This window comes from Aotus nancymaae, unplaced genomic scaffold (genome assembly GCF_030222135.1).
Source record: "Aotus nancymaae isolate 86718 unplaced genomic scaffold, 86718_ANA_hifiasm-v0.15.2.pri h1tg000040l, whole genome shotgun sequence".
Classification (NCBI taxonomy): domain Eukaryota; kingdom Metazoa; phylum Chordata; class Mammalia; order Primates; family Aotidae; genus Aotus; species Aotus nancymaae.
In genome coordinates this window covers 70,454,774-70,598,952 of record NW_026988454.1, presented here as the reverse complement: position 1 = coordinate 70,598,952, position 144,179 = coordinate 70,454,774, and the positions used below count along the sequence as shown (strand labels likewise).

Genomic DNA, 144,179 nt, shown 5'->3' with positions numbered 1-144,179 from the left:
CAGGCTAGTTGCATGAAGGCAAGGACGCTAACAAAAAATGAGCAGGCTTCCACTACCAGCCCAAATAGAACCCTAGCCAAGCCCAGGGCTTAGCAGTATTTGATGCAGAGAAGGGAATAAAACTAGAGAAGAAAACAGGTGTGAATGTTGATTGGGGTGGGGTGAGTAGAAGAAGAATATCCATGATAGATTGAAATTCTTTGTTCAGAACTCTCAATTTTTCTCCTCCACTTCCACGCACTGAATGTAGGTATCTAGGTACCTCAACTCTAGAGGCCAAAAAACTGGAGGTTTGTTCTCTAGAAATATTGAATAGATGAAGACAAGATCATTAGCATATGAAGCATCATATGATTTGGCTCTGTGTCCCCACCAAAATCTCATCGAATTGTAATTCCTGGTGTTGGAGGAGTGGTTTGGTGGAAGGTGATTGAATCATAGGGGCAGATATCTCCCTTGCTGTTCTTGTGATAGAGTTCTCATGAGATCTGGTTGTTTGAAAGTGTGTAGGAGTGTCCCCTTCTCTCTCTTTCTCTCTCTCCTGCTGACCATGTGAAGACATGCTTGCTTTCCCTTTGCCCTTCTGGCATGATTATAAGTTTCCTGAGGCGTCCTCAGAAGCGGATCGTATGCAGCCCACAGAACCATGAGCCGATTAAACCTCTTTTCTTTATAAATTACCCAGCCTCAGGTATGTCTTTACAGAAGTGTGAGAATGGAGTAATACAAGGCACATAGTAGAGTAAGAATGAAGCATTCAATTGAAAATAAGAGTAATTATTGAGCCACTCTGCAAAACAGACTGATTCCCAAGACCTCTACCCTATCCTGCACAAATTATTGAAAGCCAATTGTAGAAGACTATAGCATTTTTTTTTCTGAAAATATTAAACATTACCTCCCTGTACTGACATTTGGGGCCTGTGTGATCAGCCATTATTCAGACCAATTTTACAAGAGTAAGGAGTGCTATTTGCAAGTACTGGCAATCACAGAACTTCCAATCAAAATTTGAGAGCTTCAGTGTTAAATGAGAAAGGGAGAAGTCAGTAAGCAAACCAAGAAAATAAATCCAGAGGAAAGATAATGTAGGAAATGCAGGAGCATTTCAAATCTAAAACCAAATGCAAATTAACACATCAGGAAGATGGAAGAATTTGCATCTATAAAAATGGATGATACTTATAAGGAATAATTCTTAGTAGTTAACATAGTTGAAACAAAGATTTCTACAGAAGCTTGGAAGTAAAAAAAAATGTCAAGAAGATAAAACACGTAAGATAAAAGCTAAGCTGAAAGCATTAAACCAAGTGCTCAAATAACTAAGTAATCTTAATTCTATAAAGAGAATAGAAGGAAAGTCATGGAGATAATGATGTCTTTTAAAATGAGACCTTTTTAGAACTAGAATACACATTTCCTAATTGAAAGAACTCAAAAAGTACCAGCACATCTAATTTTTTAAATATCCAAAACAAAGCATATTGTCATGACATTTCAGAGCACTTTGTTAAAGAGACAAACCAAAACAAAGACGGAGAGAGGTGTCACATCCAAAGAAGGGAAATCAGAACAACACTAGGCTTTTCATCAGTAGCACTTGCCGATTCAGAGAGAAAATGATTTTTAACCCAGAATTTTCTCATTTACCAATAAGGATGCAATAGAGATACATTTAGACATGCAAAGAGTTACAAAATTATTCTCCCTTTCTTAGCTACTGGGAAAATGTGCAGAATAGAAAAAACATTCCAAACAGGCATTAGTGCCAGAATCTTGCAAATCAACTGTTTCCTTACAACTTAAATAATAGGAGGCTAATTTGAGTAATAATAAAACCCCAGTCTCCTGCACAGCTGACTCTGTGTGAATTACTCTTTCTCTACTGCAATCCCCTGTCTTGATAAATAGGTGCTGTCTAGACAGTGGGCAAGGTGAACCCATTGGGCAGTTACAAATTTAGGGGCTCATCCAGGTTTGCCCTTGTGGCTACCTACCTGTGGTTTGGTAGCTCCTGTCCAGTGATGGATCCAGAGGCCAGCTCAAGTGGCTACCTAGTTCTCTTGGACTAGGGGATAATTCTGGTACTCTCTCTACTGGTGAGGCACTGCTGACCCAATGTGCATGGATTTAATTGTAATAGAAAAGTAGTCCTGGGGCAACATCCCTTAACTGTAGCCCAATCACATGGTGTCTGCCTGTAGTCCCATTGCAGAGTATCTGGGTTAGTGGGCATCCTAGGTGCTGTCAATGCCTCCTCCTTCTCCTAACTTGTTCTGTAGTCCCATGGTGGTATGTCTGTTTGTAGCTCCCCCATGGTGTGTCTGTCTCAGTTTGGCTCCTTTGTGGGCTCTAAGTTGGCTCTCCCTAAGTAGCAGGAAGACTCCTGTTTCAGGAGACTTCTCAGTCAGGAAGATTTTGGGGAGATTTATCAGATGAAGAATAGAAGTATAGTTAGGAAGGGATACTCTTGGAATTCTTGGATAGGGATATTGATTTGGAAGACCTTCTGTCCATCTCATCTTAGTGTGCTTTTGTATATGTGGAGGGGATATCAGCAGGAATTGCTGATAGAAGTCCAGCACCCCTAACTCAGAGAATGCTTCTTACTTGTATGGTCACATTCAGTGAACCCTGAAGAAAGCTCAACATGCCAACAAAGCTCTTCGAGTGACTGTGCTCTTCACCTTGGCCACAGACCATCCATTGTAAATTACTGTTTGAAAGCCATCCCTCCCCACCTGGAGTGGATCAAAGACATCAGGGATCAATGAGAGAAAGTCCAAGCTTTGTGAAGTTTAACACTGGGTACTGAACAAAGTGACTAGTGTCTGTTTTGATGTGTGTATTTTGCTGGGATGGAAAATGTTAATTTGGTTCCCCATGCAGCCTTGGGTGGCATCTTGCAAAATTCAGAATCTTTTCCCTATGGTCCCATGAAACAGAAAAGGATGATTTCTTTTACAAAGTGGCTTGACCCCAACAGCTATGGCACAGCAAGCAGGGTTAACTGTTCTTCTGGGAGCTGCAGAGAGGGGAACCTGGAAACCTGGAATGCCAGCAAAAAGGGTAAGAAATTATTACCACCCAAATTTCTGGTCTCTGTCTCTCTCTGTCTCTGTCTCTCTCCCTGACTCTTCTCTCTCTCTCTCTCTCTCTTTCTCTCTCTCTCTCTGTGTGTGTGTGTGTGTGTGTGTGTGTGTGTATGAAATCCTCTGCAAGGATTTGATTAATAGAAAACAAAATTTGTGAGACTAGTTTTAGGCTGTAGCAAATCTAGTGTACTTTGTGCAAAAATTTGTCTTTCTGTGATGGAGAGAGGGTTATCACAGGATAGAACAAGGGCTTGGAATCCCTATAAGGCTGCTTTTCAAGCAGGCTGGTCAGTTACAAACTTTGCTTTAGGTCCCTGAAACCAATATTGAATGAAATTTCTCTGTCTTGTTTTGTGTCCTTAAGAGCTTAACCTTATAACCATGTGGGGACACTCTCTCTTGATTTCTGCCATCTAGAGGATATGAATTTTGAGATGCATGTAATAGCTAACCCTAAAAATTATCTTGAGCAGTTAAAAGTCTTTGTAAGCTTGAAATTGGCAGCTCTAGATTTCTTCTGGGAAGAGCAATAGAAACTGCTCAATGCTGTGTAGCTCAGTAGCTAAGGCTTTGCCTTTTGACAATGGTAGCCTGGATTCAAGTCCTGGCTTCCAGAATGATTCCTTTCTGGTTTGTTATTTATGTAACTGTGACATTTATTAAATACTCCCCTTCCACACCCCCACCAAGGATAGCTTCTGATTTCCCGTCTTGGGTTTTTCTTCCTATGAACTACATTTGGGGATATTCTTATTATTGTAAAGAAAAAGAAACTACTAACTATCTCTTTGAGACAACTTATGCATCCATGGTTAAGTCATAGCCTTAGTTAAAACGTATTCATTTCACATGGGAGGTTATCTGTATTAAAGTTTGAAAGCCAGAAATATTCACTGTCTGTCCTGGCTAGAGTCTGGTAATAAGAGATATAAAAAAATTTTTTAAAAAGAGTTTGTATTAGTTTATTCTCAAACTGCTAAAACAGATATACCTGAGACTGAGAAATTTATGGGAAACAAAAAGAAGTTTAATTGATTCAGTTCCACATGGCTGGGGAGGCCTCACGATCATGGCAGATGGCAAAAGAGGAGCAAAGTCACATCTTACATGACAGCAGGCAAAGAGAGCATGTGCAGGGAACTCTTCTTTTATAAAATCATCGGATCTTGTGAGGCTTATTCACTATCATGAAAATAGCATGGGAAAGACCCACCTCCACGATTCAATTACCTCCCACCACATCCCTCCCATGACACATGCGAATTACAGGAGCTACAATTCAAGATGAGACTGAGGACCCAGCCAAACCATATCAGAGCTCTATGGTTAAAATCTGCTTAATTAAAAACAGATATTCAAGCTACATGTATTTAAGAGGGCTTTACCTTTTTTCTCTTCTTGAATCGTATTTTCCTGAAAAAAAATTTTCTTCTCAGTTGACTGAATTGTTTTTCTCTATTTTATCATCTTGCCACTCTTCATGTTAACATGAGAGAATCTATGATAAATTCTAACAGCCTAGGACTTCTGGGGAAAAGCAGAGGAGGCTCCACAGATCCCATTCTGGGGGGAAAAAACATACACACAAAACAAAACAGAAAAAAAACCTGTTTACCTCATAGAACCCCAGGAATTAAAAAGAAAATAGGTCTCTCAAAATTTAGGACTCTCTTCTATTGTGCATTGCACTGTCTGATTGTTTTTTCACTTTGGAGGTATCAAGAATTACTTTGCATAATGGGACAGCTTTTAGCCTTGGTGTGCAATAGCTAGGTTAAAAAAAATACTTTAAGAAGTGGCTAGTGCCATTTATGAAGAGGGACTTAGCTCTTTGCATGTTTGAATCAGAGAAGCATGCTCTTGACCACCTGGAAGATACAGAAACATCCCCAAACCCCACTGAGAGATGAGACTCCCATGGCATATGGGCTGATTGTCTTTGGGTTGCCTTGCAATGAAGTGTTTGATAGAAGCATTGTACTATCTTCTCCTATAGTATTTCCCTCCTTTGAGGGATCCGGGATTCATATGAAATGGGACCCTTAATTTAGGGGATCTGTCTTTGCCTTCCAGTTGTGCCTACACACTAGGCCCTAGAAATGGCATGCATCCCTAGTTCTGTTTTTCCAAGGGCTCCACCCTGAAGCCAGTGATCCAATTAAGAAACTGGCAAATAAAAAATCTTACAAGTGCTGAATCTTCTGTCTGTTTACATATTTATATGTGTTGTATGCGTGATGTTTATATTTTAAAAGCTCTGATTGACTTAGAAAAATAAGCATTTAAATAAAATATTTTGTCAGAAAAATAGAAACTTTAATGCCTTTTTGTTCACATGACTTTAATAATCTTTTGGAAATAAAGACAATTCTAAATATTATTGGTAAAATAAAAATGTCTTCAAAATGCAGATATTTGATCTACATTTAAGGTCAGATATCAGATTTTCTAAATGCTTTAAGGTCATAAATTTCTTTTTTGACTTTTGAAAATTGATTAAGTTATCTAATTTGGAGCATTAGATTATAGATAAGGCCTGTGGACATATGGCAAGCCATGTCCCCTAGCTATGCTGAAAAGAATCAGACATTATCTGCACTTCTGTCTGATGTCCTACGCTTCACACCTAGTACATAATTAAAATCACTTACTTATCAGGTTTTTTCATCAAAAATAAAAGATGCTAAGAGTTAACATTCTAACATGAAATTGAGACTACTGGAGAAACACTTTTACATATAAAGTTGCAAGGTATAGAAGGAAAGTAGAATGTAATCTTGGTAGGAGATTATGCAAAGGTATAGGTGTATGGTTTTTGTTAAAGATAATGTAATTTTGTCTAGTTCAGAAGGTTTTTATAGATTGTCTTAACCTAAAAGAATAATGGGACAAAACTGAAGTTTTAAGCAAGTTGAAAAGGGTTTGTAAAGGGTTGATCTTGCTAAAAAAAAATATGTGGGTATAAATAAGTTGGTTAATATTTGAAGGAGATTATTTAGCTTTTCTCCATTTGTTAAAATATTAAAATCATACTGATGTGGGGCCAGAATAGGGTTTCCTTAGAAAACTGATCACTCTTTAATGAAAAATTGTAATCAGTTCTAAAAAGTTTATGAAAATATTATCTTAAGGTCAAACTAATTAAAACTGGGTAGATCTATAAAATTTTATTTAAAACTGGCACTATTACTAAAGATGTACTATTGCAAACACAGAATTTGCTTTTCCCTTTTGAAAAAGATTTTTATGTAATATTGAGAGACAATGAAAGATTTCTGCTTGCCTCTTAAGTAAACTACAAAAAATGGGAGCAGGAGAGAGAGAATAGACAGATTCAGGTGGCCTCATGCTATTGTCATCAGGTCTTATTGTTTAGAAAGTTAAGTCCTCTATCAGAGTAAAGGATTCTTTTAAAAAATTTGAGAACTACCATTTTGGTCAAATTAATGACTTATGGTGACCTGGGATTCTATTTTATAATATCCAGTGTCATAACTTAGACATTTGACAAACTTTCCAAAATCAAATTATAAATTATGCCTCTTTCTAACCAGATCTGTTCAATATTAGGTCTTCTAAAGTCCAAAAATAACATTTGGCTTATTTGGTATAGAAATCATACAGCAAGCATTGTTAAATATGAAAGGTGTTTGGCTCTCTTTGGGCAATATTTGTTTAAATGTGCTATTGGCATATGTTCCAAAATTCTGTGAAACTTACATGATTCTGATATTACTTAGTATATGTTATCAGTAATAATTATAATTGTTGTACCAAATTCTTGTGTTCCACAGAGGTAACAAATTTTCTTACTAATTGTGTCTTTAACTGTGGCTGCCCTAAGCCTTTTTGTCATTGATAGACAAATATTGTCATATTGTGACCCTCTTCAAATGATGTTTTATAATCAGCTATTAAACTTTAACAGGTGTTCTTGAATAGAAGTTTCTGATAACTTTGGAGATTATGGCATTAGGGAAAAGACGTACAGGACTCCCACAGAGAGCTGAAATGTTCATGAATATCAAGCAGAACACGATTTAACTGAATGGACTGAACCAATAGAAAACAGAAGTAATCGTTTTTTACATTTTTGCTTAAAATATTGCTGATCTTTTTTGATTTCCAGTGCCAAGAAAACTTTCCTTTTGAGCTGTTTACAACTTTTAACAATTGAGCAAAATACACTTCTGTGAACAAAATTTGGAGCATATTTGTTTCTCTACCTGATTTCTCCAGAACTTGGAAACTCTTTACTCTGCACTTGATGGATCAGCTGGCATCACCCAGATTGATAAACGCTCATCTGATATTGTGGCCTCCCCACCCAGGAACTGACTCAGTGCAAGAGGACAGCTTCCACTTCCCATGATTTTCATCTCCAGCCTAACTAGTCAGCACTCCCGACTCACTGGTCTTCCCTCACCCACCAAATTAACCTTAAAAACTCTGATCCCCAACTGCCTGGGAAGACTCATTTGAATAATAAAAAAACTCTGGTCACACATACACATGAACACACATACACAATAATTATAATAGTATCTCATCTATGATAGTAAAGGAGAAAAACAATCTATCTTTAAGTGATGGATAAAGACAGTTTTAAGCCTATTATTTAAAATTACATGGTCATCAAAGTATAACATAAAAAGCAAGAGAATTGTATTGAAAAGAATAGAAAAAAAGGATGGTATAAGTGAGATAAATGCTTATCCATTAGGAAAATTTTATAGATATGTTTGAGATTAATATTCAAAAATAGTTTTATAACATATCTTCATATGCCTATAATAAACATGTCTATATATGTTTGTAATAACAAACTTATCTTCATATGCATACAATTGGGGTTTGGATCTATAATGACATGAAGAAATTGTCTGTTCCTCTTCCCCACCTTTCCACAGGAGGGAAGAATCCCTCTTCTAAGAGAAGATGAGCAGATCAAGAGGGATGCTTTAAAACCACAGTGAGTTGTCAGAGGATGTCCATTTTAGCACCAAGATTTGAATACGTGGAGAAAGCTATGGTACCAAGGGCCCCAAAAAGCTGCACTAGCAGTGGGACACTGGGAAACCCAACTGCCAATACTGGTGGAGTTAGCCTCTGAAAGAGCAAGATACAATTAACCTTTTGGCTATAGAGATAGGTGAGCAAAGTAGAACTAGAATAAATATTGAGATAATGCTAAAACTTAGAGCATATGGCACTAAGTATAATTCAGCTCCACCCCATGGGTAGGTGCTGCAGGGTATCAATAGGGACATCTTGGTCATCTCCTCCTCTTCAAGAGGCACATATCAGCAGCTGAGAGAAAGAATAACAGACTCTAATCCTGATTATAGGTATCATTTCCACCCACACTCCAGCTAAATATGTTTTGGAAAATCTAAGAGGCATAGAAAGTAGAGTGTGCTGAGAGCCTACCAGTCAGATGAAGCCACTCATTTAGTGGACTGAAGTACAAACTGCTAAAGCAAGCCTTCCTGGCAAAACTCAAATTCAGAAGACCTAAGGGGAATTTTTATATCTGAGATCTAAGGTTATCACTCACTATATTCCTGAGACAGTTCTCTCAACAGTCGCTGATGGAATTGTGAGAATTATCTAGACCCCCAAGTTGGATGAGAACTGCAGAAAGCTCTTTTCTATTATCAGTCATGCCGTAGATGTCTACAGACACATGCTTTTTTTTCTGAGTGACATACTCTGCAAACACCTAGCTTGGCGAGTGAGAGGCATCTCAGCAGGCACAGCTGTAGTGATTTCAGATAGCACATTGCAGTGTACTTTCTTCAGATTATAGTATGCATATGCACACAGAAACACCCAACTCACATCATTCTGTAACATCTGCATGAATCAGAGGAAAAAGGTAATATTATAATTGAATATGAAATATAAAATATAACAGGACATAGATATAGCATACAGAATTCGTGATTCACAAGTCTGAGCTCTATTTGTCCTGCAACAAAGTGTTAGGCCATTCTTGCACTGCTATTAAAAGATACGTGAGACTGGGTACTTTATTTAAAAAAAAAAAAGTGTAACTGGCTCATGGCTTTGCAGACTGTAGAACCATGAGCCAATTAAACCTTTTTTCTGGCATCTGCTTCTAGGGAGGCCTCAAGGAGCTTTCATTCATGGAGGAAGGTGAAGCGGGAGCAGGCACATCACATGGCAAAAACAAGAGGAAGAGAGAGAGTGTTGGGGGCAGAGGAAGTGCCATACACTTTTAAACAACCATATCTCATGAGAACTCACTCACTATTGCAAAGACAGCACAAAACCATGAGAGATTCACCCTCATGACCCAAACACCTCCCACCAGGCCACACCCAACGTGAAACCTGGGCAGGGACATATATCCCAACTATGTCAAACAGTATAAATATTGCAAGTTTTATAACCAAGGATCTTATGAGGAGATCTACCAGGAGCATAATGGATTATGCTCCTTTAAATGTGATTCCTCTGGACTGTGGTACCCAGTGAGGAGGAGCAGGGGATCTTGCAGTATGCTGCACTCTGCTATCAAGGTCTTACTCTGGTTGTGCTGTGGTACAACCCTTTTGCCCTATTTTCAGATGATGTCCATGTTGTCCTTGTCCTGTTCCTACTTGTCCATGTCATGTTTCCAGCTTAAACCTGACCTTTGAGTGAGATTAGTCTCTATTCTCCCTTCTCTCTCTCTTTCTCTCTCTCACCCTCTTTCCCTTCTTTTCACCCTGATCTGTGTCTTTGGTTATGGATCTCTAACTGTAGGCTGATATGAGCTTCCCTTTCACCCTTCAACCCTGTCCCCGCTTTCTCTCCTCATTGTGTGGGTTTATAGGTGTTTCTATCTTTCGTATTATTTATCTATTTCTGGGTAAAAAATTATCCCAAACTTGGTACAACAATAGCAATTATCTCAACGTTTCTGTGGGTCACGAGTCTAGTCATGGCTCAGCTCCCAGGCTCAGCTGGGAAGGGTCCTTTTGGTTGCTCATCAAGTGACTGCTGGCAAGATTCATTTCTTTGTAGCTACTGGGCTGAAAGCTCAGTTTCTCATGAGCTGTTGCCCGGGGTCTGCCTCAATTTTTAATATGTGGACCCTTCTAAAGAGCATCTTACAACACAACATAGCAGCTTGCTTTAGGAGAGTGAACAAGCTATAACGCAAGAGAGTGCCAGCAAGTGAGAGTGTGCTAGGAAGATGGAATCACTGTCTTTTATAATCACATCAAAGAAGTTATATCCGATTAATTTTGGTGTATTCTATTCACCAGACATAAAGCATTAAATCCAGTTAACACTTAAGAAGAGGGGATTACACAAGGGTGTGAATACCAAGGGTTAGGGCCCACTGGGAGCCATTTCAGAACTGTAACCCTAGCATGCTTAGGGTGAGGGAGAGACAGAGCATTTGTAGAAGCTGGAGGAAAGCAGAAATTTGGAGCCACATCAGAAGCTGTTTACCACCCTGGCTCTATGGTTTTCCCACTCCAGATCCACAGCTATCCTTTTCTGTCTCCTTTGATCCAACATCCCGGAGTCTTATGTTGTCTTTTTTTTTTTTTTCTTTTTTTTTGAAACGGAGTTTCACTCTTGTTACCCAGGCTGGAGTGCAATGGCGCAATCTCGGCTCACCGCAACCTCCGCCTCCCGGGTTCAGGCAGTTCTCCTGCCTCAGCCTCCTGAGTAGCTGGGATTACAGGCACGCGCCACCGTGCCCAGCTAATTTTTTGTATTTTTAGTAGAGACGGGGTTTCACCATGTTGACCAGGATGGTCTCGATCTCTTGACCTCGTGATCCACCTGCCTCGGCCTCCCAAAGTGCTGGGATTACAGGCTTGAGCCACCGCGCCCGGCCTTATGTTGTCTTTATCACAAAGTACTATACTTATTACACTCTTGGTTTCAACCATTTGCCTGATTACCTAATTTTCTGTCCTATCCAATAGCAATAACTAATATTTACATACTGGTGTATGTACAGATCTAAAAGCATTTTTCTTTAAAGAACTGAGTTAAAGGAAGGGATATGAACAAAAGACAGAAAAGCAGTGGTCAGAAAAGTAGAAACATTGAAACAGTGCAATGTGTAGTTTTAAGCATTCAATGGTCAACCATTAAGAACTTTATGTTTTCCTCCTACAAGTAGATTCACTAAATCAGTCACTGTAGACCTAGAATATTATTTGCAAACTGGAGCATTTTATCATTTGATTTTTTTAGCAGGGTTAGTAAATTTAATGTTGCTGATGCCTGATTACTGTAATAAACACAGAATTATGAGAGTTGTACATTTTAAATAGGAAAAATATCACATTTATTTTGAATATGACCATAGAAACTAAGTTAATATTAGGCTTTTTTGCTTATCAAGCACAGGTTCTGACAGTGGTTTCCATGGTTGTGTTTGATGGCTTTCATTGACTGCATAACAATTAGAAGCATTTTCCTGAAAACTGATTTTTCTAGTAACCAGAGACTGAAGTGAATTCAGGTCCAGCCATCTTCTATACTTTGATCTGGCATTTTTTCCACAGACACAGTTATAGCAACATACAAAATCAATCAGCAGAAAATGCTTATTTATGTCAAATATGGATTTTCCAACAAATAGTTTGTGAAAACACCTCTCATGCAGATAATAACTAGAGGTAAAAACCAGACTGTCTGATTCCCAGTAATGACAGCCTGGTGTGGTTTTATTCACTGGTAATCTACTGCTAAGAAACCTAACATGCCTAAAGCAGGTCAGGGTACAAATGATGTCTCGAAAAGGGAGAGAAATGGGAAAAAAGAAGAGATAATTATTTAATCTATCTTGTGTCTTTTCCTCACTACCACACCCACTGTATTGCACTTGGATATCTTTTCACTTAAATAAAGGTATTAAAGTGACAGCTGATGAACAGTGCATTTGTATTCCAGGAGCACTCTCTTACAGATTTGGATTACATACAGATGAAAAATAGCCCAAATGGCTTTTGAACAAAATGAATGGCTGCAAGCCCTAAAAAATTCTAGTGGAAAGGTTGGCATGCTAAAAGGTTAATTAAAATTTGACTCTGCAAGATGGATACTTTTATTTATAGAACCTTTGGTTGATTTTCAGCAGCCATTTTTGTTCTAATTAAAATAATATGAGCAGCTAATAGCAATCAGCTTAAAGAACTGAATATTTTTGAGCAAGATGATTCATAGGCTTTTTAATAATCATTTTACAGTAGGTATCTCCACTAAAGAGCACGTAAAACATTTGTATTCAGCCATTGTCTGGTTCAAATGTCAGGAAATACTAAGTGGAAAAAAATGAGCAGCAAATTACTTAAAGCTGTCTAAAATAAGTCATTGATATTATCATGTAAATGTGATATTTCCCTAAAATTTCTGGAATAATTTTCGGACATGACAACTCATAAACTCTAAGAAAGTAGACCATTAGAAGCATTATTTTTTAAATGAGAATTTTCTTATATTTCATGACCATAACATACACAAATAATGACATTTAAGAGAAACAAATGTTTGCCATGAAAATATTATGTACACATTCATACAGAGAACCAGATGGAGATGGAGACATAGACAACAAGAATTATCATTATATCTTCTGTAGGAGTAAGCATATTTTTCCCCTAATTCATTGAGAATAACTAAAGAACAAGATTAACATCTATAATGGAGAGTTGGAAAGTATGAATAAAAAGCTGTATAAAAAAGAAGAAAGGAAGAAGGAGAAAAAAGAGAAGGAAGAGCAGGAGAAAGAAAAACATGTCAGAAATATACACTTCCCAGATGAGTGTATATTTCCACTTTGCAAGAAACAACCAATCCACTCCTCACCCCCAAGATTTTCTTTTCCTGTTACTTTTCAATAATAAAACTCTTGAATTTAACTGGGCATATTACATCTCAGAATCAATACAACCTTCTGTGAAGCTAAAAATGTACAGTAGCTTGGTTCTGGGCAATGGAATTAAAGTAAAGGTGTTGTGTGCATCTGGAAAGTGTCCATACCCTTCTCTTTCTCCTTCTCAGTTGACTGGAATGTAGATATACGTGCTCCAGCCAGAGCTGCCTTCTGAGATCATGGGTAAATTTGAGAATACAGTGTTTGTAAGACTGAGCATTAAAATGAAAAGAGCCTGTGTCTCTAACATTGTGGAGAGTCAAACCAGTCCTGGACTGCTCTTCCTAGACTTGTATGTTCAGAAAGACCTCTAGGAAGTCCTAGCCAGAGCAATCAGGCAAGACAAATAAATAAAAGCTGTATAAATAGGAAAAGAAGTCAAATTATCTCTCTTCACTGACAATATGATTCTATATCCAGAAAATCCTAAAGGTCCAGCCAAAAGGCCCCTAGATCTCATAAATGACTTTGTTAATGTCTCAGGATACAAGATTAATGTACAAAAATCAGTAGCATTTCTATACACCAGTAATAGTCAAGCTGAGAGTCAAATTGAAAATGCAATCCCATTCACAATAGCCACAGAAAAAATAAAATACACAAGAATACATCTAACCAAGGAGGCGAAATAGCTCTACAAGGAGAACTACAAAACACTACTGATAGAAGTCAGAGATGACACAAACAAATGGAAAAACATTCCATGTTCATGAATTGAAAGAATTGATATCATTAAAATGTCCATACTACCCAAAGCAATCTACAGATTCAGTGTTATTCCTATCAAATTACCAATGTCATTTTTCACAGAATTAGAAAAAAACTATTCTAAAGTTCATATGGAACCAAGAGAAAGAGCCTGAATAGCCAAAGTCATCCTAAACAAAAAGAAAAAACCATGAGGCTTCATATTACCTATCTTCAAACTGTACAATAAGGCTACAATAACCAAAACACTGTGGCTCTGGTGCAAAAACAGACACATAGACCAAAGGAACAGATTAGAGAACTCAGAAATAAAGCTTTCCACCTATAACCGTCTGATCTTCAACAAAGTTCACAAAAGTAAGCAGTGGGAAAAGTACTTCCTATGTAATAAATGGTGCTGGGATAGCTGGCTAGCCATATGCAGAAGAATGAAACTGGACCCCTACCTTTTACCATATACAAAAATTAACTCTAGACAGATTAAAGATTTAAATGTAAACCTCAACCTGTAAAAATCCTAGAAGAAAATCAAGGAAATACCATTCTGGACACTGGCCTTGGCAAAGAATTTATGACCAAGACCTCAAAAGTGATTGCAACAAAAACAAAAATATTACAAGTGGTACCTAATTAATCTAAAGAGTTTTTTTCACAATAAAATAAACTATCAACAGAGTAAACAGACAACCTACAACCCATAGAATGGGAGAAAATATTTGCCAACTATACATCTGACAAATGTTTAATATCCAAAATCTAATAGGAAATTAAACAAATCTGCAAGAAAACACAAATGACCCCATCAAAAAGTGGCCAAAGGACATGAACAGACATTTTTCAAAAGAAGACATAGAAAGAGTGAACAAACATGAAAAAATGTTCAACATCTCTAATATCAAAGAAATCCAAATCAAAACAACAATGACTCCTATAATCCCAGCACTTTTTGAAGCTAAGGCAGGTGAGTCACCTGAGGTCAGGAGTTCAAGACCAGCCTAGCCAACATGGTGAAACCCTACCTCTACTAAAAATAAAATTAAAAATGAAATAAAAATTAGCTAGGCATGTTGGTGCATACCTGTAATCCAGGCTGCTCAGGAGGCTGAGGCAGGAGAATGACTTGAACCTGGGAGGCTGAAGGCAGAGGCAGAGGTGAGCTGAGAGAGCACCATTGCATCTAGCCTGGGCAAAAAGAGCCAAACTCCATCTCAAAACAAACAAACAAAAACACACAAGGAGGTATTATGCCATACCTGTTAGAATGGCTATTATATAAAAATAATAATAATAATAACAGATCCTGGTGAGGCTGTAGAGAAATGAGAGTGTTTATACACTGCTTGTGGGAATGTAAACACTTCAGCACTTCAGCCACTGTGGAAAGAAGTATGAAGATGTCTCAAAGAACCTAAAACAGAGCTACTATTCAACCCAGCAATGCCATTACTGGTATATATCCAATAAATCTCCCCCAAAAGACACATGAATTTATGTATTCATCACATTATTTGCAATAGGAATCAACCTAGGTGCCCATCAATGGTGGATTGGATAAAGAAAATGAGGTATATATACAACATGGAATACTACACAGCCATAAAAAGAGTGATATCATGTCTTTTGCAGCAACATGCATGCAGCTGGAGGCCATCATCCTAAGGAAATCAATGCAGGAGCAAAAAATCAAGTAAGACGTGTTCTCACTCATAAGTGGGAGCTAAACATTGACTACATATGTGCATAAAGATGGAAGCAATGGACAGTGCATGCTACTAAAGGAGAGAGACGGGGACAAGGAGGGGAGAATGAGTTAAAAACTACCTATTGGGTACTATACTCATTACCCGGGTGACGATATCATTTTTACCCCAAACTTAAGCATCATGCAAAATACCCATGTAAGAAACCTGCACATGTACCCGCTGAATCTAAAATAAAAGTTGAAAGTATTTTTAAACGAAATAAATCTATTTCTCCCTTTTAAATCCATGATTATTTTGTTTTTTGGTCACTTCAGGATGAACCAAATCCTAATTAATACATGCTTTAGGATGTAAATTTACACTACAGAAACAAGTGACACAGTATCTCCACAGTTAAAAGATACACTTCTAAACTTTAAAAGCTCAAATACATCACTTCCATGTGGAGACATAACTGCATCAGACCACTTTCATGAGAATCAGAATCACCGGGAGGTCTGGTTAAAACACAGATTGCTGAATTCCACCCACAAATATCTCATTCAGTAGGTCAGGCGGGGCTGAGAATTTGCATTTCTAACAACTTCCCAGGTGATGCTGATATTGCCTGACCATAGAACCTGCACGGTGTCTCACAGCAACATACAACTGCTCCTTACCCTATAATCAGGATATTCTAATTTCTAAATGCCAGGAAAGGTCATTTTCAACATCCTGGAATACCTTACCACTCACCTAAGAAGCTCCATACTGTCATTATTTTAAACTGATTACTGCTTATGAAAATAGTAAAAGGAATATACTATAATAATGACAATTTATTTATTATTTACTGCAAAAGATTTCTCTCAAGTTCTATTTGAGAAGTCAGGTAAATGATAAACAATTAAATTTAGAAAAATTACTACACAGCATGTTAGTGGGTGAGAAGTGTGTGATTATCTGGTTATTCATTTCAGAATCACCTAGAGCACTTTAAAAAAAAAAATAAAGATTCTAGGCCCTATTCCACATCTCCTAAATCAGAGTAGCTGAAGGTGGGACCTAGGAATCTTTTATTGATCCAGCTCCTCAGAGGATTCTTAAAAACCCAAATATTTGCTAATCATTGACCTTGTTGTTGAAGTATCATCAAGACACTAGCTCAGTCTCAAGGATGTTTTCTAGCATGAACGAGCATGAAACAAATATCCTGAAAGCCTTACATCATGCTGCAGTCAAAAAGCGTGATCCATGGCCAGTCGGTTTATTTTAAAAATAGAAAAACAAAAAGTTTGAAACCTACCATAGTAACCAGGAGGAGAGTTGATGGTATGAAGTAGCAAATATTAACAAAAAGAAATTCTCTGAATGATAGAATCTTCTACTGAACACTGTGTTTGAAAGTATTTTTCCCACCCAAGTTCATGCATATATACAACATGTGCCCATGTAGACACAAAAGGCTTTGTTTTATAGGAGGCCTTTTGCAGAAGGCATTAGCGGAGATACACTGAAAAAAAAAAGACATGTTTTTTAAACACTTCAAAGAGTTAAGCAGCAGCAAATAGACAAGGAATAAAAACAGAACCATCTAAAAGGCTGACTCCACCTCCTTAATGTCTCTCCAATCTATTTGCTCATATCAAGTTCCCTTCCCACTATCACAGTTTCATCTCTCCCAGACTACTGCAACTGCCTCTTACCTGGCTTTCCCCTCTCTGGTCTTACTCACTCTTAATATAATATCCTTCATAATGCCACTAGAATGACTTCTTAGACACAAATCTGATCATGACATTCTACCATTTAAAATATGTTGAGCTTCCCATGGTTATAAAGTCCAAGTTCCGTAGTAGAGTAAAACAGGCATTTCAAGATCTCACCCTTTCTTCCCTCTTCAACTTCATCTCTCACCACCACCCTCCCCTTACTTTATATGTGCATCTCATCAAATTACTTGCAGTTTCTCTAATGTGCTCTACTGTCTCATCTCCAGGCCCTTTCTTCTGCCTGGAAAGCCCTCTCCACACATCTCAACCCTCTCAAACCATTTATCCATGGATAACTCCCACTCAGCTGTCAGTAGTCAGCTCCCATGTCACTCCTTTTAGGATGATTTCCATCATTATTATCTGTGGAGTCATTTCTGATTCACATCTGTGGAGTTCTCTCTGTCTCTGTCTCTCTCTCTCTCTCCCCCACTCTCTCTCTCTCTTTCTCCATCTCTCTCTCTCTCTCTCTTTCTCTCTCTCTCTCTCTCTCCTAGGTATTTGACAACAAGAACTATGTTTTAGACATTGCTATAGTGTCTGACACATTGAAGGTATCTAAAGCATGTTTTTTGAGTGAATGAAAAAATGAATGTATGAATACATCTATCAGTCAATTGCAGTTGATAATGTTGAGGCAGAAAGACTTCATAGTTTCAAAACTGAACATTGAGCAATTGCAGACGGCTAGATGCTTATGGCAATTAGTAATAATAGCAGGTAGTACTTTTATTATGTTTACAAATGCCAGGCACAAGCTCTTTATGTATGTACAGCCTCTAAAGTAAGTACTTTTTTTTATCCCTGCTTTATATACAAGGTAAAAGAGGCACAACAAAGTTACATAACTTGCCTGAAGTTAGTAACTGGTAGAGCTGAAATTGTAGTCTAGCTCCAGAGATCATACTCTTAGCCACTCTGTATGATAGACATAAGAGGACGGGCTGCAATGCCAGGAAGCCACCAGACCAGCATGGCATGTGGACATCATTATGAGAAATGGAAGCAGTCGAGGTACACCAAAAGGAAATGCAGACCCAGTACATTTGGAGAAATATATTTCCAAGGAGGTAGCCTGACACCAGTGCTGCTTTTCACATTTCATTCATTCTTTCTCACTGCCCTCTCTCTTTTCTGTTGTCCTTAATACACATCGTAATGAATAAAATTGCTTTCCTAACCCAAGATTCTAAACTGCAAATCCATGCACTAGGAACTGTTTCTGGAAGAATGATACTTACCTCTGGATAGACTTTCTACACTTTTGACCATGTGATTTCATGAACTATTAAACAGTGATGACTTGAAGAAAACAAAATTACAGGGAGTTTGCCTTGATGCTCACTCCACCCACCTTTCAGGATCTGCCTGTTTCAGAGCCCTCACTCAACCAGAACACTATTGTTCCCACAAGACACTTAGCAACAGTACATCATATCCCAGGTGTTTTCTGTTGGGCTTCAGTTAGCTTCCACTCTCTTCAAAATTTGCTTATTAGACAGATAGCTTCAAATTCCGACTTTAAAATGTTTTCAGTTATCTAGATTTGAAGAAGCAACCAGATGAACATGGCATATGGACCTTAAAAGTAAAGGCATTAGCAGAGAGCAAGGCAAACCAGAAGATACATGCAGGAAGAACTGCTCTCAGAAGCACTATTGGACCCAGTCATGTTTACAGTCTCAACAGTATGCTGTCATTCAGGTACTAACTAGTCAGCACTTTCCAATGCCACACATCCAGCCAGTCTATTATTACAGGTAGCCCCAGGCCCGGAAGAGATGCAGTCTACCTAATTAACTTAGATAACCCAGTGTCCCTACTTCCTGCTCTCTCAGCTGCTTTCCGAGTTTCTGTTTTGGCAAAATCTTCAGCATTGCCTTGGCTCAGCTCTTAGCTGAAAATGGCACTTCTGTCAGCCTTGGATCCTTCCCACACATGCATAAACTTGGTCCTAAATACTGTATCCAATTCACTATCTGGCTTCTCTGGCTTCCCTCCATTTCTGTGATTTCAGAACTTTTATAATTTGTGCCGGGACAATAGGTAAGAGTTTTCTTGCTAATGCTTAACTACACTGGTGATTTCAGTTTAAGCTTCCTTGAACTTTTTGTGAGCTGTATACACTTTATGCCACATTGTGGACTCAGTGCCTCTCTAAAAGTTCTGGTTTAAAAAGTTTCATCAGATATTGTCAATAAGAGATACTAGAATTGTCAGAGGAAACCATCAGATTAAGAAACCTCATAATGAGGGGTATTCAGACATGGTTCCTATTGGGATAATATCTCTTACAAGCATCTTATGGATTTTCTGACCTAACTGTCACCTTGCCTACCTGGGCCTCTTATATAGTTCTGTCAATACTGACAGGAAGATTACCTAAGTGGTAAGTTTTGAGTTTCTTCAAATTACCTATATGATGGTGTTGATAATACTCATGGTTTTAAATTACTTTAAATGTGAATATTGATTTTGAGCTTTTTTATTATCGGTATTAATTAATTTGGGATTATAAAATTCAATCGTGCATTTACTACTGAGATTTATTTCATCTATCTTTGTGCAGAAACAATTCGTTTCTCTTTCCTGATCCCACAGGATAAAACAAAAACCTACATAATGAATGGAAATATTTCTCTCATCACACTGGTTACCCTCTTAGAAACTATCATCTCTTTAAAGTCTATACTTTGAAAAATCTCTTTGTTTTGTAGTTCAAAGTGAATTCATCAGAGAGGATGCCAGCTTGGAGCAGAGGGCAATAAACACCTCTTAATCCACAGACCAGAAAAGGCATTAATTATCACAAAATGGTGCAAACCTCTCTAGTCCGTTTCAAAAGCATTTCACATTTCTTTTCCATGGGGATACAATCTAAGGTTCTGCATTCATATTTTGGTCCCTACTGTGGAAAAGAGAATGATAATAGCCATCAATATTTCTCAGGCTAAATCTCTCAAAAGTTTATTCTAGCAAAAGTAACATGATAGATTTAGCCAGAAACACAGACACATTTCACACACACAGACACACCCACTAACTATCAAGTCTTGATATTGATAAAATAGGAATTAATAAATTATCATGCATATAATTCCATTCTTTTTAAATTGATATATAATCATTGTACACATTTGGGGAATACATGTGTTATTGTGATAACTGTTTACAATGCATAATGATTAAATCAGGGTAATTCAGATATCCATCACCTCAAACATTTATCTTGTCTTCATGTTAGAAACATTACAGTTCTTCTCTTCTACCCATTTTGAGATATAAAATAAATTATTTTTAATAATTTCCCTGCTACATTACCAAATAGTAGGACTTATTTCTTCTCTATAACAGTATTGTTGTATCACTTAACCAAGTTTTCTTCATCCTCTTCTCTCCCTTCCCTTCTCAGCCTCTGATAACCACCGTTATACTCTCTATCTTCATCTCCATGAATTCCACTTATGTAGCTCCCACATAAGGGTGAGAACATACGATATTTGTCTTTCTCTGTCAGGCTTATTTCACTTAATATAATGTCCTTCAGTTCCATTCGCGTTGCTGCAAAAGACAGAATTTCATTTTTGTTTAGGACTGAATAATGTGCTTCTGTGTTTATATATGATATTTTCTTTAACCACTCACCCACTGATGAACACTTAGGTTGATTCCATAGTTTTGCTGTTGTGAATACTGCTGCAAGCACAGATACCTCTTCAATATACTGATTTCCTTTTTTGGATATATACTCAGTAGTGGGACTGGTAGATCATATGGTAGTTCCATTTTTAGTTTTTTGAGGAAACTCCATATTATTTTTCAAAATGGCTTTGCTATTTTACATTCCCACAAATGCTTCATGAGTGCTCCCTTTTCTCAGCTTCCTCACTAGCATTTGTTACTTTTTTCTTTTTTTATTTTTAATTTTTGTGGGTACATAGAAGGTATACATATTCAAGGATTATATGAGATATTTCAATACAGGCATACAATGCATAATAATCACATCAAAGTAAATGATATCTATCACATTAAGTATTTTATCCTTTGTGATACAAACAATTTAATTATATATTTTTTAATTGTACAATTACACTAGCATACTAGATATTATTCATTTTTTCTAACTACATTTTTGTATCCATTAACCATCCTCATTTCACATCACCCCCTCACTACCATTCCCAGCCTCTGGTAACCATCCTTATACTCTTTATCTCCATAAGTTCCATAGTTTTAATTTTTAGTTCCAACAAATAACTGAGAATATATAAAGTTTGTCTTTCTGTGCATGGCTTATTTCACTTAACAGGATGACTTCCAATTTCATCTGCGATGTTGTAAATGACAGGATCTCATTCCTTTTAATGGCTGACTAGTACTCCATTGTGTATATGTACCACATTTTCTTTATCCATTTTTATTAGTTCATTTTCATACTGTTACGAAGAAATGCCCAGGACTGGGTAATTTACAGAGAAAAAGAGGTTTAATGGACTCACAATTCCAGATGGCTGAGAAGGCTCTTTTTCTTTATAAATTACCCTGTCTCAGGTATTTCTTCATAACGTAATGAAAATAGACTAATACAGTAAATTGGTACTGGTAGAGTGGAGTACTGCTATTAAGATACCTAAAATGTGGAAGCAACTTTGGAACTGGGTAACAGGCAGAGGTTTGAACAGTTTGGAGGGCTCAGAAGAAGACAGAAAGATGTGGGAAAGTTTGGAGCTTCCTAGAGACTTGTTAAATGGCTTTGACCAAAATGCTGGTAGTGACATGGACAATAAAGTCCAGGCTGAGGTGGTCTCAGATGGAGATGAGGAACTTACTGAGAAATGGAGCCAAGGTGACTCTTGTTATGTTTTAGCAAAGAAATGGGCAGCATTTTGGACCTGCCCTAGAGATCTGTGGAACTTTGAACTTGAGAGAGAGAATTTGGGGTATCCAGGCAGCCTGTGCACAAAGCTCAGACCTGCCCGAGGCCATAAGCTTCTCCACACAGACAGCAAGCAAGGCATCCAGGCTAGACCCTTTCCCATTTGCCCATGAGGCTAGGTGTCCAGCTCCTGTGCTGGTTCATGTCTGCAGCACACTTCCTGCTCAGTCCCAGATTCTGTTCAAGGGAGTTCATCCCCACTCAAAATTATATCACAAAATATATAGTTGGGAGCCTCTTTCATCCTGTGACCCCTCCATAAGTTTGTTTGCTGACTTCCCAGAGGGACCCTGTGAGAAATAGTCAAGAATGGGGATGGAGTGGTTAGGAAATGGTGGATAGGAGGCAGGACTAAATTGCAGCTCCCACTCAGACAGACAGAGAAACATGTGGAGACTCACACTGTGAACTTTTGCTCCAAAAACTACCACAGGAACATACTGGAAAAGCCAAGATAATCCACAGACCCTTTAAGGGAGTAGATTACTACTGAAGGCCACAGGAGACAGCCCAAAAACTATGAGTGCCCAAAGTGTGAAAGGGGAAATCATCCGCTCCTGAACACACATCCTCACTGGGGAACCTAAAGGTGCAGAACACGGAAGAAGGATTTGACCTTACCTGAAGCTAAGACAATTTTAGAGAACCAAATGAAGTCCTGAGGTAGAAGAAGCAGTGGGATGAGCCCTGTGGGCCCACAGCCTCCAGGAAAGCCATGTCTGACTTTGTCTCACAGAGATCCTTGGGGACAGCTGCTAGAGCAACTGGGAAAAGGCCACAGGGAGAAGGAAATTTCCAGCTGAACTTTGTAGCAATTTTGACCAAATTCAAAGTTTCCTGGATGGAACTTCCGGGAGGGAGTGAATCGGGAGTGCAGACATAGCACAGAAGCCTCGGCAGGTGGGGCGGCAGGAAACCTGAAGGCCCCGCTTGCTTTCACAGCTGGGAGGCTGGTCACCTGAGGCAAGATCTCAGGCCAACTCACAGGTTGCCTGGAAACAGGCTTGGTGGTGTTGTGGGGAGCAGGGTGAGCGTGAAACTGGCCTTTCAGGGCTGTGTGAGAGCAGAGTGAAGCCTGTAACTGCTGGCTTTCCCCACATCCCTGGCAACCTGCATGACACAGAAGAGGCAGTCATAATCCCCCTGAGAAATAACTCTACTGGCCAGAGAACCACACCCTCATCCCCCACAGCAACCACAGCAAGCCCCACCCAAGGAGAGTCTGAGTTCAGTCATGTCTAACCCTGCCCCCACCTGATGGTCTTTCTCTACAAACCCTTTTAGTGGAAGAAAAAGGACATATTACGTTGGGAGCTCTAGGGCCCCACCCACCATCTGATCATCCCTATACTAAAACAGCTGATGCTCTCTTGAAAGTGCCACCTCCTGCAGGAAGTCAACCAGCACAAAACTAGTTCAATAAACAAAACTAAAAATAGGGGCCCTCACAGAGTCCATTTTACTCCCCTGCCACCTCCACCACCGCAGGTGCTGCTATTCACAGCTGAGAGTCCTAAAAACAGTTCAAATCACAGGACTCTGTGCAGACAACCACCAGTACCAGCCTGGAACCCAGTACCTCCTCTGGAGTGGCTAGACCCAGAAAGGAAATGACAATCACTACAGTTTCTCTCTCAGGAAGCCAGATTCCTAGGAAAAGGGGGTGAGTACTACATCAAGGGAGCACCCTGTGGGACAGAAGCCCTTGAGCCCTAGATCTTCCCTCTGACATAGTCTACCCAAATGAGAAGGAACCAGAAAAACAATTCTGATAATATGAAGAAAGAAGTTCTTTAACACCCTCAAAAGATCACACTAGCTCACCAGCAATGGATCCAAACCAAGAAGAAATCCATGAATTGCCAGAAAAAGAATTTAGAAGGTCAATTATTCAGCTAATCAAGGAGATACTAAAGAAAGGTGAGATCCAACTTAATAAAATCAAAAAGTGACTAAAGATATGAAGAGAAAAATCTTCAGTGAAATAGACAACATAAATAAAAAACAATTATAACTTCTAAAAAAAAGAACACACTTACAGAAATGAAAAATATACTGGAAAGTCTCAGCAAAAGAATCAAACAAGCAGAAGAAAGAATGTCAGAGCTCAAAGACAAGGTCTGTGAATTAACCCAACTCAACAAAGACAAAGAAAAACAAATTAAAAAAAAAATGCCTCTAAGAAGTTAGGGATTATGTTAAATGACTAAACCTAAGAATAATTGGTGTTCCTGAAGAAGATGAGAAATCTAAAAGTTTGGAAAATGTATTTGAGAAAATAATTTAGGAAAACATCACCAGCCTTGCTAGATGCTACAGATCTAGACATCCAAATACAAAATCTCAAAGAACACCTGGAAAACTCACCACAAAATTATCATCATCTAGGCACATAGTCATCAGGTTATCTAAAGTCAACATGAAGGAAACAATCTTAAGAGCTGTGAAGCAAAAGCACCAGGTAGCCTATAAAGAAAAACCTATCAGATTAACAGCAGTTTTCTCAGAAGAAACCCTACAAACTAGAAGGGATTGGAGCCCTATCTTCAGCCTCCTTAAACAAAACAACTATCGCCAAGAATTTTGTATGCAGAAAAACTAAGCTGCATAAGTGAAAGAAAGTTAAAGTCTTTTTTGAGACTTTAACATTTTTCAAAAGATGTTGAGAGAATTCACTACTACCAAGTCAGCACTACAAGAACTGCTACAAGAAGCTCTAAATCTTGAAAAAACAGAAACTCCTTGAAATACACCGAAATAGAAACTCCTTCAAGCATAAATCTCACAAAACTTATAAAACAAAAACATAATAATTTTTTTAAAAGGTATTCAGGCAACAAATGGCATGATGAATAGAATTGAACCTCACATCTCAATACTAATGTTGAATGTAAATGGCCTAAATGCTCCACTTAAAAGATACAGAATGGCAGAATGGATAAGAATTAACCAACCATCTGCTATCTTCAAGGGACTCACCTAACACATAAGGACTCACATAATCTTAAGATAAAGGGGTGGAAAAAGATACAAATGGACACAAAAATCAAGCAGGAGTAGCTATTCTTATAGCAGGCAAAACAAACATTAAAGCAACAACAGCTAAAAATGACGAAGAGAGACATTATCATTATATTATGATACAAGGATTTGTCCAACATAATCCTAAATATCACAATCCTAAATACATATGCACTTAACACTGGAACTCCTAAATTTATAAAACAATTACTAATAAACCTAAGAAATGAGATAGCAGCACAATAATAGTGCGTAATTTCAGTACTCCACTGACAGCACTAGACAGGTCATCAAGACAGAAAGTCAACAAAGAAAAAAATGCATTTAAACTATATCCTAGAACAAAATAACTTAACAGATATCTACAGAACATTCTACCTGATAACTGCAGAATATACATTCTATTCACCTGCACAGGGAACATTCTCCAAGATAAACCATATGATAGGCCACAAAACAAGTCCCAATAAACTTAGGAAAATTGAAATTACATGAGGTACTCCTGCGATCACCATGGAATAAAATTTGAAATCAACTCATATGAAAGCAGTCTAAATGCTCATCAGCCAATGAATAGATAAATAAATTGCAGTATATATACCATGGAATATCACTCAGTCATAAAAAGGAGCAAAGTAATGGCATTCACAGTGACCTGATGGAATTGAAGACCATTATTCTAAGTGAAGTAACTCAGGAATGAAAAATCACACATTGTACATTCTGTGGGAACTAAGCTACGAGGATGCAAAGGCATAAGAATGATAAAATGGACTTTGGAGACTCAGGGGAAAGGGTAGGAGGAAAATCAGGGATGAAAGACTAAAACTGTGACAAATGTCTGTGGCTTAAGCAATCTAGTTTACAGTATTTTATTACATCAGCCTGAACTGACCAAGACAATCAGGTAATACAGCTTGTCCTACAAATCTTTCTATTTTAAATCCTTTTTGTTGTTGATGGTTTTTGTTTATGTTTTAGAGACAGAGCAGGGTCTCATGTTGTTGCTCAGGCTAGAGTGCAGAGACGCAATCATGGCTCACTGCAGCTTTGATATCCTGGTTTCAAACATTTCTCCCACTTCAGCCTCCTGAGTATCTGGGACTACAGGCAAGCGCCACTGTGCCCAGCTAAGTTTTTTATTTATTGGTAGAGATGTGGTTTTATTATGCTATTCTGGCCGGTCTCAAACTCCTGGCCTCCAGCCGTCCTCCCACCTTGGCCTCCCAAACTGTGGAATACAAGCATGAGTCACAATGCCTGGACTATAAATGATTTTTGATAGAAATACTGAGTACCTATCACCTTGAGGAAGCAAAGGTGGGACAAAGCAAACTTAATAGAAGCATGAATAAATCCAAATTTTCAGCTACTATCTCTTCCAACATTGTTTCTGTCTCCATTATCTTTGTTCTTCTTCAAGGACTCCAAGTACAGACATTTTAACTGTATTAACTGTATGTAATATGCATTATATGCTCTTTCCATCCTTTTGTCTCACTTTGCTTTGGTCTGGATAGTTCTTTTGACTGGTTTTCAGTTCACTAATTTTCTTTATAACTGCATTTAATCTACCATTAAAGCCATACATTAAATATTTAATTTTATTTATTTTAGTTTTAAATTTTCATTCACTTCTTGCTAAAATTTTTAGTCCTCTGGTTAAACATGTCAACTTGTAATTAAATGTCTTAAAGATATCATCATAGTAATTTATAAATTTGTGTCTGTTATCTTTAATATCAACATGTCATTTTAATATATTTTGTTTTTTCCTTGGTTTTTAATCAGTTATTTTTACTTTTGTGTTTTATTGTTTCTTATTGAGTTAACATTATACGTGGAAATATCTAGAAATCATTTAAAGATGCAGTAATTTTCTTCATCTACAATGAACTTACTTTGTCTTTGCCAGGAATAAGTCCAGAAGTATATCCCCTTAATCTAATCACAGATAGAAATGATTTTCAGGTGATGTCAGGCTTTGTGAGATCTAGTCTCTGTCATTTTTATGCTTATTTTCAAGGTATAATGCTCTTCAGAGTTCCAACTGAAAGCCTAATTTATTTACTAGTATACTTACTTGTTGCCCTAATTCCAATGTTTTTCCTGCCAATACTGTGAGATGGCTAGAAGTTCTGTATAGCTTCTAAGCCTCTTAGTGACTCCTTTCAAACTGGGGAGTGCATTTAAGGAGAAAGGAAAGACTAGTGTCTAACACACACCTCCCTAATCTTCCTTTCTTTTCATATCATAGCCTTGCAAGCCCTCACTAGGAAGATAGCTCTGCAGTGCCTTTTGTCAGATTTTTTGTTCATAATTTTACAACACTTTTAGTCATTTTACAACTGCTTAAGTGTTCTTTGGTTGTCCAAATAAGCTAACTTACCATTTCTAGAAGCAGAACTCTTTCAAATAGCTTATTGTTAAAAGATAATAAAGGGAGAATATGTTTGGAACACAGAGTAGCAGAAAGTATTGTATGAGAAGGTCTAAATATGTTAAGTAGGGGACAAAAGATTCAAAAAATCACCTACAGAAGGAAGAGAAGATTAGATGATACAAGTGATAAAAAGACAAAGGTGAAATATTCAACCTATGCAACACAGGAATTCAAAGAAAATATGAGTAGAAGAAAATAACAATTTAACAATTAATCAAGGAAACCTTTTCTTCACTGAAGAAAAACGTGGGTCTGCAAATCAAAAGATTAAAAAGTTTGGAGATTCTAGGCATAATTAATTTTTAAAAATGTATACCTAGATGTATTCTGATGAAGTATCTGAACTTGGAGACTGGAACAAAGAAAACAGAAAAACCTTTGATGAAAGCATTTTTTTTCTTTTTTGGAAATAATACAGAAAGAATGATTTTTTTCATGAAGTTATTACTTATTGTTTTCTTACATAAAAGACATGAGAATTTAGGTTCATTTGCATCTCTTCAATAACAAAAGCTTATACTAAATTGACATCTAAGTACATCAAAAGTTTCTTTAGATTGATAACTACCACTTGGTATCAACTTAGTGGTTGTGTTTGAGAAGAGTTATCATCATCTTTATTGTTAAGTTTATTATGAAAAACTTAGGGATAATGGCTTCATCTACCATAATCTATGATGATTTCATATTGTTCTGAATTTTCTTACAAGGCTTTGTACTTTGACTCTCTTCATGAATGTGCTTTACAGATCCAGCTTCTCATCAGAAATACAGTATTTATATTTATTTTAAAAGGCAAATGAGTAAGATAAAGGAGAACAAGTAAAATAATAAAAATGAACAATTCAGGATATTTCTCTGAAAAAGTAACTGTGGTAGAAAATGGAAGGAAGCAATGTCATATGTTTCTAAATGAGCATTTAATAAAGCACAATTGCAGCACAAATTTGAATGAATTCAACTGATAATGCTGAGTTTTTGTCGGTTGATATTAGCTAAAGTGGGAAAAAGAAGTAATGTTTTATAATGTGATAACTTTTATTTTTTTATTTATTTTTTTTTTTTTTGAGACGGAGTTTCGCTCTTGTTACCCAGGCTGGAGTGCAATGGCGCGATCTCGGCTCACCGCAACCTCCGCCTCCTGGGTTCAGGCAATTCTCCTGCCTCAGCCTCCTGAACTTTTATTTTTTTAAAAAATCAGCCACATGCACCTCCACAGACTTGGTAAACTATTACCCAGCCCTGGTCCTCTGTCTGATAGACTTGCCAAAGCCATGGGTGGATGAATGAGCATAGACTTTTAACATCATGGCATGTCCCACTTAGTTTCACCCAGTATACTAATCTAATACAATTGTTTTCTGGAGTACATAAAACACCAAATTTTTCATATACGCTTTGCGTATTTTTTTTTATTTTTAAGTAATATCTCTTTCTCACACATACAGTTTACACAGATATATACAGATGGACACAAAAAACTAGAACTGGAATTCTGCTGATTTCCATATATGTGTATACACATGTCATATATGTGTATATGTATGTCATATATATGCACATGTATGTCATATATAGGTGTATATATGCATATATATCTACATACTTAATCTCAACAAAGATTCAACAATACTTTTCCAAGTCTCTAGATAAAAGATATTCCAGTAAAACAAACTATTCCTAACTATCTAAAATAAACATAGGCAACTTACAACCCAAGAGTATGTAACCCCTGTTTAAGAAATCTTGTTCTACATAATTCTTGTTTAAAAGGTTAGGAGACAGCTGGGTGTGGTGTTGCCTGTCTGTAGTCCCTGCTACTACAGGACTTAGGCATAAGGAGCTCTTGAGCCCAGGAGTTTGAGACAGCAGTGAGTTATAACTGTGGCTGTTAATAGCCACTGCACTCCCGCCCAGCAACATAGTGAAAACTCATCTCAAAAAGTAAATTTTATAAAGAATGAAAAGGTCAGGAAATAATGCTAAAAATAAAGCCTAAATTAAAAAATGGTCGAAACAGCATTATGTGCATTTAAGAGCTGAATAGTTAAGAGTAGCAATGCTGGAATGAAAGTGCTTAGGCTTGATTTTCAGCTCTGCAATAAACATTCTCTCATATTCAATATTGATTAATAGAAAGGGCTTCAAATATGGTATGAAGTGTCAAAAATAAACACTCATACAATAAAAATAGAATGTAGACCTCCCAATTCACCGAGGAGAAAAACAAACCAACACACAGAGTGTCCAAATGGGCAATGCAGGAAAGAAAAAAGAGAAACTGGCAAGTATGAACAATAGAAAGCAAATAACAAGTGACGCAGAAGGAAGCCTTTTTCTCATCCTCGTGCTACTACCCCTACAATCTATTTCTGATTCTTAGAAAATGTCAAACTCCTTTCTGATTTCTGTTGCATATCTAAGCAAGGAAAATAAAAGTAGACATTTGTTATTGCAGCTAAACCTAGAGAAAGAAACGAAGGTGTTCCTAGTATAATAATGCACAGAACATGTGCCCTGTGCTATATCTATGTGGTATGTCTGATTGTTTTACAGCTTCCTCTCCTACAGAATCCAAAATACAACCACCCCCACGCAATCCCAGCCTTATCTAAAAGCGAAACAGCTGGAACTAAATAATAGTTCCTCTGAGGCTGAGAAGAAAACCATAATCAGTGGTCACCAGAAGGTGAGAAAGAAAAAGCAGGGAAGGTCAAAAGATGGAGAAGCTTTGAATTTCCTAGTGACTAGGAGAGGGGAAGCTTCACAAGGCAGCTCTGGAGCTGAGCCGGAAGAGCTGGAGGAATGAGAGGAGTAGTATAGAGAAGCCACTCCTAAATCCTCTACCCCACTGGACTCTGTATGTGATGGAATGAAGTTCTGCTATATGCAGTCCGCTGAATCTTGTACTTGTTCAGTTAAGCGTAAGGGCATTTAGTATTGAAAAGTTTCACCCCTCCTAGCTACTAGTAATGAGTCTCAAAATTAGACACAGGTAAGATTTCACAGATAAATCAGGCCATATCTTTCTGAAGAAAATCTTTAATTTACTTATGGGCCTTAGAACAGTGTGCCTCCTTAGTGACTACACACCCCTGTATTAAGACATAGTACGTTCCTCGATCACTTATCCAAATGTTCAACAATTGGCCATTCAGCTCCACTGAATAGGAGTCTTCCAGTAGTCAGGGAAACCAGTTTAGAGAGCTCAGCCTTCTGGGGTGTTAAAGACTCTGCTATCTATCTTGAGACTCTCCTTTGGGTCAGCTTGACTCGTCCTCAATTTCTGATACTTCTTTTCTGTGTTAGTGACAAATCCGTACCCACTGGAAAGCATAGCTAAACATAACACCAATGCCTTGATGTTTTTATTTTTTTTTCCCACTTTCAATGGCCTCCACAGTCTCAAGGCAACTAGTAGAAATTATTTCCTTAAGTGTGGTGTTGTCATGGCCCTAATAGTAAACTTCTCCATAGAAAACAGCATCAGTAGCGCCTACTGATGCTGTTTTGAACTCATATATCCTAGACACAGCTGTAGTTTGATTTAGAATTGTCAAATAAAATGTATTTGAAATATGTGATTTCATTTTTTAAATCTCTTTATTATGACTAAATGCAATCTGGCATTCTGAATTGGATCCTGAAACAGAAAAGGAGGAAAAATAGTGAAATCTAGATGAAGTTTAGAATTCAGTTAAAGTGGAGTATCATTCATTTTTTGACAAATATACCTTGGTAATATAAGATGTTAACTTTAGAGGAAACAGGATCTCTCTGTATTGTGTCTGTATTTAATTTTTCCATAAATCTAAAATTCTTCTACATTAGAAGTTTATTTTAAAAAAAAATCCCTTAACTCATCAAGTCCAAGAAATAGACAATTAGAAGACCTTAGTAGCAATTGGAGAAAACAGGTAAAACAAGTCATTGTCTTGCACACAACAAAAGTCTTTAGCAAAGACACAGCAGCTAGCAGCTCTTCAGGCAGGCTCTTCATAGGAAGGTCAAGATTTAACCCACATATAAATCTCATGTAGACATTTTCTTGTGTCTCTGTTTTGTGTGTGTGTGTGTGTGTGTGTGTGTGTGTGTGTTTTAATTTAAAAAATGTCAAATTTCTTCTAGTAATGGAGAAATATTTTAATGTTCAAAAATTTTTAAGGGGCAAAATAAATACAATAATCCAAAGGGCTAGAACCTAGTCACCAGGCTGCTCATGAATGAGATTTCGCATTGCCATCTCACACCCAGTAACAAAACTCTCAGGCATAGCTAATATAACAAAAAGACCAAATCTATTTGTTATGCAATATGTGTAAATGGGTTACATTCTCTCTGAGAACTAAAAGTAAAATCCTAAAACCCCTCCCCGCTGCCAACCAACCATACAGACTCCCTCTTGGCCAAGGGGACCCCAAAGAAACCTTAAAAACTGAGTGCCTATCCATGACAGAACAGGGAGTCAGACATGCCTCATTATACCCCTGCCCCTTTGTGGTTTAGATACAACTGACCAGCATTAGTATTAAAATATAAATCATCAGACTGATGATGAAACAGACCTTGTGGCAATAAGATACCAAATTATAAACAAGACCTAAGCTCATGCCAGGCAAGGGTTAAGTCATACCCGCATCCCCACACTTAAAGAATAAACTGTGTGCTAACTGCCACAGGTTTCTCTTTTTCTCTAGCAGCTAAACAAACTCTGGCCTCAAGATAAGCAATATATTACCACTCACAGCTTATCCACTACCAGACACTGACTGACCACCTTCCCTGTTCCACAAGCCGTAACTACAGCTTTGATTGGACAAGACTGATTCAGTAACTTTGTTCTGATAAGAGGCCACCAACCACAGACTGGTTCTGGCCAGTTTACAGAAGCTGTGCACTGAATGCCTTCATGTCCTTGCTTCACCTTTTGATGTGTAAGGCATACGTGTAATACATTTAAATGTTAAGTCTCCACCCCAAAGTGAACATGAGACATATATAACATACATATTTCCTTACTATCCTGTGCACATTCCCCATTCATGAATATTCATAGCTCTTCCTACAGCCTGTTTAATATATATACTTACCCAACCCCTTCAGTATAAATTCCAGTCTCACCTTTCCTCCCTTAAGGTGCTTGTTTTCAGTCTCTGCCAGAGGCCAATTTCCCAGCCTGCAGGTTATAGGCCTTTTTAAGAAATAAATCTAACCTTTTCTAAATTTATAGGCCTCATGATTTTATGTTGACACTCTTTAAAGCACAAAGATGCTTAATGTGAGTCCAAAAATAATAACCAACTAGATACATTCATAAGAAAAAAACAACACTGAGGGACTTTTGGCTGAAAATGGCATAATGAGTTCACACTTTTGAAAACTGTCTCCATCCCAGAGATATACAAATGACAGGAAAATAATATGAAAAGAAGAAAATTAAACAACTTAACAGTTAAACATTATGATGGTCTAGAAATGGGCAGAAAAGCACAATGATCAATGGAGACTGAATGTGCAGAATGGCTGGACTCCGCATCAGAAGTTGGCAGTGGGAACAAAGGAAACTAGAAGACTACCATCTTCCATGTAAAACCAGTGCCAGGCTCATGTTTTCTGGAAGCCAAAGTCTGGGTTTGGCTGCAAATCCTGAAAGAGCTTGAAAATAAATAAATAATAATATTATTAAAATAAGCAAAAAATCTTCACGAGTGCTACCTGGGATTATCGTTCTATTCAGGGAGACAGAAGACTTAGAACAGCACTTGATCAGGACATAAGGCCAGTAACCTTTCTCTCTCCCACCACCTTTCCTCTGTCCACAGCATTCCAAACATCATTGTGGAAAATCAGCATTAAAAAATTGTAAGACCTGGTTTTGGATTAGGAATCAAGAGGCAGAGTGGAGGCAGCAGCAATACCACTCCTCAGAGATGGGTAAAGAAAGCAAAGAAAAATCTCCCACTGAAAATTAATGTCACGTTCTTCCCCCACCCCAAAATAATCCATGGTTCATCTGTGGTAGGCAGAATTCTAAGATGACTCAAGATGTCTAATTCCTGGTCAATACATCCTATGTAATTCTCTCCTTTTGATTGTAGGCAGAACCTGTGAATACGATTAATGGAACTTTGTTGATTAAGTTTCATTATATGGCAAAGGTGCAAACACTTTGCAGATATAATTAGGGTCAATCAATTGACTTGAGATCATCAAAGAGAGATAATCCTTGATGGGCCTGACTTAATCAGGTGAGTTCTTAGAAAGAAGTCAAAGAGTCTATGTCCTGTTGGCCTTGAAGAAGCAAGCCAACATTAGTTTTACACCTGCAAGGACATAAATTCTAACAGGGACTTGAGCTTGGAGGAGAACTCCAAGTCTCAGATGAGGCTTCAGCCCTGGTGGACACCTTCATTGCAGCCAGTTAGATCCTGATCTAGACATTCCTGGATTTCTAAAACATGAAAAGTGTAGAATAATAAATATGTGTCATTTTAAGCCACTTCATTTGTTGTGACTTTTTAGACAGCAATAAAAAAAATATAAATGCCAGGAAAGGCAAACAACAATATTAATAACTGGTATAAGAATTCATTCCAGGCGAAATTCATCCCATAAAATAGTTTAACAAAGACTTTAAAATATATTGCAAATATTCAATGGGATCAATGAAGGCATCACTTCAATTAAAAGCAGAAGAAAATAGAAAACTGAAGAGTAGTAAACCAAAACAAAATAACATATAAATTTCAAGATATTGTAAATATAAAATATAGCAATTCGAGTGAAAAATGCAATGAGGAATAAAATAGTTTACATGGCCAAAATGATAATAAGTAGGCTGACAGTACTGAGAAACTCACTAGAATGCAGAGCAGAATCAAAAAGATTTATAAAAATGTGAAAGAAATGAAGACAAAAACTTATTTGTGAGTTGATAATAGGAGGTTATACTCAAAAACTTTAAACAATATTAAAAATTGGCAATGAATATGCAACAGATAAAGCATAACAAGGCCCTTATAGTCAGGGAGAATATAAAATAACAAACTTTAATAATATAAATTGACATATTATTAAAATAATGTAAATATTAATCTTAAAATCATAGAAATAATGCATTTCTTGTACTATGACAGAATATATACCGGGAAAAGAGCTGGATACAGTGGTTCATACCTGTAATCCCAGCTACTTGGGAGGCTGAGGTGGGAGGATCTCTTGAGACCAGGAGTTCAAGACCAGGCTGGGCAACATAGCAAGAGCCCCCTATCTTAAAATATAAACATGAATATATTTAATTATATATAAATATTTTATATATTTATATATTATTGTCAATATATAAATATAAAATCATAAAAGTTTAAATATATTAAATCAATTTATATACAATCATAAAAGTTTCCAAATACAAAATACCTTGAAACACTGGATAAAATTCAACATATGGACTCAATAGTAGCTAACACAAAAAGAGGATAAAGATAGATGCCAGACATTGACATTGTGTAGAAGAAAGAGTGAGTACAAAGGCTTAGGGAGATAAGGTTGAAACGAAACTACTAGGTGCAATCTGCTTAGCCAAATCTAGCCATTCCTCTTGGCAACCAGGACATCACCTTCATCAGTTTTCTTTTTTTTTTTTTTTGAGATGGAGTCTCACTCTGTCGCCCAGGTTGGAGTGCAGTGGTATGATCTCAGCTAACTGCAACCTTTACCTCCTGGGTTCAAGTGATTCTCCTGACTCAGCCTCCCAAGAAGTGGGGATTATAGGCACATGCTACCACGCCCGGGTAGTTTTTGTATTTTTAGCAGAGACAGGGTTTCACCATGTTGGCCAGGCTGGTCTCCAACTCCTGACCTCAAGTGATCCACCTCCCTCGGCCTCCCAAAGTGCTGGGATTATAGGCATGAGCCACTGCACCCAGCCTGGAACATTCCTAAAAAGCTCAATGGTGCCATTCTTTTTGAACTAGAGATGATGGTTGCAGATACCTTCATAAAATTAGACTCCCTGGTTTCATTTCCAGATGGATAGAAACCAGGTGGCAGTCTTTAATCATCAGAGACAAGCTGTGTGCAATTACCATAATAAGCCAATGTGGCGGAGCAGTAATCAAAGTATTTTAACCTAAATGGATCTCTGGTGGTAGCTAATTGAGTATGAAGATCTCTAAGAATAAAATAAATGGGCAGCTATCAAAATACTGTTTGACAGATATCCATAAAAAAACTCAAGGTCTACCGGCAAAAACTTGACATGAGTCACTGGAATGGGAATACAAGGCCATTTAGCCAGTTCTAGGTCTCCCTTGATTGGAGAACTTGAAGACCCTGCACACAGCCACAGATATTTACTAAAGCTCTTCCTCCAAGCCTTCTCCAGAGGAACACATGGCTGTGTACCAGAGTAACTGTTCACTGAGAAAAGGGAAGTAAACATTCAGATGTTGAAAGATGCTACTCTGAACTGATGTTGACCCACAGAGACCAAAAAGGCTACCCTGGTCAAACAGCAGAAAGAGTCTTGTGGAGGTCAGGTGATAGATGGAGTCTTGGTTTTCGTCCATCTCACAGTAGATCCACTGCTATTGTACACCCATTCTGTGGTTATTTTCACCTGCACATTGGTTCTGTAATTGATGGTGTAAGAGCTGTTATTATAAGAAGCCACATTCATTGGTCTGTACCCCTTTTCCCATCCCCCAGCCTCACCTCATTTAAAGCAATACTACATCCATCCCTGGATGTTGCAGAGAATCATACCACCATCAAAGACACGAAAAGTGAAGAAGAGGTAAAGAGGTGAAGATTTCTAGTATATCCTCTTTTTACTCCCCTATTTAGCTGGTACAAAAGACAGATGTATGATCAGGGATGCCTATGTGTTATCATAAACTTAATCAGGTTGTGACACCAATTGCAGCTGCTATTTCAAATGTGGTATCACCATTGGAGCAAATCATCATTGCCCTTGGCACCTTTTATGCAGTCATTGACCCAGCAAACATTTTCTTTTCTATACCAGCTAATCGAGAAAATTAGAAATGATTAGCCTTCACTTTTTTTTAACTCAGAGCTATGTCAGCTCTTCAGCTCTCAGTCTTAATATATCCTAGAGGGACTCTGATGGCCTTGATATTCCACAAGCATCATACCGGTTAATTACGCTGATGGCAATATGCTAATTGAAATTGGTGATCAGGAAGTAGCAAAAAATAGATGCTTTTGAAAGATATATGCATGCCAGAGGGAGGTGAGATAAATTCTATGAAAGTTCAGAGACTTACCCATAGAAGAAATTTTTAAAGGAGTGATGGCCTGTGGCAGGTCAAGATAGCTTCTCTAAAATGAGAGAAACTTTGACTGCACTTGGCAATCCCTCTATGAAGAAAGAGGCACAGTGCTTGGTGGACTTTTTTAAACTTTAGAGAGAATATATACCATATTCGGGTGTACTACCACAACCTATGTACAAGGTAATATGTAAGCACCCAACTTTAAATGGGTTCTCAGGTAAGAAAAGGCTCAATATTGAGCACAAAGCCATGGGGTGAGTGGCCTTGTCATTTAGGCTTTATGAGCAGGCAGACTGGATGATACTTGAAGTGCATTCGCGGAAAAGGACATGCTGTTTTCTTCTAACAACTATCCTTCCTTTGACTCCAGATCTCAGTTTGAAACTGGGTCTGACAGAGGCACAAGACACAAGGAATCCATAGTTGCATAGTCACAAGGTATCTAGCCCTTAACCATGAATTAGAGAACCAGGGCTTCCTATCATGAACTAAACCTTATTTAATGCGCCAAATTTTAAAACTGGATATGTGTAGCAGCATTGCACATGTCAATTGAAATGGTACACTCAGGACCAAATTGAAGATGGTCTAGATAGTGTAAGTTAATCACATGAGCCAGTGAATCAGACTCCATGGGATATACCCTGATTGCCTTGATGCCTTTCCCTCATCATCATCTATGGACTTATAAGTAGTTCCTTATAGCAGGTTGACAAAGAAGGGAAAAGCACAGGACTTGCTTAAGGATAACTCTACAAGGTGTTCTGTCACCAGCCAAGAGCGTAACACAGTTTTATCATAGTCCCACTTAGGTGTTTTGAGGAAAGAGAGTAGTGGAAGGAAATCCACTGAGCAGAACCTCAGCCATGATCTATGGAGCATAAAAGAAAAGAAAAGATAGAAAGGTACAAATCTAAGCTAATTATTGGTTAATGGCTAATGGGTTGGAGAGCTGGTTGGTGACCTTTAGGAATGTGAAGTTCGGTTGCAACAAGATCTGATGGAAAGGTACATGATGGAGTTGCCATGGCCATGAAAATTCATTGCTCAGCTTTACTGCTGTGGAAAGTGTAAATGACTGACAGCTCAAGCTCTTGCCCTTCTTGCTCCACCACCACATCCTGCCCAGACCATGCTTCCAATGGGCTGCACTTAGCCAGTGACTTTACACAGTGGGCTCACTGATGCAGGCCCATTGCTAAAGTCCCATTACAGGACTTTTTAAATGGAGCACTTTGGCTCAAGGACTTTTTATCTGGCTGGAAAAAACCTTTCGGGAATTGCATTGTAATCTGAAACTCTTTATACACATTACCCGTTCCTTGTCGTTCCATTTCAGAAATGTCAGAACTGCATAGAAGGCTTCTTACATCTTCTCTAGTTCTCTCCATTATTTTCAGAGCTATCTTCCCCAATAAATCCCTTGCATGTTTTGGTAAGCTCAAATATGGCCCCCAACATCAGGCCATAATTCCTAGATCTTGTTAATACACTTTATTTGGGAAAAGGATCTCTGCATATGTGATTAGTTGAGGATCTTGAGAAGAGTATCCTGGATTATCTGGCTGGGCCCTAAAGGGCAGTTAGTACAACTGCCCTTATAAGAGAGAAGCAGAGGGAAGTTTGACATAAATGTAGACAGAGAAGGCAATGTGAAGTCAACAAAAAGAATCAAATTCTGTAAAATATTTGAAGAGCTATTCTAAGCCAAATATGAGTAACAAATGACCTGTGATGCACCCCTCAGGAGATCTTGAAAATGTGTGACCAACATGGTCAGACAACAACTTGGTTTTATACATTTTAGGGAGACATAAGATGTCAATCAATACATGTAAGTTGTACTTTAGTTTGGTTCAAAAAGGCAGGACAACTGGAAGAGGGAGTGGGTGGTTTCCAGGTCATAGATGGATCCAAATATTTTCTAATTGGCCATTGTTAAGCTATGATCTAGAGACCTGGCATCAAAAGAAAGAAATGTCTGGGTTACCATGAGGGATTGTGAAGACCAAGATTGTTATCATAGAGATGAAGTCTCTAGATAACAAGCCTCAGAGAGAATAGATTGTAAATGTTTCTTATCAGATTTAAAGAGTCTGTTCTATCAGTCTTAAGGTCTCAGTTTTAATGTTAATGCTGATGAGTTGATCCTGAAATCCAAAAGGGAGAAGGGCATAATGAGGACTGTTCAGCTCCCCTTTCCCATCATGGCCTGAGCTAGCTTTAGTATGCCCTTGGCCAAGAGGAGGGATCCATTCAGATGGTTGGGGATCTTAGAATTCTATTTTTTGTTTACAGTGAAGACTAGCAGAGATAGAGAGAGAGAAATTTTAAGACTCTGGTGATACAAAGGAATGCCAGCAGAAGCTGGAAAAGGCAAGGAACAGGTTGTCCCCTAGAGCTTTTGGAGGGAATGCTGCTTTTCTCACAACTTTATCTTGACCAGTGAAACTAATTTCAGACAGAAACCGATTTTAGCTCTGGAGGCCAGAACTAAATGTGCTGTTTAAAACAACTAAATTTGTGGTCATTTGTTAGAGCAACCAAACAAAACTAATATACTGTCTAATTCTTTCTTGGTGCCTGCCTCTTGAGGATCTGAACAAACACAAATGGTGCCTATTCTTTGTGGTCCAAGAAAAGAAGCAGTTTGATGGGGTGTGGGAACTAGCTCACTCACTGCCTCATTAAGAGGATGCCATCCTGCGTGGTATATGAGGCAAGATAGCCCTTGGCATCAGGATGCTGAATTGCTGAAGGTCACCAATTGTGCCTTGTGATGGCCTTTGGAAGATTAAAGGGCAGCAATGTCTGTAAAGACAACAGAGGTGGGAGATTCCTGCTACAAAGGAATAACAAAGGAATAAACTAAAAAGGAGTAAAAAGAAACTGAGGGCTGTTAAGCAGTTAAATGCTAAGTGTGAAGGCCATTAGCCTGTTTAATAGCTTACAAAATGGAAGGCAAGACATTAGCAAGCAGCAGATTGAAGATCTGGAAAGTTAAGTCACAGAGATCCACAGATTCAATACTCAGTTGAAGAAGGTGTGTTGCCCTAAGATCAGGTCCCTGGGTAGAAAATCATGAAACACAAACATGAATCCTTTTGCTAGAGATGCTGCAGAGGCCCCACCCCTGCAAAGAAACAGGTATTCGTCTTGGGAGATGTCTTTACTTTCCCTCCTGGGCAGCAGCCTTATAACTAGAATAAATCTGAGCATAATCTGCATGGGCATATGTTAAGCCTGATAAGGGAGGAAGTACACTATGCACCAAAGAAGCTACAAGAAATATCTATCTTTTACCAGTGAGAGCCAGGAGAGTACCTCTGGTATTGCATTTACCAGGGACTTGGTCAAGAAGGCTGGCATATACGACTGCATACACAAAGATTTATTGACTTGGATCACTTCCTCCGGTCACAAGATTTAACCACCCAGCAGGAACCTCATGGAGTGGGTACATTTGTGGCCAGAGTGGCTCTTAGAAATCTGAGGAAAGTGATAGCCCATGCCAATTGAGGTGGAAATGTCAGAGTTACCTGACAGGTGGTAGAGAAAAGAAAAAAGGGGCTGAGAGAAGTGGGCATGCTAGCCAAGACATATGGAAGATCGGAATGCTGACCACAGAATTATGTTTCACTGGGAAAATGGAACACCAAGTAACACATTGTCCATCAAGAATGTGCTGATACATCACTAAGAAGCTCTGTGGTGGCTGCCTTTGCAGGCCAGGGCTGGTTATGGGAAAGGTGGTATTAGAGCTGGGATTGTTCATGTCTGTGGGGAAGAGAGGGCCCTGTTATAAGAGTTCAGGTAGTGGTACTAAGCCACCAGAAACACCTTAACTATTGGCAAGGTCAGAGGGCAATCTAGAGGCTTTGACTTAATCTAGAGGGAGTTGTTAAGAGAGCTTGGTACCTTGAGGAGAAAAACAGACATGTGACTAACAATGGTCTAAAACCAAATTAAAAAGGTAGCAATGGAAGAGCTGGAAACTGAGGGTAGTCAGGTCAATAAAAGGTTACACTCCACTCAGTTCCCAAATCTGAGCCACTTTTCAGATTCAGAACGCATTAATCTCAAGAAGTGCTCTAGAATATTCAATCCTACTTTAAAGACACTGAGGTACAGGCAAGATAAATAGTTGTCCCAAGATCACACAGCTAGTGTGTTAAAGAACAAAAGAAAACAAATTTGAAACACAATAAAAGTTATTATGTAAAGAAATTAATGAAGAAGATTAATAATCCCAATGTACAGAAGAGTACAAGTGATTAACAAGTATATGAAAACATTATTAAAGGAAGGAATGCAAATTAAAACAATGCACTACATATTAAACTTGATTAATAAATATTTAATAATATACTAAGCTAAAACTCAGGAGTATTTAAACTGGTACATTATTTCTGGAGGGTAATTTCACTGTATTTATAAAACACTTAAATTTGGGGAGCTGCTTGACCTACAAATTACACATTTAGGAATTTATTCTACACAAATCATCAGACATGTGAAAGGGTTTATGTACAAGGACAATAACAGCATAAAATATAGCAATGGAAAAATTTTAAAGTAATCTTTAATGTTTAAAAAAGGATTGGAAAAATATAATATATATATAAATATAAAATAGAATAATACAAAACCATTAAAATAATATTATTGAGTAATATTTAATAACATGAAAATTTTCACAAAACCTTGTTAGGTATGAAATGGTAAATTTAAAATAACTTTTATATTGGTGTACAAAAATAAGTGAAAATGTAATAAGGATTCATAGAACTGGGGGTGAATGAGATCAATTACAGCAATACCCTCATTAACCCAGAAAAGTTAATACTTTAACAACAAAAGATGTAAACTGTTGAGAACAATTTTGCTGCCCCAAAAATGTGTGTGTGTGTGTGTGTGTGAGTGTGTGTGAAGAATATAAAGTTTACATCAAAACGTTACTGTTATCTTTCTATTGTGTGAGTATGCATAGAGAACTACTCTTTTCTTCCATTACTTTATCAATGAACATGTAGGAACAAACAAGAAATGTTATTATAAAAAGTTTGTTTAGGCCTGGTGTGGTAGTTCACACCTGTAATCCCAGCACTTTGGAAGGCTGAGGCGAGTGGATCACAAGGTCAGGAGTTTGAGACCAGCCTGGCCAAGATAGTGAAATGCCATCTCCACTAAAAATACAAAAATTAGCTGGGCACAGAGGCGGCACCTGTAATCCCAGCTACTCAGGAGACTGAGGCAGGAGAATGGATTGAACAGGAGGCAGAGGTTGCAGTGAGCTGAGATCACGACACTGCACTCTAGCCTGGGCTACAGAGCAAGACACCATCTCAAAAAAAAAAAAAAAGGATAATAAAATAAAATAAATTGTTCAAAGAATAAATGTTTGATTTAAGTCCCTGATTCCAAAAAGTTTCACAAGATCTGCCTGTATGTACCTCACAGACCCTAGGTGGGCATTCATTAACATTCCCACAAATCCTTTAAGCTCACAATTAACTTAGGATGTAATTTAATTTTTTTTAAGATCTGAAACAATCCCATTGCACGAGTATAAGAATGAGAGTACATGAGTAAAATTGAATATTGGAATCAATAAAGCTTATAATAGAATTTATGTAACATATTTAGTTATAAACATAATTATTATTTTGCTATTCAATAAATAAACTCAAATTAAAATTAAGTCACAAAACTAATTAGTATTTTTTGCATAGCCAAATTAAACTTTGAATTTCCCCTCCTTATTTTGTATTCATCAGCACAGATTTCAAGTTTTCCACAGTGGTGTTTACTATTTGGTTCTCTTCACCCTCATCATCAGTGTAGTCACCCTTACACTGACACTGACACATTAGAAAAACCAGGGCCCCAGAGTTCCTGCAGCACTGAATCCCATCTCTTGCCCTACAGTTGATATAATTTATGTTCATAGCCCATCAGTGCAAGCCCAAGATCACAATCTAAGAAGTCTTTGAGCATCCATCTCGTTACCTGTACCACTAGAATGAGCATCCATCTCGTTACCTGTACCACTCTAGGAGCTCTGGACAACAGAAGACTTTAAGGCCCTAAGAACTTTGAAGAATGAGGCCATAGCTTACCTGCCTCAGGGTGTCAGTTCAGAAAGTATAGGCAGGTGAGGGGTGGAAGAAGGTAGAATGAGCAATGATTCTGCATCTCTAGCACTTGGCACTTGAGAATCCAAGGACAGGGAGATCATAAAAGGGAGACCTGCATTAAGGAGCATGAAAGACAGCAGCTAGCTCAGGAACCTTACTTTGAATCCAGACTCCTTGGCATGCTAAAAGATTATATTGGTGTTAGCTCAGGAACCTTACTTTGAATCCAGACTCCTTGGCATGCTAAAAGATTATATTGGTGTTACTCTCCTAGCCAATCTTAAACCCCAGCTTAACTCAGGGATGAAGCAGAAGCTTGCCAAAAATATTTCTAGCCATTCATGTCTAAAATTATTTAGTATACACAAAAAAAGCTTTTATTCTCCAGTAAAAGAAACACAATAACATACTAATACCAGGGATAGTCTACCCAAAGAATAAATAGAAATTGTATATAAATTAATAGAATTCTAGAGTTGGACCTTAGAGATCAATTATAGCAACGTTTTCTGATAAGCCCATTGAAACCCAGAGAAGCAATATTATAAAGAGTATGACATAATAATTTACTAAATCCCAAAACCCTGAAACCAAAAGTAAGCTGGAAATTTTAAAGAGATTATTTCTGGACAAAAATAACAGATGCAAATTTTGTGTACTGATGTGTTAATCTAATTGAACCTGTAACCCTACAAATATTCTTGAAAAACAAGGCTATAGAAAATTATAAAATGATAGACCTCCAGTAGTCAATTAGAGAAATTTAGAGACATTTGACATTAATATTATGAATAGTGTAAAGACTTCGGACTGAACAGGGGTCAGAAGATGTGGGCTTTCTTCCTGTTTCACTAACCCAAAGTATCATGCTGAACAAGATAATAGACTTTTTCTGAGCTCCTTCAGTTCCTCAAATGTAAGAGAAAGAGATGAATACATGATCTTCAGAGCTCCAAATTCCACACAATACCTATAGAAGTCACATGTTCTGCAAATTTCTTGAGGGCTACATCCACAACTATTAGACTGTCTACACCTTTGCTCTTATCCACTAAGCATCTCTTATGTTTTTCATGTGATCAAAAAAAACTTTAGATCACTTTTAATACTTTTACTTTTTATCAAAATTGCCTTAGATCTCACATTTTAGGCTCTAATATAATGTATAACATAAATTTCTCATAGTAACTTAATACGTGCTATAGAGTGATAAAATGCGAATAAAAATGATCAAAAGTGTCTCACAAGGAAGAGACAATAGCACAAATACAGTAACCACTTACTCCTTGAATGATGAGATTATAAATTACAGAGATGGTCTGGTTCAGACTGTAGACTAAAAGCATAATTTTTTAAAATTCCCTTTCCAATTACAACTGATAAGAAAAGCTTCCAATCAACACTGATGAGCAAGATTGTTTCGTTTACCTAGTTGATTAAAGTATTCTTCTTCATAAATCACAACTTCTGCTTAATGTATAGAATCATACCAGGACTTAAAAGAAGTTATTCCCTTGAACCCCCATGACAAAAGCCTTTTAAAATGGATTTTTGACACTTAACGTTGCCAGGCATTCCACGTTGCCTTCTTTATTCTATTTCTAGTAATCAAGGGACGCCTCATAAAGTGGCTGGTATAGCACACGTTCACCTAATATTTCTGTTCCAGAAACGAGCATGGGTTTAGTTTAGGCCTGAAAGAAGAAAAGTTTTTTCCTAAGACTATTGGGGGAAAAAAAAGTCTAATTTCATATCATTTCTTCAAAGACTGAGTATTATTCATTAAAATATTCAACCATCTGGAAAAAATAATAATTGAAGTGCTGAAGGCCTTTTTAAAAAAAAATAACAAATCATTCCAAGTTTAAAGAAAGACAATGAATGGGATTTTTGCTTTCTTATTAATTTATCCAGCAATATTAGAGTTTCAAGCACATTCATTTCCATCAAGCATCTGACCTCCCAAAAGCCTACTGCATTCCCAGACACGTATCAAAAAATAGCTCAGATTTTTCAGCTTTCCTCATTTACAATTTCAGGGCAAGATCTGCCATCGATTTTTGCATATGACTCTGAGTGATTCCAGTGGGAGTCCTGCACACATTTGGGCAGTACAAAATGATCCCTAGCCCAGCAGTTGTGCTCCTCCTATAGAGATATGTTATGGTTTCTAATTCCTGACATTTCTGTTTCCCAATCTGAGAGGTCCTGTGATCTTCAAAGTTTTCTCCCTATCTCCTTTAATATATGAAAGCATAAATTCTAAAGCTTGGGTAAATTATTTTTAGGTAAAATCTTAATTTAATACTTTTGTAACACACAGTCATTATGGCCTCAGGTGTCTAGAAGTTTCAAACGCTATTATGAGCTCTGAATTTCCAAAGGAAAAATTATAATAATCTTAGGAATAATGCATAGCATATAGCAAGATTGTTAATGAGAGCAAGAAGTTCTATACTTTTACTCTGTTGCCAACAGGGATAAATGTGATTTGTTCTTTTCGCAGTTATGCATTGTGTCATTTAGGAGCACTTTTGCTTCAAGTAACAAAATATGTGAGTTAAAGTGGCTTAAACATTAATAACACTTCAGTGTCTCACTTACCAAGACTCCTTGGAGCTTTAAGTTTCAGAGTTGGTTACTTTAGTTGCTCAGGAGGCTAAGGCAGGAGGATTGCTGGAGCCCAAGAGTTTGAGATCAGGCTGAGAAAAAAAAGCAAAGCCTCATCTCAAAGAAGAAAGAAAAATCCTTGCTACTTTGTTGGCTCTCCCCATCGTGGTCACAAAAGAGCTGCAGCACCTCCAAGCTTTGCCACCATACCACATCTCCCATGGAGTGAAGAAAGAGTGTCGGCTTTCACGTCATGGTTTATTCCCTAGAGCTATGGAGTATGAGTGGAACTCCACCTTTGCTGCTCACATTTCAGCTGTATACCTGAACAAAATCAGAGTTCAGAGTTTTGTCTGCAATGAAGCAGGAGGAATCGTATGGAGCCATGGGTCAGTAGTGTCTACAATTGAAATTCTTGCCTTACAACAACAGAAGCCACATTTATCAGTTATTTTGCATGACTACTTTTGAGTTAGTCACATACGTAAAGAAAGTTCTTGACAAACATACAGAATATGTGTTTATGGGAGAATGGTGACTATGAACTGAAAATACCTTTTCTCTAATCAAGGACCCCATTCAAATAAGCCACCCCGTTGTCAGAGATGTCAAAGTGACTTATGGAATACTTCAAGAATACCTAATTACCTTCACTTTATCATTAATCCTAACATGAGTAGATATTTATTTAATTTTGTGTCCATTCACATAAATGCCAATGGTATAAACCTTGAAAAATATTTATGCTTTTATCTTCCTCTATGCCCTACCATTTTTATACCACTAAAGAACAAACTCTAAGACCTTGAACTATAATGGAGGCAGGAATGAAAGCAAAGAGTGAAAGGGAAACTAGAGTGTAGAGTGCCAAACAAGGAAGGGAATGTGCTACACCCAACAATGATCAGACGCCAGAGATCAAATAAGAACAAGAGTTTCAATGTGGGGCAGGTATTCAAAACAGAAAAATACCCAAAAGCCAGAGGCCAAGACATGCCCACAGACTAAGTACCCAAGAGCAAGCAAAAATGCAGAATATCTGTGTTAAAACAAGGCAGGGTTCAGAGCGAGAAACTACAAATAAAAGATTTAAAAATGTGACAACCATGCAATAGAAAATCTACAGATGAGTCAACAGCCATTCCAAAAGAAAAGAAAATAACTGTAAGAAAGATGTGCACCAGTTTACCAAAATTACATGAATAAAACCGCATCTGCACAAGTGGGAACATTGAATTGTATGTTACACTTAAAGTGAATCATATGGTATGCAAATTGTACCTCAATAGAATTATCCCATTCCTCCCTTTCAAAGAAAGGTAATACAGTTTCCTCACTGGTGCTCTCCCTCTGCCTTGGGTATCTGCCTTTGGAGACAGCTATCATGTGAGAAAGCCCAGGACTGATGCTGAGGCTATGTATAGATGTTCCAACCAAAGCTTCTGCTAGACACTTAGCTGACAGCCAGCATCAACTGCCAGACACTTGGATGAGCAAGCACCTAGATGATTCCAGCCCCAGCTGAGGATTCAATCATCATGAAGTAGAAACAAGGCATCCCTGCATGCCTCATCTGAATTCCTGACCTATAGAAGCCATAAGAGAAAATAAGTGATAATTATTGCTTTAAGCCACAAAGTTTGGTAATAATTTGCTATACCAACCAATAGCTAACAACTGACACTAATGAAATCACCACACAAATGATTGCAAAATGACAACTATGACAAGTGATGAAAGGAAAAAGTATCTGGAGCAGTGAGAGCATATAATTGGGAAATACATTTATTTCCCACAGTAAATCCACAAAAATTCAGGGAGTCAATAAGGGCTTATAGTTCCAATATACTGAATGAATGGGCACTAACGACAGTCAATGAGTAAATGGAAAATGATTTTGTCAGAGAGATGGGAAGCTGGGCATGAGCATGGGTTTGCTAGACAAGCATCCCAGATCGGTAGCCCTACTCTTATCACAGCCAGCTATGTGACCTTGAAAAGGTAATCTCTCTGAGCCTCAGTTCCTCCTTCATAAAATAGATGTTTGGAAGGATTGAATGAGATGGTGCATGAGCTTAGTATACAGCTTGATTGAATTAATGTTGGTTATTATTATTATGAAGTGCTTGGGTTTCCCCCAAAGGCATGGCCTCAAACAATCTCTTCCAAAATGGTTACTATTTAGCTATGAGTTTTACAGACAAGGAAATAATAAGTCTTTTAAAGTCCATTTTATGAACAGATTGTTTAAGTGCAAGCATATTCTTTTCACATTTCTAATTTCCAAGCTCCGTAATTAATTGCTCCAAGTCACTAGTAGAAAATAATCAGGCCAGGCGCAGTGTCTCACGCCTGTAATCCCACTTTGGGAGACCAAGGCGGGTAGATCATGTGGTCAAGAGATGGAGACCATCCTGGCCAACATGGTGAAACCCCATCTACTACAAATACAAAAATTAGCCAGGCATGGTGGCAAGTGCCTGTAGTCCCAGCTACTGGGGAGGCTGAGGCAGGAGAATCGCTTGAACCTAGGAGGCAGAGGTTGCAGTGTGCTAAGATTAAGCCACTGCACTCCAGCGTGGCAACAGAGCGAGACTCTGTCTCAAAAAAAAAAAAGGAAAGAGGAAAGAAAGAAAAAGAAAGAAAGAAAGACAGAAAGAAAGAAGAAAGAGAAAGAAAGAAGAAAGAGAGAAAGAAAGAGAAAGGGAGGGAGGGAGGAAGGAAGGAAGGAAAGAAGGAAGGGGAAAGAAAAGAAAGAAAATCATAGAATCAAGTTGCAATTCCTGTTAAACAGTTAAAGAATGAGGTTTTCACTTATTTGTTACATGTAATTTATGAAATTTGTTAGTAAATATCATTTCAGATGATGCCTTCATTGTTAGGGATGCACTTTTGCTATTATTGTTTTTTGTATAACTATTTATCAGCTGTTAGCTTTTTCTAATGGTATTTGCTATTTTAGAGAACAGATTAGGAGTCAAAAATAATCTAAAATACAGGAAGGTAAGAAGAAAGTTTACTTGTTTTCTTTCATTACAGTTATTGCATATCTGTGGTCTGAGAAGCTCATCGGTAAGCCAGCAGGATAATAAGCAGTTTACAGCAAACATGGCCTGCTGCAGATAGCCAGAGAAGACACTATGAATCTGATTCATCTGATATTGTCATCTGTTTAATTCGCTGAATGACTTGAGAGGGGATCAAAAAGGAAGTCTGACCTCTAGTAAAGAATTTGGAGCTTTGCATTTTCACTGTGTCATTCTGCTGCTTCAAGGATGTTGGCAAAGAATTGTCATCTAAGGACATTTGTAAAATAAAGAACATCTTTCTAAGATTTAGTATAGAGTCTTATCTGTACCTTACCTGTCTTTCTGTGCTTTGAGCTTTGAATGATTCCTAGATCATAAGAGGCACTCAATTAATGTGTGCTGAGCTGAATTGAAGTGCCATGTCAGAAAGTTTACTCAAAGTCTTCAGAAGAATTCTTTGTGAAACCTTCAACATAAAGACGTTTCTCCTCTAAGCCCAAGAAAGCCACACTATACCTTCTGCTGTACTTTTCTTTCTCTATCTAAGTGTTTTCCCTGGCTTGGACGTTAAAGTCCAGCATGGTATATAAAAACAAAATCTGGAGTAAGCCAGGCTGAGTTCAAATCCCAGTGCTGCCACTTGCCAGCTGTGTTACCTTGAGCAATGTCTCTGAGCATCAGTATTTCATCTGCAAAATGGAGAATAGCAGTGGCTACTTGTTAAAATTATTGTGAAGAATAAATCCATATGTTTATGTGAAGAGAGTAGACTGTAGCATATAATAAACCATCAATAAATGTTTCTTATAATGACAGGCATTCAATCTGGTATTGTTCTGGGCCTGCAGCCCAGGGCCATGTTCCTTTGCTAGACTGTTTAGGAAGCCACACAGACTGCTGCAGCAGAGAATTCTCTTTGAAATCACACACTCTGGGAAAAATTACTGGAGGAGGTTTTCTTTCCGCTAGCACTCTAGAGAGTATGGTATATGGAGACTCACACTGTCAATCCTTAGAAAGCCCAGCTGTGAACAAAACCACAAACTTTTTTTATTTTGTAGGCAGTCGTTTTCCTGCCAATTTCGTTTTTATTAATGGCAAATATGTCCTCAAAATTCAACTAGTCCTTGATTTTTCTCAGCAAATTGGGCATTCTCACATTTTCCCAAAAATATCACTAGCCACATTCAGAAGCATCTTATTTTTGATATACTTTAAAATAAGTATTTTAAAGACTTGAAATGCTGCCACCTAGAGACTACAATTTCATAAATATAACCACAATAGTAATCATGAAAGACCACTAAAATAGAACTTGGATACGCATTCTAAATGTCACTTTAAAATTCCGTAATATAAACGGATTGTGTGCCTATTTTGTATAAAACAAATACAATCAAGCAAAAAAAGTGAAAATAATTCAGAGCAGAAATAAATAATTCTCATTATAATTAATATTTCTAAACCGAATGTCTATGACAGGCAATATACTACTGCTGTTTTAATGTAGAATCATCCCTCGTTCAGAGCAGAGTGGAAATTTATGGGTGTTGAGAACATCTTGTCTTCGGGCTCACAGTCCACACCCAGGTGGTAAGGTCCCACCTGCTGAACCCTGATAAACCATACACATCTTCAAGAGAACAGAGACAAGATGGTATATGCAAAACCTAGAGCCTAATCTACAGGCTTTCTGTGTCTCCATACTATATTAATCTCTTCCTGTCCATACACCTTTGGGTAAACTATATTTTTGCACACAGGGATTAAAACTATGTAGTGAAAGATGAGACATGAATAGCTAGTTATTTGGCCACAATTAGAAATTTTATAAAAATTGGAAGAAGAATTGAAGACAATTGTTATTTCCATTACATAAGAAAAAATACTTTGTGAACACTGTCCATTATTCACAAAGAAGAAAAATCCAACCATAAATACATTGAAGTTTTCTACATTTTCCATTACTATATGACCAAGTGCATCCTTTCCAAATTTCAAATCTCTCTTGCTGAATTGTAGATTTTGAAAATCATTACTTCCTTTGATTCTTATTAAGCAATTTTTGTTTTCGAATGTTTACATCCATTAGCCTGTCTCTTTAGTCTGGTCTAATTTTCATTCATCTGATGACAAAAGGCCAAAATCATTCCATAACCACCTAAAATTATCCAGTCTATAATGAAATGGAATAAAATAGTCATGAAGATATTAGAGATAATTTAGCTTATTTGATAGAAAATGTTACATATAAGAAAAAAAATGTGTTAAAAATTCTACCCCCAGTAGCTGCAGTCCAACAAATTCTTGAAAACCTGCAATTCTGTGGGGAAGAAGTCAGCTTGCCTTTCATTACACGCTGGATCCAGTTTCCCAATTATCTTCAAGAAGTGTCAACGATAGAAGATCTGATATTGTAAGCATTATGATCACTATAATCCATCTATTTAGTGGCTGGACTCTCATACACTATATAATGGGTTTGAGATATAAACTTGGATCTCAATGTTCAAAGCAGGGTAGGATTTGATTAAATCTATCTAGATGCAACCATAATACAATTGTAGATTTCAATTAGGAAGAAACATGACCACACCAAAAAGATAATATAGTACCACATTTGTTCTGGAAGGCTGGATCAAGGATAAGAAAACTGCAAGTAATGAAAATTTCCCTTTAATTTTTTTCTCACTATCTTATCATGGTTTTGCTCTGCTGCTGTCAAATTCGAAAGTAGTTCATTCTTTTAAGGAGAATATAACTCAGGTTCTCATTTTCTCTGCAAACTCCATACTGAATTGAATTTTTAAGGCTATTTTATAATGTCTTTTATTAGTAATACTTTTGAATGCTTTTTGTTGATATTCTACTTCAAATGGGTAAAGAAAATGTGTGAGTAAAGGATTTATAAACCATGTGAAACTGCAATAAAGGGAAAAAATAAGAAAGCACAGCAAAGAATTTCTGAGATCAAAAACCCAGTCACCCCTCAGCACACACACACAACACACACACACACACACACACACACACACACACAAGTGAAAACAAGGAGAAACAGAGAGTCATGTGAAAGTAAAATATCCCTGAACCATTGAAAGAGGCAAATGTCAGCATGTGAATAATTGCATATACCTCTGTCATAGGTGCAAGCCAGAAGATTCCATTTCATGGAGATTAAAATTTGCTTCACGTAAAACCTCCAAACAGGGAGAAAAAAGAGAATAGAATAGAACCTGTTTCATCTCTGAATGGCTATCCACTTCACACTCCTTAAAGGTGAGTTCAAAGTAATGATCCTCGAATTTATCTGTGGCAAGAATCGTCTAGTCAAGGACTTGTTCAGATTCTAACAAGTTGGGAGACTTTTTATAAGGGAATTTTCCCTCATTCGTTTTAGTGGTTGCTCTAAAGGTATGATCTATATAAGAGCATGAAAATAATACAAGAGCTATGCCTTAAAATTGCTGAATTTTGTTCTGTATACAGAATTACTTTGTAGTATTCAATGACTCATTCATTTAACAGTCAGTCATTTAACCATCGATAACATACCCAAATTGTAGTGGGTTTGCAATATTGAATAATCTCTTTATTCATCAAAATCATAATAGTTACAATAAGTAAGATCATATGTGATATAAAACAATATATAAATGCTAAAAGTAAAAGAAATCAGAATTCAATGGATTCCTAGCATTTTCATTCATAATAGTGCAATAAATTGTACCCAGTCTAAATATGACCAATTTTTCGCTGAAATGATTTAAAATGTAGAGTCATTTTGTCATCTGATTGCAAAGTCCAATTTCATACTGCTTCCAGGAACAACTTTGATAGATATAGCTTCCTTAATATACCAAAATGGCATAAGCCAGGCAGAATGGAATTCATAGGAAATTTTGTTGACTATGACACCCACTAACATCACAGGAGCAGATTACACACTAACACACAAAAAAAGCTCAAAGGAATAAATTTTTCTCTAAAGTTTTTTTCTACATTAAAACATTGCCTCCAATTCCTTTACAATTCAGCCCCCAATCCAATCCCCAGCATTTCATTTAAAAAAAAAAAAAAAAAAGCTGATATCAAGAAATGTAGAAGAAAGATGCTTTTGATATGTTTTATTTGTTTGTTTGTTTTGTTTTGTTTTATTATATTTTAAGTACTGGGATCCGTGTGCAGAACATGCAGGTTTGTTACATAGGTATACGTGTGCTATGAAGGTTTGCTGCACCCATCAACGCTAACCCTCCCAATGCTATCCCTCCGCTAGCACCCCACCAACAGGCCCCGGTATGTGATGCTCCCTCCCTGTGTCCATGTGTTCTCATCGTTCAACTCCCACTTATGAGTGAGAACATGGGGTGTTTGGTTTTCTGTTCCTGTATTAGTTTGCTGAAAATGATGGTTTTCAGCTTCATCCATGTCCCTGCAAAGGACATAAACTCATCCTTTTTATGGCTGCATAGTATTCCATGGCATCGATGTGCCACATTTTCTTTATCCAGTCTATCATTGATGGGCATTTGGGTTGATTCCAAGTCTTTGCTATTGTGAATAGTGCTGCAATAAACATATGTGTTCATGTGTCTTTACAGTAGGATGATTTGTTTCCTGGCTTTTCAATGATCACCCTTCTAACTATTTGTGAGATAGTATCTAAACGTGGTTTTGATTTACATTTCTCTAATAACCAGCAATGATGAGCTTTTTATCATAAGTTTGTTGGCTGCATAAATGCCTTCTTTTGAGAAGTGTCTGTTCATGTCCTTTGCCCACTTTTTGATGGGGTTGTTTGGTTTTTTTTTGTTGTTTTTTTTTTCTTATAAATTTGTTTAAGTACCTTGTAGATTCTGGATATTAGCCCTTTGTCAGATGGATAGATTACGAAAATTTTCTCCCATTCTGTAGGTTGCCTGTTCACTCTGACAATAGTTTCTTTTTCTGTGTAGAAGCTCTTTAATTAGATCCCATTTGTCAATTTTGGTTTTTGTTTCCATTGCTTTTGGTGTTTTTGTCATGAAGTCTTTACCCATGTCTATGTCCTGAATGGTATTACCTAGGTTTTCTTCTAGGGTTTTTATGGTTTTAGGTCTTATGTTTAACTCTATAATTCATCTTGAGTTAATTTTTGTATAAGGTATAAGAAAGGGGGCCAGTTTCAGTTTTCTGCATATGGCTAGCCAGTTTTTCCAACACCATTTATTAAATAGGGAATCCTTTCCCCATTGCTTGTTTTTGTCAGGTTTGTCAAAGATCAGCTGGTTGTAGATGTGTGGCATTATTTCTGAGGCCTCTGTTCTGTTCCATTCTGCTTTGATACCAGTACCATGCTGTTTTGGTTAATGTAGATTTATAGTATAGTTTGAAGTCAGGTAGTGTGAAGCCTCCAGCTTTGTCCTTTTTGCTTAAATTGTCTTGGCTATGCAGGCTCTGTTTTGGTTCTATACAAAATTTAAAGTCACATTATCTAATTCTGTGAAGAAAGTCAGTTGTAGCTTAATGGGATAGCATTGAATCTGTAAATTACTTTGGGCAGCACGGCCATTTTTATGATATTGATTCTTCCTATCCATGTGCATGGAATAATTTTCCATTTGTTTATGTCCTCTCTTATTTCCTTGAACCGTGGTTTGTAGTTTCCTTAAAGAGGTCCTTCACATCCCTTGTAAGTTATGTTTCGAAATACGTCATTATCCTTGAAGCAGTTGTGGATGAGAGTTCACTCATGATTCGGCTCTCTGTCTGGTTTTGGTGTATAGGAATGCTTGTGATTTTTGCACATTGGTTTTGTATCCTGAGCTGAAGTTTCTTATCAGCTTTAGGAGATCTAGGGCTGTGACAATAAGGTTTTCTAAATATACAATCGTGTCATCTGCAAATAGAGACAACTGGACTTCCTCTCTTTCTATTTGAATATCTTTTATTTCTTTCTCTTCTCTGATTGCCCTGGCCAGAACTTCCAACACTATGTGGAATAGCAGTGGTGAGAGAGGGCATCCTTGTCTTGTGCCAGTTTTCAAGGGAAATGCTTCCAGCTTTTGTCCATTCAGGATGATATCAGCTGTGGATTTGTCATAAATGGCTCTAATTATTTTGAGATACATTCAATCAATACCTAGTTTATTGAGAGTTTTTAGCATGAAGGGGTGTTGAGTTTTATCAAAGGCTTTTTCTCCATCTATTGAGATAATCATGTGGTTTTTGTCACTGGTTTATGTGATGGATTACATTTATTGATTTGCATGTGTTGAACCAGGCTTGCATCCCAGGGATGAAGCCGACTTGATCATAGTGGATAAGCTTTTTGATGTGCTGCTGGATTCAGTTTGCCAATATTTTATTAAGAATTTTCGCATCGATATTTATCAGGGATATTGGCCTGAAATTTTCTTTTTTTATTGCTTCTCTGCCACATTTTGGTATCAGGATGATGCTGGCCTCATAAAATGAGTTAGGGAGGTTTGTAATGCTCCCAAACCAAGTCAATAGTAGCATCAAAGATCACTGATCACAGATTACTGTAACAGGGATAACAATAATAAAAGATTTTAGACATTTTTAGAGTTACCAAAACATGACAGAGATATATAAAGTGAGCACCTGCTATTGAAGAAATGGTGCCAATAGACTTACTTGAAACACAGTTAGCACAAACTTTCAATATGCAAAAAATGAAGTATCTGTGAAACACAATACAGCAAAGTGTAATAAGACAAGGTATGCCTGTACAGCAACACCACAATATTTACCAGAGAGTTTTCACAAGTTATGCCTTCTACTGAACAAGATTAGACAGATTTTACCACCAGCCTATTATTCTGTTACATCCTTTTTTTATTTCTAAATTTTAATTAAAAAAATTTTTATTTCCATAGGTTATTGGGGAACAGGCCATGTTTGATTACATGAGTATGTTCTCTAGTGGTGATTTGTAAGATTTTGGTGTACCCATCACCTGAGCAGTATACACTGCACCCTATTTGTTGTCTTTTATCCCTAACCACCTTCACACTCTTCCTCCCTGAGTTCCCAAAGTCCATTGTGTCAGTCTTATTCCTTTGCAGCCTCATAGCTTAGCTCCCACCTGTGAGTGAGAACATACAATGTTTGGTTTTCCATTCCTGAGTTACTTCACTTAGAATAATGGTCTCCAATCTCATCCAGGTTGCTGTGAATGCCATTAATTCATTCCTTTTGATGGCTGAGTAGTATTACATCATAGATATATACCACAGTTTCTTTATCCACTCATTAATTGATGGGCATTTGGGTTGGCTCCACACTTTTGCAATTGTGAATTGTGCTGCTATAAACATGAGTGCCCAAATCTTTTTCACATAATGAGTTATTTTGCTCTGGATAGATACCCAGTAGTGGAATTGCTGGATCAAATGGCAGTTCTACCTTTAGCTTTTTAGCAAATCTCCACACTGCTTTCCATAGTGGTTGTACTAGTTTACATTCCCACCAACAGTGTAGTAGTGTTCCCTGTTCACCACATTCATGTCAACATTTTTTTTATTATTATTATAGCCATTCTTGCAGGAGTAAGGTTATCATATTGTGGTTTTGATTTGCATTTCCCTGATCATTAGTGATGTCGAACATTTTCTCATATGTTTGTTAGCCATTTATATATTTTTCTTTTGAGAATTGTCTATTCATATCCTTAGCCCACTTTTTGATGGGGTTGTTTGTTTTTTTCTTGCTGACTTGAGTTTTTTGTAGATTCTAGATATTAGTTCTTTGTCAGATGTATAGATTGTGAATATTTTCTCCAACTCTGGGGTTGTCTGTTTACTCTGCTGATAGTTCCTTATGCCATGCAAAAGCTGTTTAGCTTAATTAAGACCCATTTATTTATCTTTGTTTTTATTGCATTTGCTTTTGGGTTCTTGGTCTTGAAATCTTTGTCTATGCCAATGTCTAGAAAGGTTTTTCCAATGTTATCTTTTAGAATTTTTATAGTTTCAGGTCTTAGATTTAAGACATTAATCCATCTTAAGTTGATTTTTGTATAAAGTGAGAGATGATGATCCACTTTCATTCTCCTACATGTGGCTACCAGTGATTCCAGATCCATTTATTGAAAAGAGTGTCCTTTCCCCACTTTATGTTTTTGTTTTCTTTGTTGAACATCAGATGACTATAAGTATTTGGGTTTATCTCTGTGTTCTTTATTCTGTTCCATTGGTCTATGTGCCTATTTTTATACCAATACTATGCTGTTTTGTTGACTATGATCTTGTAGTATAGCTTGAAATCAGGCAATGTGATGCTTCCAAATTTTTTTTTCTTACTCTTGCATTGGCTATGTGGGCTCTTTTGTGGTTCCATATGAATTTTAGAATTGTTTTTCTAATTCTGTGAGGAATGATGATGGTATTTTGAGGAAAATTGCATGAATTTGTAGATTGCATTTGGCAGGATGGTCATTTTTACAATACTGATTCTCCCATCCATGAGCATGGGATTTCTTTCAGCAGTGTTTTGTAGTTTTCCTTGTAGAGGTCTTTCACCTCCTTGGTTAGGTATATTACTAAGGTTTTTGTTTGTTTGTTTGTTTGTTTGTTTGTTTGCAGCTATTGTAAAAGGGCTTGAGTTCTTGATTTGATTCTCATCTTAGTCACTATTAGTGTATGAAAGAGCTGCTGATTCGTGTACATTAATTTTGTAGCCAGAAACATTGCTGAATTGCTGAATCTAGGAGCTTTCTGTAGTAGTCTTTAGGGTTTTCTAGGTAAATGATCATATCATCAGCAAACAGCAACAGTTTGACTCCCTCTTTACTGGTTTGGATGCCCTTTATTTCCTTCTCTTGTCTGATTACTCTGGCTAGGATTTCTAGTACTATGTTGAAGAGGAATGGTGAAAGTGGGCATCCTTGTCTTGTTACAGTTCTCAGAGGGAATGCTTTCAACTTTTCCCCCTCAGCATTATGTTGGCTAAGTTTGTCATAGATGGCTTTCATTATATTGAGGTATGTTCCTTGTATGCCAGTTTTGCTGAGCATTTTAATCATAAAGGAATGCTGAATGTTGTCAAATGCTTTTCTGCATCTATTGAGATGACCATGTAACTTTTGTTTTTAATTCTGTTTATGTAGTGTATCACATTTATTGCTTTGCATGCATTAAACCATCCCTGCATCCCTGATATTAAATCCACTTGATCATAGTGGATTATCATTGTAATATGCTGTTGGATTCGGTTAGCTAGTATTTTGTTAAGGATTTTAGCATCTATGTTCACCAGGGATATTGTTTTGTAGATTTCTTGTTTGATTATGTCCTTTACTGGTTTTGGTACTAGGGTGATACTTCAAAGAATGACTTAGGGAGGAGTCCCTCTTTCTCTACCTTGTGGAACAGTGTCAATAGGGTTGGTACCAAGTCTTCTTTGAATGTCTAGTAGATTAATTTTGCTAATTGTCTATCAATTTTATTTATATTTTTAAAGAATCAGCTTTTTGATTCATTTATCTTTTGTAACTTTTTGTTTCAATTTCATTTAGTTCTTCTTTGATCTTGGTTATTTCCTTTCTTTTGCTGAGTTTGGGTTTGGTTTATTCTTGTTTCTCTAGTTCCTTAAGGTATGACCTTAGATCGTCTGTTTGTGCTCTTTCAGACTTTTCTATGTAGGCATTTAGGGTTATGAACTTTCCACTTAGTACTGCCTTTGCTGTATCCCAGAAGTTTTGATAGGTTGTGTCACTATTGTCATTCAGTTTGAAGAATTTTTTAATTTCCAACCTGATTTCATTTTGACTCAATAATCTTTCAGGAGCAGACTACTTAATTTCTATGTATTTGCATGGTTTTGAAGGTTTGGAGTTGATTTCCAGTTTCATTCCACTGTGGCCTGAAAGAGTGCTTGATATAATTTCAATTTTCTTAAATTTATTGGGCTCATTTTGTGGCCTATTATATGGTTTATCTTGGAGAAGTTTCATGTGCTGTTGAGCAGTGTGTATATTTTGTCGTTGCTGGATGGAATGTTCTCTATATATCTGTTAAGTTCATTTGTTCCAGGGTATAGTTTAAATTCATTGTTTCCTTGTTGATCTTCTGTCTTGATGACTTTTCTAGTGCTGTCAATGGAGTATTGAAATCCCCCACTATCACTGTGTTGCTTCTATCTCATTTCTTAGTTCTATTAGTAATTGTTTTATAAGTTTGGGAGCTCCAGTATTAGGTGCATATATGTTTAGGGTTGTGATATTTTCCTGTTGAACAAGGCCTTTTTTCATTATATAATGTCCTTCTTGGTTTTTTTTAACTGCTATTGCTTTAAACTTTATTTTGTCTGATATAAGAGTAGCTATTCCTACTCACTTTGGGGATCCATTTGTGTGAAATGTCTTTTTTACCCCTTTACCTTCAGTTTATGTGAGTTCTTATATGTTAGGCAAGTCTCCTGAAGGCAGCAGATGGTTGGTGAATTCTTATCAGTTCTGCAATTCTGTATCTTTTAAGTGGAGCATTTAGGTCATTTACATTCAATGTTAGTATTGAGATGTGCGGTACCATTCTATTCACTGTGCTGTTTGTTGTCTGCATACCTTGTTTTTGGCTTTTTGTTTTTGTTTTTTAAATTGTATTTTTGTTTTATAGGTCCTGTGAGATTTATGCTTTAAAGAGATTTTGTTCTGATGTCTTTCCAGAATTTGTTTCAAGATTTAGAGTTCCATTTAGCTGTTCTTGTAGTGGTGGCTTGGTAGTGACCAATTCTCTGAGCATTTTTTTGTCTGAAAATGACTGTATCTTTCCTTCATATATGAAGTTTAGTTTCACTGGATACAAAATTCTTGGCTGATAATTGTTTTGTTTCAGGAGGCTGAGGATAGGGCCCCAATCTTTTCTAGCTTGTAAAGTTTCTGCTGAGAAATCTTCTGTTAATCTGATATGTTTTCCTTTATAGGTTATGTGGTGCTTTTGTCTCACAGCTCTTAAGATTCTTTTCTTCATCTTAACTTTAGATAACATGATGACAATGTGCTTAGGCAATAGTGTTTTTGAAATAAATTTCCTTGATGTTCTTTGTGCTTCTTATATTTGGATGTCTAGGTCTCTAGCACAGCCAGGGAAGTTTTCCTCAATTATTCCCCCAAATATGTTTCCCAAACTTGTAGATCTCTCTTCTTCTTCAGGAATGCTAATTATTCTTAGGTTTGATTGCTTAACATAATCTCAGGCTTTTGGGAGGCTTTGTTCATATTTTCTTATATTTTTTCTTTGTCTTTGTTGGATTGGGTTAATTCAAAGACCACATCTTCAAGCTCTGAATTCCTTTCTTCTACTGGTTCAATTCTATTGCTGAGACTTTCCAGAGCATTTTGCATTATTATAAATGTGTCCATTGTTTCCTGAAGTCTTTATTGTTTCTTTTATATGCTATTTCATTGAATATTCCTCCTTTATTTGTATTATTTATTTTTTTTGTTTTCTTACACTGAGCTTCACCTTTCTCTGGTGCCTCCCTGATTGGCTTAATAACTAACTTCTTGAGTTCTTTTTCAGGTAAATCAGGGATTTCTTCTTCATTTGGATCTATTGCTGGTGAGCTAGTGTGATTTTTGGAGGGCATTAAGAAACCGTGTTTTGTCATATTACCAGAATTTATTTTCTGGTTTCTTCTCCTTTGGGCAGGCTCTGTCAGAGGGAAGGTCTAGGGCTGAAGGCTGTTGTTCGGACTCTTTTGTCCCATAAGATGTTGCCCCGATGTAGTACTCTCCCCATTTTTCTGTACCTGTGGCTTCCCGAGAGCTGACCTGTAGTGATTGTTATCTCTCTTCTGGATCTAGCCACCTGCAAGTCTACCAGGCTCCAGGCTAGTAATGGGGGTTGTCTGCACAGAGTCCTGTGATATGAACCATCTGTGAGTCTCTCTCAGTCATGGATACCAGCACCTGTTCCAGTGTAAGCAGCAGGGGTGTGAAATGGACCCTGTCAGCATTCTTAGCTTCAGTGGTTTAATGCACTATTTTTGTGCTGATTGGCCTCCTGCTGGGAGATGGCGCTTTCTAGAGAGCATCAGCTGTGGTAGTATGGGGAGGAACAGGCAGAGGGTGGGGCCCTGGCACTCCCAAGAGTGTATGCCTTTTGTCTTCAGTTAGGAGGGTGGGTGGCAACCTCATCTGACAAACAACGTTTGTAAACCTGCAGAAAGGCTTAGTGATGAAGAGTCAAGTATCTCTATTAGTGGAGGTATAAATGACATTATTCACAGGAAGACTGGATGAAAGTGTCTTATCCCCTTCCCCACTCATCACACACACAGATCCACTGAATGCTGGAACAAGACAAGACAGACAGAACCAGGATAATCCAAAGATCTGGCCCACAGAGGTTTGGGATTTAGAGATAACATCACAGCTGAGGGCAAGAGTGAGATGCAATACTTGAAACAGGGGAATCAGCAAAGTCTACATTATGAATGGTGAAACCCTTGTCTCCTTCACCTTGGCTTGGAAAACTGGCAACCCAGACCCTGTCTACCACCTGTACTTCAAAATAACCATCTCTGGATGAAAGGCCTAACAAATCCATTTTTGCTAGAGTTCCACAGTAGAAATGCCAGCTAGATTATCCTGTGGAGAGGCCACAGTGTATGGTCCAACCAACACATGCAGAGAGAGCTTCTGGTCAGTGTTCAGTTCCTCTCTTTGAAATGAGGGTAATCAAGGACCACCATATTCTTCAAAAGGGGTGCAGGATGAAGGATAAAGGGCAGAGAAAACTAGACACTTCAAAGGAAACAAAGTCTGGATGAAAAGCTTTTTTAAAAAAATATCATTAATGTAATTATAGAACCAAGCTATTGCTTCTATAACAGGAGAAAACAAGAAATTTTAACTGAGGAACCAAGGTATGTGAACATCACATTTTTTCTCTTTTTGAGATGGAGTCTTGCTCTGTTGCCGAGGCTGGAGTGTAGTGGCACAATCTCAGCTCACTGCAACCTCCACCTCCTGGGTTCAAATGACTCTCCTGCCTCAGCCTCCCAAATAGCTGGAACGACAGGTACATGTCACCATGCCCAGCTAATGTTTGTATTTTTAATAGAGACGGAGTTTTACTATGTATTAAAATGAGTTAAGGGACAACATCCAGTAGTACTTATGTATTTTCAGAGTGGTATGGTTGAGAACACAACCCCAAAACCCACATAGCGAGTAATAAGGGGTTAACAATAGGACTGGAGAAAGGATTTTGGAGGAGGATATCTTTGGGGAGAGTTGCTGGGGTGCTGTGAGCCAAGGGAGAGAGAGGGTCTGCACCATATAAGTGCCTGATCCAGGAACTTTTCTCTGACTCTTGCCTGGAAACTTTGAGGGGTAAGTACAAGCTGGCAGGCTGCTTTGGTGGTGGCAAGAATGAGAGAGGCCGTGGGATCCTGGGGTTGAGGAAGATGTGACTGGTTGAACAGAGTACATTAATCTAAGCCAAGTGAGCTACACCAAGGGTTTGGTATCCAAAGGACCCACAGCTCTGCTCATAAAGGGAAAGAAGTCAGCATTAAACCCTTCCCAGGCCCACAGAAGTGAAATCACCTTGGGACAGGACTAGCTGTTTAACAATTGCCTAATTGCACAGAGATACAGCCAATGCATTGATGAATTAATGTTATGACTGCATGCTGCTCTTCCTTTTCACATAAGTTTCTCCAAAGAATGATTAAAGATTTGTGTCACTTTATGAGAAAGAATGTGTGACCAAACACTTATTTAGCACTTATTATATTCCAGGCACTTTCTATGAACTCCATATTAATTAATTGAATCTTCATAACCACGCCTGTTAAATAGGTAATATTATTATCATCACTTCACAAATGAGTAATCTGAAGCCCAAAATGATGAAGTATTACCAAGGTCACATAGCTGGTAAGTGACACAGCCTAGGTTTAAGCATCCTAGTCTGCTTCAGTCTGTGCTTTTAACCAGTGGGTTTACAGTCAGCATTCTCATTCTAGATGAAAAAATTGTTCCCTGGCATACTCTGTTCATAACACATGATAATAAGAATATTCAGACAGTTTTCACCTCATGTTAAACCACACTTTAATGAAGTAGAACTCTAGTGTTTCAGTTTCCTTTATATTCATTACCTTTCTTCAAACTTAGAAGCATAAGAATCTACACTACTTAAGGATTATTTCTATCATGGGAATAGCTTCCAGGGTTCAGAAACATCAGCTTCCCTATGTTGAATTAAGCCAATAAGTGCGCTGTTATTTTGATCAAAAGTTTTTGGTTCAGACACTATTTAGGTTCAGATGCATCATAATTTAGAGTTAAGTTTCATGCAGACTGTGTTTTAAACATGTGGGACACATTAAAAATAAGTTTGGGGCCGGGCACGGTGGCTCACGCCTGTAATCACAGCACTTTGGGAGACCAAGACGGGTGGATCACAAGGTCAGGAGCTCGAGACCAGTCTGACCAACATCGTGAAACCCTGTCTCTACTAAAAATACAAAAATTGCCTGGGCGTGGTGGCGTGCTCCTGTAATCCCAGCTACTCAGGAGGCTGAGGGAGGAGAATCGCCTCAACCCGGGAGGCAGAGGTTGCAGTAAGCCGAGATCATGCCATTGCACTCCAGCCTAGGTAACAAGAGCGAAATTCTGTCTCAAAAAAAAAAAAAAAAAAAAAGCTTGGTTTAAGAGGTCAATAAATGGGCAGCAACTTTCTCTGAAAGATCACTGTTTTGAATATGGCTAAGTTTGGTTTGATCTAAATAGCTGCCAATATTATCAGGTATGAATTTCATAGTTTAGGTCGTTCAAGACAGAACTGGCAGACCTCAGAAAAAATAAATATTTTCCATTCCAGCTATCTCTAAAAGGCAACTCTGTTAGCATCACCACTTTTATTTTTCAGGCTTCAGAGGATGTATCTCACACCAAGTTCATTAAGACAGATCTAGATTCCCTGATTACCTCCAATTAATTCATTTATTTGTTAAATTTTTCTTGTCCAGCTACTATACAGCAGGAATGTGCTAAACACCGGAAATCAAAAATAGTATAACATAAATATGGTCTCTGCTCTCATGGAGTTTATACTCTAGTGGATTTCTCAGGATCACCTAGATATACACATTCCATATACCATCAGTAAGCTGAAAAAGTTGACAATTAGGCATGTAGGAATTTTATATAAAACACAGTGAGCAGGCTCTGAATAAGGACCTAAGGGATTTACTATAAAATAAAATCCATAGGATTTATGATGCGAGTTTAAACACCAAGATGCTTATTTTACATTCTTTTCAGAGACATTTTTATTTTATGTCACTATCATCTTGTAAGAAACAGTAACTGCATTCATAAATAAAAAACTTATTTCCTTTAACCGTATTCTCAATGAATATGTTTCTGTTTGATTTTCAGTTTCTCTGCATTTGGTGCTGCCATTTTCTAAGGCAGAAACCAAAGCAAGCAATAGATGAATGAATGCTGAAGCAGCATTCCATCAAGAGATTAGCATCTGGCAACTGGACGAGTTGAAACTAGCAGTTTTCTTGAGCTTCCTAGAATTGAGTTGCACTGAGTCTAACAGATTTTTGGCGAAAGAAATCTCACCAAATCTCTTGGCCCCAATAACATTTTAGTCAGGCCTAAAATACACTTTATTCTAATGTTCAGTCTTTCAAACAAACACCACAATAATGAAATAGCAAAAAGAAAAAAATTGGCAACCTATGAAATCTTCAGTACCAAAACTAAATGCAGCAACTAAGTTAAACAAGCCTCTATATTATCTAATATTCTTTATAAACTCCCCCTGAGGGGTACTAAGCAGTTAGCAGTCTCCAGAGAAATGCTGGTTGCTAAAGAGCTGTAAGAGATATGCCAAGAGCAGTGGAATCAGATCAACTCCTGCTTCCTTTGACTCGAGGTACTTCCCAAGCCTTACTCCCTCAACCATTTTTACAGACTTTCTTCTCATAGTCTCTGAATTTTACCATTTTAAAAAACTTTTTCTTGTTTATTTTTCCAATTCATTTTTTATAATTTCAGATACCCATTATTTCTCCTTATTTTCTCTCTTGTTTCAGGATCTCCTGAACCAAATAATTTTTTTTTCCATGGCTGGTAGTGAAATCAACAAGGATTGCTCATCCATACTTAATTTTCTTCACAGCAGGTGCTATGGTGCAGCAACGACTCTGGACAGAAACTTGGTAGGGCTTTGTTGCAGTTGCTATGCCGGTTACCAGAAGATCAATAAATGATTAGAACACCTAACACAGTGAATGATTCCAGTGCCATTGAAATAATGATGTAGAAAACCACTTAAAATGTATACATGCACTTGTTCTTTGGCTGTCAGGATCTCAAATTTAACATGCATAGCACCTAACCAGTTTCTGAATATTTTGCTTAAAAGAGTTTTCAGGTTGATTGTTTTTGGTTTTTTACTTTGACATATAGATTTAGAGGAAAAGAAAAACAATTTAAATTTTTTGCCAATCAATTTAATCAGGTAATAAGAAATTCAGCAAAAGTTCATTTGCTCAATGTTTATCCATATAAATGAATTTTTTGATAGCTAATGTTTATTCTTTCTGGCATGAAAACTTTAAAATTTTTAATCATTTAAACCTCAACAAAAGCTTTCAGAATTCTCATGCGCAATTTGTTCTTTCTTAAACTCTGAATATTGAATGAAATTTCAACTTTTTCTTGGCATAAGTTTCAGTTGCATATTTGCTCTTGCTCTCAATGTGCCTTTAGTTGTAGCTGTGAATTTTACAGCTTCTCCACCTTTCCAGGGTTGACACAAAATGTCTTGGTGGTTGGTTCTCCTGCATACCTAGCCCCTCCCCAACACACACACACACACAAATACACACACACACTGTCAGTTTCCATTATTTGGTTCATATGTTGTTGAACAAATATCTTCAGGGAAAAAAAAGTATGGATTTAGAACATGATTTCATGCTGCCTGTTGAGTATTTCTCTCTTCCTCTGTCTCTCTCTCTAAAGACAAGGTCTTGCTCTGTCACGCAGGCTGGACTGTAGTGGAGTGATCATGGCTCACTGTAGCCTTGAACCCTTGGGCTCAAGCAACCCTCCCACCTCAGCCTCCTGTAGCAAGGACTACAGCACATGCCACCATATCCAGCTAGGTTTTTGTTTTTTTTTTTAAAGATGAGGGTCTCACTATGTGGACCAGACTTGTCTTGAACTCCTGGCCTCAAGTAGCCTTCACTACTCGGTCTCCCAAAGTGCTGGGATTATAGGTCTGAGCCACTGTACCTGACCTTCCTTTTTAAGATGTTAAGGTATCAAATTTCTGAAATGAATCCCATAAATAATTAGTAATGCTTCTAAGATTTGAATATATGTTTTTATTTTATGCTGTTTTTTTCTACCAAATTATCCAAAGAAAGCTGTTATAGACAGAAATTAAATGTATCAAGCCCCTATACCCTTATTATGACTTTTCCTGGTACAGTTACAGACTTGAATCTCAATCCTGCCTATAGTGTTGAAATCACAGGTTCAAATAGATCCACTGAATCTTTTTCCCTCCATATTCCTATCTATTGTTGCATGTATCATTTGTTTGAAAAACGATTGTCTCATACTGCAAAAGAGCACAGATGTGCCTCCTCTTTCTCAGTTATAATGATGAAAATCCCCAGTAAGCAATTATTTTATGAATGAATTTCATGGAATGCCAATTCATGCTGCAAAACTAATTCATCCTTATGTTAACAATGAACATCACTGAAATGTCCCCCCACCTGCCAGAATAAGTACTATGACAAATAGAAGATTTTAGAAAAGCAACATATTTACTAAGTTCTGAAGAAGTACTCAATCATAGCAGTATTACAGATTTTTTCTGAGGAAAATCCATTAAGCTTTAATACGTTGCAGTATATCACAATCTAGAATATTATACTGTTACAGTATTGCAAAGAAGCAATCTTGTTATAAAGTTGTTTCCATTTCAGGAAAAGCAATTGAAAATTTCTAACTTAACTTATGAGACTTGCATACCTTGAGAAGTTCATTATGTCATTACATATGTGATTCATTATTTATAACTAAACGCTTAAAGATGTAAAATAAGAAGCTTTACAGCTGGCTGGTATAAATGGTCAAAAGTTTTTTTTTTTTTTAAAGAAAACAATGTTTTTCTATTTGGGGTTTGGTCTAAAATCTGAGTTTTGTAACAAATAAAAAATCAGAAAAGTTCTTGATGCATTATTATTTATAAAATGAATAGTCTGTGATTACTTTACCTACATTATCCCCACCACTACCACCAAGATAATCAGTGCATAAACATCCTTACTTTTCTACCCCATGTCTCAAAGAAAGAAATTTATTTTCTGACATCCAAGCTCAGTCCATCTGTATTAGTTCTCTGTGGCTGCTGTAACAAATGACTACACACTTGGTGGCTTAAAACAACAGAAATTTATTCTCTCCTTGCCTCTTTCAGCTTCTGGAGATGCCAAGTGTTCTCTGGCTTGAGGCAACATCACATCACCTTCTCCTCCATTGTGTCTCTCCTCTGTGTGTCTGTTTCAAAACTGTCTCTCCTTTCTCATAAGCATACATATGATTATGTTTAGGAACCACTCAGATAATCCAGGATAAACATTTCTTCTCAGAGCCTTGACTTTTTCCCATTTTTTATTATATAAGGTAATAATCACAAGTTTCAGGAATTTGACACAGATGTCTTTTGGTGCTTTTTCTTTCTTTTTTTTTTTCTTTTTTTTTTTTTTTGACACAGAGTCTGGCTCCGTCACCCACGCTGGGGTGCAGTGGCACACACTTGGCTCACTGCAACCTCCACTACCTGGGCTCAAACCATCCTCCCACCTCAACCTCCCAAGTGGCGGGGGCTACAAGCATGCAACACCACACTCAGCTAATATTTTTATTTTGTATAGAGACACATTTCGCCATGTTGCTGAGGCTAGCCTCAAACTCCTGGGTTTAAGCAATCTACCTGCCTTGGCCCCTTAAAGTACTGCAATTACAGGCATGAGCCACCATACCCAGCCTGGTGTTATTTTTTAGCTTACCACACTGATATGGTTCGGATTCATCTCCCCACCCAAATCTCATATGGAACTGTAATCCCCAGTATTGGAGTAGGGGCCTGGTGGAAGGTGATTTAATCATGGGGCCAGATTTTCTCCTTGCTATTCTCATGATTGTAAGTGAGTTCTCACAAGATCTGGTTGTTTAAAAGTGTGTAGCACCTCTCGCTTTGTTCTTTCTTCCTACTGCTCTGACCATATAAAATGTGCCTCCTTCTTCTTCACCTTCCACCATGATTAAAAATTTCCTGAGACCTCCCAAACCATGCTTCATGTACAGCCTGCAGAACTCTGAGCCTATTAAACCTCTTTTCTTTATAAATTACTCAGTAGCAGGTAGTTCTTTATAGCAATGTGAGAATGGACTAATACAGAATATTGGTACCAGAGAAGTGGGGTGTTGCTACAAAGATACCGAAAATGTGGAAGTGATTTTGGAACTGCATAATGGGCAGATTTTGGAACATTCTGAAGACCTCAGAAGAAGACAGGAAGGTGAGGGAAAGTTTAGAACTTCCTAGAGGTTGTTAAATTGTTGTGAAAATGAAGTCCAGGTTGAGGTGGTCTCAGATGGAGATAAGAAACTTATTGAGAACTGGAATAAAGGTTACTCTTGCTATGCTTTAGCAAAGACTGATGGCATTGTGCCCTTGCTGTACGGATCTGTGGAACTTTGAACTTGAGACAGATGATTTAGAGTATCTGATAGAAAAAAATATATAAGCAGTAAAGTGTTAAAGAAGTATCCTGGCTGCTTCTAACCATATATACTTATATTCATGAGCAAAGAGATGGTCTGAAATTATAACATATATTTAAAAGGAAAACAGAGCATAAACGTTTGGAAAATTTGTAGTGTGGCAAAGTGGCATAAAACAAAAACCCATTTTCACAGGAGTAATTCAAGCTGGCTGCAGAAATTTGAAAAAGTAAAGAGGAACCTAATATTAGTAGCCAATACAATGGGGAAAATGCTTAGAAGGCATTTCAGAGAGCTTCACAGCAGCCCCTCCCATCGCAGGCCCAGAGACCTAGGGGAAAAAAGAATGGTTTTGTAAACCAGGCCCAGGGCCTTGCTGCCCTGAGCAACCTTGGAACACTGCTCCCTGTGTCCTGGACACTCCAGCTCCAGTCATGGCTAAAATGGCCCCAGATATGTATCAGGCTGCTACTTCAGAGAGTGCAAGCTGCAAGCCTTGGTAGCTTCCATGTGGTAAGCCTGTGGGTGCTAAACATGTGGGTGCACAGAGAGCAAGAGGTGAGGCTTCGGAGCCTCTGCCTGGATTTCGTGGGATGTATGAAAACACCTAGATAACCAGGCAGAAGTCTGCTGCAGGGGTGGAATCCTCATGGAGAATCTCTACTACAGCAGTGCAGGGGAGAAATGTAGAGTTAGAGCCCCTACACAAGAGTGCCCACTGGGCACTGCCTAGTGGAGCTGTGAGAAGAGTGCCACCATCCTCCACACCCCAGAATGGTAGATACACCAACAGCTTGCACTGTGTGCCTGAAAAAGCCACAGGCACCAACACCAGCCTGTGAAAGCAGCTGAGGAGGCTCTACCCAGCAAAGTCACAGGGGCAGAGATGTCCAAGGCCTTGGGAGTCACTCCATGCCTGGCATCAATATAACCTGGATGTGAAACATGGAGCCAAAGGAGATTATTTTGGAGCTTTATTATTTAATGACTGCCCTTCTGGATATTGAACTTGCATGGGGCCTGTAGCCCTTTTATTTTAGCTGATTTCTCCCTCTTGGAATGAGTATAATGCCCAATGCCTGCCCTCCCGTTGTATCCTGGAGGTAACTAACTTGCTTGCAATTTTACAGGCTCAAAGACATAAGGGAATGCCTTGTCTTGTCTCAGGCGAGACTTTGAACTGTGAACTTTTGAGTTAATGCTGAAATGAATTAATACTTGGGGGACTGTTGAGAAGGGAGGATCGTATTTCACAATGTGAGAAGGAGATGGGATTTGGGAGGGGCCAGGTGTAGAATAATGGGGTTTGGATTTGTATTCCTGCCCAAATCTCATGTTGAATTGTAATCCTCAGTGTTGGAGGCGGGGCCTGGTGGGAGGTGATTGGCTCATGGGGGAAGATTTCTCCCTTGCTATTCTTGTGGTAGTAATTTCTCAAGAAATCTGGTAGTTTAAAAGTCTATAGCACCTCCCACTTCCCTCTCTCTTCCCCCTGCTTCAGTCATGTAAGATGTGCTTCCTTTCTCTTCACATTCTGCCATGCTTGTAAGTTTCCTGAGGCCTCTCAAACCATGTTTCCTGTACAGCCTACAGGACTCTGAGACAATTAAATCTCTTTTCTTTATAAATTACTCAGTCTCAAGTAGTTCTTTAAATCAATGTGAGAATGGACTAATACACAGACCACCTATCTATGACTTTATCCCATATTTTTTTGCCCCATCTGATATTTTCTCATTCTGATCCCCACCTTTCCCCACCTCCCTTTCCCTTTTCCTTGTATCTTTGATTGCTCACTCTTCAACAGTTCTTTCTTCTCATCACAGAATCATATCATATGAGTTAGCTAGGGCTGCTGTAACCAACTGCCACAGACTGAGTGGCTTAAACAACAGAAATCTATTTTCTTATGATTCTGGGGGCTAGAATCCAAGATCTAGGTGTTGGCAGGCTTTGCTTTCTTCTGAGGTCTTACTCATTCCTTGGCTTGTAGATAGCTTTCTTCTCCCTGTATTTTCACATGGTCTTCTTTCTGTAGGTGTCTGTTTCTTAAGCACCTCTTTTTATAAGGACAGCAGTCATATTGGATTAGCGTACCCTAATGATCTCATTTTAACTTACTTACTATTTAAAACCCTATCTACAAATATAGTTTCATTCTGAGGTAGAGTTAGGACTTCAGCATATACGTTTGGAAGGACAGAATTCCATCTACAACGCATAACATTCTTCCCCATTCTGGAAAAAAAAATCATCTAAAGAGTTACTACTCCAAACTACCAGCTGTATCAGGCATTTACTCCTCATCAAATTATCTGTTCTCCCCCACATTTCTCTGCTCTCTTGCTAGAAGGTGGAGTCCTGAGACTAACTGTAGGTTAGCAGTACTGCATTTCTAATGGACCAGTAGGGGCTAATACTATGAAAACCTGGATGTAAAAAAGAAAGGTAGTTTCACTTTAGAATCACAATCTGATAATATTGGCAATAAATGGATTATACTTTTGTTTTCACAAAAATTAATTGATATAATATTCTTAGCAGCACTTTGTTCTCATGCCTCTTTAACTTTCATTAATGAAGTCTATAAGAAACAGCTTTATAAAGTCAATTAGGAAATGTACTATAAGAAAATTATTTTGCTGATCTCCAAAAATCTTTGCTACCTTGGCGTACTTCATTTAACTTTTTGGTCAATGATCTTTTAACCAATACATTTGTTTTGTTGGTTTTGGCTTTCGTTCATTTGTTTTGCCTAAAGCCATGAGTGAGGGTGCATATTTTACTACTATAATATAATGTAATCTCAATGAAATAACAGCTGGGGCAACTGTGGTTATCCATGCACTTCCTATGTATAGAACAGGTGCTCAGTAAATACATTAGCAAAATGAATGAGCCAACTTTATAGGACTATATGACCTGAATATCTGCATGATTTTTTTTTCCTAATCTTGATTTTCTCTTCTTTCTTATATTTTTCTACACCTAATTGTTTTATATTTGTCCTTGATAGAATAGTTAGTTCCATATCAATAAAAAATTCTGAACATATATTTAATAAACATTTAACTGAATGAATTATCTGAGTTGATATATACATGTGTGTGAGTTTGTGTGTGTCTGAAATTTTGTGAATGAGGCAATTCCAGGAAGAACTCTAGCAAAAGACTTTCTGCATTCATCTTACATCAAGTCATCAGTCAACACAGAATGGGTTAAAGCAGCAGTTTTCAAAGTACCAATCAGGAAACTCTGGTGTCTCCAAAATCTTTCAGGGGATCTGCAAGATTAAATATTATTTAAGTGAACAGGCATTTACTATTTTCACTGTCAACAACTATTTTAACATTTTTCCATTTTAATTTAAATATGATAAATATTGATAGATATAGCCATGTAAACAAAAGCCCTTTGGGAGGTCTTCAGAAGGTTTAAGACCGTAAGTTTCCCAAAATCAAAGTGCAAGAATCAGTGGGTTAAAAGAAGGAGCTCATGCCTCTGTGTTGTACAGAAACAAATACCTTCCTTTTCACTATTACATTGGGTCACTAATCATAGGAAACACGCATGATGTCACAATTAGGTATCACTGTGAAACATTAAAAAATCACTGTACAGAATGAGAAGAATATGAGTAGTGGCTACCCAAATAAACAATTTATAGATCTATGGACCCAGCCCCAAAGTATGTTGTCTTTTTAACTTCCATTTTACATCTACCTCAGGTTCAAACCTGAATTATCCACTCTCAATTATTGGCTTCCAGGAAATTAGGATCTCTGTCTATCTTAGATAAACAGACATGGATGACTACATACTCCATCAGTGACACTTATACTTCTGATGCCACTGCCCAGAGGTCTTTATATGAGGCTATTTTTGGGGCTTTGGCCTTACTTGGGAATGGCATCTGTATTTCTCATCAAGTGCCAACTCTGACATATTATTAGCAACTGTCTGAAACATTGTTTGAGAAGGATTCTGAAGCTGTTTCCTGGCTTAGCAAGACAAATGCCATAATTGATTAGTGGTCTACCCTGGGTACAAGAAGGAATAGTGTTAGCTTATGTGCTCTGTATTTGCTGACCCTGTAGAATCAATTGGAATTGCTATGGTCAAACACATGTAGGGTAAGACCATAAATGCCTAGTCAATGCAAAAATTACATAGAAATATAACTCCTCTGATATATAATAACAGGTATCAGCAATAATTGCTCCTTTATAAGCAAACTCCATCTGCTTTAAATATGTTTTATAATTCAAACAGCAAATAAATACATAAGAACATAAGAATTGCCTTGAAAGTTTGTAATAACATAGCCTGTGTATCTATGCATCTAAGTATCTAAAGACACTTCTAACTTTCACATGAACTGGGATAGATGCTAACTACCCTTGATTTTGTCTCTTTTCGGAACTTGGCCAGACTTTCTTACAGACACAATCTCCTCAGAATGGAATCCAGGCAAGTGAATTTTAGGGATGCCAACTGTGGCTCTTGACAAGATCCAGATGTCACTGCTGTGGCGATAGTGTGGCATCTACTAAAAGTAACCCATTTCTTTACAACATATCATCTTACTGGCATACTTAATTATTAATGCATAAGGAAGAAGACAGGAAGGTGAAGGAGAAGAAGGAGAATGAGGAGGAGGAGGAAATTGTGAAGGCAGGAGGCGGACCTGGGGAAAAAAGAAAGAGAAGATGGAGAAAAGAAAAGGTTTAAGAGATAAAGAATAGGGATACAAGTTTTTTTTTTCCTGGAGATTTAAGCCAATCTGGGTTTTTCCTTGCTTGGCAGGAAGCATAGCTATAACTATATATTTCCTTAGAATATGTTCTTGGGACTATGTGCTCTACAGTGACACACCACTGCCTTAGCAGTGATACAAGCTGGTAATATATACCTTTAAATTACATTTTGTTGATGAAATAGAAGAATTTTTAGCTCCTCTGAGAATGGAACCCAAGCACTGACAAGAACACTCACTTGTTCCTTTGTGAATTTGCCTTTTTATCATTTTGCCTGAGAGTTATACTGTGAAAAAGTAGACACAGGAAAGAAAGAGATGCCTGCAGCTGATAAATCTGGCTCTAAATACAATATTGTGAAGATATTGGAAAAAAAAACAGAACCAGAAAAGATTACATAGAATTTGTTTATTGGGAACAAAAGAATACTTAGTGCTTTTAAAAAATAAATAAATATATTTTCAGCACAATTTTCACAAAAATGTGACTCTAAAATGGAATTCTGACAATATAATCACAAGTAACATCAATGAGAAATAAGTGGGGGCAGAAATATATATATATACACACACACATATATATGTATATATATGCATGGAGAATTTTATAGTTTACAAAGTATTCACATGCATTTGGCTTCATTTATCAGACTACAAACATGATGTTCAAGTGATAAAACAATACGAAGCAGAAATGATGCCAGTTATTGATTTACTGCTACAGGGCAAAGTTCACAGTGAGCAGAACTTTGTTCCCTACACCACGACAAAACCTAAAAATATCAAAAGGGATGTTTAAACCTTGTTTTAAGCTAAGAAGAAAAAGAAATATATAGGAAAGCAGGAAACATTCTAAAACAAATGATTAAATGGATGGCTTTGTAGGATCTAGATTAAGAAAATGATGATTATCAGGAATCAGTATGAGTTCCTTAAGAGTAAGTCTTAAAAAATTACTCCCTGTAAAACTTACAGATTTGGATTCTATAATTCCACAAGCAAGGTGGCATTCTGTGATCTTCCCTGGGACAAAAAGAGAAATACAGCATATAAGACAATCAAACTCTGAATTATATATTAACTCTCTTCTAGAAAGTTAATAAATCAGACTGTTACATGTTCTCTATCTACAAAAACTTTTTTTTTTTTTTTGAGTCAGAGTCTCACTCTGTCGCCAGGTGCCAGGCTGGAGTGCAGTGGCACGATCTCAGCTCACTGCAACCTCTGCCTCCCAGGTTCAACCAATTCTCCTGCCTCAGCCTCCCAAGTACCTGGGACTACAGGTGCATGCCACCACACCCAGCTGATTTTTGTATTTTTAGTAGAGATGGGGTTTCACCATGTTGGCCAGGATGGTCTCAATTTCTTGACCTCATGATCCACCCGCCTCGGCCTCCCAAAGTGCTGGCATTACAGGTGTGAGCCACCGCGCCCAGCCTCCAAAAACTTTTAAATCTAGAATAATAATGAATCAAAATCACCAGCTTATTACAAGAATATGTTCTTGATTTTTTACTAATCAATTTTGTTATTAATTGAATAAAGATATCATATTTATGAAACTTATAGATGGCAGGTGATGCAGAAATAACAATGTTGAATGTTAGATTTACATTTTGAAATGACCTCAAATTGTTCAACTACTTGGAATAACTTGTCCTGTGTGGTAATCTCGGTATAACAAAGACTACCATACAGCTGACATCAAAAAGTATTTGTTGAAACAATGAATTAATAAATGAATGAACGGGTCAAAACTACCAAGGTGACATTTATCAAATAAAATTAATTGTTTCAGCTACAGAGTAGACTAAACCTGGTTTGATAGCAATTTCGATAAATACCAGGCAGACACAGTTCATTACTGGTTCAATTTAGGCCAAGAGTCCAATTTACAAAGGTAAAATATCTAACAAAATTAATCTCACTGTCTGTCATCTGTTCCAATCAGACTACAAGTAAAATACAATATTCCTTCTGGACATTACTTTTTAAAATTGACACCAGCAAACTAGAGTTTAACAACTTTGTTCTGATTGGGCAGCCAGAATATTAAGAGGTCTGAGACTCTCGTCAGGAGATAGAATTGAAGTAACTGGGATGCTTAACTTAGAAAAAAAAAACAGGGGTAGGAGGGACATGCTTCAGATACTTGGAGGGCTGTCAGGGGAAAGATATATTACAGTCAGTCTGTTTATCACTCAAGGAAACCATATGGAAGCTACAGAGAAACAGATCTTGCTTTAGCAGTACAGCGAAGAAATTTCTAAGAGTTACATCTGTCCAAAAATAGATTCATCTACCTTTCAAAAAAGGGAACACTTCATCACCTTAAGAATCCAAGCAAAAACTAAATAATCTGCCAGGGCCTTTGCAAAGAAATTATTCCTGCGTTAGGTAAAACACTAGCATGGATAACTTGAAAAGCCTTTCTGAGTTTATTATTCTATTTTTCTATGACCTCGGAGGGTCTAGTGGAGGTGAGGGTTGGGGGCGTGAGGAAGTGGGCAGGCATTCCAGTAAAAACATGGGGTACTGAAAGAGCTTAGTGAGGCTAGGATACAGCAGACTATTCTCCATGTGTTGTGCAGCAATAGAGATGTTGCCAAAAAGTAAGTTGCAGTCTGATTGTGAGAGTCTCATAAGAGAAGCAAGAAGTTTGGCTGCCAAGTCGGCACATACTACCCTAAACTTCCTTATTGTTAGAATTTTTACACTTTTATGGTAAGTACTTATCTTTTTAATTTGCTTCATTCGATTTTTAAATTGTTACGGCCAGATCATATCTGCCTTATCTCCCACTGTGCTCCGTGGCATCTGATAATTAATAAATATGTGTTTTAGGAATGCATGTTTCTGCTTGTTCTGAAGCTTGATGCTCTCTGGAACCACACTACCTACCATCTTCCAAACTACCTTTTTGACTTCTCTTGTTTTCCCTCTTGGTCCATCATCAGCTAGCCATTGCCATTTTCTGGCAGTACTTAGTGAAGGATTTTATGACTGAGTTCCTGTCTTTTAAATAAAGCTGGGAACTTTAATAGATAAATATGTTTATGGCGTTGGATTTGAGTTGCCCACAGCAATGTCCTTAGATGGAAAAGGAATTGAAATAGACCCCCCTTACCAACTCTATCAATACATGATTAAAATAAATATTTTTATTTTTTAAATTTTTTAGCTTTTAGTTTTTGTGGGTACATAGTAGCTGCATATATTTATAGGGTACATGAAATATTTTGATATAGGCATACAGCATGTAATTATCATATCAGGGTAAATGTATCCATTACCTCAAGCATTTCCTTCCCGTTACAAACAATCCATTTGTGCTTTGTTTTTTAAATGTACAATTGAATGATTATTGACTATGTTTCCAGAAAAGTGTCCCAATCCAGACCCCAAGAGAGGGTTTCTGCATTTTCGTGCAAGAAAGAATTGAAAGCAAATCCATAAAGTGAAAGCAAGTTTATTAAGAAAGCAAAGAAATAACTTTGGGAGGCCGAGGCGGGTGGATCACGAGGTTAAGAGATCGAGACCATCCTGGTCAACAAGGTGAAACCCCGTCTCTACTAAAAATACAAAAAATTAGCTGGGCATGGTGGCGCGTGCCTGTAATCCCAGCTACTCAGGAGGCCGAGGCAGGAGAATTGCCTGAACCCAGGAGGCGGAGGTTGCGGTGAGCCGAGATCGTGTCATTGCACTCCAGCCTGGGTAACAAGAGCGAAACTCCGTCTCAAAAAAAAAAAAAAAGCCTTGCATCCCCGGGATGAATCCTACTTGATCATGGTGGATAAGCTTTTTGATGTGCTGTTGCACTTGGCTTGCCAGTATTTTATTGAAGATTTTTGCATCTATGTTCATCATGGATATTGGCCTGTAATTTTCTTTTCTTGTTGAGTCTCTGCCGGGTTTTGGTATTAGGATGATGTTGGCCTCATAAAATGATTTGGGAAGGATTCCTTCTTTTTGGATTATTAGAAATAGTTTCAGTAGGAATGGTACCAGTTCCTCTTTGTATGTCTGGTAGAATTCGGCTGTGAACCCATCTGGACCTGGGCTTTTTTTGGGTGGTAGGCTCTTAATTGCTGCCTCAACTTCAGACCTTGTTATTGGTCTATTCAGGGTTTCGACTTCTTCCTGGTTTAGGCTTGGGAGGAGGCAACTGTCCAGGAATTTATCCATTTCTTCCAGGTTTTCTAGTTTATGTGCATAGAGTTGTTTGTAATAATCTCTGATGATGGTTTGAATTTCTCTGGCATCTGTGATGATATCCCCTTTATCATTTTTTACTGCATCTATTTGGTTATTCTCTCTTTTCTTGTTTATTAGTCTGGCTAGTGGTCTGTCTATTTTGTTGATGTTTTCAAAAAACCAGCTCCTGGATTTATTGATTTTTTGAAGGGTTTTTCGTGTCTCTATCTCCTTCAATTCTGCTTTGATCTTAGTTATTTCTTGTCTTCTGCTAGGTTTTGAGTTTTTTTTATCTTGCTCCTCTAGCTCTTTCAATTTTGATGATAGAGTGTCAATTTTAGATCTCTCCTTTCTTCTCATGTGGGCACCTATTGCTATATATTTTCCTCTAGAGACTGCTTTAAATGTGTCCCAGAGATTCTGGTATGTGGTGTCTTAGTTGTCGTTGGTTTCGAAGAACATCTTTATTTCTGCCTTCATTTCAGTGTTTATCCAGTCAACATTCAGGAGAAAGTTGTTCAATTTCCATGAGGCTGTGCGGTTCTGGGTTGGCTTCTGAATTCTGAGTTCTAACTTGATTGCACTGTGGTCTGAGAGACTGTTTGTTATGATTTCCGTTCTTTTGCATTTGCTGAGGAGTGATTTACTTCCAATTATGTGGTCAATTTTAGAGTAGGTGTGATGTGGTGCTGAGAAGAATGTATATTCTGTGGATTTGGGGTAGAGAGTTCTGCAAATGTCTATTAGGTTTGCTTGGTCCAAGGCTGGTTCAATATACGCAAGTCTATAAATGTAATTCACCACATAAACAGAACCAAAGACAAAAACCACATGATTATCTCAATTGATGCAGAGAAGGCCTTCGACAAAATTCAACAGCCCTTTATGCTAAAAACTCTCAATAAACTAGGTATCGACGGAACGTACCTCAAAATAATAAAAGCTACTTATGACAAACCAACAGCCAATATCATACTGAATGGGCAAAAACTGGAAGCATTCCCTTTGAAATCGGGCACCAGACAAGGATGCCCTCTCTCACCACTCTTGTTCAATATAGTACTGGAAGTTCTAGCCAGAGCAATCAGACAAGAAAAAGAAATAAAGGGTATTCAATTAGGAAAGGAGGAAGTCAAATTGTCTCTATTTGCAGACGACATGATTGTATATCTAGAAGACCCTATCACCTCAGCCCAAAATCTCCTGAAACTGATAAGCAACTTCAGCAAAGTCTCAGGATACAAAATCAATGTGCAAAAATCACAAGCATTCCTATACACCAATAATAGACTTAAAGAGAGCCAAATCAAGAATGAACTGCCATTCACAATTGCTACAAAGAGAATAAAATACCTAGGAATACAACTAACAAGGAACGTAAAGGACCTCTTCAAGGAGAACTACAAACCACTGCTCAACGAAATAAGAGAGGACACAAACAGATGGAGAAACATTCCATGTTCATGGTTAGGAAGAATTAATATCGTGAAAATGGCCATACTGCCCAAAGTAATTTACAGATTCAACACTATCCCCATCAAGCTACCAATGACCTTCTTCACAGAACTGGAAAAAAACCACCTTAAACTTCATAGGGAACCAAAAGAGAGCCCGCATAGCCAAGTCAATTCTAAGCAAAAAGAACAAAGCAGGAGGCATCACACTACCGGACTTCAAACTCTACTACAAGGCTACGGTAATCAAAACAGCATGGTACTGGTACCAAAACAGAGATATAGACCAATGGAACAGAACAGAGGCATCGGAGGCGACACAACATATCTACAACCACCTGATCTTTGACAAACCTGATAAAAACAAGCAATGGGGAAAGGATTCCCTGTTCAATAAGTGGTGTTGGGAAAACTGGCTAACCATATGCAGAAAGCAGAAACTCGACCCCTTCCTGACACCTTACACTAAAATTGACTCCAGATGGATTAAAGACTTAAATATAAGGCCTAACACCATAAAAACACTAGAAGGAAACCTAGGCAAAACCATTCAGGACATAGGCGTAGGCAAGGACTTTATGACCAAAACACCAAAAGCATTGGCAACAAAAGCCAAAATAGACAAATGGGACCTAATCAAACTCCACAGCTTCTGCACGGCAAAAGAAACAGTCAATAGAGTGAATCGGCAACCAACAGAATGGGAAAAAATTTTTGCAGCCTACCCGTCTGACAAAGGGCTGATATCCAGAATTTACAACGAGCTAAAAAAGATTTACAAGAAAAAAACAAGCCCATTCAAAAATGGGCGAGGGATATGAACAGATACTTTACAAAAGAAGACATACAAGAGGCCAACAAACATATGAAAAAATGCTCATCATCACTGGTCATTAGAGAAATGCAAATCAAAACTACATTGAGATACCATCTCACGCCAGTTAGAATGGCGATCATTAAAAAATCTGGAGAAAATAGATGCTGGAGAGGATGTGGAGAAATAGGAACACTTTTACACTGTTGGTAGGAGTGTAAATTAGTTCAACGACTGTGGAAAACAGTGTGGCGATTCCTCAAGGACCTAGAAATAGAAATTCCATTTGACCCAGCAATCCCATTACTGGGCATATATCCAAAGGATTATAAAGCGTTCTACTATAAGGACACATGCACACGAATGTTCATTGCAGCACAGTTTACAATAGCAAAGACCTGGAACCAACCCAAATGCCCATCGATGATAGACTGGACAGGAAAAATGTGGCACATATACACCATGGAATATTATGCAGCCATTTAAAAGGAGGAGTTCGCGTCCTTTGTAGGGACATGGATGAACCTGGAAACCATCATTCTCAGCAAACTGACACAAGAACACAAAACCAAACACCACATGTTCTCACTCATAGGAGGGTGTTGAACAAGGAGAACACATGGACACAGGGAGGGGAGCACTATACACGGGGGTCTGTTGCGGGGGAGTGGGGGGGACAGCGGAGGGGGGAGTTGGGGAGGGATAGCATGGGGAGAAATGCCAGATATGGGTGAGGGGGAGGGAGGCAGCAAATCACACTGCCATGAATGCACCTATGCAACAACTTTGCATGTTTTTCACATGTACCCCAAAACCTAAAATGCAATAATAAATAATAATAATAATAATAATAATTAAATGAAAGAAAAACAGTAAAAAAAAAAAAAAAAGAAAGAAAGAAAGCAAAGAAATAAAAGAATGGCTATTCCATAGAAGGAGCAGTGACTTGAGCTGCTGGCCTAAGGATACCTATATTTATTTCTTGATTACATGCTAAACAAGGGGTGGACTGGATTATTCACAAGTTTTCCAAGGAAAGCTGTGGGCAATGCCCAAGGCTGAGAGTTCCTCCCCATTTTAGACCCTTCCAGACATTACCGTAGCATTTGTACACTGTCATGGCACTGGTGGGAGTGTTTTTTCTAACATGCTAATACATTATAATTCGCATATAATGAGCAGTGAAGATGACCAGAGGTCATTCTCTCCACCATCTTGGTTTTTGGCGAGTTTTGGCTGGCTTCACTACTGCAACCTGTTTTATCACCAAGGTCTTTATTACCTGTATTTTCTGCCTGCCAACCTCCTAACCCTGTGACTAAGAATGCCTAACCTTCTGGGAATGCAGCCTGGTAGGTAGGTTTTAGTCTTATTTTACCCAGCCCCTATTCGAGATGGAGTTGGTCTGTTCAAATGCCTCTGACAACTACAGTCACCCTGTTGTGCTATCAAATACTTGATACTATTTTTTCTAACTGGAATCATATTTTTTAAATAGTAAAGAGTGAGATATATGAACTTCAAATATCTGAGACAGGTCCCAATCAATTTAGAAAGTTTATTTAGCCCAAAGTTAAGGATGTGCATCCATGACACAGCACAGGTCCTGACGACATGTGCCCAAGGTGATTGGGGCACAGCTTGGTTTTATACATTTTAGGGAGACATGAGACATCAATCAATACATGTAAGATGAACATTGGTTCGATCCGGAAAGGTGGGACAACTCCAAGTGGGGAGGATGGTTCCAGGTTTTAGGTAGGTAAGAGAAAGTTGCATTCTTTGGAGTTCCTGATGGGCCTCTCCAAAGGAGGCAATCAGACATGCATTTATTTCAGTGAGAAGGATGACTTTGAATAGAATAAGAGGCAGGTTTGCCCTAAGCAGTTCCCAGTTTGACTCTTCCTTTTAGCTTAGTGATTTTGAGGTCTCATGATTTGTTTTCTTTTCACAGAGATAAAAAAGAAAGTGAAAGGTACATCTGAGTAAATACTCAACAGGGAAGCAGGATACACGTTTTTGCTTTCCCTGTTTCCTTGATAGCCAAGTACACTTATGTTTATTTTCCTCATTATTTGATGAAGCTAATCATCGCAATAAGAGAAATAGGAAAGACTCTAGCTAGAACACACAAAAGCAAATATACAGCCTTTATGACATGCAAATTTATACACTCTGCCAAAAAAAAAAAGGAATTACTTTCCGTAGTGTCTCCCATGTATCTCCCAAAAGGCACACTGTTCTGGGTGCATGTAAAAATTAACACGATACCCTGTACAAAACTGCTCAGAGTTAACCGCTAGAAAAGAGAGGCGCCAATCTTAGGCACAGGCTTATCCCTCTGCACTCTCCCACAAAACAAATGGAGTACAGAAGAAAAAAGAAAAGTAGCTAATACAACTATTACTCTGCGGAAATATTAGGGATGATGCAAACAAAGTTCTTACACTAAACTTTACTGAGCCCTGCATCCTGCCCATGACTCCCCAGAAACCCCAGCGCACAAGCTTTCTAGTCGCCGCAGCCCCGCCAGCCTCAGGAAAGAACCTCCAGCGCGGAGACCCAACCAAGGTAACTCCGGCCCGCCGCCCGCCTCCGGTGCAAGCGTTCGGCGTCTGCGTCGGGGTGGAGCTTCTTGTCCCTCCGCGCGGCCCGTTCCTCCAGTCTTCTCCTCCCACTGCGTGTCGGCTGACGTGTCTGCAGTTCCTCCGCGTCTACCGCGAGTCAAGCCGTGATGGCGGACGCCTGGGAAGAGATTAGGCGGTTGGCGGCCGACTTCCAGCGGGCGCAGTTCGCAGAGGCCACGCAGAGGTGCCCAACCCTCCCTTTTCTTTGTGGAGCCCAGATTAGGCCCTGGGCGGACACGCCTGTATCTAGGACTTTAGATCCGCCGCCCTGCATCCGGGATCTTCTCGCTCCTTATCACCATTCCCTCCTCCTCCCTCCCCCGAGCCTGGATCGCAGTTCCTAGTTCAGGGCTCTGCGGGGAAGTCTGGGGAAGTCTGCAGCCTAGGACACCCCGGAGACCCCCAGCCCCGCCACAGTGAGATGCTGGCGTGCCCTGCCCCACCTTGGACGGGGCCGTTGACTTCGAACTGCCTTTAAAATAAATTGAGCGTTCCTCTGACCCTCCCTCACCCACCAGCCACCAAATCACTGTGACATCTTAGCTATTATACACTTCCTGATCTAGAGTGACCTCGAAAGGAGAGAGTAACCCCCCAATACAGTACTTGGCAAATAGTATATTGACCCTTAAAACTTTCTGACTTTTTGTCTCTCGTAACAGACCTAGGGCTAGACCCATGACCCTATCTGTCATTTTTAGGGCTTCAGGGCACAGACATTTTCTACAAACCCACTAACCTTTGGGGGATGTGTTCAGAGGAGCCTAACTCTGCTTTTTAAAATAACGCTAATGGAAGCCTCTCTTTTCTTTGACTACTTCCTACCTGCCATGTTTTATTCCTTTTGAGCCTGAAGACAGCGATCCTCAGCTGTGTTTTCTACCACTGATAGCAAACTAGGACTCGTAATTAACAGTAGCGCTTATGGTTTTACTAGGCCAGATACCCTGCCTGCTTGCAGACCAAGTGTGTAAGTGAGGCAATTATGCACATAATTTAAAAGAAAATTCTGATTAAACAGGACATTGAAGTAGGGCATGTTTTTTGTTTGTTTGTTTTTCCCTACCAAGTAAATGTCTTCAATTTTCTATTCAGAGTTGAAGATTGGAAACGGGTGTGGAAAAGACGACCGACTTGGTATTTTTAATGAATGATGTGTACCAATTAAATAAATGATTTAAGTATATGTAAACCTACTTACTCTGGAGAGTTTTTTTTTTCAACTTATTAAATCAGCTAGTGAAAATATAGATTTTGTGATGTAGAAGTTAGTGACTCTACATAAACTTTTTAAAAGCCTGTTTTCATACATTGTGTTAATTTTATTGAGCACCAGTGTATCAGGTGGACTTTTGAAACTTTTTTTCTTTCCCTCAGGTTGTCCGAGCGGAACTGCATTGAGATTGTTAATAAATTGATTGCTCAGAAACAGCTAGAAGTAGTTCATACACTTGATGGAAAGGAGTATATTACTCCAGCCCAAATTAGTAAAGAAATGAGAGATGAGCTACATGTCCGAGGTGGTAGGTAATTCTTTAGTGTTTTTTTCCTTGGATTTTTGGAAGGGTCAAAAAAAAAAAATCCCTAAAACTGTAATTGTATAATAAATTACTTATAGATTATAAGATATCCTTTTTAATTGTTAATTTGATAGGCTTAATATTTTTGCTTGGTTCATGCTAACCTGGTCATTAATTTAAATGAACTCAAATGTTATCACTTAACAAAATAGTATTTTATAATTTTGATTTATGTGTACTATATGTGAATTGTTGGGGTTTTTTTCTTTTTATAATTCATTATTGCATGACTCAGGGAAGGGTATTCAGCTGCCTGTTATTAAGTGGTAATTGTAAAGGGGGACACTATCTTACGGGATTATAGATTTTTGAAAATCAGGGCTGTATTTCTTTTTAAGGCTTACTTGTACTTACAAATTAGGTAACTCAAATCAGTGTGGTGCTATACCAATCATATTGTATGAAATGCTATTAAAAGCAGACACAAAGTTGGTTTCCTTTGTCCTCTTAAAATTTGAACAAACTACCAAGCATATTTGAAAACTGTTTGATTAAAATAGAAGCAACTATGAAAGCATCTCTTCATTACATATTACCAGTGTAACATTGATCTTTGTTTTATTTTCTATTTTTCTTCATAGTGCCTTTAAAATATGAGCTATAATTTGAAATACTTAACAGATTTTCTTACGCTGATATGTAGAAACCTACCTTGTAATATCAAATAATTGAAAAAGTTCATCTTAATTTAGTTGTCAATATCTCTTTGATCACAGTAGATAAATTCTTAGTTGTGAAGGGAAATGAATACACTGCACAAATATAGCCAATTTGTGTGCCAGTTGATGCTCATAATTGGCCTGATGTTACTTTAAAAAAAAAAAAAAAACTTGGCAAGTAAGTTATTGCTTATGGCTTCAGCCATGAAGACTTAGCCATCAGCTAATGGTGTGTATTTGAAGATATTAATTATTCTGGCTCTCTGTTCTAGGCAGAAGGACTTTGACCAAAACTTAAATGTTAGAATAGTTATGGGTTGGTATGTACTCATACATCATTTAAAATAAATGAATGTCTTTTCTTTAAAGGTCGAGTAAACATTGTTGATCTACAACAGGTAGGTTTAAATTTATAAAATTTTTGCTTTGATTTCTCAATTTTTTGATACTGTTAATTTGTTCAAGTATTCACTAATGCTGGTATCATATTTTGTATAGTGTTTATAAAGAAATAGTTATATAACCCTCACTCATACACTGAATTAATAAGTTCTGATATATTGAAATGATTTAATAAATTCTGATCTATTGAAATGATTTAATAAGTTGGCTTTATTACAAAGTTGGCCAACTCTTTTCCAGTTGGCTTTTTCTTTATTTTTTAAAAAATAAATTCATAGTTATTTTATGTAAATATAGAGTTTATGTAATTTTGGGAGAAAAATCACCAGTTTCATGTTTATATGTTTTTAGTATATGGAAGTAATAGATATTTTTAAAAGTATAAGCTATTTTAAAAAAATACAAATATATATGTTATACCAAGGTACTCTATACACAAGAAGCCAGCAAATTTTCTGTGAAATGGTATCTGTTAGATGAATATGTAATTTACTGCTTAACATAAACTTACTGGCAAGTAATAGTGTAATTCTTTAGAACTGAAAATAAATAAGCAATACACCTCTAATTTTTTATTTGACTAATGCTTTTTGCATTATTTCAGATCAATGCAAAATTTAAGAATAAGAATAAGAAATTTCTTTCCTTTTTTTTTTTTTTTTTTTTGAGATGGGGGTCTCCCTATGTTGCCCAGGCTGGTCTCAAACTCTTGAACTGAAGGAATCTTCTCGTCTCATCCTCCCAAAGTGCTGAGATCCAGGCATGAGCCACCATGTCCTGCCAGCAATTTCTTAAAATATATAGTTCTAAGTGTATAATTTCAAGCTTAAGAAACAATACAAACTTATCACTAATATAATTTGTATTTGTTTTTCCAGGTAATTAATGTGGACCTGATTCATATTGAAAATAGAATTGGTGACATTATTAAATCAGAAAAGCATGTTCAGTTAGTGTTGGGACAACTGATAGATGAGTAAGTACAATAAAGTACAAATTTAGGAGCACTTTGTTAATTTTCTTTCTTTTTCTTTTTTAAATAGTGTTTAAATTTAGGCCAATGATGGCCAGTTAGACATTTCATTTAGAACTCTTACAGTGTGGATTTTCATGATAAGGATTATTTCACTTAAAAAGTAAGTGCTTAAGCTGAATGTGGTAGCATGTACTTGTAATCCCAGCGACTCAGAAGGCTGAGGCTGGAGGATTAATTGAGCCCAGGAATTTGAGACCAGCCTATGTAACATAACAAAGATCTTGTCTCAAATTAAAAAAAAAAAATTCAGTGTTAATGTATGGAATACTTGAAAATAATATACACTTTTGTTTTTTTCTTATTACCTTAATAGGAAAATATAAAACATAACTTTTACATTCTTTCCCATATAATCTTAACTTTGAGAGCAAATTTGTTCCAAAAATGTTAATGAAAATCAAATACAAATTTCCACTGGTAAAAAAAATCCCAACATGCCAGCCTGGGCAACATGGCAAAACCCCATTTCACTAATTAAGTTTGCTAATTAAAAAATTAGCCAGATGTAGTGGCTTGCACCTATAGTCCCAGCTACTCTGGAGGCTGAGGTGGGAGGATTGCTTTAGCCCAGGAGGTCAAGGCCGAAGTGAGCCATAATTGTGCCATTGCACTCCAGCGTGGGTGACAAGAGTGAGACCTTGACTCAAAAAAAAGAAAAAAAAAAACATGTATTTTTTTATTAATCTTTACATTTAGCTACACTGATGAGAAAATAATTTTTAGAATATGAGTGATGAATGGTGTTCATGTGCACACACACTTCATTACTTTTGGGGCATACCTCATTTCAAAAGAAATTAAACATAAAACAGAGCAAACAGAGAAAAAAACATTCCTAACTCTTTTTCCATTATTTTCTTTTTTTCACTATTAGGAATTACTTGGATTGGTTAGCAGAAGAAGTAAATGATAAACTGCAAGAAAGTGGTCAGGTCACCATATCAGAACTGTGTAAAACCTATGATCTTCCTGGAAATTTTCTGACACAGGTATTTTTTTTATAATAATGCAGTGTGTCTTTTTTGCAAAGAATTTTAAACAAAGAATTTGAATGGAAAGGGAAAAAAACTAGGCTTCCTTACTATCAGTTGATTTATTAAAGGTATCTGACTTGATATATGTTATAGCATTATATTTGAGGGGTACTTCTACTACGTTAATGGTTCTAAGGAGACACTTTAAAAATGTTATAATCTTTCTGAACTGAGAGACATCCTAAAACTGTAGACTAAGCTCTAGGACTGCTTTAATGCAGTTAGCAAATGTATAATAAACGCATAGATTTATTTAATGCTTTTGATACCAGCTATATAAAAATCACAACCAGGATATTACATTTCTGATTGCCCAGTTTAAGAAATAATTTATGAAGATAATAATTTATAGGGGGTACTACTGGCATCTTGTAAGTAAAGGTCAGGGATGCTGCTAAACATCCTACAATGTACAGGATATCCCCCTCAATGAAGAATTTTCTTGTTCCAAATGTCAGTAGTGCCAACATCTTTTGATTTCACCATTTATCCTCTTCTAAACTGTCAGTATGATGAGAAGAAGAACCAAGGAATCTTAATTTTAGGTATTTGTGTCAATATTCAAATATCTTATGTGTAACAACAATGCTGCCTGAAAATATAGACTATTTTCTTGTTTGCTTTTTTTTTTTTTTTTAAAAGGATCATAGAAATTCATTTGGTAGAGTGGAAAGGGCATAGGCTTTTAAAGTTTTTAAAAGACCTTGATTTGAATACTGTCTGTACCACTTCTTACTTATTTGACATTAAGAAAATCATTTAATCTCTTTTATGCTTCAAATTACATAGCTGTAAAACAGGAAATATTGTCTTTTTTGTAGGCTTCATTGAAACCTAGGGAAATGTCTGACACAGTAGAGGCACTAAATAAATGCTAGTTCTGTTTTATATTTACTGAAACAAGGGAAAAGGTATCTATCACCTTAAGAAATGCCAGCTTGTAAAATTTGCCAAACTATTATTGCATGAGATTAATTTATAATACAAGCAGATTTACTTACTCATATTAAGAAAATGAGCTTCCCTAATTCCATTTAAAATACCATTTATACTATAGATCTGTTTTATATACTATTTCAGGAGCTGAAGTTCTATTTTACATGAGCAAACATGTTAATCACAGGAAAACAAATATATTTTAAAAATACTTCTTTAATGTATCCAGCTCAAATCCAAATGATTTCTTATAAAACTGTTTCTGAATATATGTTAGAAACATATATAGTTTTTAATATTTTTCAGTTCCATTCTGAATATGGCAGTATTCTAAAAGCTCATTAAGTTGTTTGAAAAACATTTTTCAATATCATAAAAATATCAGCTGAGCTGACTTGAGTAGATTTAACTTAGGATGTGAAATATGTCCAAACTCATTTCAGATTTACCTGACGCCAGTCTTATTGTAGCTATGGGGAAATACTCTGTTGAACTTAAAAGCAGGTTACCAAGAAGTCAGATCATCTGCTGTATAGATCTTCTGGACGGGGATAAATTTGCATCAGAGAGAATAAGTTTTGAGGTCTTATGTTTCCCTATATTGCAGAATCTGGAATAACATTTATACTTGTCTGTTAGTGTTAGCAGCTCCAGAAAGGGTCTTCTCCAAGACCCATTTGTATGTCTTGGCTATCTATATATTGGAAGCTGCCTACTTCTAGAAACCATCATATCAAATAATCATCATATTTATAGTTAATTATTTTTATTTTATATTAGAAGTAGTCCTCATTAACAAGAGCTAATATGATAGCTGTACCTTTTAACATGTGAGCAAGCAATTTGACTCATTTCTTGGCTCTGCTATGAGATTGTCAACTTTTCTAGATACTGCATCTTCACTTTAATTTATATATCTTGTAATGTATGCTTGTTGAAATCTCTCAATCATGATTGGTACTTCAGCATGCAGCATGAATTGAGTATGACTATGCAAATGCATATGTGTAATTCTTTTAAATTAATAAAAAATTACATCTGTACCCCCAGGCACTAACTCAGCGACTTGGTAGAATTATCAACGGACATATTGATCTTGATAACAGAGGAGTAATTTATACGGAAGCTTTTGTAGCTCGACATAAAGCACGTATCCGTGGACTGTTCAGTGCTATCACCCGGTAAGGATATTTTAAAGTATATATATATATTTACACATTTGTTTGATCTTGGTTTGCATTATTTTCCTCGCAGCTAAATCTTTTCCTTTTTTTAATAAAGTCTCAATTAGGAGTCTAGTTTATTAAATGGATAAAAGGTCAGCTTTTGTAAAATAGAAATTGAGATTCCAGAGTTCTGGAACACAGCCTCTTTCTCCAGTCCGCATCTCCTTCCTCTCTCTACCTTCACAACCCTTGCGACCGCATATACACTTCTCCAGAATTCAATTTAAAAACTGCTGCCCAGATCAGTATATTAAAGTCACCCTGCAATCATGGAAAGAACATGCAATTTAAAGTCAGAAGAATTTGATTCATAGCTGTATCACATAATAGGCATGTGACCTTGAGCACGTAAGTCAGTCACCTAACTTCTTTGGGAATCATATGGGGCTAGAGAATTTTATGACATTTTTTACTTTAGAGAATTCTAGAATTCTAATGAATAACAATATCACTTTCAAAATCACTGACTTTTCTAAATTAAGAACTTCTGAAATATTTGAATATCTGTGACAGACTCCAGTATAGAATTCAGAAAACCTGTATTCTCAATTATCTCCTCTCTCCTATGTCATTAACTTTATCTCAGTGACTGTATGCTCCACTAGCATTTAAATATGTCCAAAAGTCTCCCACTTTAAGACAAACCTCTCTGAACCCCTTTATTCCATATCATCTATCATACTATTTGTTCCCTCCCTTAAAGTGAACCTTCTCGACAGTTGAAATCTTCATTCAGTGTCTCAGTTACCTTCTGTCACTCCTCAACCCACCTATCTAGCTTCCACTATATACATAGCACTGGTATCTCAATATCTGTAGGTCTAATGGATACTTTCTGTTTATTTGACTTGACTTTTCAGCAGCATGTAACTCCGGTTTTCACTTCCTTCTTGAAATATTCTCTTTTGTTAAATATAACACTTTAGATTTCTTCTTATTTCTTTTGGCTGCATCTTCTTTTTTTTTTTTTTTTTTTTACTTTAGGTGCATACTATATCTGGCATTTCTCCCCATGTTATCCCTCCCCTTCCCACCCTCCCTCCCTCTCCATCCCCCTCTGTCTCACCCCTACCCCAGCCAACTGCCCACAGTGTGGGATGCTCCACTCCCTGAGTCCACATGTTCTCATTGTTCAGCACCCACCTGTGAGTGAGAACATGCGGTGTTTGGCTTTCTGTTCTTGTGTCAGTTTGCTGAGAATGATGGTTTCCAGATTCATCCAAGTCCCTACAAAGGACACGAATTCATCGTTTTTTATGGCTGCGTAGTATTCCATGGTGTATATGTGCCACGTTTTCTCTGTCCAATCTATCACTGATGGGCATTTGAGTTGGTTCCAGGTCTTTGCTATTGTACACAGGGCTGCAATGAACATACTTGTGCATGTGTCTTTATAGTAGAACGATTTATAATCCTTTGGGTATATACCCAGTAATGGGATTGCTGGGTCAAATGGAATTTCTATTTCTATATCCTTGAGAAAGTCGCCATACTGTCTTCCACAATGGTTGAACTCATTTACACTCCCACCAACTGTGTAAGAGTGTTCCTATTTCTCCACATCCTCTCTAGCATCTGTTGTCTCCAGATTTTTTAATGATTGCCATTCTAACTGACGTGAGATATCTCAATGTGGTTTTGATTTGCATTTCTCTAATGACCAGTGATTATGAGCATTTTTTCATATGTTTGTTGGCCTCATATATGTCTTCTTTTGAAAAGTGTCTGTTCATATCCTTCACCCACTTTTGAATGGGGTTGTTTTTTTCTTGTATATCTGTTTTAGTTTTTTGTAGATTCTGGATATTAGCCCTTTGTCAGATGGGTAGATTGAAAAATTTTTTCCCATTCTGTTGCTTGCCAGTTCGCTCTAATGATGGTTTCTTTTGCTGCACAGAAGCTCTGAATTTTAATTAGATCCCATTTGTCTATTTAATTAGATCCCATTTGTCTATCTTGGCTTTGATTGCCATTGCTTTTGGTGTTTTAGTCATGAAGTCCTTGCCTATGGCTATGTCCTGGATGGTTTTGCCTACGTTTTCTTCTAGTGTTTTAATGGTGTTAGGTTTTATGTTTAAATCTTTAATTCATCTGGAGTTAATTTTAGTGTAAGGTGACAGGTAGGGGTCCAGTTTCTGCTTTCTGCATATGGCTAGCCAGTTTTCCCGACATCATTTATTAAACATCGAGTCCTTTCCCCATTGCTTGTTTTTGTCAAGTTTGTCAAAGATCAGATGATTGTAGATGTGTGGTGTTGCTTCCAAGGCCTCTGTTCTGTTCCATTGGTCTGTGTCTCTGCTTTGGTACCAGTACCGTGATGTTCTGATTACTGTAGCCTTGTAGTATAGTTCGAAGTCTGGCAGTGTGATGCCTCCAACTTTGTTCTTTTTGCTTAGGATTATCTTGGCTATGTGGACTCTCTTGTGATTCCATATGAAGTTTAAAGTGGTTTTTTCCAGGTCTGTGAAGAAGGTCATTGGTAGCTTGATGGGGATAGCGTTGAATCTGTAGATTACTTTGGGCAGTATGGCCATTTTCAGGATATTAATTCTTCCTATCCATGAGCATGGAATGTTTTTCCATCTGTTTGTGTCCTCTCTTATTTCGTTGAGCAGTGGTTTGTAGTTCTCCTTGAAGAGGTCCTTTACATCCTTTGTTAGTTGTATTCCTAGGTATTTTATTCTCTTTGTAGCAGTTGCAAATGGGAGTTCACTCTTGATTTGGCTCTGTCTGTTATTGGTGTATAGGAATGCTTTTGATTTCTGCATGTTGATTTTGTATCCTGAGCCTTTGCTGAAGTTGCTTATCAGTTTGAGAAGATTTTGGGCTGAGAGGATGGGGTCTTCTAGATATACAATCATGTCATCTGCAAATACAGACAGCTTGACTTCCTTCTTTCCTAATTGAATACCCTTTATTTCTTTTACTTGCCTGATTGCTCTGGCTAGAACTTCCAATACTGTATTGATTAGGAGTGATGAGAGAGGACATGCTTGTCTAGTGCCTGATTTCAAAGGGAATGCTTCCAGTTTTTGCCCGTTCAGTATGATATTGGCTGTAGGTTTGTCATATATAGCTCTTATCATTTTATGATACGTTCAGTCAATACCTAGTTTATTGAGAGTTTTTAGCATGAAGGGCTGTTGAATTTTGTCAAAGGCCTTCTCTCCATCTATTGAGATAATCATGTGGTTTTTGTCTTTGGTTCTGTTTATGTGATGGATTACATTTATGGATTTGCATATGCTAAACCAGCCTTGCATCCCCGGGATGAAGCCTACTTGATCGTGATGGATAAGCTTCTTATATGCTGTTGCAATCTGTTTGCCAGTATTTTATTGAAGATTTGTGTGTCGATATTCATCATGGATATTGGCCTGAAGTTTTCTTTTTCAGTTGAGTCTCTCTGCCTGTGTTTGGCATCAGGATGATGTTGGTCTCATAAAATGAGTTAGGGAGGATTCCCTCCTTTTGTATCGTTTGACACAGTTTCAGAAGGAATGGAACCAGCTCTTCTTTGTACATCTGGTAGAATTCAGCAGTGAACCCATCTGGATCTGGACTTTTTTTGGTTGGTAGGCTATTGATTGCTGCCTCTACTTCAGCCCTTGTTATTGGTCTATTCAGGGTTTCAACTTCCTCCTGGTTTAGTCTTGAGTACACGTGTCTAGGAATTTATCCATTTCTTCCTGGTTTACTGGTTTATGTGCATAGAGCTGTTTGTAGTAATCTCTGATGGTAATTTGTATTTCTGTGGGATCGGGGTGATATCCTCTTCATCATTTTTTATTGCATCTATTTGATTCTTCTCCCTTTTTTATTAAACTGGCTAGCGGTCTATTTTGGTTGATCTTTTCAAAAAATCAGCTCCTGGATTTACTGATTTTTTGAAGGGTTTTTTGTGTCTCTATCTTCTTCAGTTCTGCTCTCATATTAGCTATTTCTTGTCTTCTGCTAGCTTTTGAATTTTTTTGATCTTCTTCTAGCTCTTTCAATTTTGATGATAGGGTGTCAATTTTAGATCTTTCCTCACTTCTCATGTGGGCATTTATTGCTGTAAATTTCCCTCTAGACACTGCTTTAAAGGTGTTCCAGAGTTTCTGGTAAGTTGTGTCTTCATTCTGATTGGTTTCGAAGAACATCTTTATTTCTGCCTTCATTTCATTGTTTATCCAGTCGACACTCAGAAGCAAGTTGTTCAGTTTCCAAGTGGTTGTGCAGCTTTGAGTGTGTTTCTTAATCCTGAGTTCTAATCTGATTGTGCTGTGGTCTGATAGACTATTTGTTGTGATTTCCGTTCTTTTGCATTTGCTGAGGAGTGATTTGCTTCCAATGATGTAGTCAGTTTTAGAGTAAGTGAGATGTGGTGCTGAGTGGATTTGGGGTGGAGCGTTCTGTATATGTCTCTTAGGTCACTTGGTCCAGCTCTGCATTCAAGTCCTGGACATCCTTGTTAGTTTTATGTCTCGTTGATCAGTCTAATACTGACAGTGGAGTGTTGAAGTCTCCCACTATTATTGTGTGGGAGTCTGAATCTCAGTTTAGGTTGTTAAGAACTTGCTTTATGTATCTGGCTGCTCTTCTGTTGGGGGCATATATATTTAGGATAGTTAACTCTTCTTGTTGGATTGATCCTTATACCATTATGTACTATCCTTTTTTGTCTCTTTTAATCTTTGTTGGTTTGAATTCCATTTTATCAGAGACTAGGATTACAACCCCTGCTTTTTTTTGTTCTCCATTTGCTTGGTAAATCTTCTTCCATCCCTTTATTTTGAGTCTATGTGTATCTTTGTATGTGAGATGGGTTTCCCAAATACAGCACACCAATGGGTTTTGACTTTTTATCCAGTTTGCCAGTCTGTGTCTTTTGAGTAGGGCATTTAGGCCGTTTACATTCAATGTTAATATTGTCATGTGTGAATTTGATCCTGCCATTTTGTTACTGGCTGTTTTTCTTGCCTGTTAGTTGACTCATTTTCTTCATTGCATTTTTGGTCTTTGACAGCTGGTTTGCTTTTGCAGTGACTGGTACTTGTTCCTTTCCATGCTTAGTGTTTCTTTCAGGAACTCTTGTAGGGCAGGTCTGGTGGTGACAAAATCTCTCAGTAATTGCTTGTCTGTAAAGGATTTTATTCTCCTTCACTTACGAAGCTTAGTTTGGCTGGATATGAGATTCTGGGTTAAAAGTTCCTTTAAGGATGTTGAATATTGGCCCCCACTCTCTTCTGGCTTGTAAGGTTTCTGCCAACAGATCCGCTGTGAGTCTAATTGGCTTCCCTCTGTGGGTGACCTGACCTTTCTCTCTGGCTTCCCTTAGCATTTTTTCCTTCATTTCAACCCTTGTGAATCTGATGATTATGTGCCTTGGGGTTGCTCTTCTTGAGGAGTATCTTTGTGGATTTCTCTGTATTTTTTGAATTTGAAATTTGGACTGCCTTGCTACGCTTGGGAAGTTCTCCTAGATAATATCCTGGAGCATGTTTTCCAGCTTGGATTCACTCTCCCCATCATATTCAGGTACACCGATCAAGCGTAGATTAGGTCTTTTCACATAATCCCATATTTCTCGGAGGCTTTGTTCATTTCTTTTCACTCTTTTTTCTCTTGTCTTGCCTTCTCTTTTTATTTCATTGAGTTGATCTTCAATCTCTGATATCCTCTCTTCTGCTTGATCGATTTCAGCTATTAAAACTTGTGTTTGCTTCACGTAGTTCTTGTGCTGTGTTTTTCAACTCCATCAAGTCGTTTATGTTTTTCACTAAGCTGATTATTCTAGTTAGCATTTCATCTAACCTTTTTTCAAGGTTCTTGGTTTCCTTGCATTGAGTTAGAACGTGTTCCTTTAGCTCAGAAAAGTTTGTTATTATGCACCTTCTGAAGCCTGTTTCTGGCAGTTCATTGCACTCCTCGGTCAAGTTGTGATCCTGTGTTGTTGAAGAGTTGTGATCCCTTGAAGGAGAAGAGGTGTTCTGGTCTTTGATGGTTTCATCTTTTTTGTGCTGTTTTTTTCCCATCTTTGTGGATTTACTTAGCTGTCGTGTCAGGGAGCTGCTTGATGAGGTCGCTTGTCTGCCTGTGGAGGAGATACTGGGTTTCTAGGAACTCCTTCAGGTTACTAGGGAAGCTTCCTGTGTCTTTTTTGTTTATACTGGGAGATTAGGCCAGCCTCTTCCGCTGACCTGTAGGTGCTGCTGGGTTGTCAAGAACGCCGTCCTGTTGCTACATAGGCTTCCTGTGTTTTTTATTAAAACGTGTAGCCTAGTCCCACCCCTTTAATGGTGGGTTGTGCCCTTCCTCCACTGGGCTGGATCTTTCAGGGTTCAGCTCAGAGTGTAGCACTGGCTGCACAACCTGCTAGAGTCAGAGCTTCAGCCCTCTGAGGTTTATTGGGGAGGGTAGGGACCCAGCCACATGGGGCTGTCTCCCCCTTTCAGCTTCCTCTGTCTCCCATCATGGGGTAGGGGCCCGCCCAGCTGCTCCCGCTTACAGCTCCCTCTCTCTCCGGGCAGGGGAAGGGGGCAATAGCTCAGTCTGCAGGCTCTCCTGGCTGCCTTTTGGACTTATGCGTCTGTTTATGTCTGTGCACCAATCCAGGACACTGTCCTGGATTGTCATTCAACTCGACGCTTGTTATTCCCGGTGCTTGACTGGCAAAGATTCCCTGTTCTCTGTATCACTGAGGCTTTAGGGAAGCGCTGTATCTGGACTGGAGCGCCAGAGGGGGAGCCTCCAACTCGCTGGTCAGATGCACTTTCTGGGTGAAGCAGCACCTCTCCCTGCCTTGGTCTGCCCTGTGTGGGCTTTGTTTGTCATCGGACCAGACCCGTTGAAAGGCACCTGGTATCTTGGTTGGAGCTAGGAGATTTCTGGATTTCTGCATCTCTTTCTCTCTCTGGGTGTGGTGCACAGGAGTTGTGTCTGTTTGGCCATCTTGGGTCACTCTCTCTTGGCTGCATCTTCTACGTCACCTTTTCTAGCTCTCTCTTTCTTTCACTATCTGTTAAAAGTTTTGTTTCATGCCCATTCCTTCCCAGTTCTGTGCTGTCTTTGATTTCACATGGCAGCCACAGTGATTTCTCTTTTTTTCATTCAACAAATCAACAAGCATTTGTTGAGCACCTAATGCATATAAGGCACTGGGGTACAAAAGGGAGAAAGTTAGAAAGAGAACTTGTATTCTAGTGATATCCTCCCTCCCTCAGTGCAAGAAAACCCTTTCTTTCTGACCAATTTGAGGGGAAGTTGCTGACATGATATTCTATCACCACAGATACATCAATCTGTATTTCCTATACAAAGGGGCATCATTGGCTGGGCACGGTGGCTCACGCCTGTTGTAACCCCAGCCTTTTGGGAGGCTGAGGCAGGTGAATCACCTGAGGTCGGGAGTTTGAGACCAGCCTAAGGAACATGGAGAAACCCTGTCTCTACTAAAAATACAAAATTAGCTGGGCGTGGTGGCACCTGCTTGTAATCCTAGCTACTCAGGAGGCTGAGGCAGGAGAATTGCTTGAACCTGAGAGGCAGAGGTTGTGGTGAGCCGAGATCACACCATTGCACTCGTCTGGGCAACAAAAGCGAAACTCTGTCTCAAAAAAATAAAAGAAAAAAGAAAGGGGCATCATCCTATATAACTGTAATACAGTCATCAAAATCTGAAAATTAACTTTGATTGATTATTACCCTCTAGTCCTTGGATCCCTTGCAAGTTTTACTAGTTGTTCTAATAATGTCCTTTGTAGAGAAAGGATCGAATTCAGAATTACAGATTGCATTTATTTAATATGAGTCCTTAGTCATTTTCTATCTGGAATACTTACTTGATTTTTCCGTGACGTTCATGACTTTGACATTCTTTCCTTGATGTTCATGACTTTTCAAGATGACAGTCCGATTATTTTATAGAATGTTCATTGTTGCTTGACTGGTGTTGTTTCATGTCCTATTTGCATTATGCATGTTATGTGTATTTTTCATATTCAGGCTACATGTCTTTTGATAGGAATATCTCAGAAGTAACACTATGTTCTCGTTATTGAATCTTACCAGGTGGCATACAATTTAGATTTTTCCCAATAGAGATACTAGTTAGGCTTGTAAAGCCACTTGTTTTCCTTTGTAATTAATAAGTTATTTGTGGGGAGGGCAATTTGGGACCATGGAAGTTATCCTGTTCTTCATCATATTTGCAGTTTATTCATTCATTTAAATCACTATGGACTCATTATTCTCTAATTTATTTATTGGATTATAATTACTATCATTATTTACATGTTCAAACTGGCCCTGATTTAGCTAATGGTAGTGCCTGCAGACTGGCTTTTTGCATGCTTCCATCATTCTTTAAACTGTCTTTTCTTTCTGGCTTAAGATGTTCCAGGCTCAGTTCATACTTTCCCTATCCCAAGCCTCAAATCAGCCATTTCTCCAGGGAGCCCTGCTTTCTTTTAGTAGAGTATGGGATTTAGAAACCAAGATCTGGATACTACATTACTTATCACTATTCAGTTCTCACTACTCCCAGGCCTTCTTAGAGTAGACAAGGTAGCACAAGGGTCCCCAGTCCCCAGGCTGCCAACCAGTACCAGTCTGTGGCCTGTTAGGAACAAGGCTGTGCCAGCAGGTGAGGCCAGGCAAGCGAACATTACCACTTGAGCTGCTTCTCCGATCAGTGGTGACATTAGATTCTCATAGATACATGAACCCTATTATGAACTACATGAGCAAGGGATGTAGTTATGTGTGCTCCTTATGAGAATCTGATGCCTGATGATCTGAGGTGGAACAGTTTCATCCTGAAACCATCCCCTACAACTTACGTTAGTGGAAAATTTGTCTTCCGTGAAACCAGTCCCTGGTGCCAAAATGATTGGGGACTGTTGAGCTAGGAGATACACATACACATGTATATACACCCCTCTATATAACTGTATTTCTATATCTTTATCTGTGTGTATAGAAAACTGTGAGTTTATACTGATACCTCCAATTTCAGTCCAACACCATACGTTTCATTTCATTCTAGTTCCTTCTTTTCCATGTTTGTAGCTTTCTTCACCGACTAAGAGAAATCTAACTCCTGTTATCCTTAATGTATTTACTTACTTGATAGCTCCCCTTATGTGACTGGTTTCCCATTGCTACTGCAGCTCCTTTTCTCATGTAGATGTTCTCTTTATTCCATGTAGGCTCAGACAGCCTGCACTAGATCACCCTCTTAACAAAGAAACGGATGGTTGTTTCTGGGGAGAGAAACTGGGTAGCTGGGTGATAGGAATGGACAGGGATTTTTCAGTTTTGTAACTTTTTTGTACCCTGTTCATTTATTACTTTGTCAAAAACCAAAAACTAAAAATATGTTGCTCCTAGTTATAAATATTTAACTATTTTCATTGACTATTGTGGTGATGGTAATTTTCATCAAAATCAGCTGTTTTTCTCATTCATAGTAGTCCTGAGTTTCTCTATATGGTACCATCAAATAATGAGAGGAAAATAATTTTGAGCCTCAAAAGATGTTGCTAGGTTGTGGCATCCAGATAGTACCATTTAAGAGACCATATCTTCACATTTGTCCCTTAAAAATAAGGAACCATCCCACTTCTCTAGTCTAGCTTCAAAGAAGACACCTGCATCTCTGACTTATAAAAAGTGTGTATTTCTTGTTTTTATGGATATTTCTTGTTATTATGGATGGCCAGAGAAAAGAACAGGAAGCAGTTGGTGAGAACTATATATGTAGGTTTACTAAACTATGTTGTCTTTCAAATTGAAATAAATATTAAGCTAAAGTTTCATCATACAAAAAAAGCTAGAAATTTTGCACAACTCAATTGATTATTTATTGAACACTAACGGTAAGTTATATACTAGAAATTTTAAGATGAAGTCCTTCAAGGAGACCTGTACGTTTTTGTAAGGATGTGTTTGGGTAGAAGGTAATAAAAGACAAAAAATATGTTGTCACAGTTATAAGGTAAACAGAGGAGAGCAAAATTCACAGAGCACCTAGACCTTGTTGGTTTGGAGGTTTGCTCTGGTTTGGATGTGGTTTGTACCCACTAAAATTCTGTTGCAGTTTAATCTCCAATACTGCAGTATTTTGTTGCAGTTTGATCTCAAATGCTTGGGTCACAGGAGTGGATCTTTCATAAATAGATTAATACCCTCCCACCAGGATGAGTGAATTCTTGTTCTCATGGGAATGGATTAGTTCTCAAGAGAGTATATTGTTGAGCAGAGTCTGGCTTCCTTGATTTCGCCCCCTTGCTTCCTCCATGTGATTTCTCTGCACATGTCTGCTCCTTTTCCACTTACCGCTATGAATTGAAGCTGCTTGAAACCTTCAATAAATGTAGCTGCTCAATCTTGAACTTTCCAGCCACCAGAATCATGAGCCAAATAAACCTATTTTCTTTATAAATTACCCAGCCTCAAGTATTTTGTTATGGCAACACTAAACTGATTAAAGCAGAGTTCTGGATAATTTAGCTGAAAATTTGGGGTAAAACAATATAATAAAAAGCAAACTGATTTTAAGAATTTGGTAAAAATAATAATTTACTCAAAACCACAGAAGTTTTAAATAGTCAATTCATTTTCATACAACTGTTTCTGTTTTCACAAATTTGAAGCAGAAAATATTTACAGTATCCTAAATAATAAACAGTGGAGGGTTGAAATGTTAGAATTACTTGTCTTTTTATTATATGCATTAAAAATGAAAACTAACCTTAACTAAAGAGAATAGGCATACTGACTTTAAGGGAATAGGAAAAAATGATATAATCAGAATAAAAAGTCTAGATCCTTTTCTTGTATCCTTTACTTTATAAAAAAAAAAACTATAGTTATTACAAATGAGATACACTTATAGGAATCCACCCCCCCCAAATGAAAACATTCATTCATACAGAGTCAAAAATGTAAATGTTCATGGGAGCATTATCCACAGTAGCCACAAACTAGAAATAATCTGCATGTCTGTCAACCAATGAGTGTATAAACAAAATGTGGTATATTCATACAATGGAATGCTATTCATCAGTAAGAAGGAATGAACTGCTGATGCATGCTTAATCATGGATGAATCTCAAAAACACAGAAATGAGACCACATATTAATTCCATTTATATTAATGGCTAGAAAGGCAAATTTATTGAGGCAGGAAACAGATAGTTGTCTGGATTTAGGAGTGAAAGCAGGAATTAACTGCAGATAACTATCAAATAACTTTGTGGGTGATGAAAACATTGTGAACTGGTTTATAGTGATGGTTGCCCAACTCTATAAATGTATTAAGAACATTGAATTGTACACTTATGATGGGGTAGATTTCATGTAATTTAAATTATGCCTTATTGCAATAAAACTGCTTAACAAAAGAAATGTATAGTCATTGCAGAAAATAGAAAATACTCAAAAGCAAAAGAAAAAAAAAAAATGGATTTTAAGTGGATCCCTCTCAGTCAGTCACCGTAATCTAGCCTCATATCATTCCAAATAGTTTCAGTGCACATATGATCTCATTTTTCTTCAAAAATAGCATCATATGACATCTACTTGAATATTCCCAAGTAAGGAAAGAGACTCCCAGACAGAAAAAAACAGAATGAAGAAAAACATAAAGACCAAGGCAAATAGCATGGAAATCTGAGGTGAAAATTTAGTGGAATGGGAACATAAATTGATCCTTGATTGCAAGTACAGATTGATTTCTTTAATATTTCAGTAGCAAAATTCCAATTAAGGATTTAAGATTTGGTGTAATTTTTGACTTCCTTTTTTCTTTTAAACAGTATTTTTCTTAAATTCTAATTACCCTATTTTTTAAGTTCAAAAATCTATAATCCTATAATGAGTAAGAATTTCTTTTTTAACTTTCCATAAAGGCCTACAGCTGTGAATTCTTTGATTTCAAAATATGGATTTCAGGAGCAACTTCTTTACTGTGAGTTTGGTTTAAATTATATTTAGTTAATTAGCTGCTGAATAGACTATTAATGTAAAACTGTCTTTTCCTCTTTTATTCTTAATGTAACTAAAATATTTCCTGGTTTGAAAAAGTTTCTTTGTATCAAGTTTTATATATGTACCTATCTGTTGTACTCACCAAACATTTAATATTGGTTAGCCCTAGAGGAGTAGAATGAATAAAAAAGTAAGCACACATAATGAAAACATATGCCACACAGCATTATACATATACATATAGAGATTTAAAATTGTAAGATTGAGAATAGTTTTTACTTTGTTTCTTACGATTTTGCTACATTGTCTAATATGAAAGTAAATCGTGTTTTACTAACAATTTTTACAAAGAATTGATAGCAATAAAAGTACATATTTAGCATTCCAACAATATAATATTATCTCCAAAATAATCTTTGTTTTTTATCTATGTTGTTTGTAAAGTTCTTGGGAGGTTTTAGGGATTTTCTTAAAGCTTTGTTGAAATAATTTTTAAAAGCAATGATTTTATCTTTCAGCTCAGATTATCTGTGCAAATGTAAGAACCAAAATGAAAAATGGAAAAGAAATGTCAAGTATTGAACCAAAAATTAATTTTCACTGTATTTTCAGAATATGAACTTTAAAATATTTGTTTGACAGATTTAAAATTAAGCTGACTTTTTTGGAATCTATGTAATTAGTGGTTGGTGTAATTTCATTATAATGTAAAGTTCTTCAAGTAATAATTGGTATCTTCACAACTTTGGTCAGAATTTAAAATGGATTTGTATTGTACAATCATATTAAATTGAGAATCATGTGTTATAGTCTATTGAGAAATCTGGACTTTTTTGATGTATTCTAGTTTACTCAGCATTGCAATTTTAAAATTCATGCACAAACCAATTTATATTTCTGTTACAGACTAATTTTCATTAGCTTTTCTTTGTGCCAATCATCTTTTGAATGCACTTGCTGATTTGCTTAGAAATAGCTCCCTTCTCTCTTTTTCCTTTTTTAGAGGATTTTAATTTCTAAAACAACAAAATGTGTAGTTAAATGTTATGGTTTAAATAGAAATATAAATTTGTTATTAATGGCAGCATTATCCACTTGATGATGGTGGTGGTGGTAGTGATATTTAGTTAATATTTATTGAGTTTTTATTATATGCCAGATACCATTCCAAGCACTTTACTTGAATACAACAATTCTATGAGATGATATTGTTACTGTCCCCATTTCACAGATACGAAAATAGAGAAATAAGGAAAATAACTTGTCTAGTGTTTCATAGCTAGTAGTTGGCAGAGTTGAGGTTTAGATTTAGTCAGTCTGGCTCCATAATTGATCCTCTTAAGGTCAAGGCATTCTACTTCTCTCATAGGTAGGGTTGAAATGTCTTACTTCAGTGTAAACAGTAGAAATGTAATAACTCTTTAAAATGCTCACAGTTTTATTTCACACTGATTCTAATATGGTCTAGGTGTCTTGATTTTTTTTAAATATTAAAACACTGAACTTGCTTAACACTAATAATTACATATTACCTGTTCTTCAAGTGTTTTATCATCTATTTTTAATAAATTATTATATAGATAATGGCATACTATGTTTTCCCCAAAATTACTCAAACTAAAAAATTAAGTGTTAATATTAACTAGTTTGAGTTACAAGTTCAGCACCTTTAGAAAGTTGCCAAGATGTAAAATTTCCCTGAATATGTGATCTGAATATTCTCATAAATGGCAGGAAAATTTTGTCTAATATATACTACCTTCATTTGTGCTATTTAAACTTCAGATTTTTTTTTTAAGGGTAAGAATAAGTAAATTATGAAATAATAAAGTATTTTACTTTTTAAGACTTATACCCTGCTCTGATTTGTTTGTATTCCTGTGGGTTTGTTTTAAGCTGTGCTTGAGGAACTTGTTAATAGCAGACGCTTACGAGGCACTGTGGTTGGTGGGAGACGGGATAAAGCTGTGTTTATCCCTGACATCTACTCCAGGACACAGAGTACTTGGGTGGATTCCTTTTTCAGGCAGAATGGCTATCTAGGTAACTTTCTTATTTCTTTAAAACTAAAATTTCTTTTTAACACTAAACTCATTCTTCAAAAGTATTATACTAATCCTAGGGTCCTCCTTTGATCTGCAGGTTATATTAAAAAATAATAATAAATAAATTAAAATTTAAAAAGGGAATCCTAGAGGCTACATATACTGTCCTGTATGATCAGAAGATTATAATGGTTCCCTTTGTAAAAGTAATCACACTGCAAGTTTCTGTGGGTCTTGGAACTGAGTTTAGTTCTATGGTTACTGAACGATTATAATTTAAAAAGGCTAAAAGCTGTTACTGATTGCTGCCATTCTTCCAGTTACATTTATTGAGATGGCACTATAAACTTAAAGTATTTTTTAATTCATAAAAGTAATTATTATATCTTACATTTTGTGAAGTTGCCCAGTTTTTCAGATATATCATCTTAGAAATATTTTGTTGGCTATCAGATTTACAATATGTATTTTTATTAGTTACCTAAAACTTTGGAAGCATTGAAATTATTCTAAATTCTGTGTCTGAAGTTCTGTCATTTGGATAAATTGGACTAAATTTAGTTATTAAAACAATTAGCATATGTATATATGATATATATAGGCATATATTTATATATCACTTACTTCATTTGATTGATTTTATAATCCAAGTCAAACTGCATAACAGAGTACTTCCTCAGTGATAAACCTGTAGGTCCTTAGTATATAAACAATTTAAATGGATGGTAGAATACTGAGTTTTGCTTATGTTTTCTTGATTTCCTATGATGGACTTTTTAGTTTCTTCAATTATAATCATGGATTAGAACTTTATTATAACTAGTTTTCTTAAGCATGATTATTTGGGGTGGAGTTGGAGTTAAGAAGATAGATATCTCTAATAACTTTTATTGACTTTAAGTTTTTATTTTTCACTTTTGTCTTTTATGTAATTGACAATCCTAATCCAACTTTGTTATGCGTTTCTAGAATTTGATGCTTTGTCCAGACTTGGAATCCCAGATGCTGTAAGCTACATAAAGAAAAGATACAAAACTACACAACTCTTGTTTTTGAAAGCAGCTTGTGTTGGTCAAGGACTTGTGGATCAAGTCGAAGCATCAGTAGAAGAAGCTATCAGCTCTGGAACATGGGTTGATATTGCAGTATGTTTTATCTTTTTCTCACTTTTCTTTAAACCAATGACAACTGATATTTTACTAATATTTGACCATTTAGAAATTAGGATACATAAAGGTGATCTTGGCTTTGGAGGCAAATTCTAATCATTGTTATAACAAGTAATCTTTGTGCTTAAAGTCTTTCGGGTGACCTTCTACATGTGGACAGTCAACATTGAGAACTCTGTAAATCTCAAAACAAGCAAACAGTGTAACACTCCTGTTAATCCTGATACTGAATTGATCAGACTTCTCACATCTTATCCAAGCATTTACAGCTGTACTGGCATCAGGCACCGTGTAGCATTTGTTTATTCCTTATCTATTAATCTCTGCTAATGTATTAACACAAGGTGCTTTGGCACTGATAGTGTTTACTTCAGTGTTCCATGTTGACCAGCCTTTCAGCATGCCAAAAAGATAAGTGTAGGTAAAGAAAAATAAATAAGAGGCCAATCCATTATTTTCTGGTCGAGCCCAGACCCTCTTTATAAAGCAGAAAATTCTCTGTTTTGGATATGCAAGTACCAAAGATTCCAGATTTAAATGGTTTTTTATTCATCTAACAAAACCACCTTGTGTGTGCCATGCACGGTTCTGTTAATACTTGTTGGGGATATGGTAGCCAGAGAAGTTTGCTGTTCTTAGGAGGGACACTTTAATTAAGTAAAGATAGTTAATGAAAACAGTAAGATAATTTCAGATAGGAGAAAGAGTTATGACAAAATATAATTTGAAGAGTATCAGGACATCCTGGTGAACTGTCTGTGGTTTTGTGAGAAGAGGAACTATGTGCCTTGTAGGTTTGAGTGTTGTTTTGAACAGTTGGAGATGCCTGTTAGGCATTCAAGTGGGGAAGATAGGCAATAGGATATATGATTTCAGAGCTCAGAGTAGTGATGAAACCAGAAATATAATTTGTGAGGTTATTGGCATAAATACAGTTCCAAAAGCAACTGGACTTGATGAGATCACCTAGAGAGAGCATATATGTATATAGCAAATGGTTTCCCTGTATTATAGTGCATTTATACTTTTATTTTTATTTTGTTTGTAATTCTAGCCTCTGCTACCTACTTCTTTATCAGTTGAAGATGCTGCCATATTGCTTCAGCAGGTGATGAGGGCATTCAGCAAACAGGCCTCAGCTGTAGTCTTTAGCGACACTGTTGTAGTCAGTGAAAAATTTATAAATGACTGTACAGAACTGTTCAATGAGATGATGCACCAGAAAGCTGAAAAGGTATGCCAGATATCCTTTTATCTGCTAATCTTTTTTTGTAGTTGTACTTTAGGTTCTGGTATACATGTGCAGATCATGCAGGATTGTTGCATGGGTACATACATGGCAAGGTGGATTGCTGTTTCCATTCCCCCTTAACCTATGTCTGGCATTTCTCCCCATGTTATCCCTCCCCACCCCCTGCTGTCCTTCCCCTAGTCTACCCCTCAACAGACCCCAGTGTGTGATGCTCCCCTCCCTGTGTCCGTGTGTTCTCATTGTTCAACACCTGCCTATGAGTGAGAACATGCAGGTGTTTGATTTTCTGTTCTTGTGTCAGTTTGCTGAGAATGATTTCCAGATTCATGTGTGTTCCTACAAAGGACACGAACTCATTGTTTTTATGGCTGCGTAGTATTCCATGGTGTATATGTGCCACATTTTCTTTGTCCAGTCTATCATTGATGGGCATTTGGGTTTGTTCCAGGTCTTTGCTATTGTAAACAGTGCCACAGTGAACTTACGTGTGCATGCATCTTTATAATAGAACAATTTGTAATCCTTTGGGCATATAACCAGTAATGTGATTGCTGAGTCAAATGGAATTTCTATTTCTAGATCCTTGAGGAATCACCACACTGTCTTCCACAATGTTTGACCTAATTTACACTCCCACCAGCAGTGTAAAAGTATTCCTATTTCTCCACATCCTCTCCAGCATCTGTTGTCTCCAGATTTTTTAATAATCACCATTTTAACTGGCATGAGATGGTATCTCAATGTAGTTTTGATTTTCATTTCTCTAATGACCAGTGATGATGAGCATTTTTTCATATGTTTGTTGGCCTCATATATGTCTTCTTTTGAAAAGTGTCTGTTCATATCCTTCACCCACGTTTGAATGAGTTTATTTGGTATTTTCTTCAAAATCTGTTTTAGTTCTTTGTAGATTCTGGATAGTAGCCCTTTGTCAGATGGGTAGATTGTGAAAATTTTTTCCCATTCTGTTGGTTGCCAGTTCACTTTAATGATTGTTTCTTTTGCTGTACAGAAGCTCTAAAGTTTAATTAAATCCCATTTGTCTATTTTAGCTTTTGTTGTCATTGCTTTTGATGTTTTAGTCATGAAGCCCTTGCCTATGCCTATATCCTGAATGGTTTTGCCTAGGTTTTCTTCTAGGGTTTTTATGGTATTAGGTCTTGTGTTTAAATATTTAAACCATCTGGAGTTTATTTTAGTGTAAGGTGTCAGGAAGGGATCCAGTTTCTGCTTTCTGCACACGGCTAGCCAGTTTTCCCAACACCATTTATTAAACAGGGAATCCTTTCCTCATTGCTGGTTTTTGTCAGGTTTGTCGAAGATCAGATGGTTGTAGATGTATGGTGTTGCTTCCACAGCCTCTGTTCTGTTCCATTGGTCTATGTCTCTGTTTTGGTACCAGTACCATGCTGTTTTGATTACTGTAGCCTTATAGTATAGTTTGAAGTCAGGCAGCATGATGCCTCCAGCTTTGTTCTTTTTGCTTAGGATTGTCTTGGCTATGCGAGCTCTCTTTTGGTTCCATAGGAAGTTTAAAGTGTTCTTTTCCAGTTCAGTAAAGAGGGTTATAGTTAGCTTGATAGGGATAGCATTGAATCTGTAAATTACTTTGGGCAGTATGGCCATTTTCACAATATTAATTCTTCCTAACTATGAGCATGGAATGTTTTTCCATCTGTTTGTGTCCTCTCTTATTTCCTTAAGCAGTAGTTTGTAGTTCTCCTTGAGGAGGTCCTTTACATCCTTGTTAGTTGTATTCCTAGCTGTTTTATTCTCTTTGTAACAATTGTGAATAGGAGTTCACTCTTGATTTGCCTCTGTTTGTCTGTTACTGGTGTATAGGAATGTTGTGTGATTTCTGCACATTGATTTTGTATCCTGAGACTTTGCTGAAGTTGCTTATCAATTTAAGGAGATTTTGGGCTGAGACTATGGGGTCTCAAAAGAGACAATTTGACTTTCTCGTTTCCTAATGGAATACCCTTTATTTCCTTTTCTTGCCTGATTGCTCTGGCTAGAACTTCTAATACTATATTGAATAGGAGTGATGAGAGAGGCCATCCTTGTCTAGTGCCTGATTTCAAAGGAAATGCTTCAAGTGTTTGCACATCAATGTGATATTGGCTGTGGGTCTGTCATAAGTAGCTTTTATTATTTTGAGATACATTCCATCGATATCTAGTTTATTGAGGGTTTTTAGTATAACAGGCTGTTAAATTTTGTCGAAGGCCTTCTCTGCATCTATTGAGATAATCATGTGGTTTTTTTGTCTTTGGTTCTGTTTATGTGATGGATTACATTTATAGGCTTGCTTATGTTGAACCAGCCCTGCATCCCAGGGTGAAGCCTACTTGATCTTGATGAATAAGCTTTTTGATATGCTGTTGCATTCGGTTTGCCAGTTTTATTGAAGATTTTTGTGTCGATGTTCATCATGGATATTGTCCTGAAGTTTTCTTTTTGTGTTGAGTCTCTGCCAGGTTTTGGTATCAGGATGATGTTGGTCTCATAAAATGAGTTAGGGAGGATTCCCTCTTTTTGTATTGTTTGAAATAGTTTCAGAAGGAATGGTACTAGCTCCTCTTTGCACATCTGGTAGAATTTGGCTGTGAAGCCATCTGGACTTGGACTTTTTTTGTTTGGTAGGCTACTAATTACTGCCTCAGCTTCAGCCCTTGTTATTGGTCTATTCAAGGTTTCAACTTCTTCCTGCCTTAGGCTTGGGAGGGTGTAAGTGTCCAGGAATTTATCCTTTTGTTCCAGATTTACTGGTTTATGTTCATAGAGTTGTTTGTAGTAATCTCTGATGGTAGTTTGTATTTCTGTGGAATCAGGGGTGATGTCCCCTTTATCGTTTTTTATTGCATCTATTTGATTCTTTCTTTTCTTTTTTATTAATCTGGCTAGCAGTCTATTTTGTTGATCTTTTCAGAAAAACAGCTCCTGGATTTAATTCGGTTTTGGATGGTTTTTTGTATCTCTGTCTCCTTCAGTTCTGCTCTGATCGTAGTTATTTCTTCTCTTCTGCTAGCTTTTGAGTTTTTTGATCTTGCTTCTGTAGCTCTTTCAATTTTGGTGATAGGGTGTCAATTTTAGATCTTTCCTCGCTTCTCATGCAGGCATTTATTGCTATAAATTTCCCTCTAGACACTGCTTTAAATGTGTCCCAGAGATTCTGGTATGTTGTGTCTTCATTGGTTTTGAAGAACATCTTTATTTCTGTCTTGAAGAACATCTTTATTTCATGTTTCGTTGGTTTTGAAGAACATCTTTATTTATGCCTTCATTTCATTGTTTATCCAGTTGACATTCAGGAGCCAATTGTTCATTTTCCATGAAGTGTTGCAGTTTTGAGTCAGTTTCTTAATTCTGAGTTCTAATTTGATTGCACTGTTGTCTGAAAGAATGTTTGTTATGATGTCTGTTCTTTTGAATTTGCTGAGGAATGATTTACTTCCAATTATGTGGTCGATTTTAGAGTAAGTGCGACGTGGTGCCAAGAAGAATATATATTCTGTGGATTTGGGGTGGAGAGTTCTGTAAATATATATGAGATTTGCATGGTCCCGGTCTGCTTTCAAGTCCTGGATATCCTTGTTGATTTTCTTTCTCGTTGATCTGTCTAATATTGACAGTGGAGTGTTAAAGTCTCCCACTATTATTGTGTGGGAGTCTAAGTCTCTTTGTAGGTAATTAAGAACTTGCTTTATGTATCTGGGTACTCCTGCATTGGGTGCATATATGTTTAGGATAGTTAGCTCTTCTTGTTGTATTAATCCTTTTACCATTATGTAATGCCCTTCTTTGTCTCTTTTCAATCTTTATTGGTTTAAAGTCCATTTTATCAGAGACTAGGATTGCAACCCCTGCTTTTTTTTTTTTTTTTTTTGCCCTCCATTTGCTTGATAAATCTTCCATCCCTTTATTTTGAGTCTATGTGTGTCTTTGCACGTGAGATGGGTCTCCTGAATACAGCACACCAATGGTTCTTGACTTTTTATCCAGTTTGCCAGTCTGTGTCTTTTGATTGGGCATTTAGTCCATTTACATTTAACATTAATATTGTTATGTGTGAATTTGATCTTGCCATTTTGTTACTGGTTGGTTGTTTTGCCCATTGGTTGGCACAGTTTCTTGATGGCGCCGTTGTTCTTTACCATTTGGTTCTTTTTTGCAGTGGCTGGTACTGGTTGTTGCTTTCTCTGTTTACTGCTTCCTTCAGGAGCTCTTGTAAGGCAGTTCTGGTGGCGAGAAAATCTCTCAGCAATTGCTGGTCCATAAAGGATTTTATTTCTCCTTCACTTATGAACCTTAGTTTGGCTGGATGCAATTCTGGGTTGAAAGTTTTTTTCTTTAAGGATGTTGAATATTGGCCCTCAGTCTCTTCTGGCTTTTAGGGTTTCTGCCAAGAAATCCACTGTGAGTCTGACTGGCTTCTCATGGTGGGTGACCTGATCTTTCTCTTTGGCTGTCCTTAGCATTTTTTCCTTCGTTTCAACCCTGGTGAATCTGATAATTATGTGCCTTGGGGTTGCTCTTCTTGAGGAGTATATTTGTGATTTCTCTGTATTTCTTGTATTTGAATGTTGGCCTGCCTTGCTAGGTTGGGGAAGTTCTCCTGGATAATATCCTGAAGAGTGTTTTCCAACTTGGATTCATTCTCCCCACCACCTTCAGGTACACCAGTCAAGCGTAGATTAGGTCTTTTCACATAATCCCATATTTCTTAGAAGCTTCATTCTTTTCTTTTCACTGCTTTTTCTCTTTTCTTGCCTTCTCATTTTATTTCATTGAGTTGATCTTCAATCTCTGATATCCTTTCTTCTGCTTGATTGATTGATCTATTGAAACTTGTATATGCTCTGTGAAGTTCTTTTGCTCTGCTTTTCAGCTCCATCAAGTTGTTTATGTTCTTCTCTAAGCTGGTTATTCTAGTTAGCATTTCATCTAACCTTTTTTCAAGGTAAAAGTTTCTTTGCACTGGGTTAGAACATGTTCCTTTAGCTCAAAGAAATTCCTACACACCTTCTGAAGCCTGCTTCTGTCAGTTCGTCAAACTCGTTCTCCATCCTGTTTTCTTCCCTTGCTGGTGAGAAGTTGTGATCCCTTGGTGGGGGAAAGGCGTTCTGGTCTTTGATGGCTTCATCCTTTTTGCCCTGGTTTCTTCCCATCTTCTTGGATTTATCTAGCTTTGATCTCAGGGAGCTGCTTGGGGAGGCAGCCCCCTCTTTGTATGCCTGCAGAGGTGCTACTGGGCTGCCACAGACTCAGTGGAGCTGCTGCGTGTATTTCTTGCCTCTCTTGTTTACTCAGGAAGATTAGGCCTGCCTCTGCAATAGGAGCTGCCCTTCCCCCTAGCCAAGCTCAGTAGTTCCGGGTCAAGCTCAAACTGATGTGCTGGCTGCGAAACTCTCAAGGAAGAAGGCTTCAGTTGGCTGTGGTTTCTAGGGGAGGGACCCGCCTAGCCATATCGCCTGATTCCCTGCTTTCAGTTCCTCTTTTGTGTGTGTGTGTGTATATATATATTTTTATTGTTTTAGGTTCTGGGGTACATGTAAAGAACATGCAGTTTTCTTGCATAGGTACGTACATGGCAGTGTGGTTTGCTGCCTCCATCCCCATCACCTATACTAGCATTTCTCTCCATGTAATCCCTCCCTAACTCCCTACCCCACACTGTCCCTCCCCTAATCCCCCTGCAGAGACCTGAGTATGTGATGCTCCCCTCCCTGTGTCCATGTGTTCTCATTGTTCAACATCCACCTATGAGTGAGAACATGCGGTGCTTGATTCTCTGTTCCTGTGTCAGTTTGCTGAGAATGATGGTTTCCAGGTTCATCCATGTCCCTACAAAGGACACGAACTCATCATTTTTTGTGGCTGCATAGTATTCCATGATGTATATGTGCCACATTTTCCCTGTCCAATCTATCATCAATGGGCATTTGGGTTGGTTCCAGGTCTTTGCTATTGTAAAAAGTGCTGCAATGAAAATATGTGTGCATGTGTCCTTATAATAGAACGATTTATAATCCTTTGGATATATACCCAGTAATAGGATTGCTGGATCAAATAGAATTTCTATTTCTAGGTCCTTGAGGAATCATCACACAGTCTTCCACAATGGTAGAACTAGTTTACACTCCCACCAACAGTGTAAAAGTGTTGCTGTTTCTCCACATCGTCTCCAGCCTCTGTTGTCTCCAGATTTTTTAATGATCGCCATTCTAACTGGCGTGAGATGGTATCTCAATGTAGTTTTGATTTGCATTTCTCTAATGACCAGTAATGATGAGCATTTTTTCATATGTTTTTTTGGCCTCATAAATGTCTTCTTTTGAAAAGTGTCTGTTCATATCCTTTCCCACTTCTGAATGGGTTTGTTTTTTTCTTGTAAATCTGTTTTAGTTCTTCATAGATTTTGGATATACGTACTTTGTCACATGGGTAGATTGCAAAAATTTTTTCCCATTCTGTTGGTTGCCGATTCACGCTAATGATTGTTTCTTTTGCTGTGCAGAAGCTCTGGAGTTTAATTAGATCTGATTTGTCAATTTTGGCTTTTGTTGCCAATGCTTTTGGTGTTTTAGTCATGAAGTTCTTGCCTATGCCTATGTGCTGAATGATTTTGCCTAGGTTTTCTTCTAAGGTTTTTATGGGGTTAGGTCTTATGTTTAAGTCTTTAATCCATCTGGAGTTAATTTTAGTATAAGGTGTCAGGAAGGGGTCCAGTTTCTGCTTTCTGCACATGGCTAGCCAGTTTTCCCAACACCATTTATTAAACAGGGAATCATTTCTCCATTGCTCTTTTTGTCAAGTTTGTCAAAGATCAGATGGTTGTAGATGTGTGGTGTTGCTTCCGAGGCCTCTCTTCTGTTCCATTGGTCTATATCTCTGCTTTGGTACCAGGACCATGCTGTTTTGATTACTGTAGCCTTGTAGTATAGTTTGAAGTCAAGTAGCGTGATGCCTCCAGCTTTGTTCTTTTTGCTTATAATTGACTTGGCTATGTGGGCTCTCTTTTGGTTCTATATGAAGTTTAAGGTGTTTTTTTCCAGTTCTGTGTAGAAGGTCATTGGTAGCTTGATGGGGATAGCATTGAATCTATAAATTACTTAGGGCAGGATGGCCATTTTCACGATATTGATTCTTCCTAACCATGATCATGGAATATTTCTTCATCTGTTTGTGTCCTGTCTTATTTCGTTGAGCAGTGGTTTGTAGCCCTCCTTGAAGAAGTCCTTTACATCCTTTGTTAGTTGTATTCCTAGGTATTTTATTCTCTTTGTAGCAATTGTGAATGGCAGTGCATTTTTGATTTGGCTCTCTTTAAGTCTGTTATTGGTGTATAGAAATGCTTGTGATTTTTGCACATTGATTCTGTATCCTGAGACTTTGCTGAAATTGCTTACCAGTCGTAGGAGATTTGGGGCTGAGACAATAGGGTCTATTAAATATACAATTATGTTGTCTGCAAATAGAGACAGTTTGACTTCCTCCTTTCCTAATTGAATACCCTTTATTTCTTCTTCTTGCCTGATTGCTCTGGCTAGAACTTCCAATATTATATTGAATAGGAGTAGTGAGAGAGGGCATCATTGTCTAGTGCCAGATTTGAAAGGGAATGCTTCCAGTTTTTGCCCATTAAGTATGATATTTGCTGTGGGTTTGTCATAAATAGCTTTTGTTATTTGGAGATACATTCCATCGATACCTAGTTATTGAGTTTTTATCATAAAGGGCTGTTGAATTTTGTCAAAGGCCTTCTCTGCATCTATTGAGATAATCATGTGGTTTTTGTCTTTGGTTCTGTTTATGTGGTGAATTACGTTTATACATTTGCATATGTTGAACCAGCCTTACATTCCCGGGATGAAGCCTACTTGATCTTGATGGATAAGCTTTTTGATGTGCTGTTTCAGTCTGTTTGCCAGTATTTTATTGAAGATTTTTGCATCTGTGTTCATCATGGATATTGGCCTGAAGTTATCTTTTCTTGTTGAGTCTATGCCGGGTTTTGGTGTCAGGATGATGTTGGTCTCATCAAAAGATTTGGGGAGGATTCCCTCTTTTTGTATTGTTTGGATTAGTTTCAGGAGGAGTGGTAACAGCTCCTCTTTGTATGTCTGGTAGATTTCAGCTTTGAACCCATCTGGACTTGGGATTTTTTTGGTTGGTAAGCTGTTAATTGCTGCCTCAACTTCAGCCCTTGTTATTGGTCTATTCAGGGTTTCAAATTCTTCCTGCTTTAGGCTTGGGAGGGTGTAAGTGTCCAGGACTTTATCCATTTCTTCCAGGTTTACTGGTTTATGTGCATAGAGTTTCTAGTAATCTCTGATGGTGGTTTGTATTTCTGTGGAATCTGTGGTGATATCCTCTTTATTGTTTTTTATTGCATCTATTTGATTCTTGTCTCTTTTCTTTTTTATTAATCTGGCTAGTGGTCTGTCTGTTTTGTTGATCTTTTCGAAAAACCAGCTCCTGGATTGATTGATTTTTTTTTTTTTTTTTTGAAGGGTTTTTTGTGTCTCTGTCTCCCTCAGGTCTGCTCTGATCTTAGTTATTTCTTCTCTTCTGCTAGCTTTTGAGTTTTTTGATCTTGCTCCTCTAGCTCTTTCAATTTTGACAACAGGGCGTCGATTTTAGATCTTTCCTTGCTTCTCATGTGGGCATTTATTGCTATAAATTTCCCTCTCGACACTGCTTTAAAGGTGTCCCAGAGATTCTGGTATGTTGTGTCTTCGTTCTCATTGGTTTCGAAGAACATCTTTATTCTGCCTATTTCATTGTTCATCCAGTCAACATTCAAGAGGTAACTGTTCAGTTTCCATGAAGTTGTGCAGTTCTGAGTTAGTTTCTGAATTCTGAGTTCTACTTTGATTGCACTGTGGTCTGAGAGACAGTTTGTTATGATTTCCGTTCTTTTGCATTTGCTGAGGAGTGATTTACTTCCAATTATGTGGTCAGTTTTAGAGTAGGTGTGATATGCTGAGAAGAATGTATATTCTATGGATTTGGGGTGGAGAGTTCTGTAAATGTCTGTTAAGTTTGCTTGCTCTAGGTCTTAGTTCAAGTCTTGAATATCCTTGTTAATTTTCTGTCTCATTGATCTGTCTGATATTAACAGTGGAGTGTTAAAGTCTCCCATTATTATTGTGTGGGCGTCTAAGTCTCTTTGTAGGTCATTAAAAACTTGCTTTATGTATCTGGGTGCTCCTATTTGCTATGGGTTTGTCATAAATAGCTTTTGTTATTTGGAGATACATTCCGTCGATACCTAGTTATTGAGTTTTTAGCATAAAGGGCTGTTGAATTTTGTTGAATTTTGTTGAATTTTTAGCATAAAGGGCTCCTGTATTGGGCACATATATATTTAGTATCATTAGCTCTTCTTGTTCCATTGATCCTTTTAACCATTATGTAATGCCTTCTTTGTCTCTCTTGATCTTTGTTGGTTTAAAGTCTCTTTTATCAGAGACTAGGATTGTAACTCCTGTTTTGTTTTTTTTTTTTTGCTCTCCGTTTGCTTGGTAAATCTTTCTCCATCCCTTTATCTTGAGCCTATACGTATCCTTACATGTGAGATGGGTTTCCTGGATACAGCACACCAATTGGTTTTGACTTTTTATCCAATTTGCCAGTCTGTGTCTTATGATTGGGGCATTTTACCCATTTACATTTAAGGTTAATATTGTTATGTGTGAATTTCATCCTGCCATTTTGATGTTAGCTGGTTGTTTTGCCCATTAGTTGATGCAGTTTCTTCATTGTGTCGATGCTCTTTACCATTTGGTACGTTTTTGGAGTGGCTGGTACTTGTTGTTCCTTTCTATGTTTAGTGCTTCTTTCAAGAGCTCTTGTAAAGCAGGCCTGGTGGTGAAGAAATCTCTGAACAATTGCTTGTTCGTAAAGGATTTTATTTCTCCTTCGCTTATAAAGCTTAGTTTGGCTGGATATGAAATTCTATGTTGAAAGTCCTTAAGGCTGTGGAATATTGGCCCCCACTCTCTTCTGGCTTGTAGGGTTTCTGCTGAGAGATCTGCTGTGAGTCTGATGGCCTTCCCTTTGTGGGTAACTCAACCTTTCTCTCTGGCTGCCCTTAGCCATTTTTCCCTGATTTCAACCCTGGTGAGTCTGACGATTAGGTGCCTTGGGGTTGCTGTTCTTGAGGAATATTTTTGTGGTGTTCTCTGTATTTCCTGGACTTGAATATTGGCCTACCTTGCTAGGTTGGGGAGGTTCTTCTGGATACTATCCTGAAGAGTGTTCTCCAGCTTGGATTCATTCTCTCCTTCACATTCAGGTACACCTATCAAATCTAGATTAGGTTTTCTCACATAATCCTATATTTCTTGGAGGCTTTGTTCATTTCTTTTTACACTTTTTTCTCTAATCTTGCCTTCTCGTTTTATTTCATTGAGTTGACCTTCAATCTGTGATATCCTTTCTTCTGCTTGGTCGATTCGGCTATTGAAACTTGTGTATACTTCGCAAAGTTCTTGTGTTGTGCTTTTCAGCTCCATCAATTCATTTATATTCCTCTCTAAGCTGTTTATTCTCATTAGCATTTCATCAAACCTTTTTTCAACGTTCTTAGTTTCTTTGCTTTGGGTTAGAACATGATCTTTTAGCTCAGAGAATTTTATTACCCACCTTCTGAAGCCTGTTTCTGTCAACTCATCAGACTCATTCTCCATCCAGCCTTATTCCCTTGCTGGTGATCCCTTGGAGAAGGAGAGGCATTCTGGTTTTGGGTATTTTCATCCTTTCTGTGCTGTTTTCTTCCCATCTTTGTGGATTAATCTACCTGTGGTCTTTGTGGTTGGTGACTTTCAGATGGGGTCTCTTTGAGTGGACGTCCTTTTTTTGCTGATGAAGTTATTTCTTTCTCTTAGTTTTCCTTCTAACAGTCAGGCCCCACTGCTGTAGGACTGCTATAGGTCCATTCCAGACTCTGCTTGCCTGGGGATCACCTGCCAGTGGCTGCAAACAGTAGGAGTTGCTGTCAGTTTCTTCTTCTGTTATCTTTGTCCCAGAAGGATACCCACCAGATGTCAGCCTGAGCTCTCCTTTATGAGGTGTCTCTTTGGTTATACGGGGGTTGTGGAGCTACTTGAGCAGACAGTCTGTCCCTTATAGGAGCTCAGGTGCTGAGCTATGAGCTCTGTTGTTCTGTTCAGAGCTGCTGGGCAGGTAAGTCTGCTGCAGCAGAACTCATAACCACCTTTTTTTCCCAGGTGCTCTGTCCCTGGAAGGTGGGGCTTTATTTATAAGTTCCTGTCATTCTGCTGCCTTTTTTCAGAGATGCCCTACCCAGCAAGGAAGTAGCCTAGTCACAGTCTGTCAGCAGAGGTGTTGCTGAGCTGCCGTGGGCTCTGCTCAGCTGCTGTGTGAACTTCCTTGCAGTTTTATTTATAGGGGTATAGTTAGAACTGCCTCGGTAATGGCAGTCTGCCTGAGTAATGTCGGACTGTCTCTGTAATGGCGGACTGCCTCGGTAATGGTGGACTGCCTTGGTAGTGGCGGACTGCCTCAGTAATGGCGGATACCCTTCCCTGCACAGAGCTGGACCATCCCAGGTCCAGCTGTGCTTTCTGTGAAACTCTCACAGTGCTCTGCCCTGCCTCAGTTTGCCCTCTTTGGATTATACCCACTGTCCAACCAGACCCATTAAAATGAACCTGGTACCTCGTTTGGAATTGTGGAGATCACTTGGCTTCTGCATCTCTCTGGTTAGGAACTGCATTCCAGAGCTGTTTCTATTTAACCTATTTCTTACCTGCTAATCTTAACAGTATTTTCAATTTAGAATCATCTGATGTCTTTTGAAAAATGGGATGAGCAAAAGTGAACACTTTGTATTATGTATTATTTTCCTTTCATGTATCATTTCTTTTTATTTTCTCTCCTAGATCTTTTTTTCCCTTATTCCTATCAAAACATATGACTTAAAAGTTCAGGAACTGATTTTATAAATTAAAATCACATAAATGAAATTACATACTTTACAGTTAAGTTTCCTGAGGGTATTAGTCCAACTTTAAAACATCAAAATGCCCAAAAACAGTATCTTTAGATATGTACAAATATACAGTGTATTTGTCAATCAGTACACAATGTATTTACTCAATCTAGTAGAGCCTCAATACAGACAGGGTAAGTTATCGAAGAAAGAAATTTTGCTACCATCCCAGTTGGTTAGTTCCTCAGAGCAACAGCTATCAAAGTATTTTGAAATAGAGGTCCTGCCAGGTCTGTGTTAATGACTCTTTACTTCATGTTTCTAGTTGGAAGCATCATCTCCTTATAAAGCCTGCTCTCAAATAAGTCAAATAGGCCCATTTATTTTAAACTATTAATAAATTCATGAGGGCTTGTTAAATATGTAAATAGTTTATATTTAGCTCTTCTCATTCTAAGCTCCTTAATAGTCTAAAACGAGATAAATTTCTGCATTTAACCTGATAAACAGCAGAGGAGATTAAAAAGTATACATGTTTACTGACATGTATGTCTGAATTTAAAATATGTGTATTCTCTGTATGACTTTGGACAAATAGATCTCTAGTTTCCTTTTTTTTTTTACACTTTAGGTTATGGGGTACATATACAGGTCATGCAGGATTGTTGCATAAGTGCATACTATATCCAGCATTTCTCCCCATGTTATTCCTCCCCACTCCCCCCACCACCCACTATCCCTCCCCTAGCACCCCCCAACTACCCCCAGTATGTGATGCTCCTCTCCCTAAGTCCAAATGTTCTCATTGTTCAACACCCACCTATGAGTGACAACATGCGGTGTTTGGTTTTCTGTTCTTGTGTCAGCTTGCTGAAAATGATGGTTTCTAGATTCATCCAAGTCCCTACAGAGGACACAAACTCATCGTTTTTTATGGTTGCATAGTATTCCATGGTGTATATGTGCCACATTTTCTTTGTCCAGTCTATCATTGATGGGCATTTGGGTTGGTTCCAGGTCTTTACTGTTGTACCCAGGGCTGCAATGAACATACGTGTGCATGTGTCTTAATAGTGGAATGATTTATAGTTCTTTGGGTATATGCCCAGTAATGGGATTGCTGGGTCAAATGGAATTTCTATTTCTAGGTCCTTGAGAAATCACCACACTGTCTTCCACAATGGTTGAACTAATTTACACTCTCATCAACTGTGTAAGAGTGTTCCCATTTCTCCACATCCTCTCCAGCCTCTGTTTTCTCCAGATTTTTTTAATGATCACCCTTCTAACTGGCCTGAGATGGTATCTCAATGTGGTTTTGATTTGCATTTCTCTAATGACCAGTGATGAGCATTTTTTCATGTTTGTTGGCCTCATATGTCTTCTTTTGAAAAATGTCTGTTCGTATCCTTCACCTACTTTTGAATGGGGTTGTGTTTTTCTTGTATATCTGTTTTAGTTCTTTGTAGATTCTGGATATTAGCCCTTTGTCAGATGGGTAGACTGCAGGAATTTTTTCCCATTCTGTTGGTTGCCAGTTCACTCTAATGATGGTTTCTTTTGCTGTACAGAAGCTCTGAATCTTAATTAGATCCCATTTGTCTATCTTGGCTTTTGTTGCTATTGCTCTTGGTGTTTTTGTCATGAAGTCCTTGCCTGCAGCTATGTCCTGGATGGTTTTGCCTACGTTTTCTTCTAGTGTTTTAATGGTGTTAGGTTTTATGTTTAAATCTTTAATCCATCTGGAGTTAATTTTAGTGTAAGGTGTCAGGAAGGGGTCCAGTTTCTGCTTTCTGCACATTGTTAGGCAGTTTTCCCAACACCATTTATTAAACTTGGAATCCTTTCCCCATTGCTTGTTTTTGTCACGTTTGTCAAAGATCAGATGGTTGTAAATGTGTGGCGTTGCTTCTGAGGCCTCTGTTCTGTTCCATTGGTCTATGTCTCTGCTTTGGTACCAGTACCATGCAGTTTTGATTACTGTAGCCTTGTAGTATAGTTTGAAGTCTGGTAGTGTGATGCCTCCAGCTTTGTTCTTTTTGCTTATAATTGACTTGGCTATGTGGGCTCTCTTTTGGTTCCATATGAAGTTTAAGGTGGTTTTTCTAGTTCTGTGAAGAAGGTCATTGGTAGCTTGATGGGGATAGCGTTGAGTCTATAAATTACTTTGGGCAGGATGGCCATTTTCATGATGTTGATTCTTCCTAACCATGAGCATGGAATGTTTCTCTATCTGTTTGTGTCCTGTCTTACTTCGTTGAGCAGTGTTTGTAGTTATCCTTGAAGAGGTCCTTTACATCCTTTGTTAGTTGTATTCCTAGGTATTTTATTCTCTTTGTAGCAATTGTGAATGGCAGTGCATTTTTTTATTTGGCTCTCTTTAAGTCTGTTACTGGTGTATAGGAATACTTATGATTTTTGTACATTGATTTTGTATCCTGAGACTTTGCTGAAGTTGCTTATCAGTTTGAGAAGATTTTGGGCTGAGATGATGGGGTCTTCTAAATATACAATTATGTTGTCTGCAAATAGAGACAGTTTGACTTCCTCCTTTCCTAATTGAATACTCTTTATTTCTTTTACTTGCCTGATTGCTCTGGCTAGAACTTCTAATACTGTATTGAATAGGAGTGGTGAGAGAGGGCATCCTTGTCTAGTGCCAGATTTCAAAGGAAATTCTTCCATCTTTTCCCCATTCAGTATGATATTGGCTGTAGGTTTGTCATATATAGCTTTTATCATTTTATGGTACGTTCCATCAATACCTAGTTTATTGAGTTTTTAGCATGAAGGGCTGTTGAATTTTGTCAAAGGCCTTCTCTGCATCTATTGAGATAATCATGTGGTTTTTGTCTTTGGTTCCGTTTATGTGATGGATTACATTTACAGATTTGCGTATGTTGAACCAGCCTTGCATCCCCAGTATGATGCCTACTTGATCTTGATGAATAAGTTTTTTGATGTGCTGTTGCATTCGGTTTGCCAGCATTTTTTTGAAGATTTTTGCATCAATGTTCATCATGGATATTGGCCTGAAGTTTTCCTTTTTAGATGAGTTTCTGCCTGGTTTTGGTATCGGGATGATGTTGGTCTCATAGAATGAGTTAGGGAGGATTCCCTCTTTTTGTATTGTTTGATATAGTTTCAGAAGGAATGGAACCAGCTCCTCTATGTACATCTTGTAGAATTCAGCTGTAAACCTGTCTGGACCTGGACGTTTTTTGGTTTGTAGGCTATTGATTGCTGCCTCAACTTCAGCCCTTGTTATTGGTCTATTCAGGGTTTCAGGTTCCTCCTGGTTTAGTCTTGGTAGAGTACAAGTGTCCAGGAATTTATCCATTTCTTCCTGGTTAACTGGTTTATGTGCATAGAGCTGTTTGTAGTAATCTCTGATGGTAGTTTGTGTTGTGTGGAATCAGTGATGATATCCTCTTTATCATTTTTTATTGCATCTATTTGATTCTTCTCCCTTTTAATTAAACTGGCTTGCAGTCTGTCTATTTTGTTGATCTTTTCAAAAAACCAGCTCCTGGATTTATTGATTTTTTGAAGGGTTTTTTGTGTCTCTATCTCCAGTTCTTCTCTGATCTTAGTTATTTCTTGTCTTCTGCTAGCTTTTGAGTTTTTTTGATCTTCCTCCTCTAGCTCTTTCAATATTGACAATAGGGTGTCAATTTTAGATCTTCATTGTTTCTCACGTGGGCATTTATTGCTATAAATTTCCCTCTCGACACTGCTTTAAAGGTGTCCCAGAGATTCTGGTAAGTTGTGTCTTCATTCTCTTGGTTTTTAAGAACATCTTTATTCTGCCTTCATTTCATTGTTTATTCAGTCACCACTCAGAAGCAAGTTGTTCAGTTTCCAAGTGGTTGTGCGGGTTTGAGTGTGTTTCTTAATCCTGAGTTCTAATCTGATTGCGCTCTGGTCTGATAGGCTGTTTGTTATGATTTTCGTTCTTTTGCATTTGCTGAGGAGTGATTTGCTTCCAATGATGTGGTCAATTTTAAAGTAAGTGAGATGTGGTGCTGAGAAAAATGTATATTCTGTGGATTTGGCGGGGAGCGTTCTGTATGTCTCTTAGATCGCTTGGTCCAGCTCTGCATTCAAGTCCTGGATATCCTTGTTAATTTTATGTCTCGTTGATCTGTCTAATACTGACAGTGAAGTGTCGAAGTCTCCCACTGTTATTGTGTGGGAGTCTGAATCTCAGTTTAGGTTGTTAAGAACATGCTTTATGTATCTGGGTGCTCCTGTGTTGGGTGTGTATATATTTAGGATAGTTAGCTCTTCTTGTTGGATTGATTGTTTAACCATTATGTAGCATCCTTCTTGTCTCTTTTGATCTTTGTTGGTTTGAATTCCATTTTATCAGAGACTAGGATTGCAACCCCTGCTTTTTTTTTGTTCTCCATTTGCTTGGTAAATCTTCTTCCATCCCTTTATTTTGAGTCTGTGTCTTTGTATGTGAGATGGGTTTCCTGAATACAGCACACCAATAGGTCTTGACTTTTTATCCAGTTTGCCAGTCTGTGTCTTTTGATTGGGGCATTTAGGCCGTTTCACTCAATGTTGATGTTGTTATGTATGAATTTGATCCTGCCATTTTATTACTGGCTGGTTCTCTTCCCCGTTAGTTGACTCATTTTCTTCACTGCATTTTTGGTCTTTGACAACTGGTTTGCTTTTGCAGTGACTGATACTCGTTCCTTTCCATGCTTAGTGTTTCTTTCAGGAACTCTTGTAGGGCAGGTCTGGTAGTGATGAAATCTTTCAGTAATTGCTTGTCCAAAAAGGCTTTTATTTCTCCTTCACTTATGAAGCTTAGTTTGGCTGGATATGAGATTCTGGGTTGAAAGTTCTTTTCTCTAAGGATGTTGAATATTGGCCCCCACTCTCTTCTGGCTTGTAGGGTTTCTTCCGAGATATCTGCTGTGAGTCTGACTGGCTTCCCTCTGTAGGTGACCTGACTTTTCTCTCTGGCTGCCCTTAGCATTTTTTCCTTTGTTTCAACACTGGTGAATCTGATGATTATGTGCCTTGGGGTTGCTCTTCTTGAGGAGTATCTTTGTGGATTTCTCTGTATTTTTTGAACTTGAAATTTGGACTGCCTTGCTACGCTTGGGAAGTTCTCCTAGATAATATCCTGGAGCATGTTTTCCAGCTTGGATTCACTCTCCCCGTCATATTCAGGTACACCGATCAAGCGTAGATTAGGTCTTTTCACATAATCCCATATTTCTTGGAGGCTTTGTTCATTTCTTTTCACTCTTTTTTCTCTTGTCTTGCCTTCTCTTTTTATTTCATTGAGTTGATCTTCAATCTCTGATATCCTCTCTTCTGCTTGATCAATTCAGCTGTTAAAACTTGTGTTTGCTTCACGTAGTTCTCGTGATGTGTTTTTCAACTCCAACAAGTCGTTTATGTTCTTCACTAAGCTGGTTATTCTAGTTAGTATTTCGTCTAGTCTTTTTCCAAGGTTTTTGGTTTCTTTGCATTGAGTTAGAATGCGTTCCTTTAGCTCAGAAAAGTTTGTTATTATCCACCTTCTGAAGCCTGTTTCTGTCAATTCATCTCACTCTTTCTCAGTCATGTTATGTTCCCATGTTGTTGAGGAGTTGTGGTTATATTCCCATGTTGTTGAGGAGTTGTGATACTTTGAAGGAGAAGAGGTTCTGGTCTTTGATGGTTTCATCTTTTTTGTGCTGGTTTTTTCCCTTCTTCATGGATTTACCTGGCTGTGAACTCAGGAAGCTGCTTGATGAGGTCACTTGTCTGCCTGTGGAGGCGCTACTGGGTTTCTAGGGACTCCTTCAGGTTACTAGGGAAGCTTCTTGTGTCTTTTTTGTTTACACTGGGAGGTTAGGCCTACCTCTCCTGCTGACCTGGAGGCACTGCTGGATGGTCAAGAACACCGTCCCATTGCTACTTAGACCTCCTGTGTTTTTTGTTAAAACATGAAGCCTAGTCCCACCCCTTTAATGGTGGGTTGTGTCTTTCCTCCACAGGGCTGGATCATTCAGAGTTCAGTTCAGACTGAGGCACTGGCAGTGTAACCCACTAGAGTTAGTGCTTCAGTCCTCTGGGGTTTGTGGGGGAGGGTAGGGACCCACCCAACTGCTCCATCTGTCTTCCTGCTTTCAGCTCCCTCTCTCTCCAGGCAGGGGGAGGGGGTGATAGCTTGGTCTGCAGGCTCTCCCAGCCGGCTTATGAGCTTTTGCATCTGCTTAGATCTGTGCGCCAATCTGGTACACAGTCCTGGATTATTATCCAACTCTGCGCCTGTAATTCCCGGCACTTGACTGGCAAAAATCCCCTGTTCTGTGTATTGCTGAGGCTTTGGGGGAAACGCTGTATCTGGACTGGAGTACTAGATGGGAAGCCTCTGACTCACCGGTCAGATGCACTTTCTGGGTGAAGTGGCACCCCTCCCCACCTCGGTCTGCCCTGCCTGGGCTTTGCTCACCGTCCAACCAGACCTTTTGAAATGCACCTGGTACCTCGGTTGGAGCTAGGAGATCTCTCGATTTCTGCATCTCTCTCACTGGGTGTTGTGCACCGGAGTTGTGTCTGTTCAGCCATCTTGACTCCCCAATACTTTCCTTATCTTTAAGGAAAGGATTATGATGCCTACTATGGAAAGAATAAATATAAATAAATAAGAGATATATGTAAAACATCTGTTCCATGTTAACTACCAGTTATTAAATGACTATTATTTTTATTTGGGATCTTTTACTCAAGTAAAAGTTTTACATGGTCATCACTTTCCTTGGGCTTCTTCCTCTAACCACAAAAGTAAATTTGGAAAAAGGTGATTCTGTCACATAAACTGTCAACATTCTAAGCATTTTTCTTTAGAAAAACAAAAAGGAAATAGTATTATTTTTATCATAAATATATGCTTTTGTCAGTAGAGATTATAGGACCCTATCCTATCAGAAAGAACCAGTATCCAAACTTGGAAATACTTCATCATTGTTAACGTAAACTTTTTGAAAGCAGAGATTATCAAAAATGAGTCCAGAGGGGGAAACAAAAGATTATATGAGTATGCAACTAACATATGGTAATTTGGGTGGGATAGGGGATGGAGGGTTCATTATCTTTAATAATCTCAAGTATCCAGTTGGCATTGTAATTGGGAGTCTGAAAAAGAGAAGGAGCATAGGGCATCGATTAAGCTAAGGTAAAACTAGCCAATAACAGTTGAGGAATATTGCATCTGATTGCAGCTGTGTAAATCAGTTGTTCAGTAAAAAGATAGAATTTCTCATTAGCTAATAATGAGTACAAAAATGCCAAGAGCAGCAAGGGAAAACACCTATTTTGGGCAAGGAGAAACAGCCTTAGAGTGACAGCTCTGAAACAAAGCTCTGTAATTCTTCTAAGCAATAAAACCAAACAAGAATAATTAGTATATGAACAACTTTTATGCTTTTGGAAATGCTATATATTTTTCCTACCAAAAAAAGCATGTTTTATTGTAGGAAATGAAAAATAATCCTGTGCACTTAATCACTGAAGAAGATCTGAAACAAATCTCCATTTTAGAAAGCGTTAGTACAAGTAAAAAGGATAAAAAAGATGAGCGAAGAAGGAAAGCAACAGGTAATAAATTGTTAACAAGAAATATTTAAAGATAAGTTTTGTATTTGTTGCAGTGAACTTTGCATTTATTACATTTATTATGCCCTTTGAAAGGCCTTTTATTTTACTGATTTACCTTTAAACAACTAATATCAACCAAATAGTTCGCTAATGTGTTAAATTTTACATATGGAAACGGAAATATTGGTGATTATGTTTTCTGCTTTCTTTTGTGAAAACTGAATTTCATCATCATGCTCATGTCTTGTTTTTCCCCCATCCTCTCTATATGTTCCAGCCCTGTACCCTGTAGCTTTTTTTTTTTTTTAATTCTCAAACTTGCCAGGATCATGTTCACCTTAAAGCTTTTGCACTAACTGTTCTTTTTACTGGAATGCCCTCTCCCAGACTTTAAGTAACTGGTTTCTTCTTTTCATTCAGAGCTCCACTTTAAATGCCACTTCCCTTAGAGAGGCCTCCAAACCCTTCAGCACAGCAGCCACAGTCACTCTCTGCCACCTCATTTTGTCAGTTTATTTGCATCACTTTATCACTGTACTGTGTTTTATTGTTTGGGAACCTTGTTGATCTCATTTATTGTTGTACTCTTGGTACATACCTAAAGCACCACTCGATATATTTTAGGTGTTCTATAAACATACTTATTAAATGAAAGAATTTCTCAGTAAAATACTTTTAAATTTCTTTTTCTAATCTATAATCACTAGAAATTATTATGGGTATCACTGGTATGCTTGTAATTTGCATTGGAAAAGTAACATGTATTTCTATAGTTTCTATAGTAGGAACAGTGTTATTAGTGCTTTATCAGAACTAAAGAAATTCAATATACATTTTTCATTAATAAATACACTCTTAATTCTTTGAGATAGTTTATTTCCTCTTCCAAAATCTTTTTCTGTAAAACCTTTAAATGGCATTATGAAATTTATCATTCTTCCAAGAAAATTAATAATTACTTCAATAAATCACAGTAATATTCATAGCTATGCATATTTTGTCATATTATTTGAAGATCTAGTTATAAATTTGCCTTAATTGATGACTTATATCAGTATAACTAGTCTATTTAATATTTTATTTCTTATTAGAAGTTAAGGGTCATTTGGTGTTTTATTCTTAGTGATACTATTATATTATAATTGTTTTATTACATTATGTAGAATCACATCAATCATGAATGTCCCCCAATAGGAAACTTATTTCCAAATGTAAAAAGCATGTTTATTTTACACTTATGCTTTTGAAAATATAATTTTTTCATTATAAAAGCAAGGGAAGAATAAATTAATAGATGTTTAATTCTAGGATATGATGAAATATAAGGGAAATCTAGAATTTAGAAAAAGATCTTCAGTAATCACTTTATTTTATTAAGAAGACTAATCTGTTACTTATTTTGAAGTAATATAATACAGTTGTAATATGTTTCAATGGTTTCAACCTCTTATAAGTATTTCATTTTGTAGAGTAGATATTTTACATGTAAATATCAAATAGCAGGGAAAAGCTGAAATAGTATTTTTTTATTTACTGTGTTTGCATTTGTTTTATCATTTTTTTTAAGTCTATAGTCAATAGGTGATTGACAATGATATTTTCCTACTTAACCAATTAATATTCATGGTCAATATTTATGGAGCGTGTGTTTCAAGCATTTCTGTAAAGAATATACACATTAATGAGACATGATCCTTGCTCTTAAGAAGTTTATAATCTGGTTGAGTGGTAGGTGAGTCAGGATGTCTCCTCTAAAAACAGATAATAATCTTTCAACCAACAAGGCAAAATAAGTATAATTAAATTAGTGAAGTCTTGTAACAGAAGATTATTGATGAGGCTGTGGTAACACAGATGATCAAAGGAGGACACACTTCTTTTGGGGAAGGTAGAAGAAGAGGTGAAGGAATAGATTTTGATTAAGAAAATATTGAGAGCTCCAGAAAAGCGGTGACATTAGAGAAGGAGAAAGAGAGTGCATTTAGAGCAGTCAGGCTATCTAAGTAGATTGCTCAAGAGATTTAATATTTTATTCTTTATTAATTATGTATTGGATTTACTAAACTCTTAATAAGGGAGCTTCAAATTTAAAAACAGTCTAAAAGTTTATTTGGCCTTTATTTTTTCTGCTGTAAAGTTAAATACAGCAATATAGTGTCATTATTTTCATGATTTAGGTAGGCAATGCTAACTTATGTCATTTTCCCACCAGAGGGCAGTGGAAGCATGAGAGGAGGAGGTGGGGGCAATGCCAGAGAGTACAAAATTAAAAAAATCAAGAAGAAAGGAAGAAAAGATGATGATAGTGATGATGAATCTCAGTCATCCCATACTGGTAGGTAGCTTTTCTTTACTTTTCCTTGGTGTATGTGTGATATTTTTAACATGTTTTCTTAAGATGTATATAATTAGATATATATGCTTATACAGGAAATCCTTGTTTTGTAGTTTCAGTGGCACAAATTTCAGTTACCACACTTTAGTGGTGACATCAGTCTAATAACAACACTGTTTATCTTAATTATTAGATACAAAGATGCTTTGGTATATTAACTGAGTATTGTATAAAGTACAGATTTCACTGCCAGCTCTTCAGTCCACAAATCGGTACATAAATAACAGATGCATATCATTATCTGTGACAGTCACACCACTTATTTTATAGTTTGTCAATGATTGATCACTGCACATTGGTTATTCCTTATGCACAAATGACAAAGCATGTAGCTGTGTTGCCTTCTTGTCTCAGCGCCTGGTAAACGCCGTGATATTTTATAGAAATGGATAATCAAAAAGGGAACTGGCCAACAAAGATAAAAGCACAGCAAATAAATGAAAAGTGATAACACTGAAAATAAAACTGGAATCAAGCATAAATGGAGTTATAGAGGGAATGACTGACTGTGAGAATGTTGACACTGCCATTGTTCAAGAAAATGAGGAAAATGGCTATGATAAAAAGGATGAAAATATCTTAGAGGATATGAAGTGGGCAAAAATTTTACAATTCTTGGAGATATTCCAAGACATTGAAAGGGCAAGGAATAAAATGTTGGAAGCTGATTCAGAGTTAGAAAGTGGTATAACAATTTATTTTTTAAAAAATTTTAATGATAATAGATTGAGATTTATACTTTCCCTCTTTCACAGAATTTATTACATATGGGCTATAGCTGGAAGATGTACATATCAAGTGATGTGGCTGCAGCTATTAATGTTCTACTTGCTATTTGTAATAGCACAGTTGTTTCAGATTTGTCTTTAAAGTATTCTGAGATAGGTAGAAGTAACTACTGTTCTTCATGTATGTAAAACAATGTGAATTAAAGGAAAAGTATCTTTATAGGAACTACTAGCTGTATCTTTATTTCAAATAGGATTAAGACTATCCTTTGTGAATTTTCATTTTTCACTTGTAAATGAATTTCCCTATTACCCAGGTGTACTAGGCATGTGGGTGAAGCGGCATTACAAAAAAACACTTTTCTAATATCTGTAATCTTAAATAATTGGTAAACGAGGCATGTGGTTTTCCTTTTGTGAGTAGATTATTATTGAAAGGAGCTATAAAAGTAGTAAAACCATTCTTCCTTTAAAAATGTAATTTCAGTGCTTTTGTAAAAAAGATGATTGTGTTGTAATCTCTGAAATGGAGGATGAAATTGGGTTCTCCAATAAGCTATAGGATCAACTTGGTATGAAAGATTACTAGAAGGAAATATAATTTAATAATTTATACAATACATGAAGGAAGCAAACAGGGAAGTCATAGATCATTTAGTGTGAACGTCAGGAATGGACAGCAGATCCCAGAAAATAATGGTACTACTATAAAGCTAGGATTTTAACTTTTTAGATTTTTATTTGTAGTGAAAATTGATTTTTGAGGCTTTATATTTTTATTTCTAAGGTTTTGCTTGTTGAATCAATAACCTAATTAAGCTAGAAATAATCTCTTTTATACCTTTACAATTTCTAATGGAAATATTGTTAGCTTTCTTTTGTCTACAACCCATGCTTTCCTAAGTAAGTGGGTAGGCATGACATTTGCACAGTTAACAATTATTTTCATTACAGTAGCTGCACACAAATTTTCCTTACTATAGACTTAATGTTTGTGAGAGCAAAAATAAATTATAAAATTCTGATTTTTTTAATCTATGCCTTTTTCAAAAGCCAACTGTAGCTTAATTATTGGAATTGTGATACACATGATTATAAAGACTTTCTGAAGATCTTATTTAAATTATAAGTATTATTATTTAATTTTCAATAAATTTATATTTTTATAAAGGAGGAAAAACTGCCCAGTATTTCTTGTTCAACAAAGATAAATTATCCTTTCCTTTAAAATTTGTTTTAAAATACTTGTTTGGATTTCCAGCTATTCATATCATCCAAGAGGGAACTAAATAGTCATTTTAAATGAAGTTAGCAAATGACCATATAAGAAATTGTACCACTTCATGATAAAAACCTTCAACAAACTAGGCATCAAAGGAACATACCTCAAAATAAAAAGAGCTACTTACGACTAACCCACAAGCAGCATCATACTGAGTGGAGAAAAATTGATAGAACCATTAAGAAATAGAACAAGAGGAAAGATGTCCATTCTCACCACTCCTGTTCAACATAGTACTGGAAATCCTAGCCAGAGCAGTCAGGCAAGAGAAAGAAATAAAAGCATTCATATTGGAAAAGAGAAAGCCAGATTATCTTTGTTCACTGATGATATGATCATATACTTAGAAAGCCATAAAGACACTTTCAAAGACTCCTAGTCTTGATAAATGACTTCAGTAAAATGTCAGAATACAAAATCAATGTATGAAAATTAGTTGCATTTCTATACACCAGTAACTTTCAAACTGAGAACCAAATCAAGAACTCAGTCTTATTTTTAATAACTACAAAAAAAAATACCTAAGAATACATTTTACCAAAGAAATGGAAGATCTCTACAAGGGGAACTACAAAACACTGATGAAAGAAATCTTAGATGACACAAATAAATAAATAGAAAGACATCTCAGGTTCATAGAAGAATCAATGTTGCTAAAATGACCATACTGTCCAAAGCAATCTACAGATGTAATGCAATCCTTATAAAAAATGATATCATTTTTCACAGAATTGAAACAACACTCCTAAAGTTCATGTGGAACCAAAAGAGAGCCTGAATAACCAAAGCATCCTAACTAAAAAAAAAAAAAAAAAAATATGGAGGCATCATATTGTCTGACTTCAAATTATACTACAACGCTGTAGTAACCAAAACAGCATGGTATTTATAGAAAAATGGACACATAGATCATTGGAACAGAATAGGCAACCAAGAAATAAAACCACATACCTACAAACAACTGATGTTGGACAGGGTAGACAAAATAAACAATGGGGAAGGGACACCCTATTCAATAATGGTTCTGAGAAGAACGAAACTCCATCCCATCTCTCACTATATATAAAATGGTTCAGAAGAACAAAACTGTATCCCATCTTTCACCATATATAAAAATCAACTCAAGATGGAGTTAAGATTTGGAACGTTAAGACATGAAACTACAAAAATTATTGAAGAAAACCTAAGAAAAACTCTTCTGAACATTGGCCTAGGCAAAGTATTTATGATGAAAATCCCAAAAGGAAATACAGCAAAACCAAAAATTGACGAAGTGGGACTTAATTAAACTAAAAATTTTCTGCACAGCAAAAGAAATAATCATGAAGAGTAAATAGCCTTCAGAATGGTAGAAAAACTTGCAAATGATGCCTGACAAAGGACTAATATTTGGAATCTACAAATAACAAGAAAAAATAACCCCATTGAAAACTGAGCAAAGGACATGAACAGATATTTCTCAAAAGAAGAAATACAAGTGGGCGACAAACATGAATAAATGCTCAACATCACTATCGGAGAAATGCAAACTAAAACCACATTATATCATCATACACCAGTCAGAATGGCTATTACTGAAAAGTCAAAAAACAACAGATGTTAGTGTTGATGTGGGGAAAAGGGAATACTTATACACAGTTGGTGAGAATGTAAATTAGTTCAACCTTTATGGAAAACAGTATGTAGATTTCTCAAAGAACTAAAAATAGAACTACTATTTGACCTAGGAATCCCACTGCTGGGTTTCTACCCAAAGAAAATGAAATCATTCTATTGAAAAGACACCTATACTCATATGTTCATCAAGGCACTGTTCACAATAGCAAAGTCATAGAACCAGCCTAAATGTTCACCAGTGATTGACTGGATTAAGAAAATGTGGTATATATCATGTAATACAATGTAGTCATTAAAAAGAATGAAATCGTGTCCTTTGCAGCAACATGGATTGAACTTGAGGTCATTACTCTAAGTGAACTAACTCAGAAACAGAAAACAAAGTACCACATGTTCTCACTTATAAATGGGAACTAAACAATGGGCACACATGGAAAACAGCAGAAGGAACTCCAAAAAGAGGGAAGTGGGGGGGTGGGCAGGGCAAGGGTTAAAAAAAATTGCCTAATAAGTACAATAATCACTATTCGGTTAATAGGTACAATAGAGGCCCAGTCCCCACCAGTATGCCGTATACTCATGTAACAAACATGCATACAAAGCCCCTGGATATAAAATAAAATTTTTTTAAAAAGATTTTATTATATATCCTAATTTTAAAATTGTTTTCATTAATTGTTGCTATTCGACACTAACAATTAATGAATGAATTACTATCTTAATATATTAATGGACCCTTATTTGCCATTTGGTTGCCATCTATCTATCTGTCTACCTATCTATTTGCCATTGCTCATGTCTGCTATAGGAAAGAAGAAGCCAGAGATCAGTTTTATGTTCCAGGATGAGATTGAAGATTTTTTAAGGAAACACATACAAGATGCCCCTGAGGAGTTTATTTCGGAACTTGCTGAGTATTTAATAAAGCAAGTATAAAATGTATTTTTTCTATTTTATGATAGAAATTCAATGGGTTATTAAATAAGATTTTTTCCAAGATCATAGAAAGCATATGTATTAAATGTTTTCTTTTCAAACTTGGAATTTAACGTAGCCACCAAATGTCAGATTTTATTTGCCTACAGAGGCAGTTTAATTCAACAAATATTTGTTAAGTGTTTTGGGCAGGGCAGTATGGGAAACAAAAGGCAAGATCCAGAAAGTGTTCTCACTCACTGATCTTACAGTCTTAAGTCTTGGTTGGGGAGAAAAACAACGGCATTAACCACTAGCTGGTCTCTACTATGGCATGAAAAATAACATTCAAAAGGAAGAAAAGCTAATTTTCTATTTTAATCTGACAGAAAGTAAACAGTGTTTACTTTTAGGGAGAATATAAAGTAATAGTTCACTTCAAAAAGAATAAATTTAGGTACTCCTACCTTGTGAATGAACCAGGCTAAGGATATTTTTATATAAAAATGAAGAAAATTATATAGTAACTAACTAACCTGGTCATCCATCAGGTTAGTTCCACTTTGTAAGCTTCCATAAATACAATCCAGAAGACCAGTGCATCTAGCTTTGATTTTGGAAATATAACTTTTTTAGTAATTTTTTAATATAAATAATTTTTGTGCATAAATATATTACAGAACTATATTTTTCACATGTACAAAAGTGAAATACTATTAATCATTTTCCACTGCTTTTTAAAATAAGTTAGGCATAAAAAGGTTTTTTTAATGTATTTTAGCATTTTAGAAATTGAGACTTTTAAGTTGTAATTGTTGAAGAACAGACTTATAGTCTACTATTCTCCAAATTAATTCTAAAAAGCTATTTTGAATTGTGGGGGCTTTGTTATTCTTGGTGTCTTAAGTGCAATAACTTTGAATACTTTAAAACAGAGAAAATTAATCTATTTCTGTCTTAATTACTAGGGTTGGGGAACAAATTGTTAGTGAACTTGTCCCCAAATTAATTTTATTTGTTTAAAAAAATAGAGATCTCTATTCTTATGCCTTATTTCCATAGAAACAAAATTTTTTATCTACGTAAATACTCAGTACATTTAATAAACTAAATATGTTTGTCTTGTGCACAGACCTCTTAATAAAACTTATCTAGAGGTGGTACGTTCAGTATTCATGTCTTCAACAACTTCTGGGACGGGCAGAAAACGCACAATCAAGGACTTGCAAGAAGAAGTTTCAAACCTGTACAATAACATTAGGTTATTTGAAAAAGGGATGAAGTTTTTTGCAGGTATACTTAATCTTATTTTTTCATTGATTTTAATAATTTAGGGAAGAAATTAGTTTTAATAAAGCTCCTTTATTTTCCAGATGACACACAGGCTGCTCTTACCAAACACTTGATGAAGTCGGTGTGTACTGATATCACTAACCTCATTTTCAACTTCTTAGCTTCGGATTTAATGATGGCAGTAGATGATCCTGCAGCCATTACAAGTGAAGTATGTTAATGATCTGCTTACCACTCTTGATGGGTTCTGTTTTGCATCTATACACATTTTATTTTGTCTTATTGAAGTAGTTAAAGAGGAAAATAAAATGTAGTAAAAGATGTTTGAGGAAAAAAATCTAAAAGATTTTTCATTTAACTTAAGTATAATATATATACATTTGCTAGCAGTATTGGTAGTATAACTAGTCTGTTAAAAGTAATGATGCTTAATTATTTTAGAATAAACAGTTTTCTCCTAAATAATATGTCACATTCCCTCTTCCAGATGACTGGCAAATCCCATAACATTCTGACCAGTTTCCATAACTTTGCAGTTATTTTCCTTTAAGGACATCTCATTTCAATATTTAGACTAATTCCAGTTTAATTTTTTTTTAATTCTAATCTCAAACTAAATTCAAAAGCTCATCTCTTCCCTTCTTGTGATGTGATGTAGACCAATGGCTCCCCGTTGCCTAGAGGAAGAAAGGTGTAGTGTACCCCAAAATGACAACCCCTCCTCCTTCTCCTGTTTCTTCTCTATCCTCCTCCCACCTCCTTCACCTCCTTTTCTTCCTCCTCTTTCATATTCTTTCTTCTTCCTCCTCCTTCCTCACCTTTCTAGGTCCACTTCAAGTTGGACATTTAGGGAAAATGAGAGAGGAAAAACTGTCTTGATGTGACTAACTACATATCACTGCTTTGATCAAGGTCAAACCAAATCAGCCTGATGTTTGTGGTCTTTGGTAATGTAGTTAGTGATTTTCATATAGATGATATAAGTTGTTTCCTTGGAACGTTGTTTAGTTTCATGTGACTTCTCACAGTAAGGACCAACCCTCAAACAGAGGTATGGTTATTTCTTCCTCCTACCCCAGCAAGGTGCTGGCCCTGTTCCCTTCTGCTTGAGCAGCAAATCCCCAATTATCTGGACAATTTCATGTCTCCTTCTGTAGGAAATACAGGAGATCTTGTCCCGTTCCCTTTAAGGGCCACAGAAAGATAGGTGTGGTATTGGGGCAGGGAGGCTAGACAGGAGCAATTAGCCCCTGTCTTCCCAGACATTATACCCCTTAGGGCCTGCTGTCCAGCCATTCCAGCAAGTTTCCTCCAAAATTTTATGCCAGAAGAAATAAATGATTCTCATCAAGAATACCATCAAACCTCAGTGGGCATTAACATGTATAAGAGGTGCTGAAAAGATTCCTCACACCATAGAGCATAACAAGCATCCAGCCATGAACAAGAGCTCAGTCCATCTTATAGGCGTCCCTGATCTTTATGAGTGGGGCCCTTCACAGCTAGCACTGGGGAGAGAAAAACACTATCTTTCTACTTCAATGGAAGAATTAGCCTCTTACCCCAAATATTCTGTTTCCTACAAGGTCAATGATTCTCTCTAGTCTTTCTCATATTGCTGAAGCAGGTGAAGTAACAGAGCTATATCTAGCCTTTTGGCTGATTGACTTGACTAGCTCTCTAATGTTTTTGTCTCTAATTTGAGATCTAAAATTCAAGAATATGATAAAATCCACTCAGCAACTTCTTGTAGTATTTTTTTCACTTTATCTTATATCTACTGCATGTCAAAAGCACAGTACTGAAAGAATTTTTATTTACCCCTACAGATAAGAAAAAAAATTCTAAGTAAATTATCAGAAGAAACTAAAGTAGCTCTTACAAAACTCCATAACTCTTTGAATGAAAAGGTAAGTAAAGTTTTATTCTATTTAGATGTCAGGAAGCAGTGTGTTACAAAGATCTTTGAGTAGATGCAATCTTAAACTAATATTTTGCACTCAGCTACCTCTTTGAAAGGTGAAGAGAAGACCAAGCTGCTGGCATATTACCATTTTCAGTTCTATATCACAATTTCTAATTTACTGAGGAAGTAACCCTTTTAAAAATTGTATTTAGGATGTAAAATTACAAAACAGTTATTAAATAGTTATACTTCTTTAGGCAACCATATAGAAAAGTAAATTATGGTATTCATTGCCTTTTCAGAGCATAGAAGACTTTCTTTCTTGTCTGGATTCTGCAGCAGAAGCTTGTGATATTATGGTTAAAAGGGGAGACAAAAAAAGGGAAAGGTAACATTCAATAAATCTGCATTTGGTAATGTTCTTAAATGTGGGACTTTTCAGATCTGAAATCTGAATTTGACTGTCTGACTCTTACGTAGAGAATATATATCTAATGTATCTAATAGTCCTAAATGGCTGTAGACCTCCAAGCACATTCAAAGTCTTAAAATAGTTAGATATTTCTCTCTGACCCTCTGGATCAAGTAGCAGAGATTCTTTATCCTATAGTTAATCAAGCCCAGGAACTTTTTATTAGCTTGGGGACTTTCCTTACAGGAAACCTCATTTAAATCAGTGCAAATTTGTTTGACCTCCAGCAACTCAAAACAAAAAACATACTTTGAATATTCCTCCTTGAATTTTCTAGCATACTAATCTATCTATGCCATTTAGGTTTTATATGTGTGTATCTGATACTGAAAAGTTAACTTAAAATGTTTATGAAATTAGATAAACTTCTTAGAAAAGCTAAAAATTAACAGAAAGGTATAAATTGAAATTGGTGAGAACTTTTTAAATTGTGATAATGCATTTGTGTGCTGTTTTATTATTATTTATTTAGACAGATACTGTTCCAACATCGACAAGCACTGGCAGAACAGCTAAAGGTCACAGAAGACCCTGCTCTTATTTTGCACCTCACATCAGTCCTGTTGTTTCAGTTTTCAACCCACAGCATGCTCCATGCACCTGGAAGATGTGTCCCACAGATCATTGCTTTTCTTAATAGTAAAATTCCAGAGGTATTACATTTTCAATACACTTGAAACTTTTCAAAGTTTTAGATTCTGAATATTTTGAGTGGCTTGAGATGAATCATTGTTAGCACTCAGGCATAAAATATATTAACATCAGAGGCCACTTCCAATAATGTAAACAGTGGATTAGGGGATTAATTTTTAAATATTAGGCATAGCTCAAGAATCTTTCAAGAATATTCTGAATTTGGAAACTAAGCTTTCAGAAAAGATACAAGAATGTCAGATCTCCCATTTCAGTTTCTTTAGGTTTAAATTATCCTTCAAGGACCTGTTCAAAAATCTTGTCCTATCCCTTTTAGCTAAAAAAAACTCCTCAGCTAAAAGGGAACTTCCCTGTCTCTTTGACTGTATCTTTGATGATAGAAACTGGCAAAGTCAACTTACATTAAAGTGATTTGCATTCATGTTTTATCTCTTATAAACTGTAAACTCCTTAAGAGCAGAAACTTTGCTAGATTAGGCTTGCTACTTCCATGGCCAGTGTTTTGTAACAATGAGGACCTTCAATATATATTAGTTGAAGAAATTCTACTTCATCTGTTCCACAAAAAGTTACATTGTGTTGGTTAACTTTTTCTTTCCCTTTTTGCAGGATCAGCATGCTCTTTTGGTAAAGTACCAGGGTTTGGTTGTAAAGCAGCTAGTCAGTCAAAATAAGAAGACTGGACAGGGAGATTATCCCTTGAATAATGAATTGGGCAAAGAACAAGAAGATGTTGCCAGTACTACTCGTAAAGAACTTCAAGAACTTTCTTCATCCATTAAAGACCTTGTTCTCAAATCTAGGAAATCATCTGTGACGGAAGAGTAATGATCTTAATTTACATTTGTCATATAGTAAGCATTTTCCCACAAGGTTGAAGGTGAGTGGTCACACAAAAGTAGTCACTGTACAACTCCCATCTCCCCCCAAATACCACCTCACACACACACAATTCAGTTAAAACAGTAGTGTTGTATTAAATGTAAATGTTAAAAAGATGTGAATTTTTGTTCTTCATGGAAGTTTTTTTTCCACCTTATTTTCACACAAATATTATATGAAGTTTCTCATATAAACATTTTCACATAATTTTAAAAATTACATACTTCAGGTTTGTTTTCTTTCCAAATGTTGAATGAAAAACAAATTTTCTGATCCATTCATCCCTGGGAAAGGATTCATTTGTTGCGAGTGCCAGTACTAATATACATTTAAGCAGAAATTTAAAATGTGGTCACGCTTTTTTATAAAGAAACATTTCTGTGTCAGAAGTGAAATGAAATCATGTATTTTATTTCAAAATTAATAGCAAACACTTCAAAACTAAAATACAGAAATTTTCAAAAAAAAAAAAAATTATTACTAAGCACTTGCTCTTACTTTTGGCAGAATAAACACTGATTTTGGTTGGGGCTACAAGGATGCCCTTACAGGTGCACAGGAACACTAGAGGGGCCCATGCATTGTGTTCTATTCTAAAACAAGCTACTAGCAAGAGAGAGAACACATGCAATTTATTACCAGTAAGCATAAGTCATATTTAACATTGGAATAACTAAACATTTTATACAAAGATTTTTCTTTGACCTAGTTTACATTTATACGTTTTAATTCAGTAGCTGCTCTATCACATAATACTTTTTAAATACTAGTGTGAAAAACAGATAGGATACCTTTTTCAGTGGTAGGAGTATCTCTAAGTGCATTTAAATCATTAGAAGCTTTTTTCCAAAACTAGAAGCCCTTATTTAAAAAAACAAGTATTTTTGTTTTCTAAAGATTATTAGTTAAATATAACTAAAAGAGTTCCTTATAATAATCATTTCAGCCAACTGAATTTCAAGCAACAACTTACTATTTATCAAAAAGGAATTATTTTGAATATAATTATAAATCAAATTTCAAATATTTAAAAAATGCTATTTTATATAATTCCTTATGACATTTTAAACTTTATATTTTACACTATTTGAATACAAAAAGATCAGTCTACCTCTACTCATTCTAGACAAAAATATTAATCTTTAGTGAAAGTAATTAATTAAATTGCTGACTTAAGTTGATAGGAATGCAACATTAAATTTAAAAATGTTTTTCCATGGGTAATTTTCTATTATATATTTTCATATGGGCAAAGGAAAAAATGATAAATCCTCTGTGATCACAAACCCCAATTTTGTTTGTTTATTCAGCTTTTAAAATATTGAACACCCAGACTTTTAATTCAACCTTTAAGAACCTTACCATTTATGTTCAGCAAATATCAAAGTAATCCATGTTTGTGTCAAATGATCATAGAAAATAAATAAAAGTGAAAAGTAAAAATCATTGTTTTACTTGCATTTTTTTTTTCATTTATCAAAATGCTTCTGTTGCCACAGTAGAGTTTTTATTATTTTGTAAGTAAAATTACATAGTTGATTTTGTATGCAAAGATTAATTTCCTTAACAAAAATTATTATATGTTTACTGTGATCTCAATGGGCAAGATTAAGAAAGTTATTTAAAATAAAGTTACCTGTTCTAAATTTTATGGTACTTTGAAGCTTCTATTATTTTAATTAACACAAAGATTAATTGGTGCATATTTTTTGTATATATATTTTGAATTTTCATTTTGAACATTATTAAAGGATTTTATTTTTTTTTTTTTTACATAAAAATAGTTCCATAGTTCTCAGTCTTTCATTCCTTGAGAGTTTGCCATTCTTGAACCATTTTATCTTAGTAAATTATTTCTCAATTAACTACATTTCGGCAAATGTGTAGCTGTATTCTTGCATATGCTAATTCCTGTTATTGCAGTTAGGGTAGACATGACATATCAGAAAATGTGCTCAGGTATTCATGTTCATATGTTCTAGCTCTAGACTTAGAAGCTTTTAAGGAGTCAAAGGAAACTCCTGGCCATCAGAAAGATCCAATGAAGAGTGGCATATAGTATCAAAATCACAATGTATTTTGTGAAAAGACCTTAATGCTAAATTAGGACAATAAATCTAATATTTGCTTAACCTGAATGTAGAGCCATCTTGAACTTTATTAGAGAATATGCTTTAGTCAGGGATGAGATCAGGGTGCAAGGGTGATCTGAAGCCAGAATCATATTGAAAAGGAACAGTTCATTCAAAAATGCCACTAGACCCAGAGTGTATTAGTCCATTTTCATGCTGCTGATAAAGATATACCTGAGACTGGGCAATTTACAAAAGAAAGGTGCATTGGACTTACATTTCCACGTGGCTGGAGAGGCCTCACAATCATGGCAGAAGGTAAAAGGCAATGTCTACATGATGCCAGACAAGGGAAGAGGAGCTTGTGTAAGGAAACTCCCCTTTTAAAACCATCAGATCTCATGAGACTCATTCACTATCATGAAAACAGAGCAGGAAAGACCTACCCCGTAATTCAATCATCTCCCACCCGGTTCCTCCCATGACATGTGAGAACTGTGGGAATCACAATTCAAGATGAGGTTTTGGTGGGGACACAGTCAAACCATATCCTTCCACCCCAGTTCCTCCCAAATCTCATGTCCTCACATTTCAACACCAATCATGCCTTCCCAACAGTCACCCAGAATCTTAACTCATTTTAGCATTAACCCAAAAGTCCACAGTCCAATGTCTCATCTGAGGCAAGGCAAGTCCCTTCTGCCCATGAACCTGTAAAATCAAAAGCAAGCTAGTTACTTCCTAAAAAAAATAGGGGTACAGGTGTTGGGTAAACATACCGTTCCACATGGGAGAAATTGGCCAAAACAAAGGGGCTGCAATCCCCATACAAGTCCAAAGTTCAGCAGGCAGTCAAATCTTAATGCTCTCAAATGATCTCCTTTGACCATGTTTTGCATCTGAGTCAGACTCATGCAAGAGGTGAGTTCCCATGGTCTTGGGCTTTGCAGGGCACAGTCTCCCTCACAGCTGCCTTGACAGGCTGGTATTGGGTGTCTACGGCTCTTCCAGGCACATGGTGCAAGCTGTCAGTGGATCTACCATTCTGGGGTCTGTAGGACAGAGGCCCTCATCTCAGACCTCCACTAGGCAGTGCCCCAGTAGGGAGTCTGTGTGGGGGCTCCCACCCCACATTTCCCTTCACTGCCCTAGCAAGAGACTCTCCATGAGTACCCTGCCCCTGCAGCAAACATCTGCAGGAGCATCAGGTATTTCCATACATCTTCTGATATACAGGCAGAGGTTTTCAAACCTCAATTCTTGACTTCTGTGCACTTGCGGGCTCTATGTCACATGGAAGCTGCCAAGGCTTAGGGCTTGTACTCTCTGAAGCCAGGGCTGTAGTGGTTGGGACACAGGGTACCAAGTCCCTAGGCTGCACACAGCTCATGGAGCCGGCCCGCAAAACCATTTTCTCCTTGGTCTGGGCCTGTGATGGGAGAGGCTGCCATGAAGACCTCTGACATGCCATGGAGACATTTGCCTCATTGTCATTCGGTTCCTTGTTACTTATGCAAATTTCTGCAGCTGGCTTGAATTTCTCAGAAAATGGGTTTCTCTTTTCTATTGCATTGTCAGGCTGCCAATTTTCCAAACCTTTATGCTCTGCTTCCCTTATGAAACTGAATGCCTTTAATAACACCCAAGTCACCTCCTGAATGCCTTGCTGCTTAAAAATTTCTTCCACCAGATACACTGAATCAACTCTCTCAAGTTCAAAGTTCCACAAATCTCTAGGGCAAGGGAGAAACACCGCCAGTCTCTTTGCTAAAACATAATAAGCATCACCTTCGATCCATTTCCCAACAAGTTCCTCATCTCCATCTGAGACCACCTTAGCCTGGACTTTATTGTCCATATCACTATCACCATTTTGGGCAAAGTCATCCAACAAGTTTCTAGGAAGTTCCAAACTTTCCCACATTTTCCTGTCTCCTTTTGAGCCCTCCAAACTGTTCTAACCTCTGCCTGCTACCCAGTTCCAACATCAATTCCACATTTTTGGGTATCTTTTCAGCAGCGCCCCACTCTACTGGTACTAATTTACTGTATTAGTCCATTTTCATTCTGCTGGTAAAGATATACCCAAGACTGGGAAATTTACAAAAGAAAGAGGTTTCTTGAACTTTCAGTTTCACATGGCTGGGGAGGCCTCAAAATCATGGCAGAAGGTGAAAGGCATGTCTCACATGGCAGCAGACAAGAGAATTTGTGCACAGAAACTCGTCTTTTTTAAACCATCAGCTCTCGTGAGACTCATTCACTATCACAGGAACAGCACAGGAAAGACCTACCCCCATAATTCAATCACCTCCCACCGGGTTCCTCCCACGACATGAGAAATGTGGGAGTTAAAATTCAAGATGGGATTTGGGTGGAGACAGCCAAACCATTTCACAAAACCAAGTGGGATTTTTTTCTATCAAGAACTAACAAGTGAGTCGTGGGAGAGTAGAAGTATGGAAGAGTTGCTTTCTTTCACTAAGACCAATGAAGACTTCCCCAATACACAGGAGATGAGATAAAAGCACATTAAAAAACTCTCAGGAGATAAAAGCACATTAAAAAAATTCTGGGAGCACTATTCAAGTGGCTAATCAAATGATCAACAAATTCACACAAGTTGCTCTATCTTGAGGACCCTACTAAGCATACAACAGAATAAATAGAAGCCAGGAGAGACTTCTTCCAAACCATCTAAGAATAAAACTCTGACTTTCAGACTTTCAGAAAAACAGGTTGTATTCTACTTACATCACAAAAAAGAAGGCATAACCACTGTAAACATTCATTCAACGCTTACAAGTTCCCAGTGTTGTATTATTTGTTTTATCAAACTTGCCCCTAGTTGCATCTCTATTTCTCTTAAGTTATTAGTAGTAAGACAACCTGGATGTTGGTCTTAAGGAGCAGGAAAGACAGGATTATGTTGATGGTGAGATGGAAGAAAGGGAGGACAAGGTGAATTTATGGACTTGGCCTAATCTACTGGATCTTGTATGACAGATAAATATTAGGAATGCAGATATAAATTTTAAAGATATACTTTACTTTCAAGGAGATAAAAAGAGTCAACAATTACAGTTAAATATAGTGTTTTGATAGAAGTGCACAGAGGGTGTTGAGACAAGAAATGAAATTCAGATTGTACTGCATAATGGGGAGGCTAGAAATGACACCTAAACCAAGAGACCAGAGAGAAAAAGAAGGATTAACCTTGGTGAAAATGAAAGGAAAAAGAGCATATCAAGGCAGACAAAAGGAGGTACAGAAGTACTATGACACTAATTAGTATGAAAGAATGAGATGTGGGGAGCCCAACAGTCTGAGAAATAGGAGAACTGATCTGGGGAAGTAGTGTAAGATATAGTAGAGATAACAAGGGGGCTGTGAAATGCCTTAAACACTAAGCTACAAAATTTAACCACTATCTCAAAAACACCAAAAGCCTTTAAAAAATTCAACTAACCAGGGAAATTAAATAATTAAATTTGTCTTCTAAAAAATTACATTCTGAAAGGCAATTTGGCAATTTACCAAAATTCTTTAAAATATACATATTATTTGTGAAATTCATATCTTCCTTTTCTGAGAAGTAAAATGACTAAAAAATGTATATGAGTCTTTTTTCCCAGCCCCTAGTATAGAGGAACATGGACAACATGTCTTGTACAGAAAGGCACCAATCTTGGCTCTGAAATAGTCTACTCAGATACTAGTCGGCCAAAGAAAAACTATCTTATTAGCCAACCTAGGACAAAAGTCTCAGAGGTTGTCTCCTGTTTTTTGTTATTCAATGTAAAGAAGTAAAAGTGCTTTGTCAAACTTTTACTACTAAGCCTGTCTTTACATCTAAAAATGTAGAATTTAACCTAATTCTATCATACAGACTTCAGAGTAGAGTTGAGAAAGAGCTTGAACACATGACACATGGAAAATAGTTATTTAAATAGTATCTAATAAATGTAAATGTACTAAAGTGAATGTTCTAGATTTTTCTCCTTTCCTCTTCTCAACCTAAATCTCAGTTGTGTGATTTGTATGTTATAAATGCTGAGTGTATCTTTTGGTGCTGAAAAAAGAGAGAAAAAAGGGATTTTTCTGGAATGGAAGCAGTATTCCATTATGTATTTCACTATATCACAACTATTTTTTACAGCCACTTTAAAAAATATTTTATTGGCTTGGAAAATTACAGTATATTAAGTGAAAAAAGGATAAAGATTTATAATGGGGTTCAGGATGTACTACCCCAAAATATGGCACCTTGGTGTTTGAGAAAATCCCAGAAGCAAGAAGGTCATTCCCACTTTCCCTTTGCCCTTCTCTACTGCGGCAGGTCATAAGACCCTGATTCAAGAGACCTCTTTATGCCTGGAAGAAAGGAACACAAAGAAGAGTCTAAACAAACAGACCTTGCTCAGTTTCCCCAGGTGTATGATCATTAGATTATATCCCATTTGGCCAGCCATACTTCTCCATGACTATCCACTCTTCATCAAACCTAAGCATAAAAATACACATGTTTGATACAAGATGGCCGATTAAGAGTAGCTCTGGATTGCAGCTCCCAGAAAGATCACAGAGGGTGAGTGGACACCACATTTCTGGACTGATTTTTATTGCCCACAGACCAGGAGATTCTCAGAGGAGCCCCACGGGTCACGAGCACAGCTGTTTTGGCTGGCGTGGCAGGTCTCTGCACAAAATACACAGGTCTGGGCACCATTTTAGCTGGCAATTGGAGTGCCTGGGAGACAGAGTCACCCATTCAACTACTAAAAAGGGGACTGAAACAGGAAGCC

General features: G+C 37.2%; 1 protein-coding gene across 1 annotated transcript; it reads left to right on the top strand.

Annotated features, from left to right (window-relative positions):
* The first annotated feature begins 82,316 nt into the window (after positions 1–82,316).
* Positions 82,317–138,958, top strand: UFL1 (UFM1 specific ligase 1). Its single transcript, XM_012444280.3, has 19 exons — positions 82,317–82,460; positions 83,654–83,799; positions 84,885–84,913; positions 85,796–85,893; positions 86,828–86,942; positions 88,974–89,104; positions 101,044–101,102; positions 103,019–103,165; positions 104,137–104,312; positions 105,391–105,570; positions 125,038–125,158; positions 127,371–127,493; positions 131,989–132,106; positions 133,228–133,388; positions 133,469–133,599; positions 135,218–135,298; positions 135,597–135,682; positions 136,239–136,419; positions 137,030–138,958. Exons 1-19 carry the CDS (start codon positions 82,384–82,386, stop codon positions 137,246–137,248), a joined length of 2,379 nt encoding a protein of 792 aa, XP_012299703.1. The 5' UTR covers positions 82,317–82,383; the 3' UTR covers positions 137,249–138,958.
* The last annotated feature ends 5,221 nt before the right edge of the window (positions 138,959–144,179 follow it).

What these genes read in the sequence shown, in the direction of transcription:
- UFL1 (XM_012444280.3), top strand. Translation starts at nt 82,384, where the DNA reads ATGGCGGACGCCTGGGAAGAGATTAGGCGGTTGGCGGCCGACTTCCAG. An exon ending in CTTGCTGAGTATTTAATAAA is followed by an intron (nt 132,107 to 133,227) that starts GCAAGTATAAAA and finishes TCTTGTGCACAG; the next exon opens with ACCTCTTAATAAAACTTATC. An exon ending in CTGCAGCCATTACAAGTGAA is followed by an intron (nt 133,600 to 135,217) that starts GTATGTTAATGA and finishes TTACCCCTACAG; the next exon opens with ATAAGAAAAAAAATTCTAAG.